The 125,877-nt window shown below is 38.4% G+C and overlaps 7 protein-coding genes across 10 annotated transcripts; 4 read left to right on the forward strand and 3 right to left on the reverse strand.

The window, feature by feature from the left end:
• The first annotated feature begins 7,576 nt into the window (after positions 1 to 7,576).
• On the forward strand, positions 7,577 to 8,397 carry LOC122650544 (LOB domain-containing protein 29-like). The gene is made up of 2 exons (XM_043843966.1): positions 7,577 to 7,855; positions 7,960 to 8,397. The coding sequence occupies exons 1-2, from the start codon at positions 7,577 to 7,579 to the stop codon at positions 8,395 to 8,397; spliced, it is 717 nt and encodes a 238-aa protein (XP_043699901.1).
• Positions 8,398 to 20,037: 11,640 nt separating this feature from the next.
• On the reverse strand, positions 20,038 to 24,109 carry LOC122660531 (LOB domain-containing protein 16-like). Its single transcript, XM_043855885.1, has 3 exons — positions 24,099 to 24,109; positions 20,730 to 21,026; positions 20,038 to 20,611 (listed from the first exon to the last, which is right to left on the reverse strand). The coding sequence occupies exons 2-3, from the start codon at positions 21,009 to 21,011 to the stop codon at positions 20,270 to 20,272; spliced, it is 624 nt and encodes a 207-aa protein (XP_043711820.1). The 5' UTR covers positions 21,012 to 21,026; positions 24,099 to 24,109; the 3' UTR covers positions 20,038 to 20,269.
• Positions 24,110 to 25,064: 955 nt separating this feature from the next.
• LOC122639447 (poly [ADP-ribose] polymerase 1) lies at positions 25,065 to 60,598 on the reverse strand. Of its 2 annotated transcripts, none has more exons than XM_043832320.1 (21): positions 60,365 to 60,598; positions 59,091 to 59,140; positions 58,798 to 58,981; positions 55,190 to 55,376; positions 54,738 to 55,083; positions 45,372 to 45,567; positions 45,083 to 45,244; positions 44,847 to 44,907; positions 44,686 to 44,749; positions 44,329 to 44,580; positions 32,763 to 33,000; positions 32,531 to 32,646; positions 32,378 to 32,454; positions 32,089 to 32,246; positions 26,909 to 27,100; positions 26,693 to 26,801; positions 26,352 to 26,434; positions 26,084 to 26,221; positions 25,695 to 25,877; positions 25,326 to 25,413; positions 25,065 to 25,283 (listed from the first exon to the last, which is right to left on the reverse strand). In XM_043832320.1, the coding sequence occupies exons 1-20, from the start codon at positions 60,506 to 60,508 to the stop codon at positions 25,357 to 25,359; spliced, it is 2,997 nt and encodes a 998-aa protein (XP_043688255.1). In that variant the 5' UTR covers positions 60,509 to 60,598; the 3' UTR covers positions 25,065 to 25,283; positions 25,326 to 25,356. The 2 variants fall into 2 exon arrangements, with proteins under 2 accessions (XP_043688255.1, XP_043688247.1); XM_043832312.1 differs by having other exon boundaries at positions 25,065 to 25,272; positions 25,314 to 25,413.
• Positions 60,599 to 66,828: 6,230 nt separating this feature from the next.
• On the reverse strand, positions 66,829 to 68,737 carry LOC122658633 (pentatricopeptide repeat-containing protein At1g06140, mitochondrial). The gene has a single exon (XM_043853676.1). The coding sequence runs from the start codon at positions 68,697 to 68,699 to the stop codon at positions 66,942 to 66,944; it is 1,758 nt and encodes a 585-aa protein (XP_043709611.1). The 5' UTR covers positions 68,700 to 68,737; the 3' UTR covers positions 66,829 to 66,941.
• An 87-nt stretch (positions 68,738 to 68,824) lies between these two features.
• On the forward strand, positions 68,825 to 71,353 carry LOC122638289 (pentatricopeptide repeat-containing protein At4g21065-like). Its single transcript, XM_043831180.1, has one exon. The coding sequence runs from the start codon at positions 68,916 to 68,918 to the stop codon at positions 71,301 to 71,303; it is 2,388 nt and encodes a 795-aa protein (XP_043687115.1). The 5' UTR covers positions 68,825 to 68,915; the 3' UTR covers positions 71,304 to 71,353.
• Positions 71,354 to 83,203: 11,850 nt separating this feature from the next.
• LOC122638296 (protein PSK SIMULATOR 1) lies at positions 83,204 to 88,269 on the forward strand. Of its 3 annotated transcripts, none has more exons than XM_043831193.1 (2): positions 83,204 to 83,253; positions 83,415 to 85,776. In XM_043831193.1, exon 2 carries the CDS (start codon positions 83,742 to 83,744, stop codon positions 85,542 to 85,544), a length of 1,803 nt encoding a protein of 600 aa, XP_043687128.1. In that variant the 5' UTR covers positions 83,204 to 83,253; positions 83,415 to 83,741; the 3' UTR covers positions 85,545 to 85,776. The 3 variants fall into 3 exon arrangements, 1 of the variants encoding a protein (XP_043687128.1); XR_006329395.1 differs by lacking the exon at positions 83,204 to 83,253 and adding an exon at positions 87,910 to 88,269 and having other exon boundaries at positions 83,568 to 85,711; XR_006329396.1 differs by lacking the exon at positions 83,204 to 83,253 and adding an exon at positions 87,924 to 88,269 and having other exon boundaries at positions 83,568 to 85,711.
• Positions 88,270 to 107,780: 19,511 nt separating this feature from the next.
• Positions 107,781 to 108,784, forward strand: LOC122644573 (AT-hook motif nuclear-localized protein 20-like). Its single transcript, XM_043837954.1, has one exon. It carries the CDS (start codon positions 107,972 to 107,974, stop codon positions 108,743 to 108,745), a length of 774 nt encoding a protein of 257 aa, XP_043693889.1. The 5' UTR covers positions 107,781 to 107,971; the 3' UTR covers positions 108,746 to 108,784.
• Positions 108,785 to 125,877: the final 17,093 nt, after the last annotated feature.

A 125,877-nucleotide genomic window follows, 5' to 3' on the forward strand; every position in this document is an offset into this window, starting at 1 on the left:
GTATCGTAATTTAGATCTAGGAGGATATAATAGTACATTCACAATACAATTACAATTTACAACTCATATTCAACAATTTTTTTATTTTTGAGGTCAAAATATTTACCAAAATGTTCAAAACAGTCTTTGGTATTTTTAACCAAAAGGTCCAATTAAAACAGCCATTATCAGGTGGTTTATTGGTTGTTCCAACAAAAATCCAAAAACAACAAAAGTTTTTTGTCTTTATGTTATATAAACAGTCATCAAGCAGTTAAAACAAAACAAAAAAAAAAAAATGTCATCAAAGCCAGAACCTATGATAAGGTGGGTCCCCCGTAGAAGAAAGATCTCTATGATGAAAAGCTAATAACACTAGATGAGATCATTACCATCCAATTCAATTTGAAAAGGAGGTGATTTTTTTTTGTGGGGGGGGAGGGGGGGGTTGTTTAAGCATAATTTTTTTTTTTGGGTAATGAAATACCCCCTAATCCATGCTGAGTAATTTATTTTTTAACAATCATCATATTGTGATCAAACATAGTGATTAGGCTGTTTCACCTTTGGATATATAGCATTTCTTGAACAAATTACCTGTTAAAGCTGATGATCCATCATAATGGTGTGTTTCTTACATATAGGTAATTCTTCATAAAGGGAAAGAGATCATTGTCTGAGCCTTTACAGGTAATTACATGCACGTATTGGCCAATGAGAACGCACATATAAGCATCATCTTGGACGGATTTATGCTTTTTTATAAGGGCAATGTGGTATTTTCGTGCACTTCTGTGTCTAGGCACAGGAGTCACACGAATCACACAATTAGATAAAGTTCTTTTCCCTTTTTTTTAATTGTCCCTTTTCTTCAAACACTCTAAGATGGAATGGATTTTTCAAAGAATTATCTAACATGGAGAGAGACGAAGATGTTTGAAATTTAATGTATTAATACATGATGATGTGCACAATATGTCAACTAAATATGATCCTTCCATATGGTTGTGGAGCATTGGAAGATGTAAGGAAGATGATTCCAAGGTTGTATAGAGCTAGACTGTTAATACCATGCAAACACAATTTGGTGAATGCTCTCTAAACTTAAATGACGTATGAGTTTAGTAATACTGTATTTGAATTAGTTAAGTAGATTATAGTATTACCTCTGAAGTACGTACATGTATATGTTTTCTAAATTATATTATTACAACATGTCCCCAATACATTATACACCTTTAGAGTTTAGTCACGACAAAACCCCTTTTTGTGCTATAGTGTCCCATCCCTAAATAATTAATTATCTAAAGAAAAAAAGAATGACTCTCTTCCCATTTGACATCTAATCCAACTCTTAAAACTATTTATTTATTTTAGAATCGAATTAGAATTTTTTTTTAAGGCGTGGGGGCTGTGGGATGGGGAAACCTTGGACACAAGCAAATGAGATCGTATAGTGAGATGGAAAGTGGTATAGAATATTTTTCTAACTTAATGAAAAATTATCTAATTCTCTTGGGTGATATAGATATTTGTATCAAATCATGTTAAATTTCTCGTGTCATGTAAGATTATTTTTTTGGTTTCTTCTTCATGGTTGTACATAAGGGTGTACATGAATAGCCGAAATCCGTTTCCGTATCTGTGTCCATATTCGTTTAGCACTATTTGAATCCGTCCGAAAGCTAAACGGATGCGGATACGAATAGGCTATAGCTATCCGAAAAACTATATTTACATATAAATGGATAAAATATCCGATCCGTATCCGTTTAGCACTATCCGAATCCGTCCGATAGCTAGCACTATCCGAGCCGAATCCAATCCGTTTACAGCCTTAGTTGTACATCTGTTATCAACAAACGGGTTACAGTCCACAGAGGTGATTACAAATCTTGATGGATGTCTATGTTGATTCTCTAAAATGGAGAGTATAGTTTGGGCTAAGACAATAAAGACTGTGAGAAGGAGAGCAAGTAAGGGAATGAAAAATAAATAAAAAAAATTGGCGCTTTAAAGAGTGTATTATCTGTGTGTTAGACTTAGTTAGACATGCAGGTATGCATATTTGAGTTACAGATTTTGAGCTCCATGGAACAAAAAGGAAAAGATGAAAACATAGGAATTAATCTCATTTGATGTTTGACTAATGCAAAATAATAATAATAGAGGTAAATTATGAAATATCCCCCGGAAATGGAACGAATCTCAAGTCATTACCTCTAATTTGAAAATACTTAGAAGTAAAGGTAGAGAGTTTAAATATCCCACACTGCTAGTGTGAGGAGGAATCTACACGTCACACCAATAGTTGTCTTTAAAAAAATATTATTCATATGAGACCCACATATTCAGAGTAGGAGGAAGTGACTTGAGTATGGGCGCTAGATTTAATAGTGGCCCATTCTAATGTATGGATGCTAAATTGGGCCAGCCTAGTATGAGATAGGCTAAAGAACTTGATTTAATGTATTCCATCAGTTGCAGAGCTTTTAACGTATCGATCAAATACCTAACAGTATTGTGTGATGAATTGTTTGTTTACGATTTTCATTCTTTTCTGCATTGTTTTACGTTCACATTTTTTTACAAGATTTGGTTCTAGCTAGTTTCTTATTGGTTTTTCTGTTTTGCACCCATTAAAAAACCTGTCCCATAACCATCGCATCCCATTTAAAAATCGATCCCAAAATAAACTCCTAGAACTGTCTAATTTTGTACCCATGATTTGCTGATTTGAGAGATGGTAATGGATGGTGACCCTCTAAAATGATCAAGGATGAACTCTGGGTTTAATCTAATGCTTCCATGGGTAATCCGGCCAAACTTAAAAAAAGGAATATTTCTTCTCTTGTCTTTTCCCTATTTCTTTTTTGTTTTGTTTTGTTTTGGTTTTTTTTTTCTTATTATCTTTGTCTTTTTGATTTGGTGGGTCGTACGATTCTTAGAATGTACCTCACGCTTGAATTGTAGATTTGAGAGGGATCAGGTGGAGATATGAGAGAGAGACTAATTGTAAAGAAATGATTACATTATTGCTAACCTTTCCATATTTTAAATCACTATGTTCAGATGGAGCGGTTACACTAATTAAATGTTTGAAGTCATTTCAATCGTTGTATATCCTTATGATGGGGATATGCATCTCTTCTCCTCTACATACGCATTGGCTAAAAAACTAATTTGTGGTATTTCAAATAAGTTTAAGATTTTAAACACCTTGTTTTTAAATGCTCACTTGGTATATCCATGTATTTTTTTCGTGTATTTTTCAGTCTCCCGATAGTCTTGATATGTACTTGATTGATGTTTCCTCAGAACAATATTTGCCTTGACTAAACACACTCCAATTGAAAGTAATGATTCTATTCTTATGAGTGTCAAAATGTACCAAGTACTGTATATTGATATTTATTTCAAACAAAATTATATATATCGAACCGTACCAAATAAATTTAATATTTCTCTAGCACTTGCTTTGATGATCATAACCATCTCTTGTTGTATTATTGTTTTAAATATATAAATATATGTATGTATAAATATATGCATACCTTTTTTTTGTAGGATGATAGCATCCAAAAGCTTAATTGGGAGTTACTCTCCAAACTCTTGTATTGAACTTAAGCTGAATAATTTGCTCAATTTATTCTTATCTAATTGTGAAAAGTTTTTCTCCACCAACAGGCATAGAAACCGTGCCTCTACACTAGCACTTAAAGTTTTGCCACATGGATAACTAGTTAATGGTGCGAATAGTTCGTCCATCAAACTTCAGAATCAGATTCAATCATATACCTTCTCATGTGTATTAATATAGTACTTTATTTTGTCACTTAGCAAACTTTATTCTACCCGCCTCCAAAATTCTAACCTCATCCAATATCCATGTGACATAACTTGAGGTAGTACTCTCTACACCCACTAGTTACCAATTTTTTTTTATTTTTTTATTTTTGATAGTTATCCTTATAATTATCATTGTTAATTAAGTTAACCATGATACAAATCCAAGCTTTTAGATCCTGTAAAAAAGCTGTGTAGTTTCTTGTGAGGCAGACAGTGAAGGGACTACTGAGATTGGAGAGGATGAAAAAGTTAAGGAATGGTCGGTTTGAAGATCCAATCAAAATCACATTGGAAGGATAAAAAAGGGTTTCTAGGGAGATTTAATATTTTAAGCAAGATTAACAAATGAGATTTGAATGTGTTTTAGAAAGATTAGTTGAACCTCCACATTATTGTCCAAGAGGATTATAATAAAATACTCAGATACCCATTAATTAACTTAACCTTCCTGTCCCCAAGAACACTCTTCACTACATGGTTAATTAGTGGCCAACAAGTATACATGACTAAAATCCTACATCCAATGAGACATTTAGGGTATATAGTCCAGTCCAGTCCAGTCACCATCCATAGTCCTAAAACATTTCTTGGTTTATTGGGAAACTTAAGTAGAGAGAGAGAGAGAGAGAGAGAGAGAGAGAGAGAGAGTTACTTTAAGGTAATAGAAGAGTTGAGAGGTTTTGTTGTGTTGTTATTATTAGGGTTATGGGGGGATGGTCTACATGTTGGTACCTGTGTGATACACAAGGAAGTGATTGAAAGTGATTAATGATTGTATATATAAGATTAGTTAAAGATAATCCAAAGGTATTGCTCGACAAGCTGTGACTGACCTGAAACACAAACAAATAGAGAAAGAGCAAAAAAGTAGTCTCTTTCACCCTCTACCGTTCCCCTGTTTCTTTGTGTGTTTTGTATTTTCTTTTGGATTCAATAGTGTTTTATTTTAGTGGCACTATCTTTTGTTTCATTCGTTTCTGGAATATGCTTATTTGTTCTAAGATCACATTTTTACATTTACATTATTAATGGGGATGACCTGTAGTTTAAGACTTAATTAATTGAGTATTAATTATATAAAACCATACATTAATTAAACACTACTGTTTATAAATGACATGGCCATGAACTGTTATTTGATGACCCATTTCATTCAATTGGTCATTCCAAGATTTCTCAAACAAGAGAATCAACTTAATGAGATGATCCTTGCTGTCCTGCAGTGAATTAACCTTTTTTTTTGGTTGACCTGTAGTTTGAGACTTTAATTAAGTTTGGAAGATATATAGATTTGAATCCATTTTATTATATTTATTTTTTTGCACCTTGGTCATGAATGGAAAATGTGAGCTCACTACCAAAAAGGAATGGAAATGTGTCCATTGTGGTGAAGAGTATGTGCACTCCATATTCTATGTGGAAACATTTTGTTTCAGATTGACAACCAAACACTACCCTAATTTGTTGTTGTTGTTTTTTTTTTTTTTTTGGGGGGGGGGGGGTGTGAATGGTATGAGCTATAGAGTTTATGAAATTTAAGTGTTTGATGGTTCAGATTGCTGTTATCATATGAGAGAACCAATTTAAGAAGTAGAAACCCCCTCAAACAACACTGAACTCACCTCCTCCATGGGCTGTGGATATCAGCTATAGAGTTCATGGAATTTAGATTCATCTTTGTATTATTTATTATTTCTTTTGGGGGATAAAGAACTCTGTCCAGGAGTGTGGCTCTTATGCCCAGACACATGATGGGAGCAAAATGACTGTCCTGCCTCCATGAAAGGCAGAAATTTTATCCATGTTGATGCTTCTTCATGCATTCCTATTGGCTCTCATGCTGGTGCAAGGTCCACGCTTCTAAACAAAGAATACATTCCCTTTTTTTTTTTTTTTTTTTTTGTATAAATGTACAATCACTTTATTGTAAAGAAGAAGAAAAAACAAGAGAGATTAATGTACAAACTCAGCTAATTGGCTTGCACGCCAACTCACATGGAGCATGGTTTGTAATCTCTGGATTGCCAAGAATCGGACTGGATTGGACGGATTTGTCCCTGGTTTTTAATATAAAAAAAAATCAGCTTTTATTACCTTTTTATTCTTGGGTTGTACTAGTGGATCAGTATCTTGATCTCAGTCGATACCGATCCGAGACCAATATTATGAACCCTAACATGGAGGCAACCACATTAAGGGTGTCAATATATATCACATACAGTAGATAGATATCAATACCGATAGCGTACCGGTTTATCTGTACCGAACCATACCAAATAAATTCGATATGGTATCGGTATGAGATATTTGTATTGAGTTGGTATTTGGTACTGACAAACCAGCGAAAATGCACCATATCGTACTGCTATCGTATCGAATACCTATACTGACAATACTGAATAAATTTGATATGATATCGGTATGAGATATCAGTATTTGATACCATATTAATATGAAACATATGTACAGTGTACCATACCAATACCGACTGAATACTAGATACTGTACCGATTGACACCCTAGGCCCATAAAAGAAGAAGTTACAAAGAAATGAAACCAGCCCAATACCCCAAAACAGCAGCACCTCCGACAACACACCGGGGTCAATAATCAATTCCCATTAAGCCAAGACAATTGGATTTTCCATTGAGGAATAAATTCCTACCAAATTTCTGTCCAAGGATGGAGGCCTTACATATGTCATGAACATTCATTTTAATGTCTCTAGGCCTTGTTTTGTTTTAGAAAAGCCTAAGTTTTTTTCACCATCCAAAGATGAGAGCTAATAAAGCAAAATGCCAACTTGCCAATCGAACCGACAAGGTTTCTTGAGAATTCCTTTGCCACCATAAAGCTTCTAACACAAATTGCGATCCATTCAACTTGAAGGAGGGCAAAGACTTCGAATTTCTTTCAAATCTAAGTACTAAAGATGCATTCAAAAAATAAATGATTACGAGATTCTCATTCAACCCAACAGAAGCAACAGAAAAGAGGGACTTGGATTGTCCTTCGGATGAGTTGATCCACCGTTGAGACGGCATCAACCAATTAAACACCATGATTGTCTGGAAATGCTGAAGCGAAACCAAACTCCTTTAGACCAACCCACCTGGGGAACCAATCTTTGTATTTGATTTGTCAAAATCTAGGGTTTGCTACAGTAACAATGAAGTAACATTTTTCTTTTCTAGGTTGTAACCTCAGCTACTCCATGTTGTTCAAGGAAGAAACTTGGAAACTGAACCATTTTGCCACCCAAGAATTTCCCATATAGGGATAATCTACAACTAAATAGAAACTCTAATTACTGATCACAGTAAGGAGCAATGTACCTATCACAGTTGATAGTAAAAATAAAAGTGCAAGTCACACTCTAATGATCAAACACACAGAGAGAGAGAGAGAGAGAGAGAGGTTTGGTTTATGTTAACTCTTTTGTCGTTTTAAGGAGGAGGGTTTGGTTTATGTTAGTTCTTTTGTCGTTTTTATAAGGAATGCTTAAATGGAATCTGGTATGTTTATAAAAATTTTAAGATGGGTGAAATAGGTTTTTTGTACAGAAAACAAATGAAATTTGTAGCCCATTAACGAGACCAAGTGTAATTAAGTATTGATTATAATATCATCCACCTTCCTCTCCTCTACCATTTATAAACATTGGAAGAATGGTTCCTTACACTGGTCTTCACAGCAAGCAGAAAAAAAATCACCAAAAAAAAAAAGACTTTTTAAGAACCAATTCAAAATGACAGGTTTAGGATCTCCTTGTGGAGCTTGCAAGTTCTTGAGGAGAAAGTGTGTTAAGGGTTGTGTATTTGCTCCATATTTCTGTCATGAACAAGGTGCCACACACTTTGCTGCAATCCATAAGGTGTTTGGTGCAAGTAATGTTTCTAAACTCCTTGCACATCTCCCAGTCACTGATCGATGTGAAGCTGCAGTTACAATCTCATATGAAGCTCAAGCAAGGCTTCAAGATCCAATATATGGTTGTGTTTCTTACATTTTTGCACTTCAACAACAGGTTTAATTAATTACTTCCCCACTTAAACTTGCATTAATTATCCAATTACTGGCTTAAACATTGTAATTAATTAACCAGTCTCCCTACTCTTTTTGCCTATACAGGTTGTTAATCTACAAGCACAGTTGATCTCTCTCAAAGCACAAGCAGCACAAAGCCCTGTTAATGTTAATGTCTCTACCAGCACTTCATATCCACAAGATGTTCAAGGATTGCTTCATTTAGAGGAATCAAGGATTCCACCTCAATTCCATCATCAGAATCCAACCAATAATTATACTGAAACCATGTTAAACTACAACAATATTGGTTTCATGGATCACAACTCTATGGGTGGTGATTATCAAATTCCAGTCATGCCTGAAGAGAATCACTCTTTTAGTACTGGTTTTGTTGAAGACCCATCTCATTCTCATTCTCATTCTCATTCTCATCTCATGGCTTCTCTTGATATGCAAAATAACACCAGGAAATGGGCTTTTCAAGACACAGATGAAGAAGACCTTCAATCAGTTGCTTTCTCTTATCTTCAACGTTCATGACATGGTGTGTGGGATTGTGATATCTTTCATCAATTTTGAAGTGTGACTATTAGCTGATATAAATAAGCTTGGCTAGGATCCCCTAGCTAGAAAAGCTTATACTGTTTAGCTAGGTTTACTCTATATATTTAGTCTAGTATTCTTATGTTAGAGATCTTGTGTACGTATCTGGTAATGGATAAAATAATAGTTTAATCTGTTTTGTTCTTGTTGATTAGCCTAATTAATGGACTAAATAAAACCTAGCTAAGATCTAAATTAACCCTAGTAGAGACCTAGGTGTTTAGCTTGTTAATTTTTTGTACTTTCCTTTCATAAACTTAATAAGATGAGGAAAGAAAAGTGTTTGGGAAACTATAATTTAGTTGTGATGTGTTCTTAATTAACACTAATTCAACTTTGAATTTTAATTATATTGTTCTCTCAGTATTTTACACAGATATACATTTGTTACAATTATAATATGAAAATCTTCCACATTCTTCAACAATATATACTATTAACCTGACAATGCTGTACTTTCCTTTTCTCTTATGATTCAATTAATATATAACAAGGAAAGTATCATTCCTTTTATTCTCACTCGAGTATTCAAGGATTTTCTATTCGGATTTCGATGCGATCGTAAGTAGAAGGTTCATATTCTTTGGTCATTGATAATAATTTGTTGGATAATACACACAATTATCACAAAACTTAATTAGTAAAACTTTCCTTCAACAATCATCAGTTTTTTTTTTTTTTGTAATTTTGGTTAAAAGGTCAATTTGTATTAAGAAAGGAAAAAAATTAATGTCTGGATATACAAGCACACGGCATATTGAAGCTCTTCACCTTCGATATTGCCATCACAGAGAAAACCCAATTGACACCAAATAAAAATTATCGAGAAAAACAGAGTCTAGATCTACATTGAGCATCGATCTATCAATAACTCCTCTTTAATATGAAAAGGAAAAAATAAAAATAAAAAACCCATTCCAACAATCATCAGGTAATTAGATTGATATGGATGGAATCTTATTTTTTATATCTATCATCATCATCATCCTCCTCCCTACCATCAAACCCAACCCATTGGGTCTTTGTAAGGACCATCTTATCCTTTCATTGTTCCTTTTCATTGTTACAGAGAGCTTCAGCAATGAAGGCTTAACTATTTTTCCATTGGTAAGAAGGGCTTAAATATGATCACCAGGGGAAAATAATACAGTATTTCTCATTAGACAATGGTTGGAGATATATAGTGAATAATATCAAGGACAACCAATTTGTAATCTAGGGTTTATCATTGTTGTAGGCTGACCTAGAAAGCTGCTTCCATAGTGAGGCACACCATCTATTATAAAGATAATACTGAAATAGTCTTCACTCTCTGTCCATTGACAAATATCAAATAATAATTGTTGCCTCTGTGGTATATTCAAGTCCAAAATACAGCTCCATAACTTGATACTTTGTCCAAAGATGAATTTATTAAGTTTTGTTTGCCCAACTGAAAACTCCAAGAAATGCATCAAGTTAGGCTTTAGCTTCATAGTAATTTGATGACCAAAGTATCTGAATGACATTAAAAAGGGGCGGGGGTTCAAATTAATAAGATATTGTGGTCGGACTTTAAATAGCTGAAGCAAGGAGGTTAAAAAAAAAAAAAAAGGTCATACCCAGTGCACGAGGCTCCCGCCACTGCGGGGTTTGGGGAGGATCATAATGTAAATGGGAGAAATATTATTGTTTGCATTCTCCAACAAAGAACAACACGATGTTCAGTTGTGCTTCCACTTATGAAATGTTAGGTTTTATTACTATTTTGTCAATGAATCCTTAAATTTATTTTTGGAATATAAGTGTCGAAAGCACTTTTCTGCCATTTTGGTGTTCTTGAGAGATCTTCAATGTGATCTTTTTCCATTTGACATACAGATCATCTTCAACTTCGCCTGTAGACGTAGCACATCACATTGATGTGTGAACTACATTTTAAATCCCTGTGTCATCTTTATTTTTTCTGTTTTGTTTGTTCGTGTTTCATGGTTGTTTTAAGACAAAATTGTGGTCTATGAAAAACTGATCCTAATAAAGGAAAAAAAATGAATAATCTACCCACATAGCTTTAAGCAAGGCAATTGATGTAAGATTACATGGGTTTCTATCATAAGGTTGTATTAGTGTTTATATTGGATTGTGTATTAATGCTGAGTTTTGCTAACTAGTAAGTGACAAAGACAACTAATATACATCATGGATCAGTCTTTCTAAAGTATTAAAATATTATACATTAATGGAGTAATGTATTTTTTTTTTTTTTTTTTTTGGTTTTGTTGATAAGGTTAATTGAGTAATGTATCATAGTCAAGGCAATGATGCAAAAATGTGGAAGCTTTGGCCTGACCTCTGTGATAAAATTAAAATAAAATACTTTTTGGTTATATTAATTTCTATGAGTCACCTACCAAAAGAAATGTTGGTCATGAGTCTTCCTCAAAGTAGCAGCTTAGTTGGCACCTGAGAGGATGACCTTATAGTCATATAACAACAATTTTTAGCCCAAAAGTGCTTTACCATGTAACCAAATAACCATTTTCTTTGTTGCTTATATTTTTAAATTTAGAAACTTGAAACTTAAAATGACAATACAAGGAGAAAAGTCCAAGAAATGGTGGTTCCAATGGCTAGAGTAGGCTACAAAAATGCTGACATGTGGTTACCCATGGGCATTCATATATAAATGGATAGTTGAGATCAGCCACTCCTACTCACATGCAGGTATGTATATAAATTATTGTATCTTTGACAGTACACAATCTAATCATTTAAATATTAATTAACATATTTTTCCTTTTTTTAGTATAATAAACTAAGTATTTGGTTTGTATTACCTTAAGGAGAGAGAGAGAGAGAGCATGGGCTTGTCAGACCAACCTTTAAAGAATGTCAGGCCCATTACCACTAGACCTTAAAGACACCAGCCAAAGTCCAAGACAAACTATATGTCAGGCCCATTACCACTAGACCTTAAAGACACAAGCCAAAGTCCAAGACAAACTATTGGACCTTAGATCAGGCCTAAGAATAGTTCCAATCAAACCAGACCTGAAAAGCCCATTGGTACTTCTAAGATGCAAGGCCTTCCAACAAGGGAACCTAATATTCTACCAAAAAAATAAAACAAGGGAACCTAATAGATGATGCCCTACATCTGATCTGAATTTCAATCCAACAGCAACCAGAAAAGTGGGGCCACCATGGATTGCATGAACCAATAAGTGGTTTTTCTAACCATCTGATTGGAACTTTGGAAGAATGATCACCAGAGGACAAAGCGAGAAAGTAGGTGAGTCATTTCCTGTTTGAGTGGGATTCCTTGAGGATCAAGCACCTTACTCTTATTGAATTGGGTAACTAATCCCTTACCCTCGAAGTTTAAACCATAATAATGAAATGGGTTTAGTGACATAATCCAACTTATTAAAAGTCTCCAACAAAGCTGCTCTTCTTCTTCTTCTTTTTTCTCTGGTCAAAGGTCGGTCATACACTAATAAGAGGACCCACCGCACCCATTACAGTTTCCCCCATTGATCATCTGCCCTCTTGCTATGGTCCTCTTAACGAAGACATTTTTACAGTTCATATTCAACTCAAAGCTCAATAAAGCCAACCTTTTCAATGGGACATATAGTTCTCTTTTGTACTCTCTCTCTGGCCTTTGCTGCCTCTGCTGGCTCTACTGTTGTTGTGTCTTCATATAACACCACGCAAGTGGATGGCCCTCACAGTGTCAAAGAAGCCCTTCTCTCATCTCAATACGCTCTCACTTCATTAAAGAAGAAAACCACTCTCTCTCTTTCTCTGGCTTCTCTGCTTTTCCACAAATGATAAATAAAGAGGGGCAGGGCCGTTACTCATAAAGACAAAAGGAAGGCCAGAGATAGAGAACCAGACCCCACTTTTGTTGAATATGGATGGCTTAGATCATACCCCACGCTTGCAGACAAAGAGACGCCCTTCTTCACTCCACCCAAACTTTCATGCTTTTCCCTAGACTTAGTCCAACCGTTTTTCTCATTTCCTCCATTTTAAATTGTCAAAAAGAAAGTAGTAACACACCTACTGCTTGCAAATTTTCTCTTTTCTGAACTTACAAAAGAAGAAAAAGAAAGAGAGAGAGAGAAAGACCTCAAGCCTTCAACCTTCAAAGTTCAAACAATACAAACTCCAAAGTGTTTTGTCACTATTCATTCAAACACAGAAAACATGCACTTACCTTCTAAAACACACTCACAGGCATCACTTCTCTTTTGAACATGGGAAAATGGGAAACTCTTTTTCCCCCTCATGTTCACCTCTCTCCTTTTTAGCTAAAGTTCTCTCCTTTCTTTTGTTCTTTTTTCTTTGGCTTCTTATTCTAATATAAACACTCTAGTCCAAGTCAAGATCATCCAAACACTCTTTTAATTAATGGTTTTTAAGTATGAGTAATTTACAATGCTTATCAATAACAGAGGATATTGGCCGAATGTCAATCATAGACTCTCTAAGAAAAAAACATATTTAATGAACTCTGTTTAGGGTGAGAAATTGTTACATGCCATGGAACAAGATTGGGTACACCTTAGATTTTTATGACTCACCTGGGTATGATCTAGAATTTGATTTATAATACCTTCCTTATACATATGTGTTCTAAATGCTTTAAATAACGATTGCAAGGAGAAAGGTAGAAGAGAAAGAGAAAAAGGAAGAGCACAACAAAGATTTAATGTGGTTCGGCCTTCACAGAAGAACCTACGTCCACAGAGAAAACCCCATTTTTACTTAGTTACATGGGGAGGAGAAGAATCTCCTTTAAATAAAGAAGTGTACAACTTGGCTGCCAAGTGAGGATGACTGCTTTTAATGAAATTACAACCACCGTATGAATGGGCTTGATTTCTTGCTAAATAAGACTGATTTGCTTCAATCTCTATCCCATTGATTTCGCCAACACTCCCCCTCCAAGTTGGAGCGAAAATGTCAATTGAGGTCAACTTGGCTAACATCTTGTGAAACACACCCTTAGGAAGAGCCTTGGTAAACATGTCCGCTAACTGATCTGCACTTCGGATGTAGGGAGTCTCAATAGTCTTATCTTGGACCTTTTCACGGACAAAATGACAGTCCACCTCTATGTGTTTAGTCTGTTCATGAAAAATTGGATTCGTAGCTATATGAGTTGCCGCTTGATTATCACAAAACAACTTCATAGGTCTTGTAGAGTCTTTATGCAGAAGCTCACGAACAAGTAAACGAAGCCAAACAAGTTCACTCGTGGTGGCAGCCATGGCTCTATACTCAGCCTCGGCACTTGAGCGCGCAACAACACCCTGCTTCTTACTCTTCCAGGTAACCAGGTTGCCTCCTACAAATGTACAAAAACCAGTTGTTGACCTTCTATCCTCAGGATTTCCGGCCCAATCTGCATCTGTGTAACCAACAACCTCAGTATGCCCATTCTTCTTCATCCAGATACCACGCCCTGGACAAAACTTAAGGTATCGCAATATATGGTCAACAAGCCCCATGTGGCCTTCAGTGGGAGAATGCATAAACTGGCTTACGAAACTGACAGCATAAGCAATATCCGGTCTAGTGATGGTTAGGTAGATTAACTTTCCTACCAACCGCTGAAACTGTCCACGATCAAGTAATGGATTATTTTTTTCAATAAACTTGCTGTTATAATCCATTGGAGTATCAGCTGGCTTTGCCCCAAGCTTTCCAGTTTCCTTCAACAAATCCAAAACATATTTTCTTTGCGAGAGAAATAGCCCTTTGCTAGAACTTGCTATCTCAATTCCAAGGAAGTAACGCAATCTTCCCAGATCCTTGATGTCAAATTTCTCTCTCAAGTATTGCTTTAGAACTCCAATTTCATAAAGATCATCACCAGTGATGACTATGTCATCGACATAGATTAGCACCACCACAACAGACTTTGAGCTTCTTTTAACAAATAATGAGGGATCAGACTCACTTTTCTTGAAATCAAAGGACAAGAGAGCAGAACTTAGCTTACCATACCAAGCCCGAGGTGACTGCTTGAGTCCATAAATAGCTTTATTTAGCTTACACACCATTCCAGGTTGTCCTTCTAAGGGATGTCCAGGAGGAAGGTCCATGTAAACCTCCTCTTCAAGATCCCCATGTAAAAAAGCATTTTTTACGTCCATCTGAAAGAGAGACCAACTTTGATTAACAGCAATAGACATAAGGACCCTAACGGTGTTCATTTTAGCAACCAGAGCGAATGTTTCTTTATAATCCACTCCATATGTTTGGGTGTACCCCTTTGCCACAAACCTGGCTTTGTGTCTCTCAATGGACCCATCACTCTTGTATTTGATCCTATACACCCATCGACAACCCACAGACCGTTTCCCATGTGGCAATGACACAATGTCCCAAGTATGATTTTTGTCAAGAGCTAGGAGCTCCTCATTCATGGCTTCTTTCCATATAGGTAACCCTTGTGCCTCAAAATAGGTAGCCGGTTCTGAGTGGTTGCTAATGGCAGTCAGAAAGGCAAGATAATCTGAAGAAATATTATCATAGCAAATATGCGCCTGTATAGGGTAAGCCACGGCTGCAGAGTGATATGTGGAAAAATCACGGAGTCTGGTAGAAGGTTGTGGAACACGAGTAGACCTGCGTACAGGAGCAGGTGGCATCGGCACTGGTGCATTGGCTTCACCAGTAGGCAATAGTGCATCATCATTCGGCAGAATTGTAGTGGTGTCAACACAGTTCTCACCAGTTGGCGGTGGCAATTCTATGGAGTCACCACCATTCTTACTTTCATCAATACCACTAGTGAGAGGCAGAGGAGCAACTTCAACATCGAAATCACTATAATCATAATTGTTCTGAGTATTCTCCCCCTGAAGTTGTTCTCTGCGAGGGAAAAACAAGTGATTTTCATCAAAAATGACATCACGAGAAATATAAACCCGTTTTGTGGAAGGGTCATAACACTTATACCCCTTTTTTCACAGAGGAATACCCCAAAAAAATGCATTTTTTTGCACGAGGTTCAAGCTTCTTCCCCATCTGGGAATGAACAAAGCAAATACTGCCAAAGACACGCAGGTGAGAAATATTCACAGGCCGACTAAGGAGAACCTCCATAGGTGATTTATATTTCAAGACTTTACTAGGAAGTCGATTAATTAAATAGCAGCTGGTGAGTATTGCATCAGACCAATATTGTTTAGGTAGATTTGCATGAAACAAAAGGGATCAGGTCACCTCAAGTAGGTGACGATTCTTCCTTTCGGCGACTCCATTTTGTTGTGGAGTGCCCACACAAGAAGTTTGGTGAACAATACCAAGACTCTTAAGAACTCTCTGAAAGGAGTTGTTGGTGTACTCAGTTCCATTGTCAGTGCGTAAAATTTTAACACTTCGCCCATACTGAGTACAAGTCATATTGTAGAAATCTTGAAAAATTTGCAACACTTCGGTTTTAGAGGACAGTAAATACAGCCAGGTGACCCGAGTTTTATCATCTATAAACGTGACAAAATATTTAAATCCATCTCGTGAGTCAACAGGTGCACTCCTCCAAACGTCAGAATGAACAATATCAAATATTTCAGAAGAAACATGAGTACTAGTAGAAAATGGTAACCGATGCTGTTTTGAAAACCGACAAATGTCACAACCACTAGAATTAAGAGAAAAATCTGAATTCAAATAATGTAACACCCTATCAGATGGATGCCCCATTCGGAAATGCCAAAGCCGAGCCACTTCATCTTTGTTTTGACGAGCACTTAAGGCTTTGCTAGGAATGTCAATTACATATAGCCCATCTTGAAAACGCCCTTCACCAATCTTCTTCCCTGTGAGCCTATCCTGAAATGTGACCTTGTTGGAAGAAAAAATCACAGTGCAATTCAATTCTTTAGTCATTTTTCCAATAGATAACAAATTAGATGACAGAGATGGCACAAACAAAGTATGTGCGGACGTGGAGAACAAATTTAATGTCCCAAGTCCTTTGATCGGGACTTTTTCTCCATTAGCAACAGTGATGGAAGATTGGATCCCATCACATACATTTGACAGACAATCAGATGTGCAACACATATGGTCAGTAGCTCCTGAATCAATAATAAAACAATTCTGAGATGTAACAGAGAAGGCAGAGATGTTACCAGAAGTTTGAACCATGTTGCTAGACTCCAAGGTTGGAGGGTTTGATGTGCCACTTTGTTTCAACAGTTGTTGGAGCTGTGAAGAAAGCTGACTCAGAGAGGATTGTAAATCGGGTGTAGGAGCTTGGGCAGCAACCATGGCATCAGGTGCCTTGTCCTTGTTGGTCCTTAAATGAGGATACAGACTCCAACAGCGATCCTTGGTATGACCATCTTTATTACAGTGTTCACAGTGATACTTAGAAACACGCCCTTTCCCTTTGCCTTTACCGGGATATGGTTCGACCTCCACTGCCAGATTGTTTACTCAGATTGGCAGTGGTGGTATTCGCAGAGGTTTCAACAATTTCTCCCCCTGTCTTAGAATCAGGATTCATGGCTCTTTTTCGAGTTTCTTCACGCTGAATAGTAGCACAAACATTAATAAAAGATGGAAGCGGAGAACTCACGAGAATTTGCCTCCTCAAATCTTCATACTCAGGTCGAAGAATGGCTAACAACTGAAAAATTTTATCCTGCTCAGCACGTTTAGTATATTCCTCAATGGTAGAAGCAGTGGGTCGATATTGTCGAAGTTCATCCCACTTTTTCTTTAAATTACCAAGATGTTCAGTGAAGGATTGACCCGAGGCCTGCTCGGTTTTACAAAGTTCTTGTTGTAGTTCAAAGACTCGAGAGGCATTGTCTTGAAGCCCATACATATTTTTCAAAGATTCCCAAAGTTCACTAGATGTTTCAGAATAAGCGAAAATCTCATAAATCTGAGGTTCCATGGAATTAAATAGCCATGACATGACAAGATTGTCATTGGCTTGCCATTCAACAAGTTTATCATCATTAGAACTTGGGGCTTTAGTCTGACCATTAATATGGCCCAATTTTGAACGACCTCCAAGAGCGACGGAGACAGCTCGAGACCAAGGGAGGTAGTTTCGGCCATTAAGTAAAATAGAGGTAAGTCTATTATTCACTTCATGCGAACTAGACTTGCTACTATCAGTAGAACCAGTCATTGTAAATAACGGATGACAATAAATAGATCAGGAAAAAAACTTATCTGTGAATAAGAGCAACAGCAGAAAATATCCAAAAAAAAGATCACAACTGATTGCATTAACAGAAGCTCAAGAGAAACGATCACAGCTAATCGCATTAACAACAGCTCAAGAGAAACGATCACAGCAGCACAAGTGATTATCGGCAGCGATAGAACCAATCATATCATTCTCGTCCCATGATCTTGATCCGCTCTGATACCATGTTCTAAATACTTTAAATAACGATTGCAAGGCGAAAGGTAGAAGAGAAAGAGGAAAAGGAAGAGCACAACAAAGATTTAATGTGGTTCGGCCTTCATAGAAGAACCTACGTCCACAGAGAAAACCCCATTTTTACTTAGTTACATGGGGAGGAGAAGAATCTCCTTTAAATAAAGAAGTGTACAACTTGGCTGCCAAGTGAGGATGACTGCTTTTAAGGAAATTACAACCACCGTATGAATGGGCTTGATTTCTTGCTAAATAAGACTGATTTGCTTCAATCTCTATCCCATTGATTTCGCCAACAATATGACATTCAATGTATTTTGGCAACTTGCAGCTTCAGAAAATATCTAAAAGGTCAGGAATTAAAGGCTTTGGAATAGTTTATAGAGAGACTGTCCAAAATTAACTCAATAATTTATCGCAAACAATCGTTCTCTTGACCAGTCCTCCCTCTTTCTTTACATTCTACGTACGTTGCTTGACTCTGTTTTTCCTACTTAACTTATCAAATACGGAAAATATTGGATCACGGATGGATTGCTGTATTGTTTATTGATGCATTTGATAAGAACTTGAATAATTATATCTTTTTGTAATCTGAGTAAAAGATTTGGATCATCTTCAATCCTGCTATTATACATAAGCTTTCTGTTTATCGCTTTTTTCTAGCCATGCTATTGTCCAAACACTAGGACCTAGTGTCCTAATCCTAATTAAAATGTATTTAAGAAGATATATACTGACATTGGCTGCTCTATTTTATTTGATGCTTCTGAGTTACTTATCAATGGAAGGGATCACTGTATTGTTTATTCATGCATTTGACAAGCAGTTAATTGAATAATTATATTATGGTAAAATTATGTAGATCTTTCTTCTTAAAAAAGCAACTGTCCTCTTGTTATCAAAGTAGAATACTTGGATCATGTTTCACTCCTACCATCCTACAGAATATCCTATACCCCTTTTCTCTAGGCATGCTATTGTCCAAGCACTAGGACCTAGTGTCCTAGTTCTAATTAAAATGAAGTTAAGAAGATACACATTGACATTGGCTACTCTATTCTATTTGATGTTTCTGTGTAGCTTATCCACTACAGAATGAAATGGAAATAATAAGATTATGGTAAAACTATGTAGAACTCTCTTTCCCAAAAAAAGCAATTGTCTTCTTGTTAGCCAAGTAGAAGATTTGGATCACAGAAAACCCTATAACCTTTTTCTCTAGCCATGCTATTATCCAAGCACAATGACTTTGTTTGTTATAACTTAAATGTAGCAAAAGATACTTTCTACATTGGCTTCTTTACTCTATCTGATATGCTTCTGATTACTAAGACAGGGAGGCTACCCTACCTCCCAATAAACTTAATTGTTGAGCTTGAGTCCCATATAGGATTTGAGCCTTAGTTGTTGCTTGATTAGCAAAAACTACTAAAACTTGGTTGTTTCCACTGTGTATTCAATCAAGCAAACATTTTGTCTATTTAAGTGATTACAACTTCATAGGGCAGTGAAAGCCATTAATATAAGCATTCTTAAGTTTATGTTAGGTAAACCTACTTCTACTACATAAAAACTAGTCAGCTGGGTCCACCTAGTATTCAAGTCAAGGGACTACAATGATAGCAGTTTAATCTAAATCATTCCACAAAAGGTTCTTCAAGTGAGGGGACCCCTTGGAACTTAGAAGTGATATTAAATCATTATTTTATTATAATTAATATTATCAACCCCCTCATGTCAAAAGCATCAAAATTTTTAGTCATCACATAGTTGTTCACAGATTGGAGATCCCACCACCTTTGTTAAGAAAGAAATAAAAACTTCACTAACCTCGGAATTGCAATTGAAACTTTGAATTTATTGGGATAGAGGAAAAGGGGGAAAGTTGTTTATCTACATCAGGTAAAGAACCCCTTAACCATGCATCTTAATTTAACATCTTCTGGGGAAAAACATAACAATGAGTCAAAAAAGTCTGCATAACTAACATGGAGGGTTCTTTTGCTGTCTCTCTTTCATACAAGCAGGTTCATTGGTAACATTGAATATGGTAAATAAATTAAATGTCACAATTATTGATCTGACCGTGGACAAATGCTAAAGTTTCATACAATTTATAGCTAATTAATGAACCCAAGTATTAGAATCTTCATATAGAGAGAAAAGAGAGGAATAGAGGCAAAATAGTATTAAGTTACTACTACTAATTGGCATTGATATTGTATTTTCTTCCAAGAAAAGCAGACACCTCCCAAAGGCTTTTGTTCACATTATGGTCAGTTTTCTTTCCAGAGCTCTTTTGTATTTACAGGCATAGAGATCAACATTATCCCCAACAGACATCACTCTTCAATCATCATCCTTATCACATTGAGAGAAAGAGAGAGAGAGAGGGGGGAGGATGAATCAGTTCCTCATCATCCTAAGAGCCAGAGCTTGAAGCTCACCCAAGTCATTGGTGGACAATCTTTTCTTAGCACAAGGTTGGAAGGGTATATCATCTCTGTCCAGCATGTCCTGTATCACCATTCCATCACTACTCTGGTCCAGAAAGTCCAGGGAGCTCTGAGGTGTAAGGGAATGCATGTATGCCGGATAAGGGACCTGGGGAGACACTTCTCCACCACCACCACCGACTGGCCCGGCAGTCCTAGAAGGCCAATGGTTCTCTAATGACTTTGAACCAGCTGCAAGGTTGTGAGCCAGCTGAGCCTTAGCTTGAATCAATTGGGCTTGCAAGTACGCCACCTGAGAGTTTCAGCAAAAACCAAATTCATCAAAATCAACTAGGAAGCAATCAAAGATTTCATTATTCATTGATAAGTAAGAACAAAACAGTGAAGGGAGAAGGTGACCCATGACCCACCTGTTGCTGAAGTGCAAAGATATGAGCAACACAACCATAGACAGGATCACGGATCCTGGCCTGAGCTTCATAGGCGATGGTGAAGACAGCTTCACATCGATCGGGGAGAGGAACATGTAACAAGAGCTTGGAGACATTACTAGCACCAAACACCTTGTGAATGGCAGCAAATCGAGCAGGGCCCTGCTCCGAGCAGAAGTAAGGAGCAAAGATGCAATCAGAAGCACATTTTCTCCTGAGGAACTTGCAGGCACCACAAGGAGACCCACTTCCTGCAGCCATGGCTAGCTACTCCTACTTCTAGAATGGAGAGAAACAAGAGAGAGAGAGAGAAAGACCCAGAAAGGAATCCCTTTTTTTAACTCTAGTAGAAGAGCACACGCACACACAGCACAGAGGATTAGGAAGAGCCAAACCCCAGTAACCCACACGAGCCAACTAGGAAATGGTGCCCAACAAAAGGTGTGAGACGGGAAGGGAGGGGGGGGCCTCTGGCAGTCTGGACTTCAAGGTGGATTTACAAAAGACGGAGGGAGAGGGGAAAAGGGAAATTGGGTAAAGTGGGGTGTGGACTTTGGAACACAACTAGTGCTCAGCAATGGGGAAAGGATGAGTTATAAGGGAGTTGGATGGGGGACATGAGAGGTCTATGTGTTGGGTTCTTGGGGGACAGTTTGTAATGGTGAATATCCATAATCCCAATATTTATTAATTTCTTTTAGAAGAGGGGTTTTCTTTGTTTTTTCTGCTTTTGGAGTTGCAGACTTGCAGTAGTTCGTGGCTCATATATTAAATGTTGAGTTTGATTTTGAGTCTTTGAAGATTAATAAACAATTCTCTTATTATTATTGTCCGCCGAACGCCGCACCTGGGGACTGATGTTCTTTGTTTTCTTCCCTTGGAGTTTAATTTCCAAGTGCCAATCAAGGACAGATTTTTTTTCTTCTTTCACAAGAGCTCAGTCTTGAATGCATTTACAACGTAATAATACTGATAAAAATTATTTTTTCAAATATTTTGTTATGTATGTTTTGAAATCTTGAGTCACCGATGGATTGGCCAGTTTTCACTCTGTGGCTTCTAAATCTTTGTGAGAAAGAGACCACTGCTTGTAATGACTCTGGTTTTTAGTGAATCTTCTTTCAACCAAAAAAAAAAAAAAAAAAAAAAAAAAAAAAAGAAATCTTGTATCCAATTCGAAGAATGACTCACTCCAATATTTTTTGTGGCGATTCAAATTGAAACTTTTTCTGAGATATGTGATGGTAGTGGGTACTCGATGGATCGACTCGATCCAATATAGGAGTATTGATATTCTTTATCCGTCTTATTATAAAGATGATGTGAGACTATGGGGTTTTCAATTTAGGGTTTCTAGAAGAGAGCAGTAGCGTTGTTTTTGGGTGTTCTTGAGAGATCTCCATTGTAACTTTCTCTGATTTATATAATGAAACATCTTTATCTTCGCTCGTACATGTAACACATCATATTGGTGTGTGGACCACATTAAATCTATGTCATCTTGCTCTATTTTTCGTTTCTGTTTGTGTTTTGTTTGGAGTTTGTGTTGAGGATTGGTGTCTTGACTTTTGATGACTGGACTGCTATGTGGAACCATGTTAAATCTGTGTCACAGTAAATTTTCTGTATAGGGTTTCGATATAAACCTGTAACGAGAGTTCGTTCTCTGTAACGCAAATCTGAGAGAGGCGTGAGGAATGAGTGACTGTAACCCTATTTTCCATTGATAGTGAAACAGATCTCATCTCATCATGAACGTAGACAACCTTGCCGAATCACGTAAATCCTTGTGCGCACTCTGTGATTGTGTTTGCTTTTTTTTTTTCCTTTACTTTCCTGCATCGTGTTCGAGTTCTACAGTTTGTTCTAACATATTTATTGTGAAATTATAAAAACCAGTCAATAAAAGTGTGAAAGCTGCAAATATAGTAAATGTGCGATGGGAATAGGTGAGCCTCCCTTTTCATTTTAATAAACAGGGCTTCTGTGTTTGGGGAATTGATATGTGATCGTCAAATGACAGGTTTCTACTTGGGTTTAGCCTTTGCAGGGTAAGGGTAGGGATGTAAAAGGATTAGATTTGGCTTGGATAGTGCTATATCCGCATCCACATCCACATCCAATTAGCTTTCGAACACATTTGGATAATGCTAAACAGATACGGACACGGATATGGATCGGATATTTTATCCGTTTACATGTAAATATAGCTTTTTGGATAACTATAATCTATCCGTATCCGCATCTGTTTAGCTTTCGGACGGATTCGGATAGTGCTAAACGGATACGGAAACAGATTTTGGCTATTCATTTACATCCCTAGGTAAGGGTGAAGCTATAGGCAACAAGGATTGGCAAGGCATAGCTTTATATTATTACCCAAGTCAGCCCCATACTTAACCGTACTTAATCGTGTTTGAAGGTGAAAGGTAGCTCAACAATTAGGATATGAATCAATCCAAGATTTAATGGTTTTAAACCAAAATACAACAACAAACTCAGCCTTATCCCGAAAAATTATCGCCTGCAATTCCTTGCTCGGTTCAGTTCCCTAGTGCCTATAATAAGAAGGGAGTGGACACCATCCGAGTAGAGTGTTTGGACAGAGGTGGAAAGGTCATTGCACCCCCCCCCCTTGTTAGGGGCACTAGGAGTACTGGATCGGGCAGGGAATTGCAGGGGTAAAAGATCCGCCTTATCCCAACTTAATGGGATTGACTACATGGATCCAAACAAAACAAAATATATGAGAAATGAAAAATGGACAATGACAAATGAAAGGTGGAAATGCAAAGAAAAAAAAAGAAACATAGGAATAAGAGGAACGAGTCACTGCCTAGCAAATTACGAGAATCTCAGCTAAATGAGGTCTGCTACATGGATCCATGCTCCCCAATGGGCTTTATCCGATGTTATACATGGTACAAGACCTAGACTATTCATGTCATTCCTCACAACTTCTCCTATGATCATTTTAGGCCTTGCCCCTACCTCTTTTAAGTTTTAACTCCTTCAATCATATCACTCCTTATTGGGGCGTCCGTAGACCTCTGTAAAACAAGACCATCCCACCTCATACAACATTCTCAAAGTTTATCATTGATCTAGACAACTCCCAAATCAACTCTAATATGTTAATTTCATATTTTATCCTTCCTCACATTTTCACACATCCATTTTAACCAAAATCAAACCGATTATTAATTTTAATGTTTCAAACGAAAATCAATCAGTAATTGCTTCACTTCTTAATCGGTTTTTCCTTTTACAGCTTCTTTCCTCTAGAGTTGAACAAATCTGAGAATTCTAACATTGCAAGAGTATGAAGGTCTATCGAGGTTAGAGAACAAGACAGAGAGGGTCAAAACCCTCTCTCTCTCTCGATCACTCGTTCTCATTCTCTCCTTGTCTTAAACTTCTTTCTTGTTGAGAAGTATTATAATATTTAATCGGTTTATCAATCTAACAGTTTAATTGATTTCACGGTTAAAAATGAAAACCAAACCAATTATTAGAATTTAATACCAAAACTACGATGATTATTAATTGAATAATAGCTCGATTATCCCTTGAGGACCAGAACCGGGTATTTGGATTTTGGACTGGAATCGACCCCAAAATAAAAATTTAAAAATTGACCAGACTGATTATTATTTGGTCGGTTTCAATCTTAGCCAAGAGGCTCATTACCTATTATGTGTATTTTGATTTGGAATTGAACCAAACCGAATTTAACCAGTCAGGACCAATTAGAATTGAAAATGGGTTTTTAATTTGCAAATTAAGGTTTTCCATTCGCTATTCACTTTCATGGGCCAAACAATAATGATATCATAATCATCTTTTTTCACCCTTGGAACCGATTAAGAACAGATTACCAGAACACAAGGATGAAAAAAGCGAAAAGGAAAAAAAACAATCATAATTTTGGTTTTGGTCCTGACATGTAGTCTATTATCTGGCCAAATTAGGTGGTTTTCCAATAATAGAACCAAACAGAAACAGAACTGATTGGAACCAAATGGCTGACACCTAAATCATGATTTATAGTTGGCATAACCTGGGATTTGATCCCCTCAATCAAATGAAGAGTTGGGTGTAGCCTGTAGGTGGGAATGCTTAACCATGTTTCCTTACTGGTATAATATGGTTGAGAGGCAGTCCCCTCAAAGCCTCTCTATGGCCCACAGCGCTTGTCCAGCATCGAACCCTGATTTGGTTATAATGAAAACCTACTTGAAACCCTTATAATTTTTGTTCTGATACTCAACCATCCTATCCCTTATATCATAGTAGTGAAAAGAATGAAATCTGTTAAACAAAGTATCTAATTCCATCTCCATTCCCTGAAGAGCCAAGAATACATAATTACATGAATTGTGCTTCACAATTACCCATAAAACAGAGTTTTGATAGATCTCCAGCTCCAGAGGCCTCCCAAAATGAGATCCTATCAACACTAAGATGCTCGCTATTTTCAAGAACACAAAACCCAAGCAGCAAAATGAAAAGGTACCATTACCTATACAAGGCCTAAACAGCAAAATGAAAAGGTACCATTACCTATACAAGGCAAAAACCTGGGAAGGAGCAAACATCACTTACCTTAGTTTCCTGCTCTCTTGTGGTGAAACCTCACCTTCAACAAGAACTGCAGCTTAACCTGGCAGTACCAATCTCTGATTCAGTGAAACCACAGACAACTTGTATGCTTGGTAATAAAAAACAAAAAACAAACAACCAACAACAACAGAGAGCATAAATTATGCATTGAACAAAAGTTTGATTATATAGCCTAGGAACCGTTGTTCTTGATTGGATGCTTTCCACATTCTGGACCCTGAGTCTACCATCTTATGGTCCCAGGGTGACAAATCCTGAGTTGGCAGTTGGCTCCATGATTGAATATAAATAAAGAATATAAAGACCCTGTAAAATACCAACCTGAGATGTATCATAGACAATATATTCGTTATACATTAGCTCAGAAGACTTGACGTTCGATGGGACAGGTTTCCCACAAGGTACAACCACTTCATCTCGCCATTTCACATAATCTGATTCCTGAGGTTTCATCTTGCCAAGTCCCTTGGTTGAATGCTTTCCTTGTGGAGGTTTCTCAATATACTAAAAAACCAAAGTAACAGAAACTCAAAATATTAGAACAAACACTGAGGATGTGCCAAGTTTATTGAGTAAAAGTAGAGGTCATCTTAGATGCATAACATAATTTCAAACCCCATACAAGTGTTAGGAGACGGGCTAACAAAAGCAACACCACAAGCAAGTTTATACATTCCATCACAAAGGGAAAACAGTGTTTGTGGGCTCACCGATGCTTTCTTGAGTTTGTAGACCTCTCCCAAAGCCACTTCACTCAGAAGCATTAAACCAACTGGATTTTTTCTATCAGTAAAGCAGTACTGAGCGCTTTTGCTCACCAGGTCAGCGAAGTAAATCCCTTTGCCAAACTATATAAATAAATATGGAAACTGTTAGAGATTGTGTGCAAATGAACCCAGACCCATGTGAACCCACATCACCACACACCTAGGAAGAGAGAGAGAGAGAGAGAGAGAGAAAGAGAGAGAGAGAGAGAACCATATAGCCAGTTGCAGGAGCTTCTGGGGGTGCTATTCGCAGTCCTTGGCTAAGGATACCCACAAAATTTGTCAGCCGGGAACCTGCAGACCATAAAACTAATAGTTACACTACTCTATTTTCCTTAATGTCCTAAGACACACAGCTAAGCCTTATCCCAACACTATAACTCTGGTAGTGTTGTGAGATAAATAAGAGCCCAAGTCATGGTTTGGAGCCAATCCCTTTTTATTTTTAATTATTATTTTTTTTGGGGTGGGGCAAAAGAACAGACTCAATGCTCATAGTCATTGGCAAGCCGAACACAATATTCTCCATTAGAGTGTCTGATCATATCTTACCATGCCACAAGAGCATTTTATTTTGAAGTTTCTCTCTGTAGGGTGCATACTTATCAAATTCTCCTTCTCTTTCAAGCGTAAAAACATCTTCCAGTTCAAGGGTCCAATCCTGAGTGTTGACCACAATATTCAATCATGATGGATAAACAGCAACGAAAACATACCATCACACTGATAACAGCTACTTCAGTGCTAAAATAACCAAAAAAGACTCACCTTGTGTGTTGATGCATGAGTAGTGAGTAGATATTTTTCAACCAACCAATAATCTTCACTATCGTGAGGCAGTGGAGTAATATTGCACCTAAGCTTCATATATTTCTCATCGAGAGACTCATCATTATCAACATCAAAGCCAACTAGTCTGGAAGCTATTTCAATATCTTGAAGTGCTTCTAACATTTTCACCTAAAATACAGAATAAATAATAAAAGAACTGCATTAAGCATTCCCAATTTATTAAAATCTAAAAGAAACAAAATTGCAACTGACATGGAGAGTCATAGCTCAAAACATATTTAAACAAATATGTTTCTTATGGATGCATATACAAACAAATCTTGTCCTGTAGATACCCAAGGCCAAGTAACTTTTTAGCAGATGAATGGTTCCATTATAGTAAATCTTAGTGAGCGTATTACCTTCACACATTGCATCATTTTCTTACATGTGCTGCTACTGCTAGTGTTTTCCTTTAGTTGCTATTTTGGGAATTGATCTGTAGTCTCAGTTCTGACCATCTGTTGTAACTGAGATTTTGAGGGTTTCATATTGTGATAGTTAGCTACTGTTTTACATCAGTTGCACAGTATATTGGCCTATGAACATGGATGTCATTAGTCGCTAATTTGGACAGCAGGTTATCATTATAGTAACCTTATTGTTAATAAGTTGTATCAGTCTTGGTATTGCTACCTATTCTGTTAGTTTGATGTTCGGCTAATACTGGACTTTTGCTGCTGTTAAGAAGAGTTTTCCTAGCTGTAATTCAGTACCATCGATCCTAGGCTAGGGTTAGAGTCTTACTTACTGTTTAGTGGACTGTGACCCATCAGGCGGTGGCGTAAGTTGCAGCTGCTGCTTTCTGTTTTCCTTCTAGCCACCTAACTGAATGCCATCTCAATACCAAAGTCATATCGAGCTATATCGACCCAAGCCCCTTGTTGGGTCGTGTTGCGGTGAAATCCGAACTGACATCCACTTGGCGGAGCTGACCTGCACAAGTAGACAACATTAGACAAAGGAGTGCCAGCCTGAACCGGTTAGTATGCTCCGATGCCTAAGTCAGATCTCTGCAACAGATAAAGAACTCAAACCCAAAGAGTAGGAAGTGAGAGACCCTTTTATCTGGGGTAGGCGTTGCTATTTATAGGGTCGAGATAGTAGATCAATGTATGATTTTCTAGTTCGGGGACGGTAAAGATCATCTCATGCAGCAGTAGGTGTCACTTCTGGGAAGAGACACCCGTCGGGTAGAGTCATACGTAAAGCGTGACCTTAACTGGCTTAGGTTCTGCCCAGGTTAACTTATCACATGGGTTTACTTGCTTGCCGCACAAGTTTTAGGGTTTGTCTGAGTGAACTAGGCCGATTCCTGACCTTAATCTCCTGGTCGACTTGGTAATTGGTTCCGAAGTAGTTTGTTTGGGTATATGTCCGATATCCAATACGAGTACCGGGTACGACATAGTTTGGTTCATCCACGTTCATATGGTTCAGCCCGGGTCGGGCCATCGGTTCGGCCATTCCTTCTTCTAGCCACGTGTCACATGGGGATTGGTTGGACACAATATGGTTCATCATAGGCCCCCCCACTCTCGTGAGGAGATTTATCGGCTGACAAGAGTAAGGTCAGGTCGTGGGACTCTGTTCTCCGTAATTCATGAAGGTCTTTGGATCATGCTTTATCTCAACTTGGTAATCTCTGAACGTGATCAAATCCGTCCATATCAACTCTCGTTAGATGTGTCAGTTGCATTAAATGCGCCTCCGTACATTCTCGGGAAGGTGGATCGTTTGTCAGTCGGCGCTTAATGGGACTCTAGCACGCGGCAGTTGTTATCATGAGGTCTCAGGTAGATGAATAGTTGCATAATCTCCACCATTGATTTCGATTGATCTGGACTGTCCAAACGCCTCGCCTTCCTGTTCAGAAATCCTATAAATAGGTGACCCATTTTCACCATTTTCTTATCCTACGTTTCGTGTGAGATTGTCATCCCGTTCAGCTTGGTTTTTCTTGATTCGGCTCAGGTTGGATTCAAGACGCTCTTCCAGAAGCAGAAGAATCAGTAAGTCATCGTCACTCTCCTAGTCATAACATCGGGTATTTCCGGAACGAGTGATTTTGATCCCGTTCCCATAAAAGGTGATGTAGAAGGTTTTAGTGAGGGTAGTGATCCCGAGACTCTTTAGTATGTTATATTCTTATATGGGGTGCTGTTCTCTGTGCTGCAGCGCAGGCTGCGCCCAGGCACATGGGGGTGGGTATATATGTTGGTATTATGGTACGATACCGGTATTCAGTAATTCGGTACAAAATCAGTATGTACTGCTGGTATCAACCTCCATACCGATACCGTACCGTACCGAGTATTAGGGATATAAACGGATCGGATTCGGCTCGGTTACGGATCAGATGTGATCAGATATGGATATTCTTTGGCTGAATACGGATACCTCTAAACGGATTCGGATGCGGATCTTTGGATTTTTTACCATCTGTTTACATTTCTGCCTTGTGTAACCCGGACCTTCCTCCCCCCTAGCGGATACAAGTCACTCCCAATCCATATCTCTTAGATCATGATTCTTTTTTCCTCATTCTAAAACTTGTTGAATCTTCAAAAATCCTCAAGATCATTATTTACTTAATTTTTTATTATAAAGTATTCGGATTTTTTTTCGGATGGATTTTTATCGGAGTATTCGGATTTTTTTCCAGATATCTCTAAACGAATACAGATGTCCCTAAACGGAGACGGATGCGGACTCGGATTTCGGTTATCCACTCACATCCCTACCGAGTATGGTACCATTTTCCCATACCGGTACCGTATCGAATACAATTCGGTACGGTTCGGTACCAAATTGACATCCTTACTATCACGTACCGAACTCTCCTGAGGAACCCTTATATCCGGCAAAACATCACAAGCACCGGCTGAAGAAATATCCAACACACCAGCCACATTCAACCTGAAGCTGTGCTCATTAGGGATCACCAGCGCCCTTCCATCCACACCCAAAACATTCCGAGGTTCCATCAAACCCAGACCCGCAGCCTCAAATTCGATTACAAGTGCCTCAACTCCAATATCCGCAGATGAACCATCCCTACCAGAAACACGAGGTGCTTTGGTCTCCAAACTCTCTTGAAACGCCCATCCCTATCATTGACAAAAGTTGAACCAGGAATATTAGTATGCACTGCATTATCTTCAACTGCTACCTAGCAAGAACCAGATCTATGGCCATATCTTCGACATATAGAGCACCAAGAGGGAGGATCTTCGTCGATGACAAACAGTTTGAACGAGAAAATTTCTTTCAAGACTCGCTGCCCTATTAACATATATCTCGTTCACCCTAGGCAAAGAATCATCAATATCAAAACGCCCGAGCAAAGTACCCAAAGTACTAGTTCTTCATTTTCCTGTCAATAGAAACTGGTCTGCCAACCGCCTTGCCAATGAAAGCAATATTTCTTGATTTCTTCATGCCAATATTCTTCAGGCAGATCAGGAAACCGGATCCACGTCAAGCGATTGGTAATGATCTGATCATTAACATTGAAAGCAGATTTCCATAGCTAAAACTGCAAAAGTTGTCCTTTGACTCGATCAGGCCCCCTTCTCCATATTAAGGCCATATCCGATTCAGAAGAGAATCGAAAGAGAACGAATACCTTCCCCAACGATTTCAACTCCACCGATTCTTGTAGCACCCAAGAATCCTTAACATATTTTGGAAGCCCATCCATTGATAACGTTTAAAATTGACTCTTCCAATTGATCTTCATAAGCAGCCTGAGGAATTTTGATCGAGTTAAAGATCCAACCTTAACCGGCATCAGAAGCATATCCACCATAGGGAGCGAAGGCCTACCCACTACCTCTGCAAAAGATCTCCCCTCTGGAGCAGGGTAAGAGATTGGATAAGATGCCTCATTCGGCCGACTTGATGTTGCACCCGATCTACTATGATCAATAACCAGATTTTTGGAATAAAGGAAAAGAGACTCACCTACCAGGAATAGATCAGCAATCCATCTCACACACACCCGATCAGAAAGACCTCCATCAGATCCAAGAACAGACAAGCAGCGTCCCCTTCCACCATAGTTCAAGATCTCAGCGAGATTTCGCTTTTAACTCGATCTCATAGGATCTCGAGACGAAACGCTATGCGATACACAAATATGTCATTATCTCACTCAAGATCTCGGTATCTCGCCGAGATCTCAAGCTATTTCTCATTTCGGTTTGACTCGATAGAATCAGAAAGCCCATAATACACCATAACTCGACTCGCTCTCGCCTGTCTCGCCTCTGTGAAGGGGAAACTCCATCTTTGGGTCATTTTTTCATTTCTTTTGGCAAATCACACCTCCAACACCTCATCAAAGCTTGATTCATTAAAGATTGAAGCTGCTAATCTCCTCCAAGCTGCATCTCAAGAATCTAAGGTAACTATTCATCTCAAAAACTATATGTTTCATAGAAACATGATCTAAACTTGTAGACTACCAACTTAGGTCTGTAGTCAAAGTAACATTTTGGGTTTGAATTTGTAAAAACTAAGGGTTCCACTGTGTTTAGAAGGCCTAAAATAGGGGGAATGTCAAGTTTCAGCCCCTATCTTGGCCATATGGGCACTGAAACCCACCATTGAGTTCAGGAAAAAAAATACATGATCTCGCCGAGATCTCGGTTTCGTGGCCTGGCGAAACCGAGACCTAAAACCTTGCCTTCCACCAAAGGATCGCTGGTTTGACAAACCCTAGTCACTCTTATTCTTTCTCCTCCCCAATGTGACTTAAATATAAACTGATCACAAATCTAAATGCAGTAAGGTAGAATCACATACAAGCATTCTAAATGTTCTTGAATTCAAACGAAAACATCAAACAGCAATCCCCAGCTCAATGTTAGACGTTGTCATCGCTTAAATATTGTGAAGAAGTTTATCATAAAACTACTTCAGAGGCAAAGTTAAAGCTCAAGATTTTTGAACCAATGTGAATTGTTATTAAATATCAAAGCATGTTATCAATAACTTCTTAAATGATTAACCAAAATCATGTGATGATCATGGAACACATTGATGGATAAAAAGGGTAGAATTATTAAGAATGCAGTACACACATCTCAAGCATGGAAGATAAAACCCTATACCTTTGACTTAAAGTCATCTTCATCCCTGATGACATGTGGATGAATTGAAGGGATCACCGTAAAAAAGCGATTGCTTGCATCAATGAGTATGCTCTCTTTAAAAGGATCATGGTTACTACTTTCTAATAGATTCTGTATCTCTGTTAATGCCTCAAAACCTGACAAATGAAAGTGAAGTACTTGTAAATTTAACCATTTAAATTCTTTTCCATCATCTGCACCATTGGCCACTCACCAGATCAAAATAGTATGATCACCTAAAATAGAAAGGTGATAGAATTATTCCTACCTTTCTGGATGTTACTTTTGCTTAGCTTTCCAAGTGGCATTTCTGACATATTGATCTCAAATTCCATCATGGCAGCCCTGCAACAGTTATAACCAGTCTTTTAGCCATGTTGTCTGCAGTAAATCAAACAAGGCCCCAGGACAAGTGCATAACCTGTATGTTTCCACATTGAAGAGCATTTTCATAAGTTCTACCAAAGGAGAAGCAAGTTGACTATTTCCTTCATTAGAACTTTTCTTCTTCGACACTTGTTTGTTTACACCATAATCCTACAAAACATGATAATTTGAATCAATAACACTCCCCAAAAGATGAAAATACTTTTAAAAACATTAAAGAGAAACAAAACCATTTAAACATTTAATAGATAGAAAATCATTCATACAATGTCTAATGGAAAGAATCTTCCAGGTTGTTTCTGGAAATTTTCCTTCAGTTCCCATGCTTCCCAAGTATTCCCAGTCTTCTCCAAGAATAAACGTTTGAATTCCTTGATTGCCTCTGACTTTGCCATCTCTTCTAGTTTGCTTCCACCAATTTTATCATTACCAACACGGCCCCACTTACGGAAAACATAACATTCTGATCCTTTGTCCTCTTCAATGATTTGAAGGATATAATAACTACATGAAGTAGAAATAAAGCGGTCAGATCATAACAATAAAATAAGTCATCAATATACCATGAATTACTTATTGCAATAATATAGTCAAACAACTAAACCAGTATGTTTCACACACCATATCAAACTGGGAAAAACAAAATAAGTAGCATGTAGAAATGATCTCTTGAAAGTAATACTCTACTCCGGTGCCAAAAGAAAAAAGGAATTGCATGGAAAAAATCATAGACTACAGTCACATGCAAACTGTTTCTGCAAAAAACAATTTTTTAGTTGAAGAGAAACAATGATGAGCTATAAAGAATTATTTTCAGCTGTATAGCAGCTAACAGAATAACAGCATTCAGTAGAGTTGGCTTCAGATATTAGCCATAGGCACCTTTAATGTCATTTAGCTAAGAACATCCAAAAACAAACACGTCTTATTTCAAACATTAAAAACCTTGCAACATCAAAATCATGTTTTTAAGTTCAACACATGCACCGAACTAAAACTGCTCCTTAGTTCACAGATGTAGTCCACGTTACATGGAACTATTTTTCAAGCACCAGTATGTATCACTTCTGAGGTGTCATGAACGTTTCAATCCTCAGATCAAACACGATAAATATGGAGTCGTTGGATAATCCAGCGCAGGCACAATGCACCCTGCTGCTTTAAAACAAGCAATAGAACCCCTCTTGACAGGAAGCTTCAGTGTTTAAAAATGGAACTACATACGCCATGGCCAACAATCATTTATTTCAACAGGAGAACAAGAAGATTGGCTCCTTGGACATTGAATCAAAGGAGAGACCACTTGTGCAAAAAATGAGAAGGTGAAGACGATGAAGGAATTGGATCCCCCATTTAGGGTATATGAGCCAAGATCTTTCTTTAGCCTGGTAAACCAACTATAATAGGTTTGTCATAAGGGTTTCCCCCCCCCCCCCTTTTGGGGTGGTGAGTCAGATGCACCTTTACTAATCTCTTAAGAAATACAATCATGGAATTGGACAAAAGAATGTTAAAAGGCCTTAGAGGACTTCAAGGGAGACATCATGACTGATTCGTGGCTGATCTTACTGGATCATATAAAGCAGATTAAGGTACATAATGATGATTTATAACATGCCATCAGCAATCATAACCCACAGCTGATTTTTGGGGAGGGTCTCAGTGTCTTAACAGAAAAGAATAATGGGATAAATCAAGATCTCCAAATGTTTGAGCCTTTAGGCCTCACATTCCTCGTTTTTCTAAATATAAAATTTCACAAAACACGAGAATGATTATTGAAGTTTCATATGGAAAAACAGGCAATGATCTTGAAGCACATGTAAAAGCTAAGAAAATACAATAAAGACAACCCTAACAAAAATAATTACAGTGTGTGGGTCTCAGCCTGAAATTCCTTGAGCGCATGAATCTCAATATTGCTAATTTAGCTAACCATTAAGTAGTTAACTCCAGAGTCTGCAACGAAGACACAAAGTATGATTGCAACATGTGGGAGGCCTTTATCCTAGAAATCTCAATTCTCGATGCTGACATATAAGTTCAGAAGTCTTTTTCAAGAATAAAGACAAAATCTATCTTTAAATTCCTGAATAGTAAAACGTGGGATGATGAGATCACCCAGTATCGAAGCACATGGATCAGCAACAGTTAGTAGTTTAAAGTATGGCAATGCATCCCTTTAACATTTTTACTAAGATAAGCAACATATTTAAGAGATTGCCTAACCAAGCACGACTGCAGAGCATTAATCCTCAGATCAACATCACAAGGCTCAACAAGACCACAGTTTCAGTCCTCACTTTCAATATAACAGCCATCGTCTGACCACTGTAACCAGGCCTCACTTTCAGTACAACAGTCATTGTCAGTATAAAATGCTGCTTGTGAAAAGGATACATCATCATAACCAGTTGATACAGATTCATCACCAAAATAAGCTTTGTTTTATTAGGAACAAGTCTAGGGTTGGGTTCTAATGTTCTATACATGTTGGGCCTTTGATCCTGTGGGTTTTCAATGTAATAGATCACTTTTATAGACCTAAAGTATGGGTAATAGGGTTGTATACGGGATCAGATTTTTAGTTCCATACTTAGTTTTATTTGATGTTTTTGTTCTTAAATTGAACCGGTTCAAGGTTCAATTTATGTGACTTTAGTAGTTTTCTTTTAAGTGTTTAGTTGGGCTGGATTAGGACTCTGTTTTGAGTTTATTTCCTTTGTTATTTCACTTTCCTAGTCAGTTTAGGTTACCTAATAGGTTAAGGATTGGGTTAGGCCTTTCCTTTTTAGTGTAAGAGTCTATTTTGAGTCTTTGATATAAGGTTGTAAGGGGGGCAAGTATTGGACACGAATTTTGATATTAATGAAAAGCTTCTTGCTGCTCTTCTTCACCACTGGAGATTTGTCTTGTGTTTGATCAAGGCTGGTGGGATCGGTGTTTGATCCAATCGACACCTTGCAGTGTGAAGCCCGGGTAATTCGTTCAAGCTCTCTTTGTTCTCCAAGTTAAATCTTCTAATGGATCGGTTCTAGTGAGATATCTAAGGGTTAACAACTAGGAGTATGGGAAGAAGAAGAAGAGGAGAAGAGAGAATGGGAGAATAATCGATTATGTGTGTGAGTGATTCTCAACACACATATTCCACTTCATTAATCACTTCTAAGAATTACATAGACCTCCCTAGGGAGGTAAATAGAAATAAAGAAGAAATAACAAAAATACTACTTAACCATATCTAATAATAAGGCAATGACAGAACAACCCTTATACAACAATTCTAATAACTCTTAACACTCCCCCTCAAACTAGAGAATAGCTATCATACATTCCCAACTTGCACAATAAGGTACTAAATAGACTAGGAATGAGACCCTTGGTGAAGATATCTGCTATTTGATCACCTGTCTTCATAAAGGGAGTACAAATGTATCCATAATCTAGCTTCTCTTTGATGAAGTGTCGATCAACCTCAGTATGTTCGATCATGCTGAACCGGATTATGGGCAATGCTTATAGCAGCTTTGTTGTCACAATAAAGTCTCATTGGTCCTTCAGTTTTAAAACTCAAGTCTTGAAGTAGTCTCTGCAGCCATATAAGCTCACACACTCCATGAGCCATGGCACTAAACTCAGCCTCTGTACTAAATCTGGCTACAACTGGCATAGTTGTCAAGGCGTCACCTAGGCGTCCAGGCGTCTTGGTCGCCTAGGCGGTCGCCTTGGTAGCCTTGTACGCCTAGTTGGTGTTGCCTTGAACTTTGGCCCTCTCCACCGCCTTGGGTCGCCTAACTGCCGTGACAACTATGACAACTGGTTGTTTCTTGCTCCTCCAGGTAACTAGATTACCAACCACAAAGGTACAGTACACAAAAGTAGATCTCCTATCAAAGACTGAACCAACCCAATCAGCATCTGTGTAGCCTTCAATCTGCAAATAGTCATGCCTGGCAAATAGAAGACCTTTTCCTAGACAGGATTTCAAGTATCTAATGATGCAATACACCATCTAGATGTCCACTCCTGGGAGCATGCATGAACTGACTCACCACTCCAATTTCATAAGAGATGTCTAGTCGAATCAAGGAGAGATAGATTAGTTTCCCAACTAATATTTGGTACTTGCTTACATCTATAAGAGAAAAACCACATTCATCACCAAGCTTATGATTCGGATCAATGGGGGAAGTTGCTGGTTTACACCCCATCATGCATGTCTCTTTCAGAAGATCCAAGACAAATTTCCTTTGGCAGATGTTAATTCCTTTCCTTGATCTAGATACTTCAATACTCAAGAAGTATTTTAAGAGTCCAAGGTCTTTGATCTCAAACTGTTTAGCCAGATAAGACTTCAATCTGTTTATCTCAGTAACATCATTCCTAGTTACCACAATGTCATCAACATAGATAATGAGAGCTATAATTATACAATTACCTCTCCTGATAAACAAGGTGTGGTCAGCTTGACTCTGATAATACCCATTCTTTAGGATGGCTTATCTAAATCTCTCAAACTATGCCTTAGGAGACTGCTTGAGGCCATAGAGAGCTTTCTTCAAGAGCCACACTTCCCCTCAACTGAGGGACACTTAAAACCAAGTGGAGGTTGCATATACACTTCTTCTACTAAATCTCCATGAAGAAATGCATTCTTCACATCTAATTGGTACATTGGCCAATCTTGATTGGCTGCCACTGAAAGAATAACCCTAATTGAGTTATGCTTAGTTACAGGGGCAAAAGTTTCCTGGTAGTCAATGCCATACACTTGACTATACCCTTTTGCAACCAGCCTAGCTTTGTATCTTTCTACTATACCATCGGATCTATACTTGATGTTATAAACCCATCTGTATCCAATTAAAGTTCTCCCCTTGGGAAGATCAACTAGTGTCCAAGCATTGTTCTTTTCCAGAGCCACCATTTCCTCGGACACTGCTTACATCCATTTTGGATCGGATAATGCCTTTGTGCCATTTTTGGGAATGGAAGAAGACTCCAGGGCAGTGGAGAAGGCATTACCTATAGGAGATATAGAATCATAGGAGACAAACTGGGCTATGGGATTAGTACAGGCTCGTTTCCCCTTTCTCACAACAATGGGAAGATCTAATTCAAGAGGAGAAGTGTTACCTGATTGGGGAGGATGAGGCTGAGGATGTGGATCCAAAGAGGGGTTTTAGCAAGGCTGCTTTCCTTTTCCCTTCAAACATTCACCTCTTTTGAATATAACATCTTTAAATCTTCCCTTGTGCTCTTTTTTCTTGCTAGCATCAACACCACTACTAGCATCAATATCAACAACATTATCAGCATTAACAACATCCACTTCTTTGTATTTTCCAATATCAAAAATGAATGGGGAATTAGAGGTAGGCAAGGGAGATAGAAAAGGAATGACATCAGCAACCTGTTCACTTCTAGTACTCTCCCCTTGAAGAGGATGCTGAGGAGAAGAAAAGTAAGGAATAGACTCAAAGAAGGTGACATCTTTGGAGAGAAGTCGCCTTCGAGAAGGAGGATGGTAGCACTAATACTCTTTGGTTGAATTAGAGTAGCCCAAGAAGATGTATTTGTGAGCTTTGGGATCAAGTTTGGTGCAGGCTGATTTGTTGACATAAACATAACACAACCAAAGATTTTTGGAGGCAAGGAGAAGACTGAGGATTGAGGAGAAAGAAGAGCCAGGGGAGATTTAGAGCCAAGGAGTGGAGTTGGCATCCGGTTAATAAGAAAGGCAACGGTAAGAAGTGCATCAAACCAGAAAGTGTTAGGCACAATACCAAAGAAAAGACCCCTGGTGATTTCCAACAAGTGGTCAGTTGATGGATGATGCCATTATCAGTAAAGAACTGTTGGAGCCTCCCATACATGTACTCACCCCCCTTATCAGACCTAACAATTTGGATTCGAGTACCAAAACTGAGTACTGATAAGTTGATAAAAATCCTTAAAAGCATCACAAACATCACTCTTATGTTTCAACAAAACAGTCCAAGTAGACCTAGAATAGTCATCCACAAATGAAACAAAGTGATGAAATCTAGACAAACAAGTAGTAGGAGATGGCCCCCAAACATCAATATGAACAAGAGAAAAAGGTGCAATAAATCTATTACCACAATAAGGGCAAGATCTGTGACAATGTTTAGCAAAAATACAAGATTCACATTGAAAAACATAAGGAAAAGAAGTAAACAAGTGGGGTAACTGTCTCCTCATAACAACAAAAGAGGGATGACCCAAACGTTGATGCCAAAGCATTACAGACTCCAAAGTACTACGGTCACTCTGACTACAAACATAAGCTGCAGCAGCAGATTGATCAGGTAACCGTGGTTCAAGAAGATAGTCCTCTTTTTTCAGTCTCACTGCCAATAACCCTCTTTGTCTCCAAATCCCGAAAAAGACAATAGGAAGGAAAGAAAGTGACAACAATTTAAGGATTTGGTTAGATGACTCACTGATAATAGGTTAGTAGCAAAAGCAGGAACATGAAGGACAAACTTAACGGAAATAGAAGGAGTATCTCTCACATTACCCTTACCATAGACAGAAGAAAGAGAACCATCAGCAACCCTTACCTTGTCCAGGCCAGAGCAAATGGAGTAGGAATCAAAATATTGTGACATACCAGTCTTGTGATTAGAGGCTCTAGAGTCAATAATCCAGGTAGGAGCAGTAGAAGAAACAGATAAGACCTGCAGAGCTGAGGCAGAAGTAGCTGACCCTCCAGAGGTAGAACCAGTAGCTGACCCTCCAAGGTGAGACATCAGCCGGCGGAGGGCTGCAAGATCATCCTGGGAAAGGGAATCAGGAGCAGGCTAGGATCCAGATGTCTCAGACTCAGATGTCACAGAGTGAGCCCTAGCTCCCCCTCGTTTGCCTCCACGGGCACCAGATGAACCACCACGCATACCAGGGGGGCTGCCCATGAAGATCTCAACACTTGTCCTTGGTGTGTCCCAGCTTTCCACAGTGATCACATTTAAATCTCTCACGGTGATCTCCACGAGTTGGCCCTTGGCCTTTCCCCCCACTTTTCCAGTCTATGTGGGAACTAGAAACAAGAGCAGATCTCTTTGTTGATGGTGCAATATCCATAGTTGTTCTCCTGGTTTCCTCACTTTGCAAGTTACTACATACTTCATCCAAGGATGGAAAAGAAGACTCCTTAGGATATGCAGACGAATGGGCTCATACTCTGGATTGAGCCCACCAAGTAGAGAAAAGATCCTTTCAACTTCTTGATTCTTGTAACCCTTGGCTTCATCCTCAGAGTTGGACAATTGAAGATACCTGTAGTGATCATATTCCTGCCACAGGCTGATAACAGTGTTGTAGTATTCAGAGATGCTCCTATCCCCCTGCTTTATATTGGTGACCTTTTGGTGGATTTGGTACACCTTTGCATAGTCACCAACTCGATCAAAGGTCCGGGCAACACTATCCCACATCTCATTAGCGGTTTCCTTGTCCATAAACCTCCTACTAATTTTAGGTTTCATGGAGAAAACCAACCATGTCATAACTGTGGAGTTCTCAGTCTCCCACTTCAGATATCTTGGATCAGTAATGGCAGGCTCCTTAATAGAGCCAGTAATATACCCCAACTTTCCCCTACTTCGCAGGGACATCTTCACTGAACGGGACCAATCCAAGTAGTTGGTATTGTCCAATTTCACAACAGAGATTTGGGTGTTGGGGTTATCAAAGGAAGCCATCATTTGGGAACCACTACTCAAGCTATTAGCTCTGATACCAAGTTAAATCTTCTAATGGATCGATAATAGTGAGATATCAAAGGGTTAACAGCTAGGAGTAACGGAAGAAGAAGAAGAGGAGAAGAGAGAATGGGAGAATAATCAGTTATGTGTATTGAGTGATTCTCAACATACATATTCACTTCATTAATCACTTCTAAGAATTACATAGACCACCCTAGGGAGGTAAATAGAAATAAAGAAGAAATAACAAAAATACAATTTAGCCATGTCTAACAATAAGACAATGACAGAACAACCCTTATACAACTAGTCTAATAACTCTTAACACTCCATTGCTGCTAAATTCAAGTTCTAGTTCAAGTTCTGAATTTTATTCAAGGAATTTCAATCAGACTGCTGCCCAGTACTTCTTCAACAATAGTAAGTTGAATTATTCCTAACCCTAGCCATCTTCTTCTAATCCTCTAAACAACCAAACCCTAGAATCCCCTCCATCTCTAAAACTTTCTCCACAATCCATTCATTGCCCAGCCCATTCCAACCGCAGGAAATCATCTATATTTGATCAAGTACTCCCCTCCCTCTATAGGAAACTCGATCCAAGTTGCAGCCCTAACTAACAACTCTAACCCTAGAAACTCCACTCAACCATCTTTCCCAAAACCCTAACCACAAAACTTGCTGCCGATTCTGTTTACCAGTCAGTCCTAGACTTTTTTTTGGGTGAATAAATAATATCATTACCGAAGAGAAGAAAAGAATTACAGAGGGCCCCTAGGGGCAAGAAAAACACAACCAGCCAAAGCCTCAGCTAGGAGAGGCTGAAGAAACAAGAGAAACATTAGAGAGGCCCCAGGAGTCAACAATGAGCCTGTTCCTCGGGGAGTCTAAACAACTAGAGAGGGGGACAAGAGATAACTTTGCTTTAATCTCAAAGAAAATGGAATCCCAAATCTTTTGGTAAGGACGAGAATTGGAGGTCCATTTACTGATATTACGCTCCATCCAAATATGGTTGATAGTGGCACAGAAAGCCAACCTCCCTACCACATTACAAATAGGGAGCCAGCGAAGGTCATATCAATCCAAATCCACTCTCTAGAGAAAGGGAGAATTCTTCTACGGACCGGCCAGCACTTGAGGAGGATGCCTTTCCAAATAGCAGCAGCGGTAGGGCACTCAAAGAAAAGATGACTCAAGTCTTCAGCATTGTTCCAGCATAGGCAACAAGTAGAAGAGACTTGGATCTGGCGGCTTCGAAGAAAAGCCTAGGTTGGGAGACAGTTGTTGAAAACCCTCCAAGCTGTAAAACGGTGGCGAGGAATGTGATGCTTGAATCAAAGAAGCTTGCGCCAAGGTACCAGCTGGCCTTTCAAACGAATGTAGTTCCAAACTTCCTTAGAAGAGAAGAGGCCAGATCTGTTTGTTATCCAAAGAACACAATCTCCTCGGGCAGTAGGCCTTCTTGGAATAGAGGGGAGCTCACTCCAAATAAGGCTAAGAGAGTTGCCAGAGGGTGGGGGAGCCCAGCCATCCTGATTAAGAATATCAACAACCATAGATAGCCTGTGAGGACCCATAGCATAAATGGAGCGGGGAGTGACCTGATGGAGAAGAATCCCCGAAGGGTGCCAATTGTCCAGCCAAAGGTAAGTGGAGAGACCATCACCAACCTGGGACCGAATGACCCGTAGCACAAGGTGTCGGCTAGCAAGAATTTTGCGTCAGACCCAAGAAGCATCAGAGGAAGGGGAAGCCGTCCAGATAGAGTCATTTCGAAGAGGACCCGAATAAATCCAGTCAGCCCAGATGCTTTTCTTCTTGGAAGCAATCTTCCAAATAAGCTTGATGATACCCGCAGTGTTCACCTCTTTGATTCTTCGGATGCCCAGCCTACCTTCCGTCTTAGGGAGACACACAGCGGCCCAGCTTAGGGGATGGAGAAATCTAGAGGAATCATTGCCCTTCCAGAGAAAGGAGGCCATGAGAGTTTCCAATGACTTGATGGTGGCCTGAGGTAGCCCATAAATCCCAGACCAATAGATATAAGATGACTCCAATACTGATTTGATAAGGAGTAACCTGCCTGCATAGGAAAGAAGTTTGCTTTTCCAAAGTTGAAGCCTTTTCCTGATCAAATCAAGCATAGGAGTGCAATGGTGAGCAGTAAGCCTAGCCGGGATCAGAGGAATACCCAAGTACTTGACTGGAAGCTTGCCCTCTAGGAAACCAGATCTGGCAAGAAGAGCTATTTTGAACCTCTGAGACTCCAGCCAAAAATATAAGAGACTTTGAGGGGTTGATGCGGAGACCCGAGCGCTCATGGAAATGCTGAAGGCAACTTAAAATGCACTCAAGAGAGGTGACTGTGGCCTTTGAGAATATCATCAGATCGTCTGCAAAGGCCAGATGAATGAGCTTAATGGCTTTACACTTGGGCATTGGCATAATAATCTGTTGATCAGTACAAGTCTGAATCTCTCTGGATAGGACTTCCAAAGCCAAGGTGAACAGGTAGGGAGATAGAGGGCAGCCTTGGCGAATCCCCACAGAAGCACCAAAATAACCCGCTGGGCTACCATTGACCAGAACCGAGAACTTAGGGGAAGAAATGCAAGAGCTAACCCAATTTACAAAAGGCAGAGGGAATCCCATCTTAGTCATCACCTGAGTAATAAAGTCCCACCTAAGAGAGTCAAAGGCCTTGTGAATGTCAATCTTCAAGAGGAAGGAGGGAGAGTGATTTTTCCGATCAAACCCTCGAACTAAATCATTGCATAAAAGGATGTTGTCCGAGATATTCCTGCCAGGGATGAAGGCTGTTTGGTTGTCACTGACCAAGACACCCACAACACCTTTGCGCCTACGAGCAAGAATCTTTGCTATGAACTTGTAGAGGAGATTGCAAAGGGCAATGGGCCTAAAATCATTCATGGCAATAGCACCTTCCTTTTTGGGGATGAGGCAAAGAAAAGTATTGTTGATCCCAGTAATTTGACTAGGATTTAGGAAGAAGCTTTCGATGGCAGCTACAAGATCAGATTTGATGATATTCCAAGCGGCTAAGAAAAACCCCATGCTAAAGCCATCCGGGCCCGGAGCACCATTGACCTTGAGAGAGTGAATAGACTTGTTAAAACTTTGGGAGACCTTAACTGAAAGACTTCCCTACATCATCTTACCTTAACCCTACCATCAAACCCTAGACTTCACTAAACCCTAACCTTAATTTGACCAAAATTACCTATTTTGACCTAGCCGAACTACCTGTTCAGATCAGATCCTAGTTATTGGTTCCTAGTTTGATTATTCAAACCTAGGACTACATTACCAGGCTTACCTTGGGGATGACCACTACCATAAATCCTCCTAACCAACTCTAGTTGCTTGGTTCCTGCCTCACCCTGTTCAAATAGATAACAAGATTGTCCAGCCACCCCTCTTGACAAGCCAAGAAAAACTCAAGCAGTTCATCAAATACAAGATGAAGTTTACTGTAACTTCAAAAGATTGAACATATGTCAAAGTACTTGGCTTGATCTGTCCAACACAAGACCCGAAAATCTTACATACCATTATTTTGACCTCATAGCAAATATTCAAGGGGGGGGGGGCATCGGTTTGTAATAAACTTTTGACAGGACTCCAACTAGGAATGGCAATGGGGCAGGTTGAACAGGGGCCCTGCCCCTAATGGGCCTGGGTTGGGTCCGGGATCCAAAATAACCTAGGTGCCCCACCCTGCCTGGTTGCCTTGTAAAAGGCCCATGCATGTGTCACTGTGCAGGATGGGTCCAGGTTGAACAATGCTTCAAATGGAGCAGGTCTGGTATTTAGCTAAACTCGGCTCGCCCTTCCCTGAATCCAAGCAGAAAAGAAACCATAAAAATAAACTTTTGCCAGCCAGGCATGCATTTGTACACGAACAGTTCTTTCTTGATCTTTGATGAGATCTTGATAATCAAGCAACTGAAGCACAATACCTACATAATGAGTTACATACAATTACAATGCATGAAACAAGATTAGCTAGAGTAATCCACGCAACATACACATACAGGCTAAGTAAAGAAGCAAGAAATTTGGAATAAATTAAATTCACCTGTTAATCCCGGTAGACAAGTCAGACATGTTTAAGGTTGTATTATAGATGCTCTTCCCATCCTCAAGGATGTGCCCACAATCCTGCAGACCGGAAGCTTCATGTACAGCACTATGCCCTTTGACTTTCACAGTAACCATGCTTGAAGCCTCTCCAGTAGCTTCAATTTTGTACTGATCAAATGGAAGCTTCTTCTTCCTTTTAAGGCAATCAACCAGATAATCCTCCCTCACAATGGGTAATTTCATCCTCCTGCAAAGATAATAGCAGCATCTCATAATGAAATTCCTACTAAATAGAAAACACAGAAAAAGTGACAAAAACATTTAAAGCACTACAGTTCAACAGAAGTTCTACCTTGCTTTTCGGATCTCAGGATCCTGATCATTCAGCCCGCCACTCACAACCAAGCAGTTTGTGTCTGCAATGCAAAAACCAGACAGAATAACAGAACATATCCAATGCAATCAATACAGTATCTTTGGTAAAGGGACAAGTAACCAGTAGAGAAGACATGCCTTTCTTGATCTTTGCATGGATCAGTCCACCTGCTTCCACAAATTTGCTCTTCATTTCCTCCTAAATATAGCCACATATGGAATGAAGTTAAACCCATGACCAGGAGATAAAAGATGAATGAATGAGCTAAAGTTGCATTGAAGAATAGCTACAATTGTTTGTAAAGATAGCTTATGTCTCTCATAAAATATGGGGATAGAGGAAAGAAGGAATCTATAACAATAACAAATCCTACTATGGATTCCTTAGATATTCCAGCGATAGCAACTTTCAAGTCCTCCAACATTTCTCCTTTTGTTGAACCAGCAAGGCCATTGGCAGGTTGACTTCCAGAAGATTTGTTGGATGGTGGAGGCAGAAGCCGAACAGGTTTCTTTCCCTTTTGTGATTTGAACCACTGCAGCAGATCATCACTCCAACCTTCAATTTTCTTTCTTCATTTTAATTAAGAAAATAACTTCAAGCTTCATTTACTTTCCCAGAGTTGGTATACATACTACATTATATGCATAAAGGTAGCATACCTTGCAAAGATATTGATTGTCGGTTCCTTCGGGTATTTCCCACTTACCCTTCTTACGCTTGGGTTCAGCAGTTGAATAAGAACACTTGCTCCATGCTGATAGATAGCCATGGCAACGGTACTCACCTCCAGAGTAGCGCAGAGAACCAGAACAAATAGGGCAGCCATCCAGTGCTCCAAACATCATTCCATCAACGCTTAAACAACAAAAATTGGCATAAGAGATCATGTCAGCTCCCATATAACATTTAGGGGGGAAATATTAGCAATTTTATGCACCAGCTAGGGATATGTATAGGAAGGAGTTAAGGATTGCATCGATCAAAATCAATTCAAAAACAGCTAAAGAGAGAAAGAGAGAGGCTAAACATACCAAGCATTAATGTGAAAGTCAATCATGTCACCTCAACTGTTAATGTTATCAATAACTTTTCATAATTTGAGGGTCAAGCACACTATAGAAATGGATGCAAGAAGCTTAGCAACTAGATCATTCAGTGGGGTCAAGAATGCAGCAGAACAGAGCCACTAAAAACAATTTTTTGAATAATTCTGGATATAGTTGTCAAGGTGTCGACTTGGCGCCACCTAGGCGTCCAGGCAGAATTTTGGGGGCCTAGGCGACTGCTGCCTTAGTGGTATTGAATGCTTTAGGCCCTTAGACCCTCATGTATGCCAAATAACATTTAAGTAAATGGTTTTATATTCTTTTACTTAAGATATTATTCATAATTAAACAAACACCCCCTATTTAAATCCAATAAAATGGGTAAAAAATAAAATTCCAAAAGGATAAAAAGTCAACCCCAAGTTCAAGAACAAAAACTGGATTTTTGGCGGTAGGTGGAATTTTCAACTTTCTAATGCTGGAATTTTTCTCAAATGTAAAAATTCCATAAATTTTAATATGGCAAAACATTGCTAAAAACCAAAAGTGCAGTAAAATGGAAAAATATCACCTCAATTTGTCAGTCCGTCAATTTCCTCAATTCCCTCTAATAGAGGGAGGTGGACCCCACCCCGGGCAGTGTGTTCGGGTAGGGGGTAAGGTGGTCATTTCTGTCCCCCTATTAGATGGAATTGAGGAAATTGAGGGGATAAAGATCCGCACTAAAATATTCATTTGTTTTGATATATAAAAGTATTTTCATTTAGAGCAATTTTGAATGCATTCACGCACATCAAATTAAGTTTGACCGAAACATAATTCCTTCAATATAAATCAGATTTAAGCAATTTTGAATTTGGTGGAAAGTTGGTTTTGTGTTCTACCTAATACAAAAAGTCTCGGGTAAAAATAAAATCATTTGACCAGTCAAACTTCTCAGAGAACAGAAACATCTCTAAATCGAGAGCAGTTTAATTATTTATAGATAAGATCAATATTTTCTAAGAACAGTATAAACCATATGTGAGACTAGGTATACCAATACAATGACCAATTCCAAGAACAGTATAAACCAAATGTACATTTTGATTGTTTTAAACTTCTAGAAGCTTGCTTTTTAGTTCTGCTGTCTTCTAGTTCTATGTTGATTTTTGATGACTTGATGTGGCTTAATATTGATTTTTGACGACTTGATGTGACTTTATGTTGATTTTTGATGACTTGATGTGGCTTAATGTTGATTTTTGATGACTTGATGTGGCTTAATGTTGATTTTTTATGACTTGATGTGGCTTAATGTTGTTTTTGATGATATAAGATATATATTGTAGCATACTAATAATGTTAGAAAAGAGGGAAAATAAAAAATAACACTTGGGTCCCTTGGTCGCCTAGGCGGACGCCTTGTCACCTAAACGCTTAGATACCCCTTCACCGCCTTGGGTCGCCTTGCCGCCTTGCCAACTATGCTTCTGGAGCAGATATACCATGAGACATCACGTAAAGGTATGTTTAGTAAACACCCATCCCATCCAAGTAGAACGAGATTAAGGATGGCCTATCCCATCAAGGTAGTAATGTAGAGCTGGAACATGAAGGACCTAGCCCCTGGCAAGATCTTTTTCAAAAAAGTTTACGCTGATTTGATCTTCAAAATACTAGGCAACAATTCAAGAACTTGGAGCAGATCACACAATGAAATTGATTGAAATACAAACAAAGAAGAAAATAGAAAGAAGGATAGGACTGGATCGAGTATCCCACTCTCTTCCGGGTCTCTCACCCACGGCCTCTCACCGTATTTTGGTCTCTCACCAATGGCATCTTACCATACTCTCTCACAGAGAGAAGTACAAGGCTATGTTTTTTTTATCTCAATCCCATTAATCAAATTTGTGTACAAGGTTGTAGCCCCTTATAAACTTACATAGAAGACTCAAAAATAGACTCAAACACTAAAAAGAAAAGGCCTAACAAAATCTTTAACAAAAAAGGTAACATAAACTAACTAGAAAACTAAAATAATGAAAGAAACAAACTCAAAATAGGACTCTAACTAAACTAATAATGCAAATCCCGTTTTCCTACTTGCTACCCATATTTTAGGCTCATTAAATTGGCAAATTACAAAGTAAACCTATGGGATCAAAAGCCCAACACCTACACAACCCAACCCAAAGCTTATTTTCAATAAATAAGTTCTTTAGGCGACTTATTTGCATCAATTCTCCCCTGCTTGAAAAAAAAAAAACGCGTCCACAAGTTTGATAGAAATGCTCCATCGAACCAACAAAAATCTACCACATCAGTAGACCAAACTGCCTCCCACAGCAGCTGAATCTCACAACGACACTGGGCTGGTTTTGGGGCCTTATTCTTGCAGCTACACATGGACCTTTGATCTGCATCAGCTCTCCTCATCTTGTAACAAAACTCATCCACAAGTTTAGTGGAGTTATTGAATCAGGTTTGCATGATGAACCCGTAGATCTTGCCTACGCCTCTCTTTAGCTTTGATACCAAATAATTTATAGCTGGATCACAAAGGACCTAACCCCAGGCAGAATCTTCTTGTATAAAGTTTAATGCTGATTTGATTTTCAAAATACTAGGAAACAATGCAAGAACTTGTAGCAGATCACACAATCACACAATGAAATTGATTGAAATACAAACAAAGAAGAAAATAGAAAATAGAAAAGAAGGATAAGATTGGAGCGAGTATCCCACTCTCTCCCGAGTCTCTCACCCACAGCCTCTCACCGTATTTTGGTCTCTCACCAAGCATCTCATGATACTCTCTCACAGAGCAAAGCACAAGGCTATGTTTTTTTTTTTTCCCAATCTCATTAATCAAATTTGTGTACAAGGCTGTAGCCCCTTGTAAACTTACATAAAAGACTCGAAAATAGACTCAAACGCTATAAAGGAAAGGCCTAACACAATCCTTAACAAAAAAGGTAACATAAACTGACTAGGAAACTAAAATAATGAAAGAAACAGACTCAAAACAGGACTCTAACTAAACTAATGAAGCAAATCCCGTTTTCCTACTTTCTACCCATATTTTAGGCTCATTAAATTGGCCAATTACAAAGTAAACCTATGGGATCAAAAGCCCAACACCTAAATAACCCAACCCAAAGCTTATTTTCAATAAAATAAGCCCTTTAGGTGACTTATCTGCATCAGGTAGCCTTAAGATTAAGCTTCTCCCTCTACCTCCCCCTCTCCTTGTCTAGCTCCCTCTTTCTTTCTTTCATCCTTAAACATCTTTATTTTAAATCATGGAAAATGCTGATTTCACAATGCAGGGGGTGCTTGGGTTCAATTGCTCTTCTAGGCTACTGAAAACCAAAACGAATTGCAATTCTTTAAGATTGCATTAATGGAGTCCAAGACTCAACCGTTCATTTCATTTAAAAAATTCTACTCCTCACAAACAAAAGACTTTGCTTAAATAAATGATTTCCCTCAACCCAATATTGGTTCCCCTATAATCCTATGGCCAAGATTACAATTTATTTTAAGTAGTTACTAATTGAAAACATAATCTCAATCAATCCCCTCCAATCTCTCTTTATTATCAATCACTTTCCAGTCCTCCCTCAATCACTCTATTTAAAAGGTTACTCAAAATACTCCAACCCTCCCCCAATCGCTCCTTATTTCAAAAAGTAACACAAAATAGGGAGGCCTCTTCAACGTTTTTGGGCTGCATCATTCTCTCCCGGTTTAGAAGAATTCGCCCTCGAATTCGCACCACCAACAACAGTCGAGCTCCACCGGGATTAAAAGGGAACATGTCTTCGTCACCAATCATCTTCTTACCAAATCCAGCGGTGACCCACAACAAACCAGTACCTCTAGCTGCCATGGTCTCCAAGAGTACTATAAGGATTGGAGAACCTGTCCATCGAACTTCCATAGCAGTGATGATAAATTGAACCGGCTGTACTCCCTTGGTCAACAGCTCGGCAAATTGGGCAGTGATGTGGGGAGCATGGTAACTAACCACTGGGTGAAAACCATTCTCAATTTGACCCTCTTGCTTGATGCATGAATCCATCGGAGGCCAGCATAGAACTGGCCAAGATGCAACGTCATTACAACGACTCCAATAGGGGCTCTTCACATCAGGACAAGGGACTGTCGGTTGCGGCATTCCACAACTCATACCTTTAGATTTAGGTGATGCTAGCATACCATCAAGTGGCCCGAAATCTAAAGCAAAGTTGCGTAGGATCTCCTCATCCGGGTATTCATCAAATACCGGTGGTAACTCTAAATCAACAATCGCTGCAGGTTGATCCTCCGTATCAACTTGTAGATGCTCCAACGAAGGAAAAGAAGAAGAACATGCTTCAGTGATTACCTTATCCAAGTGACGACGATGGGAAGCACTCCTCAAACGTCTAATCTCCAAAGTAAGATCAGCCACTTGCCGCCGAAGTTTTAGGTGATTAATCTCCACAGTAAGACCGACAACTTGCTGCCAGAGTTCCCGGATCTCTCCTCTAGTGTGAATGTCATCCACAGGAGTTGTCAGGCTTCCTCTATGCGAGGGCAGCATGACAGCCCTGCTGTGCTCTAATACCAGATAATGCAAGGGGTGCTTGGGTTCAGATGCTCTTCTAGGCTACTGAAAACCAAAACGAGTTGCAATTCTTCAAGATTGCACTAATGGAGTCCAAGACTCGACCGTTCATTTCATTTCAAAAATTCTACTCCTTACAAACAAAAGACTTTGCTTAAATAAATGATTTCCCTCAACCCAATCTTGGTTCCCCTATAATCCTATGGCCAAGATTACAATTTATTTTAAGTAGTTACTAATTGAGAACATAATCTCAATCAATCCCCTCCAATCTCTCCTTTATTATCAATCACCTTCCAATCCCTCCCCCAATCACTCTTTATTTAAAAAGTTACTCGAAATACTCCAATCCTTCCCCAATCACTCCTTATTTCAAAAAGTTACTCAAACTAGGGAGGCCTCTCAAAACGTTTCTGGGCTGCATCATTTCATCTTCCTGTCTGTCACTATGTTCAGAAAGGACTAGAATTCCCTTGTCCCTTGTCACCATGTTCAGAAGAACTACAATTCCCTTGGCCATTTTCACTATGTTCAGAAGAACCAGAACTCCCTTGGCCTATTATACATTGAAAATATTACACAGCTAGCGGCATAAAGAACCTAATCCAGGATTCGAGGTCTTGAATGGATAGGGTATGTTTGGTTCGGATTTGGATTCTGAATGTTGGGTCCAGAATCAGAATTGTGTTTTGGTAAGCTATACATTTGTTAATTCTGGGCAGACAAATTTCGAATTAGACTCCAAAATTCCCAGAATCCAGAATTGAAGTTCAAGTCATTTCTCAGATTCTGTCTTGTCTAACGAAGGAAACTATTGGAATCCCAGAATCCAATTCTAGGATCATTTTGCGCTAAACCACTTCAATAGCATGTGCAAATAGGAAGGATAAAATGGTTTGTCATTCTTTTAACACAAATAAAAAGAGAAAACGGGTGAAAGGAAGCGGTGTCGCTTCGATTAACCACAAATGGTCTGTCATTCTTTTTAACACAAATAAAAAGAGAAAATGGGTGAAAGGAAGCAGTGTTGCTTCGATTAAGCACAGCTGGGGTTATCTGTAGCATTAATATCTCTATACGGCTTCTTGGGTCCAACCATCCAAGGCAACAATATGCCTTGTTCTCTCTCTCAATTCTGAAACATAGTTGTCAAGGCATCGCCTAGGCATCTAGACAGCTTCTTCGGTCCAACTGTCCAAGGCAACAATATGCCTTGTTTGATGCAAGAAAGGTGACGTCCTTGGACACCTAGGCGGCATTGCCCTGTGGCCTTCTTACAGCATGCCTTTTATTATATCAGTTTTTCGACAATTCACAAATACGCTGATTTATGTTTATTGCCTTGTTTTTTTATGAATGTGCGTTAACTCTATGCTTTGTTGTTCTCTCATATTAGGTCATTACTAGCATAACTATATCATATTACATTGATATGGCTTCTATGTTGCATATAAGCATTATTATTATATAAAATTATCTTTGCTATATCACATACATTGCAGGCCTAGGGCACCGAGGGTCCCAGGCGAAGCCTAGGCGCTCCTCCAATGCCTTGGGTCTCCTAGTTGCCTTACAACCATGTTCTGAAAATGGACAATACTTTCTTGCAAATCGAGCCCCTCAAATGCAGTATTCATCAAACACGAAATCCCAACCAAATTTTCTTCAAAAGCCACCAACGCTATCATTTCTTTCACTTTCTACAGAAGTTGTCTCAGAATACTATACCTCAAAGATAATAGAACATCATCTGAATAATGAGTGTAGAATTAGAAAGCTCAAAGCAGCAGAATGCTCTTGAATTCATTGCCAAACTTGGTTCCAAGGCGAGACCCAAGACTGACATATCTTTTCACTGAAGTCTTGTATCAGTATGAAATAAGTTGACCAAGACCATAAGTTCCATGGCTTAATAAGTTTGGTTCAAATTTGAATTCCTTTACCGAGGTCAAGCTTTTTGCTCATCATGTATTTGCTCAAATGCAGGAGAAAATTTTCTTTACTTGGCGCACCTCGGTAGGTGCATATGGTCAAGAAGGCTAAGGTCATACATTGCCAAAGAGGTCAAAATGTAGAAGCTTTGTGGTTGTTTGGGAGAATGCAAAGTTGATTGACTTAAGCGTTGTTCTGTAACTACAAGATCTTTTCATTAGAAAATATATAATTAGGATCATAGTAGTTTATAGGGATATTCAGAATTTTTTTCCAACCAAAGACAATACTGGATTCTAGCTATCAGATTCAAACATTGTTTGTGTCTTCCAAACACAATTCTAGAATTCTCAAAATTGAGTGAGAATCCACAATTCTAGAATTGAGCATCAAGAATTACTGGAATTAGAATCCAAAACAAAGATAGCCACTCCTAATCCTACGGCTGAACTTCCTAGTTTCCTTACCTGTAGTTTCAAGGAAGATTTAGAGGTTTTAATTATAATACTCTGATGGATTTTTTCAATAATATTGGTGGTAAGGATCCTATAAACCTAACTTATCCACCATACTAAGGCTTCAACAACAAGGCTTGTCAATAGAATGATTAATAGTAACAAATTTATTAAGAACCATAGTTATCACGGCATCACAGCGATCCAAGTCGGTGGAGGGGTGTCACGTCGATATATCGACATGTCGCCCGCCATGGCGAGCATGTCGACCATGTTTTATTTTTTATTTTCTCTATTTTTAATGTCATTTAGTATGCTATAATATATGTCCTATAACATAAAAAATCAACATGAAAGTGTACTACTAATATACTATGGTTTAATTCATGAAAGTGTAATATCCATTAGTGTATATGAAAGAGACTACAAAAGTCACAAAACAAAAATAACAATTAAACTGGTTTTTAGCAGATTAACATTAAGCTGAACTAGGATGGAAAACACAAAATCAAACTATCAAAGTACTGGTTTTTAGCAGATTAGCATTAAGCTGAAGGGAAAAAAAAAACTGAAATTATGGACTAATGGAGTTGAATATGTGCTGCTGTTGTGTGTGGTTGTGTGCAGGGCAAGAAGAAGAAAAAAATAAAACACCTTCTCTGTCTATGTGGAAGCCTGCAACTGCAAGGCAAGAAGCAGAAACAAAAAACTGAGAGGTTGTGTGCAAGCCTGCAAGTGCTACTGTGCAAGGCAACAAGAAGAAAAAAGGAAAAAAAAAAAAAAATGAGAAGTCTGCGACTGTAAGCAAGCCTGCAACTGCAAGGCAAGAAGAAGAAAAAAGAAAAAAGAAAAAAAACGAGAGTACTATGGCTGTAACTGGAATAAATCCCTCCCCCCCCCTCTATCTCTCGACTATCTCCCTGTCTCTGTGACTGTACAAGCAGTTGCGAAGAAAAAAAAAAAAAACCGAGAGGGCCCCCTCTGTCTCTCGACTATCTCCCTGTCTCTGTGACTGTACAAGCAGTTGCGAAGAAGAAAAGAGAAAGAAAAAAAAAACCGAGAGGACTACTAACTGAAATAAATCCCCCCCTTCTGTCTCTCGACTCTCTCCCTGTCTCTGTGTGTGTAACTGCGTATGTGTGGCTGTGCAAGGCAAGAAGAAAAAACAAAAAAGGATACTACTAGTACTGGCTGTAATCACTAATCATTACAGGAGGCTGGGAGGAGAAGAACTGAAGAACTGAACTGAAAGATCGATTGTCGGAGGACTGGGAGGAGGAAGAAGAACCAAATTAAAAAAAATAAATAAAAAATTACTTACCTGGAGTCCTGGAGGTTGCCGGAGGTGTTTGCAACTTCGAACTTCGAAGGAGTGAAGAACTATCTAGCCGAGAGTTGCAAGAAGCCAGGAACTAAAGCCAAAGTTGCCACTTGCCAGAATCTCGACCTCTGTCTCACGAACTGTTCCTCTGTCTCGAGTCTTGACTCTCTCCTCTCGACTCTCGTCTCGAACTTTCTTTGGCTTTGCGATTTCTATTTCCCCCCAATTAGGGTAATTAGGGTAATATGTTTGATGTTTTTAATTTTTTATGTTAATGTGTATTGCAGGTGTATATTTTCAAGTTACACCTCCGATAGACATTAACGAAAAAGCATCTAAGCTATTAAATGGTTTTAAAAAAAAAAAATTTTAAGTCTAACTTTTATTTATTTTTGGTAAGTAAGTTTAACTTTTATACATTCAAATGTACAAATATCGACCGATATGCCCATATATCGTGGTATGGCGTCCATGGCATATCGAACGATATTTTTACATTCACCATGGTGCACCTCGATATGTGACTTTCCCCAGCGCCAGGACGCCATGGCGGCGCCATGACAACTATGTTAAGAACAACACATAAAGTACAAAGGCTATTGGAATATAGAGTACAAAGGCTATGTAATATCTTCATAAAAAACAAGAAAAGAAAAGATGCAGTAGAGATGTACCAACAATCTCGCAAATCAAGTTCCGATCCTGTTGAATCTTGACCATTGATTTCAAGCATTGCTCGCAGCTCCGATGTCGTAACATGTTTTTTAAGTTCATCTTTTATAGCCCACAATGCTTTACTTTGAGCCTCCAACTTACTTTCTAGATCAAAAGTTTTTGAATTTTGATTCCCCAACTCAGTGTTGTTGCTTTCAGTTGAGCGGCTGCCCAAGGAAACATCTTCTCCAACTTTAAGGATTTTTGACTTCTGATCATTGCTATCATATTTTTTACGTTTAGTGCCACCTCTGGAAGTAGAAGATTGCGCTAGTTTTTTATCCTCGTCCACCACATCTTTAGAAACTGAAAAGGACAATTAGTTTTTAGAGATCGACTAGAAAAGGAACCATGGTACAGGTTAAGCTTGCAACATAATAAGCAACTGATCAACAGGAATAGTATCCTATACCCTTTTTGGCAGCAGATGCATCCCTTTTAATCAGTGCACGAAGAGCTTCTTGGTCAGAAAATGAAAGCTTATCCCACCCTGACAACTTCTCTACTTCAATAGATGGGAAAGTTTCCATAAAACAGTTAGCATGTTGCCATGTCAGCCCCCTCATACCTTGTCCATCAGGCTTGGTTGATATCCGCAACTAATACAAAATTTGAAGAAAACATCAGAACATATAATCAACAATCACCTAACTTGCTTCTATCCACCAGTTAAATTAAAATAACTCCAAATGATATTTGAAATAACTTCCCATTCACAAGGTTAAAATTCAACAGCAAACAGAGCTATTAGTTTCACTGCGTAAAAAACAAACAAACAAATTCAAATTGGGCGTGGGGTGGGGTAACTTTGCATTCACAAGGTTAAGATTCAACAGCGAACAAAATTATTAGTTTCGCAACAATTTCAAATTGGGGGTTGGGTAGGTGGGTGGGGGGAGGATGAGACATTGAAATACTAAAAAGGTGCATAGAATCTTGTCCAACCCCAAGCGTTTTTTTTGTTTGGGGGGGGGGGGGGGGAGTCCTGCTTGTCATGACAGCTATTGAAGGATGAAATTTCACTTGCCTTTTTCACCCTCCATATATCATTAGGGCATCTACACAGGTAAGTGATATAATTTCAGAACAGTACAATCAAGACAGTTATGATTCCCAATGGGAGTGGGTTAAAACAACCATTCTAGACAGTAGTATTTTTTTTTTTCCCTTGTATACTCAAGCTAGGCACAACCTCCTCTACCTAATCATCTCTGACACCAGTGCCAGTGTTAACTGCTGCAAATGGAGCAAGTAGAGACAGTAATCTTCAAACTGGAGCTGGTGGTGATGCTGATGCAGCCAACAAAGGAGGAAGCCAGCCATCCTCTGCACAGGAACTGGAAATTGTTGCTGCTTCACCTTCAACCTCTTTCACTCTGTATTCAGCAATGAATCACTCTGATTCAAACCTAATAGGACTCTGTCATTTCAGTTCTAGTTTCAACTTTCAAAAACCCTTAACTCTAAGATCAACCAAAGACAATTCTCCCATTCAGTATCCTAAAGATTAAACCCTTAAACTGATTAAGCACCAAAAATTTAACCTATCCTTAACATGAGAAAAAACTAGAAAATTACTACTGGAATGGAACCTACAAAGTACAAACTATCAAACATGACCCATGTTAACAACTGAGTGCAATCCATAGCCTTTCATATCACTTTGCCTCCTCTTTGCTACAGTACCATACCCAAAGGTGGCAAAGATACAGCAGAGCAGGCTGCAAAGATACCAAAAGAGAAGAAACTCTGGGCATATATTGAACCCTCTACATTGAATTTTATCCATCTTATAGCATCATATAGACTCTCCTGTGCATCTAGGGTGTTAATCCCTCGAATTACCTTCACATTCAATTTCATATGCTCAGACGGTCTCCATGGCCAAAAAGAATAAGTATAAGATCTGTTAACAATGTTGAAGAAGTCTGCTATATTCCAGAAGCCGACTTAAGATGGGCATACTTGCCGGGAAAATATCTTGCCAGATATGGAAGGAAGTCTCAGAAACATCAAGCCTCTGTTTTCCTTTTTATTCCGAAGCAGCAGACAGTTACTTGGTTATCATTAAAGATTTGCTTATCTAACCCTCTCACACTTTTTGTGCCACTATAGAAAGGAAATATGAAATTACATAGCTTCTCCCCCCCCCCCCCCTTTTTTCAAAAAAAAAAGGGTGGTCTTCATATAGCAAAGGGCAAACAAGAACAGTGAAGTGTATCCACACTGTTTGGTGCAAGATTTCCTTTTTCTAATTGCAAAAATGGGAAAGAATTTTATGGTAGCTTCGAAAGCTGAGAGGAATTTACTATCAAAGTTCAAGAACTCAGTTTCGGTACAGGTTTCGCCTAGCCAAAAAACCGAGTCGGGCCGAGATCTCGGCGAGTTGGTGTAATTTTATTTTATTTTTTTTAAATTCGAAGCCTGGTTTTGGTGGGTTTTAGACCTGGTTTGGGCCTAAAAATTGGTACTCAGCCTATTTTAGGCCATTTAAACATAATGTTACTATCAGATTTTGCAAAAACAAAATCCAAATAGGAGTTTCACATCGGACCCTAGGTTGGTAGGCGACGACGTACTAATTGGCCCTATTCTACACACAATTTAATAATTGAAAGCAATCTAATCATACAATTAATATAACACAACTTAAATAAACATTACAAATGTAAAAGTGTACAATGCATCAATCATATATCTCTATCATAAACCACCGTCGAAAATCCTCAAAATTTAGGTCAAATGCACACTTCTCTATCGAGTTCACCGAGACAGTCGAGTTTTGGAGAGATCTCAATTGTCTCGGTCGAGATATGTACATTATAAAGGTAAGTTTGGTCCAAAACTCGGTCGAACCGAGATCTCGATCGAGTTGGGGTAATATTTCATTTTGCCTAGTCTCGTCTCGCTTTTTAAAAAAAGAGAGACATTACCGAAATCTCGGCGAGTTCTTGAACTATGTTTACTACAAATATACTAGACTAGTAGAATGTATGCCACAAGGGAGATGGCACTAGACTGCCCTTCATCACCGACTTGCTTCTTTTCATTTAATAATCGCCAGAGTAATGACTCCTAGTTATCACTTTGCAATGACATATTGTACATAGCCAAAGTCTTGAGTCAGAATCGAAGTCTGTCAGGACTTGGGCTTTTGAGTAACTCCTACCAAACCTCCTGAAAATTGCAAAATGTAGCTTTCAAAACCTCCACACACACACACACACACACACACCCCTCACAAACAAAACGGGAACCAATATTGCAATCAATTCCAGACAAAAATTTGCTAAACAACCGTTCATGGCTACAACTTTTTGGAATTTGTAGTCTTATGGATTTTGGATTCTAAAATTTTTCTTATATTAAGTCCTATCACAGAATGTCATTTTTTTTAAACTACATTAAATGAAACAGATTTCAACTTTTTTAGGTATGCACTGGAAGCCTCCTACCCACTCTTCACATCCAAACACATTTCAATCTCGTCCAATGCTACACAAGCTTTCTATCCCCCCCCCCTCCACACCCAAACTTCATCTCCCGCTTCAATTTTCACACATCAATACTGAGAAACCTAAGTCAGTATTTACCAAGGACCAAAAATAAGAAAATAAAAATTCATGGCCTATAAGAAGATTGATCAACATTCTGTATATATAATTTCTACAAAATAATATAGATGCAGAACTGGAGGAGAGGAACCACACTGCTACGTTGTGTACTGACACCAAAATGAATTATGTAAAATGCATCATTTATCTCTACCAGAGAAAAGACTAGCTTGTAAAAAAATTTCATTTAATTAATCCAGCAACTCTTTTCTCCGATCTCACATGATAATGCACATCACAAACCCAAAAGAATTGGTTGTCTTATCAGACCCTCTAATTCATGCCAAAGTTCAAGCATATTGGTCGTCAAACCAGATTTTCCAAATAAGCAGTCTTTCCCAACTTTAAAGAAATGATTTACCAACAACAAAATAATATAATAAACTGCCATTGCATATTAACCCACTTCTCCTTTTGTAATCTTCTGGTTGCAGCGCTTGCAAGTTGCACGAGAAGTCTGAGAAACTTCCACGCCATATTCATCACCACCACCTCCAGTAGTACTGGATGTAGCACCACCCTCTAAGTACTTTCTTATTTTCTGCTGATCTTCCCATCGAAGCAAGTCTATGCCTTCAACATCATCAAGGCTGAACATGCAATACAAAAAATAGAGGTCAATTCCTTGTGAACCAGGAAACTACCATCCAATCCCTTTCTTCAACGCAGATTGTGCCATCTAATATGAGAATACGTAACCTTTTGATCTGGTTTGCTTTCTTTAGTATGCAATGACTGTGATGCCACATCTGTTTCAAAAACAATTATAACTCAGATACCCTGTTTCTGAAAAATATTTCAACAAAACAGAAAAGGTAGGAACAAAAAAGATGAATGAGGACTAAGCCATCAGAAGACTTGAGGTTAAAAATAAATAAAAAAACTAAACGGAGCCAAATGAAATGAAGATTAGCTCCAGTGCAAGTTCTAGGGGCCAAACATGCCAGGTAACAAAGTTACAATTGGGAGGACAAGGTGACAGTAAAATCAATCAAAAAAAAAAAATATATATATATATATATATATAGCCAGGAGACATCTTCTGGCTGCATAAATACATAAAAACCACACCAAAATGATTAATTTAGAGGTAAGACAAATGACACATGTAACAAAACAAAAAGAGACAACTCAAGCTACATCTATAGCTCATAATAATCATCGCCAAAGGGGGGGGGGGGGGGAAAATTAGAAAAGAAAAGAAATTCTTGATTAAACAATATCTGTGAAGTTGACATATCAAAGGAAAATGAGAAAAGAAAAAAACAAAAAGATTACTAAAATTAAAAGAGTGCGTTACTCCTTCAAAGATTACCCCAAAAAAGCCAAGGGAAAACGCACAAGAAAATAAACTCACGTTACATGGGTAAACAAAGATACCGCCCCTTGGCGCATGGTGGCATCCATTTTTTAAGAGCTCAGGTGAATTAATGTTATATAGTCTGTTGGGTCCAGACACTGTCAGTCTTTCCTGTTCACCGATAAACAGGAACTTGAAAAGAAAGTATTTAGACATTGTTGCACTCAAAACACACCCATAATTAAGTTAGCATATTTAGCACAAGAACTGCAATAACAAATCATTCTAGTATGCCACTAGTGTCTTTCCCAAACACCCCCAAGGCCCCATTACATTTGTACAGTACAAAGGAAATCACAGGTAAAGCAAGCAAACCCAGAAAATTAACATCAGTGGGTAACTAAAACTCAATCAATCATATGGATACACAGACAAATGAAAAGAAAGGGAAGTAATGTGAAGCAAAGAAATAATCTTTCTTTGTGCTTTACACGTTAGGCAAACAACATTTAAATAAACCGGAATTTGCAAAGTAATGAACCCACATTCGTCTGCTAGAAATATGTTTCAGTGCAGAAGAGAGAAAACAAAAAGTTCGATAGAATTTAAGACCTTGGTAAGGAAAAGAACGAGTACTGCAAAAAAAAGGCTCTTGAGAAAGAGAGGACATTACAGGCATGAAGCCATCGAATTGGGTAGCCTGGACCATTTTCCCCAATCTAAACGTCTCCTTTTCGATGGTATTCTTGCATGATTTGCAGGAAGACCTCGACGACTTGGCATATTCCGCCTTCCATGGCTTTGGCTGTGTCGCCATTTCCTCAACTTGGGCGGTTTTTCCCTATTGGTCACCACTCTCTTCTCTTTCTCTCACTCCCGCTCTCTAGCTGATGCACATATACAGTATATACTTTTCTGTCGCTTTGCTGCCTTTCTGCTTCTCTTATAATCTTATTAGCAAAAAAAGCTTCTCTTATAAGCTTCTTTTCGAGTGATCTAGCGCATTTTAGCGCTGGCCGCCCGAGTTTGGGGCTTTGGGCCCATAACCGCACAACGGGATCCAGGGATGTCGCAACCGGGTTGGCGGGTTCAGGGGGTTTCCTTATCAACTACGGTCAAGCTCTGAAAATCTTTGGTTGAGTAAGGTAGGGTTGTCGGTAGGTCAGTTTGGTCTGGTTTTGTTTTGATAATAGCCCAAACCGAAACCAAGCTGTTAAGCCAAAAGTTGTTTTTGGGTTTTTATCTGGTTTGGATTTGTTTTTGTTAGGTTTACTTAACGGACTTGTATCGGGTCATTATCGGGTTACTATCGGTTCTGTTTTTTGGTAGAAACTATCGGTTCTGTTTTCATTTTTCATATATATGCAGTTAAATATATGTATATATTTTTATACTTTTTTTGGTAAAACTTAAAAAGAAAAAAGGAAAACTATGGTTTTTTATCAGTTTTGGTCCATGTTTTATATGGGTTTCTGTTTTGATTGGTCCATTTGGTCTGGTTCGGTTTATCAGTTTTCATAACACCCCAAATCAAAAGGGTTCAGTTGATTTGATCGGGATATTGACACCCCTATATAATAATAAGGATATTTTAGACTGGCAATTACCATCATTGTTTGTATTCTTTATTGTTGCCACCTGACAGATATTTCTTGAAAGTATGCATTACATATTTACATGTCTAAGAAAGTTTTTTGTCGCCAGAGATAGGAAGAAAATCTCTTCATCCACCATGATGTAATTCTATGATTAGACTTCTAGAGAGTGAGCAATTCTTTTTCCTTTATTAATCACCTTTTTCTGAGTCCAATCCGAAGGTGAAAAATATGGTAACGTATAAAATTCTCTATTTACCATGGATGAAAGGAAACTCGATCCTTAAAGCTTTTTAACTGTGCATAGTCATTGAAAGATGGAAATATGTGTCGATAATGCATGTGGACTGGTATTTTGTGATTCTTAATTCTAATTCTGGTGGCAGTAGGTCTTCAACTCATGGATGTTACTGCAATAGTTGGAGTCAATGTTTCTTATGCTGGGTAATAAAGCCATCTAATGGTAGATGCTACATGGCAATATTCTGTCTCCCTCTCCCTCTCCCTCTGCCTCTACCTTCCCCAACCCCAGCCCCTCACCCTTTTCATGTTGACCTGGAAAAAGTATCTGAAAAAGAAAAGAAAAAAAACATCTGGAAAGGAAAAGAAATGAAACAAAACAAATACAAAAGAAATTTTTCTTCACATTGATAGGTTTGGGAAATAATTAAGGGCATACCAAACAGAAAAGAGTGATCCGTTTCCATAAAAAAAATTTCAAAAGTAGCAAATGTAAAAAAAGTACCAGATGTTGTGATGAGTCTAGGTAACCACGGATGCTCACCTGGTCACTTTTCTCACAATAAAAGTGAAGAAATCTAAACCTCATGGTGACTTTTGTTGTCTGCAGTGGAAGAAAATTTTCAGATGTCCTAAGAAAATTTCAAAATCGGAGACTGGAATCATCATCTATTTGCCAACTATAAATTGCCAGGGGAAAAAAACTCCACAAGAAAACCATATCAAAGCTATCTTTTTTATTATTTTTTTCCTATCGATTTCTTGCCAAACAAACACACCCCAAGTGAAGAAAGTGTGGATTCAACAAGGGAGTGTTAGAACAATAAAAACGGGTTTTGTCAAACCCGAATCCGTTCCTATACAGATATCTAGAACACGATTGAATCTAAAAACAACAGGGAAACAAAGTGTACCTGGCACCCACATGTGTTGATGAAGAACAGATAAGAACGCATCCAAAAGCAGCAACGATCTGTTAGAGAATAAATGCAAATCCTCGAATGATCTCGGACATCCATGATGGGGATCTTTTAAAGTCTCCTAGACTCTCCCACAGCTCCCTTTCTTGTGGAGAAAAGAGAATAGAGAATAGTGACTGCAGGAACCCCATCATTAGTATTTATAATACTCTCCAAACCTTAACCCACTTCCACAATGGACCAGGCCAATCCGGTCCATCTCAATAAATAGTAACAAGCCACATCAGTCCTTGTATTTCTTGATCCTTATCAATGATCGACCCGATAATTAATTAAGCCCACTCGTCGCAATTTTGAAAATTCCTAACAATATCCCACTTGGGTTAGATTAATTATGAGGTCATCATTATCAGATGTGGCCATGGAATCTCAATACAACAATAATACTACTAAACCTTGATCCAGTTAACAAATATATCTATGTCGAGCAACAGCAGAAAATACACCTCAACATACAGCATATCACTTTCTGTCAGCTACAAATAAAGATTTACTTACTAACATGAACCGCCTTGAGATAATTTTGTACAAGGAATGTCGTACACGTCTGTGATCACATAAATATCGTCATCATTCTTTGTGGGTCCTTGAACATATCATGAGCATCGTACAATTCATGGATTACCTTTGAACATCGTCACATTCGTTGGTAATCGAATGACTTGGTTTATCACCAATCGAACATCCATGGCTAGAAATAACCGAACGACTTGGCTCGTCTCCAATCGAATATCCTTAGACCAAAAGGCCTTCAACACATCAATCATATGCATGTATGCAAATACTATTCATCACATCAAGCAGAAGCATCATAATCGAAACGAAACATATATTAAATCCTCCTACTCAACAAGTATATCAATGAAATATGAAGGACTCTCAATCCACAAACAGATCATGTAAAGAAGTACTTCCATTGATCAAGAGAGTCCAACAAACTAAATCGACCAAGTTTGAAAGTAAAATTCAAACCATAAATTATACACAAAGTAATCAAAACTATCAGACCAATTGAACTGATTACTTATTTTGTTCTCAGTTAAGTTATCATTCCCAAGATTCTTCCTTCCTTCTTGTGCATAATTAGACATCAATTTCTTCAATGGTGTAATCGTAGTTTGTTAAGTGCATCAATTTTTTCAATATGTTCTTTGTGATTTTGTTCGCTCATTCATTCCTGTTTTATTTCAGTATTTGGCTTTATCATTCTATATTATTGATACATTTTTAATCTATGCCACCGAAGTAGCTTCCGTCAAATGGCTCAAGGCCAGTTATACCCCATAGGTTTACAAACTGATTTTAACACAATCTTTCATCATTACAATTCTTATTGATGGATTATTCGTTCATGGTTCATTATGCGCGTTGGTTAACCATCAGTTACCATAATTATTCACTTATTATTTCATCTACCATAATCAGTTGTCATTCGTTAATAGTATAACATTTTCATCAACATATAGAAACAAAACATCATAATAGTAAAGGTTTATATATCGCACAAATCAGCATGTTCTTCAACTATCGCGTATCCATTCATCACTTAAACATACATCACCATATCATCATAAAATCAGTGATTCTATACAGTTATCATCAACACATCAAACATATGGTTATATGCAATCAAGCTGACAAATGTCAAGCAATAATACTTCTTTACAATATTGCATTCTTGCCCATTTTCGGGTCAAAATGCACACGTCTTTATCACACCGCAAATGGCGCGAGATAGCAACAACTTTCGAAAATCTCCCTCCACCTTTGGGTGATAGAGAAATCCCTAAGTTGTGCACCTCAATAACAATTTATCGCATTGCAAATACCACGAGATGTCGATAACTTTTGAAAATTTTCCTCCACCTTTGGGCGGTAAGAAAACCCCTAGGCCACGCATCCCAAATTCTTTAAATACACTATATTTGGATGGACACACTACCTTTCCGTGAAAAGATCAATCATTTTCAGAAATCCCAGCACCTTTGGGCAACTGGAATCCTTAGACCACTATCCCTTCTAATCCATGTGCACATCACCTTGTCAAACTTTGGCAACATCGCCTTTGGGCTAATGTCACCTATTCCGCTACCTTGACAGAACCATAAAAGGATTCAATGGGCCACTTTGATAGATCACCATTTTACCCTCTCATAATTCCTTAACCTAATATGCAGCAATATATGTGGAAATAAACACATTGATAGTCCAAAATGTGTTGTGATATACACATTCATCGTCCATGTGGCAATGGTCAACCCAAAATAGTCCAAATATGCTCAAAGTAGTATAATCGTTCAAAACAGGTCCCTGAAAGTATTAAACGTTCTAAAACCAGATACCAGTGGGTAGGTCTTGAAATTACGAACGAAAGAAGACCAACCAGAGCCCAATCAGATGCTCCACTCACTCATACTTCACTCGAAGGTGACACAATCGTCATTAACAGGTCCCATAAATTAAACAAAAATATTCAAACAAGATACCCAAAACGTCGGCCTTGAATATTACAAGTAAAATGGGGCATCCCTAGGACAGAATCCAATCAAAACGGCATTCTAAAATAGGAAAAACAGCTTCTGGAACAATAAAACGTTCTAAAACAGTTCTGAAATACAAACAGTTGATTCTGTTCCTAAAACAACTGGAAAACGCAAAAACTACCAAAGCCATAGTCTCTGTTTATCCAAGATATGCCAAATTGCATATCAAAATGAAGAGCATGAAAAAACAGACACACCAGAAAAAACTGCTTCTCAAAATTCATCCAAACGAACCCACACGGTCCATTTGAGGTTTTCTGGTCTTGTCCCCTTTTTTTTTTTTTTTTTTTTTTTTTTTAAGGTGAAACGAACCGGAGCGAACCAAAGCGGACCGAACCCGGTCCATCTAAACCGGACCTCCAGTCCACCTAATCGGGTCACCCGGATACAAATTCGGGATGAAAACGGGTCAACCATCGGGTCTTGGGTCGGGTTATATATCCGGTTTGAATCAAGTCTGACCTGGGTCGGGTCCAGGTCATTTCGGGTTAAACGTGACCCGCAAGCATCAGGGTTGACATCACGATGACGTCAGCATCGCTATATATATATATATATATATATATATATATTTTTTTTGTAACTGCCGTCAGCTCGTGGATCTCACTAGTGGCTTCGGCCGACGAGTGCCGGCATGTTCGGCAGCCGACGGTGACGATCCACACATTGCCGCGATCATCTCTCTGAGCCCTTCGCACCCATTTAAATATGTTTGATTTTCGCTGGTGGAAAAATCCGGTAGCGGCCAAAACGTACGGTTTTGCCAAAAATCCGGTAAAAAATCCCTATTTCCGCCATAAAAACCTCGATTCATGTTCTTAAACTGACAATCAATCGATCCTAGGTCCGTATGGTCGGCTCTGATACCACTTGTTAGATCGACCAAGGGTTTTGTCAAACCCGAATACGTTCCCATACAGATATCTAGAACACGATTGAATCTAAAAACAGCAAGGAAACAAAGTGTACCTGGCACCCACGTGTGCTGATGAAGAACAGATAAGAACGCATCCAAAAGCACCAACGAGCTGTCAGAGAATGAATGCAAGTCCTCGAATAATCTCGGATATCCGCGATGGGGATCTTCTACAGTCTCCTAGACTCTCCCACAACTCCCTTTCTTGTGGAGAAAAAAGAAAAGCGAATGGTAACTGCAGGGACCCCATCATTAGTATTTATAATACTCCTCAAACCCTAACCCACTTCCACAATGGGCCAGGCCGGTCCGGTCCATCTCAATAAATAGTAGCAAGCCACGTCAGCCCTTGTATTTCTTGATCGCCATCAATGATCGACCCGATAATTAATTAAGCCCACTCGTCGCAATTTGGAAAATTCCTAACAGGGAGGCCTTCAAGTTTCACAATATAACAGGAAAAGGACCGAGTTTTCCCACATCCACGGTCAAGGGAGAATCTCTTGACCAGTGGATTCGAATGGTGTCTATAGGGTGTAGTGGGGCATGTATTATCGAACATTCGTAAATAGAAAAATGAAAAATATTCAAACTCTAGTGTCGTCTACAGTCATATTGTTGAATGCTGGCCAAAATGATTCTCAGCTCTAGCTTTTACTTCAGTTTTTAATCAAATGGTCAACAAAAATGTGCTTTACTCAGTGGTCTCTAGAAAATCAATTAGAACTAGATCCCTCATCCATTTAGAGCATATTAACTCACTGTTTCCAAGACTCAACAAGAACAAAAAAAACATTTATGACAGGTATCATAATAATCACCCACATGGTTTAGGAAAAAAAATAATCTAGTTTGCAGCAGTATTTAGAATTCCAACTACAATTTACCAGCATCTCAACATGAGCACAAATCATCCAAATCATGAAGGAGAAATGTAACCTAGTGCATTCATTTGTTCTTGTAGGGAACTCCAAATTTACTTAATTTCTGTGTTCCTACATGCCAGTCTATCGTTGGCACTAAATACATGGACCTTCCTTTCAACTTCAATGGAGCTAAACCCAACAGTCTTCTTAAGTCTCTCTTCAGTCATCATTAATCTCATCTTCTTTACTTTCTCCCACATTCCAGCAGCTGCATATATATTAGAAAGCAATATGAAAGCACTAGGCTGATCAGGCTCCAAGACAAGGAGCCTTTCAGCCACTTCTTCAGCTAATTCAACTCGCTTGTGAATTCTACAAGCACTTAGTAGAGCTCCCCAAATACTACCACCAGGCTTTGTTGACATATAATCAATCAACAGTTTTGCTTCTTCAATTTTACCTGCCCTACCTAATAGGTCGACGATGCATGCATAATGCTCCTCTGTGGGATCAATACCAAAGTCCCTGCTCATTGATTCAAAATAATGCCATCCTTCTTCAACCTTACCAGAATGACTGCAAGCTGACAGGACTGAAACAAAAGTTATGGAATTGGGTATGTAATTCTCAGATACCATTCGAGAAAAAAGAGTGATTGCTTCAGAATATAAACCATGTATTCCAAACCCATTGATCATTGCACTCCAAGAATATACATTTCTTTCAGGCATCCAATCGAACACTTTGTAGGCCATCCCAATGGAACCACATTTAGCATACATATCAATGAAGGCAGTATAAGTTACTACATCCAATTCAAACCCGTTTCTAATCACATAGCCATGGACAGTCTTTCCTTCTTGCAGAGCACCCAACTGTGAGCAAGCAAGAAGAACACTAGAAAATGTAATCACATTCAGAAGTGCTGCCTTTTCCAACATATCTCGGAAGAGAGAAATTGCATGCAATGGTCCGCCATTTTTGGCAAATCCTGCAATCATTGTGCTCCATAGAACAACATCCTTGTCCGGTATTTCTTTGAAAAATTTGAGCGCACAATCAAGGAAGCCACACTTTGTATACATGTCTGTAATGGACGTCTGTAGACAATAGTTCGAATCCATGAAACAAAGTTTAATACAATACCCATGAAGTGCCATTCCATCTTTACCAGCACAAATATTCCCACAGGCTCTGATCAACCCTTCCATTGAAAAAGGATCCAATTGAAAACCATTGTTAATCATTTGAGGGAACAGCTCAAAAACTTCAGATTCTTTTGAGAACTTCAAATACCCTCGCATCATAGCACCCCATATGACCGAATTTCTCTCAGAAATTTTGCTGAAAACCTTCTGGGCCTCTTCCAATGTACCCAATTCAACGTACATGTTCAAGAGCGCAGGTGCGACGTAAGCATCAGTGTCTAGTCCCCATTTGATGGCTTCAGAATGAAAAGACTCCCCTTCTCTTAAAAGACACAACCCCAAGCAAGCTTTGGTTGCGAACACCAAATTAAAACTGTCAACCGGAGAACTCTCCCTCCGCAGTCGTTTGTAAAGCTGTAAAACATCAGAAAAACAGCAGTATTTCGAATATCCAGCAACGATTGTGTTCCATGAACGTGGATTCTTAAAAGAGATCTGATCAAATGCTTTGGAGGCGTTTTCCAGGTAACCCAATTCGATATAAGCGTCAGCGATCTTCGTACCGAAGAAAACAATTCGATGGAGTCCATTTACAATTAGTTGTCCGTGTAATTCCTTGACGAGGGAAGTTGTTTTGGTGAGGTTGAAGAGAGAAGACAGTTCCTTGGTAGGGTTGTGAGCAGAAATGGCGGGAAAGGATTTCAGTGTAGCCTGAAACATTAACGGCCATGTCACATTTCCGTTTGAGCAAGTTTCTTAAAACGTTAAGATATAAGGGAAGAGGAGGGCTTGGTATGAGACGATATAACGAACGTCTATCATTCTCCATGGACCCTATCTATCTCTTCTTTTTAAAGTTCTATTCGCTCGTGGCTTATCTCCCTTGAGTTAGTTAAAACCGTTAACCGTTAATGGGTTGAACATAAACCAAAAACGATGGACCTGATGGTAACAAACAGAACCAATTTCCCTGTTTCATTCCTCTCATCAACAGTTCTCCAAATGCCCATCCATCATTCCAAGATCAAACCCAGTCACCATCAGCAACCAAATCTTTCTTCCCATCACCATGAACACACCAACCTGGAAGAGACCAAGCAAATCCATGCTCAACTGATCAAATCCCATCTTGATCCTAATCATCCCATTCCTTTCGAAGCATTTCTACCACACTTTACCACTGCTGCAAAATTCAACTCCCTCATCACTTCATACATCAAGAACAATAGACCCAAAGAGGCATTAAACATCTATGCTCACATGCGAAAGAATGAGGCTGAGGTTGGTAATTTTACAATTCCGTCTATCCTCAAAGCATGTGGTCAGCTCTCATGGACCCAACAGGGGAAGGAAATACATGGTTTCATCTTGAAGAGTGGGTTGGATTGGGATGTTTTCGTACATAATGCGTTGATACAGATGTACACCGAATGTGCGAGTATTGAGTCGGCATGTAGGGTGTTCAATAAAATGACTGAAAGAGATGTCGTCTCTTGGAGTACCATGATCAGAAGCTACAGTAAGAATAAATTTTATAGTGAAGCTTTGGATCTTATTAGAGAAATGCATCTCTTGCAAGTGAAGCCCAGTGAGGTTGCCATGATAAACATGGTAAACCTTTTTGCAGACATAGCTTCATTGAAGATGGGGAGGACAATGCACACTTATGTTATAAAGAACAGCAACTCTGATTCAGTTAGCATTCATACAACCACTGCTTTAATAGACATGTATGCCAAGTGTGGCAGTATATCTCATGCACGGAGGCTTTTTAATGGACTGGCTCAGAAAAGCATTGTATCATGGACTGCCATGATTGCAGGATACATTCGCTCCGGCAACTTAGAACAGGGAATGGAACTTTTTGTCCACATGAAGGAAGAAGGTGTGCTTCCAAACGAGATCACAATGCTGAGTCTGGTTTTAGAGAGTGGATCTGTGGGAGCTTTGGATCTGGGCAAGCGATTACATGCTTACATTCTCAGAAATGGCTTTCATGTATCTGTTGCTTTGGCCACAGCTCTAGTTGACATGTATGGAAAGTGTGGTGAGATAAGAAGTGCAAAAGCTCTCTTTGATGGTATGGGCAGGAGAGATATCATGACATGGACTGTCATGATCACTGCATACTCACAAGCCAAATGCCTTCATCAGGCTTTGAATCTCTTTCTTGAAATGAGGAGCACAAGCATCGAACCCAATGAAGTAACCATGGTTAATCTCATTTCACTCTGTGCAGATGCAGGAGCCCTTGATTTAGGCAAGTGGATCCATGCTTACATAGACAAGCAAGGGATCCAATCAGATGTCATTTTAACAACAGCTTTGGTAGACATGTATGCAAAATGTGGTGACATAGATGGGGCATGGCGGCTGTTTAATGCATCTACTTGTAGAGACATATGCATGTGGAATGCCATGATGTGTGGTTTAGCCATGCATGGTTGTGGTGAGGAAGCTCTGGAACTCTTCTCTGAACTTGAGAGAACAGGAATCAGCCCCAATGACATCACATTCATAGGAGTTCTGCATGCCTGTAGTCATGCTGGACTGGTGACACAGGGGAGGAAGCTCTTCTCTAGAATGGTAACCAACTTCAGGCTGATTCCTAAAGTTGAACACTATGGATGTATGGTAGATCTCCTCGGTCGAGCTGGACTTCTTGAGGAGGCACTCAAAATTATCAATACCATGCCTGTCAAGCCTAACACCATTGTTTGGGGGGCCCTACTTGCTGCCTGCAAACTTCATAAAAATTCAAGATTGGGGGAATTGGCAGCAAGACAGCTTCTTGAGATGGAACCTTATAATTGTGGTTACAATGTACTGTTATCAAACATCTATGCAGCTGCAAATAGATGGAGTGATGTTGCTCTGGTGAGAAGAACCATGAAACACACAGGAATTAAGAAAGCACCAGGTGTCAGCTCCATTGAAGTAAATGGCACAGTTCACAAATTCCTGATGGGAGATTGGACACATCCACAGACTGAAGAGATCCATCAAATGCTAGCAGAAATGACGAAGAAGCTGAAACAGGTTGGTTACGTAGCTGATACATCAACTGTGCTGTTAAACATAGATGAAGAAGAAAAAGAAACTGCACTTTCATTTCACAGTGAAAAACTGGCGATTGCTTTTGGTCTCATTAGTACAACTCCATGCACTACCATTCGGATCATGAAGAATCTACGAGTGTGTGAAGATTGCCATGCTGCTACTAAGCATCTCTCTAAGATCTATAGGAGAGTAATAATCGTCAGGGATCGTATTCGTTTCCACCACTTCAGTGAAGGATCTTGTTCATGTAGAGATTACTGGTAGTAGTCAACTGTCATCTGCATCTATAAATTACGCATTCTCCCACCCCGACTCCCCCCCCCCCCAAAAAAAAAAAAAAAAAAAAACAGAAAAGAGAAGAGATTACACTAATTTTACAATCAAATGATTATTTCACCAAATCTGTACCCACATGTTAATCCCATAGTTAATGCAAAGGGAGTTTCAATCATGCTCTTCTCTTCACAATGATCAGGTCCTCCTTCAACAGCATTCTAGATGGTAATCTTCTCACTGGTGTGCTTTCACCTAAGCCATTCAAAAGCATTTACATGAATTTTCCAGGTTGTGGATTTCCCCTGTTTCATACGGGCTGCTCTTCATACGTAGAGTATCTTAACGGCATCCACTGCATGCTAGTTTTGGATGATTTGATCAGTTATCTATGACAATTTCAAATTGACAGCTATAGAAGTGAATGGAAACTAAAATGAATAGGACACAGATTGTGATTAGATGTGTCTTGGAACCAATTTCTGAGCATCTTTTTGGATGCTCAAGCATCCAAACTGCCATGAAATACCTGATTTACATTGGATCATTTGGTGAAAATCAGGAATCACGGAAAATTGTTGTGTTATCACCCTGATTTAGTTCTCATGACCAATAGGTATTCACACCTCCACCTAAAATTGAGGAATTTGAAGTCTTGTGTAGCATGAGAATCGTCATAGGTAGTGGAACTCCAAGTTGAGAGTTCATATTAACATCATCATAAATCATTATGTAGCAATCTTTAAACTGACTGAATTCAATTCTCAGTACCCAAACAGGCGCTGAACCAGCTTCTCTCCCTAACTTCAGAAATCTCCAATGTCTTGTTGTAAATAGGTGCTCTTTGGTAAATATTCAGGGCTAACTCTCAGCCTCCTCCTTTCCAGGCCTTTTTTTCCCCAATTGAAATAAACATATTTATGGGCCATCATCACTCAGAAGCAGATTCCGCTGTCGTTTGAGGACAGAGAGAAGAGGACTGAGGGACTGAATTTCAATAGTGGGTTTATTGTTCTTGTTCTTCTTCTGAAGATTTCCTTTGCTACTCTAAATAGAGGAATTAATGGTATCCTAATCACCTAACAATAGTGACCAAGAATCAAAATGAAACCAGAACTGTTTGGTTAGGAGGAACCAGATTTCGAGAGAAAATACGACATTCACAATCTGCTGGTCAGATGGACTAGGTATGCTGGTTGAAGGGTCTATATAGGAATAGAAATATAATTTTCAATATTAGGAGGAACAGAAATATAATTTTCAATATTAGGAGACAATCCACTGGTCAGATGGTAAGTAATACTCTGGACAAAAATTAGTAACTTTCTAAAAGAGTGATCCTCAGTTCTGTAACTCCTTGCACAGAATAATAGATAGGGTATGTTGTGATCAGGAATTTAATATGCTTCTGGAAAGAGGGTTTACTTTTATGCTGGGCTGGAACTTAATTAATGACTGAACTCAATAAGAATATCAGAACCAGAACAGAACTTAGTAATGGATAAAAAAAACTAAAGTAGCAACAATTTTACCATTTATATAAATTGACTGGAACAAGACTAGATTGAAGACTAAACTTGAAGATGAAGTGTTGGGTACAAGAAGAGGATATGTTAATCTCCCACCAACTAGAACATGTCCTCCCACCAATCTCATCCTTGGAATCTTACCAAGAGCTGATGTCCTCGCAACATGAGGCATCTCACACTCACATACACATAGCATTATTTTTTTTTTGTAATATTCATTGGCCACTATGGAGGCCTCCTCTTTATTTATAAAAGTGTAACAACATTACAAAATTAATAACTTTCTATTGCTAAGGGAGAGTTACTAATATAGAGATGTAAAGAAATAGAAACTTCAACATAATAGTTAAGTTTCTAGCTAAGAGAATAGAAATAGACACTACAGCAGAAAATAAATAAAATCAAGAAAATTTCTGTCAAGTATTTATTGTGCACAACAAACTCACTCACAAAGATATCTATATTTGCGGTTGAGGATTTCTTTGTTTAGGGAGGATTATGCCCAGACACATTATTTGAACATGATTTCATACTTTTATATAATTATCCTTGCATAGTCAGGAATTAATTTCATCTTTGTTATCTAAATGGGAACTATCACATAACGGACGACTGCAATTGAAGAAATGGCTGGAATGAATGTCCTCTGCAGTGATAAAACAAGAACTCTTACTCTCAATCGTGTTACTGTTGATTGAAACCTTATTGAGGTACATCAAATGAGCCTTGAGACTTTTTTGTCGTACATAAATAAGTTGATGAAAGAAACACTTATATTATTTGCAAATTACCTGTCCAACATTAAGTAGAATTGATTGAGACTGGTGGGATACATTTGAGCAAGTATTATACCACTTCTGTGGTGAATTGCTTTGGACTGACTTAAACATTTTGATCCGGTCTAATAGCTGTGCAGAACAAGACCTAACCCTGCAGTTGGGCATTTCTAGCTGGCATAAATATGGATATGCAATTTATATTGTTGATTGTTTTTCCATTTTCGTCATTGACTAGTGTATGGATTGAATTAGCCTAGTAGCCCAAATAGAACTGAAGCATTTCTGACTGACAAATACATGCAGTATATCTGCTTATTCAAGTATACTTTGCAGTCATTTCTGATTATGGCACCCAGCCCGCCAAGGGGAGGCCCTGGCCCTCAAGCTTGGGTTGTTATATAGCATTTCTGAGGGTATTGAGGTCTTGGAGGCTGAGTCGGATTCGCAGCAGCTGCTCAACTTTGTTAATGATCAAAGGTCTTCCTCTCCAATTGAAGTCCTTACCCTTATCCAAGACATCCGAGATTTAGCCTCTTGTTATAGACTTTTTACCTTCTCCTCTGTTTGTAGGGAGAGGGAGATTAATAGCACTGCTGACTCCCTTTCTAGGAGGGTCTTGTCTTGTGCGTGCGAGACAAAATGGCCGCTGTCCACTCCTTGGCTGTCTGCATTATGTAATTCAGATGCCTTGTGCGAAGCATGCTTCAATGAATAAGTTTGTTTCCTACCAAAAAAAAAAAGTATACTTTGCATATTCGATAATCTAAACCATGCTAAATTTGCTGTGAAAAAAAGAAATGGCCAAGTCCGTATGTGTATTTACTATAATCTTAAGAATTTTACATCGCACATATAGCATTAAACATTACATAGTTGCAGTTTCTTTCACCATTAATTACTATCCAGTGTACTTGGTCTAATAAACGGAAAGGGAATGAGCTTATAATGGCCAACAATGATAAGGTTCTTGACAATGGGGATTTCCTTCATGACCAGGGTCTTATAGTGGTACACCGGCATGCCATGGCGGCTTCAGACCATACAATAATTTCGGTAAGATTCTTGCCTCATGCAAAACCTAAATGAAGGCATTTTTATTTGAATCCAAGTGGGTGAGGCATGCTGAATTAGGCCATGTGGTCGCTCAAGATTGGAGTCTTTCTTTCTCCATGGTTTTGCCTCTCTATCGTTTATTTCAAAAGCTCAAATCTTGCGGTTATAAATTACAGTTTTGGAGCTCACATATGTTTAAGAATGGCTAGAAGGAAATAAGTTGTTTGACTCAAGAATTGGAGAAAATCCAGCAACACCCATAACATATTTCCTCTCAAGATGAGGAAATAGGGATTCGAGGAGAACTTGAGGATGCCCTCTTAAACTTTATCTCTTTATTCTTTGTCATGAAGTTTTTTCATCCACTTATTGAAAGCTGAACCACTTAAAGTGACTCAGGAGTGAGGACTTGTAGGAATGGCTTCTCGGTTTCCCACTTTTTTTTTGCCGATGATTGTCTAATCTTCCAATGCCCATTTGGTCAAATGTTATGGTCAAATGTTAAACATGAGTAAGTCTAGTATATGGTTTAGTCCATGTAATCCCCTTTCTATTTAGAAGGAGACCTCTTTGGCTATAGGGTTTTGATCTGTTACAGATCTAAGGAAGTATTTGGGTCTACCTACCAGTTTTGGTCAATTCAAAAAGTCTTTGTTTGCTTGCATTGATGAAAAGGTTCAATCTAAACTGTCAGGGTGGAAGGAAAGTCTTATCAGCTGCTAGTAAGGAAATTTTGATTAAGTCAATTGCCTTTGCATAAGCTACCTATTCTGTGTCCATGATTAGTGGCTAGCTGCCTTCTATGCTTGGGAGGCTTATTACTAGTATATATTTCTTATCATCCCTCTGTGAGTATGGTTTCTGAGCTTATTCTCCAACCTTCTAAGCAATGGAATATGCCTCTCATCCAATCTTTATTTTCTCCCCATGGCCCTTTTTGGGGTTTTCTTTGGAAGTTGTCCTTAGTCCCAAAGGCTACTACTTCCATTGCTGTAAGATGGAAATTAACCACTAATTCTATTTTCCCAATATGTGAGTGTGCGGAGGAATCTATTGTCCATGCTCTCTTCCAATGCCCATTGGTGACGGCCTGTTGGTTAGTATCCCCCTTGCGCTTTAATACTTTAATACACAGGAATTCCATGGTGAGAGCTTTAAAGATTGGATCAATTTTATTTTTATTAAGTACAAGGATTTTCCTTGTGTGATGGACTTTCACATTGTTTGGTCTTCTGTGATATGTCAGATCTGGAAACCTGGTATCATTGTCTCAGTTGCAGTTATGGAAGCAGAAGCCTTTCCAGATGAAATTTTGCTTGCTCAAGCACCAACCATGTCTTCTGTTGCGGTTATGGGCTTATAGGAATAAGCCCATTTATAGCCTGTGAATATGGATCACATAAACTATCAAGCCCACCAGCAAACTAGAAGCTCTGCTTCCATGGAGCTATTTTGTACCATTATAAAATATAAATAAATAAAAATCCTACAAATGCATCTCCAACGGAAGGAAAACACAATCTATCACATGAAGGAATAAATAAATAAATTAAAGAAAATGAAATAATTGAAAAGTCAAACCCATAGAGTTGACCACCATATGAGTTATAAGTTGTGCAACATGATTTGTAGTCTGTATCAGAGGGGGACTAAAGAAAATCAGTAGGGTTTTAAATCAATATTTTTCTCTTGAAGCCAATCTAACAATTCATGTATATCAATCCACTCTAAATTTATTTTATAAAAATGTAAATAGAAAGGGATTTTTTTTTTTTTTTTTAAATCTCAACTGGTTTTTCCCCTCCTTTGAAAGCTCCCAACTGAAGATCATGGGTTTGATACTTTGATATCCACACTTGATGTCTTCTAGGTGGTCCTCCTTTAGATTGGGTTGGGTTGAATCTTGGTCAAATCCATATACTGCAAGTCCTCCAATAAAGAATTGGGAAAAGGTTGGACACGCCGCCAGGGTACCACCTTGTGTCTATCTCTCTCCCACCCCCATGAAAAGGACCACCCCATCCCACCCATTAATCAAGGCCACCAGCTTGTCTGAAGTGGGCGGCGTGCCCAACCTCTGCCCTAAGAATTAATAAGCATGGTAGAATACAAATATTTGAAAGGAAGGGAGGGAGGGTGGGGACCAAACAAAGTTATAACCTACGGTCCTAAACCGCCCTTGTTTAGGAACAAGTTCTCTATCTAAAAGCCTAAGCTCTCGGACCCTGTGTCTATCTCTCCTCTCTTTCCTTGAAATGACCTCTCTGTCCTTTAGAAATGATTACTTTTCAATGACAATGTTTGGGTGTCTCTTGTCGGCATAGGCTACACTCCCATTTGTTTTAGTAGTTACAGATTACAAGAGGACTAATGAAGAAACCACTTGCACAATACTTGGATTGAGGATACTCACTTAGTTCCCTTCCAATTGCAGGACATGTTGTTGGTATGGGGAAAAAGATTCCTACATGTTTCGCCATGTGGGCAAATGATGTGGCTATTCAGACCATTGGCTATAGAGGTCATGGTCTACATTAATCACATGTCAAATTTTAGTGTTTAATTCAATCAAATACTTCCTATTTAGAGTTTGGTACGATTTTTTCAATTGGTCTAACCAATTCAGGCTATAATTTGGGTTTTTAAGAAATGATACAAATTGAAACGACCGGTCAAACGAATGGCTAGACTGAACCTGAAAACAACTGGGAAAAAATAAAACCCAATAAAAAGATAATTTTTATACATGGGAGAAGAGCACTCCACTGCCTGATTGTGTTTTCCTATGGAGGTAAAATGACTACCTCACCCTCATGTTGGATGCCCAAAACCGGTAAGGGACCGGACAGATAGAACCCATTAAGGAAAACTGATAGGAAATCTTTATTAACCCAATCAGACCAAAACAGAATTTGGCTTCGGTTTGGCCTAGTATATATCAAATATCGATTCGATCTGATCAAAATTGGACCAAACCAACCGATGACACTCCTAGGTTTACCCCACAGAACTTGTACCTATCTAATCTGTTACTTGTGGATAAATATAATTGATGCTGAAGAGCTAAAACCCATTTAAAGGAAGAGGTAAACCACTCTATCCCGCAACAACGACACCAATACTGTCTTATAACAAAAGAAAATTAAGTGGGTGAAAAGCAAAGAAAGGGATCCCTCGGCTCTAAAAATCAAAACTGCTAAGTTCTAATTAAAACAAGACACGATGAGTAAGTGCAACGACCTTCACTTACACATATTCCTTATTCGATACAAACGTGACTCCAAACCACAAGACTCCAGCCATGCAACCATGCGCAAGGGTCAAGAACAGAAATTGGTGCAAAACTCCAAGCTTTCATTCTCTTCTTTTCATCACGTTTGGATTACTTGTCCCAAAAGTAATCCAAACTTAATCCAATCTAATTTTATTATTAGTGATCATTGACACCATGTTGTGGCACTCTATCATTGATGATGTGGGTTTTGATCATGGGTAGAATCCCTTTGACTATGAACACTACAAGTCCCAAGGAGAGTTGAACTCATGACTTCTTAATTGATATAGTAGTACATGTGTGGGTTATATTCTTGGATATTGTAACAAACTTGTCAGTAAAACAAGGATCGGAATTAGGTCAAACCATTCTACTCGTTAAGGATAGGGCCTATCACGCAAGAGCATCAACTACAGAATTTAGAACAAATTGAAAAATACAATTATCGAACAAAGATTGCAATCGTCGAATATCATCATTGATAGAATGATTTCAGGAACGAGATGACCTCCATATTATCACTTTCAACGATCAGAGTATAAGCTCCTTTAGAGATTGCTTTAAGTAACGAACCTTCCTTGATTGCCATAGCTTCACCGATTAAGACGTTATCACATGCAATTGGGATGGAGAGTACAACCTTATAAAAAACACCCGAGTGATCCTTGATAATGAAACTCAATCCCCCAAATTATTTATCCTTAATTAGTAAGGCATCACAATTAATTTTGTAAACGGAACAAGATGGTGGGTTCCATAAGGAAGACTATAACGAAGGCGAGATCATAGCCTTAATATACAAGAGCACATTTAATGTGGAAAGAAAGTGTGGGATTTATAGTATGGAATGTGAGAGGGTGTACCTATCAAAAAAAGAATGCGGGAGGGTGTGATATGAAATTTGCATACTGAAGTCGCGAGGATTCTTTTCCCTTAGGCTCTGTTTGTTTCGACGTAAAATTTTACTTGAAAATTTTTCGCTGTAAATTTTACTTCGTGAATGTAAAATTTTACATGTTGCAAAGTTTTCCAATATTTGTTTCCATAAAAAAACAAGCATTGGAAAACTTCTATACATGTAAAAAAAATTTATAAGTCCAATTTTTTAAGTGAAAATTTCCAAATAAAATTTTACACTGAAACAAAAAGAGCCTGAGAATTTTTTTTTTTAAAAGTAAATGAAAATATATTATTGAAGAAATAGGCATGATGAGCTCAAGACTTCCTAAAGCCATGGAGTAGGAAGTGGCCAATCTATAACAAAAGTGGTTAACTTCCAAGTTGTAGCCTTCATTTGATTGCCTTCCCCTTGTCTTATTTGATTTCATATAAGTTAGGGACTTGTTCTCATCAAAGTGAACTAAGAAGTGTAACCTTCTTTTTAATTGCCCCTTGTCTTAGGAGATGATATATATATATTTTTTGGGGTAAATTAGGAGATGATATTTAATATAGTGGCAAAAGAGGTTTTTAAAAAGTTGAAATTTATTTAATATAATATTAATATAAAAATGGCAAAACAGGTAAAGGTCGAGAGATCACTGCCTAATTGTGTAGTCCTTGCACTAACATGGGGGCCATTGAGAGCACACACAAGGGTATTTGCCTAGATAAGATTTTCTATTTCATTAGGATAGGACGATAATTTTGCCTCGTGTTCTTATGTTTGCTCATAGAATCTACACAATCGGGCAACGTTCTTTTTTCCTAAAGAGTAAAATTACAATCTTAATTAGGACCAGATTTTCCAATTAAAAGTTATGAGATTTGAATTCTAAAGCTCCCGAATCACATTGGTACAGACTGTCAACGGACAACAAAGGAGGATACATTTGTCATTGTATTAAATGGGTATTTGGGGCCTTATTTTCTCTTGTTTTTTTTAAAAAAAAAAATCTCTTTTCTCCTCTTCTATTCTTTGTAGGTGTCCTTTTGCACATGGGATTTACTCTATGTCGTGTTGGTGGTCCTTAGAGATAAATTTCTGTAAATAAAATACAAAAAGTACCTACTCCCACTATTGAGGTTCCTTGAAACTTTTCATGAAATTTTGCGTTTGTCTATTTCAATTTTATCTTCTCTTGTTATTTTCTTGCCTTATTACCCTTTTCATAAAGAAAAAACAAATCATTCTAAGCTTGAGATTTGAGCCGTTGAACAACTTAACTTTGATTTTAGTACCCAAATTTCTTTTTCTTTGACGGAATATCCAAAGAAAAGTTGCATTTATATTTTTGTACTTTTCTTTTATTTAAGGGATTTGACTAACATGAAGAATGTGTTGAATTTAATTTGTTAAATTGATTATAAATTTTAAAAAATCAATATAATAGTGTTTTTTTTTATTCCATTAAAGTCAAAATAAATTGTAAATTATCAAATTATGATTGCTAATAGTAAGGTCATGTTCAAATAATGAGGAATTAGAACAAGAAACATGGTCTAATAATTAGATACCAACGTGTTTTAAGGGAAAACACTTACCCAATTGACAACGAATTGTTAGGGACATGAAAGACAAGGAAGATAAAAAAGGATAAGATGTGACATACACGAGTTTAGACTTTAGACTATTGTGATGGAGAGGGAAAAAAACAACTTGGAAGGGGTTATTCGAAATGGATAAATCTAAACAAATTTGCCTCACACAAATAAGGTGTTTTGTGTTATAACAATCATGATTAAAAGAAAAGGGTGGGTGCACATACAATATATATATATTTTTTTGATAAAATGGTGCACATACATCACTGTTTAAAAAATTGGAATCAGGTTAGTCGAATTAGCCAACTTGGATTGAAATTGGTTGAGACCGATCTTGATTTTTAATGTTCTAATTTAATTGAATCTAGGCATTTTCAGGTCTGAGAAGTCGATTCTAAAATTTTGACACTGATTCTGATCAATTCGGATCAAAATCGACATTGACCATTACGATTCCTAATTTCAATTTTCATAAACCCTGATATACATGTTTTAAGCAAAACAGAAACGTAGAGATGAAGAGGGGCATTGAGTGAGAAAATGTTTTATTTTGGATGGAATAAGCTCCAACGAGTTGGTATCTAAGTTAGTACATATTTGCAAATTTTATGCAAAGAATTTATGAAAGTAATGGGGAAAGTAAAACGTAGAGAAAGAGATGACAATAATTATATAAATTTTTTTTTTTTTGCATTCTTTTGTTGTCCAATCAATGGTTAGGATACTCTATTTAGTGGACTAAAGTGATGACAATAATTTAATTTCATGCACCGAGGTCTATTGTGATATTATAAAGTAGAGGGATCTACGACATGTAATGTTTTCTATCAATACGAACTTTATGGTTATTACCATACTAAGGTGTCCTTAAGGGCAATTAAGTTTAATTAGCTATTTGAGGAAGACTGTATTAAGCTATCTTGGTGTTTGACCCAATAGGATTGTACCACTTGATATTTTAATCGAAAAAAAATGAAACGTAGAGAAAGAGAGATTGATCACAATAGTTCATATCGATCTTAAGAGATTCAAAGTCTCTCTCACTCTTTAAGTGTTGGGTGTTGCCATCGTTCGAGGGAGAATTCCACTGTGTTTTTATTCTATCAAGCATTGAGTGAAGATCAATTTCTATTTCTATAGGTTCAGTGTTCAAGTGTTGTAAATTGTTGGACGGGCTTCACTTTGCGGCATTAAATATGTATGCTTAAACCCTATTGAGATGTTTGTTTTGAACACCCCAAACTACATGAGATTTGATTCATCGATTCGAATCGAAAATTTTTTGATTTAGAGTTGTGGCCACTAACACCAATAACTAGCAATCTGTTATGAGACAGTTTAATTAGGGTTGAGATTTTGGATAGAGTGGACCCCAAGATCCTCTACTCACATAAGTTTCCCAACCGTAAAACAAGACATTGAGAAAATTAGCAAGTGACTACAACATGATTAGATGAATTGAACCTTGGTTTGAAATTTCATATATGGCAAATCCACATAATTTCTTGAACACCTAATAATCAGAATTGTCATATCACATTTCACTTTAAAAAACCAGTTGTGGAAACCCGGACCCGTGCTGGTTCATTTGTAGCCCTTCTAATAACAACTATACATCAACTCGTTATAAGCCCAAAATTGGCACTTATCCTTACAACTTCCACACACTATATGAGTCTGATATGACTATTGTTATAAATTACCCTTCTTCAGACTTCAAGTGGGTTGGTTGGAGAGGTGGGCAGGTAAGGTAACTTAAATGAATAGATATAAATATTATATATATTTATATATATTGAAGGAAGTAGGTGAACCTTAAGATGATACAGTTGCACTCCTACTACTACTACTACTACTACTATTGCTTAGTACAAAGTTTAGTTAAAACTTAAAACTGTTCACATTTATAAGGGGAGTTGAATTAATCATGCTGACGACCCCCATTCAATGCCCTTTCAATGGATAATGAACGTTGGAGATCTTGACTGGACCCCATCCCTTTGTATGATTAGATCTCTACCGTCCATTTCCTCACTTTTCATTATAATTAATTAAAATTAATTAATGATGAAAAAGTGTGTCAAACTCAATTCAATTCCGGTTGTTACGGAGCTTTGGTTATGTAGATTCCCAAACAAAATTCAAATTTTTTCTTTTTACAGTTTCCTCCCTATTATTTAGAGAAATTTGAATGTAGTCTATTTTACTGTTTTATTAAAAACTCTTCATTTGGTGATTTAGGGACCATTCCTGCTTGAAATGTCGAGAGTAACCTCCTGTCTTTATATTTGTTTGGTTTATAAAAGGGCTCCGCAGTAAATTTACGAATGAGAAGGGTAATTACGGGACAAATAAAATAATCAAGAGAATTACCTTTTGAAAATTAGACTACAAATCTGAACTCGATTGCGTTTGCGTCTCTGTGTGAGAGAGAGCAGAGAGTTCTCTTCCCTCCAACACTCAACTTTGTCTCTCAGCCACTCTCCTCTCCTCTGTCATTTAATCGATTGCAGAGGCTCCACGCCTGCGTGAATGCGCTTTTGCCCTTTCACGAAACCAAGCTTTTTTAAACACCCAGAAGTTCTTATTTTTTCCTCTCAGTTTTGTTCCAACTTTCTTCGACAAAAGTCGCCTGGAGGAATCGATGAGTTCTCAGTAGAGCTGTGTAGAGGTTCAGGTGCTTCGATTTGCTTCTTCTGGATAAGAATTAGTGCTCGGTGAATTCTGTTTTTGTTCTTGTCTTTGTCGACTTTTACTCGTTTCGGCTTCAGGACATTTTGATTTCTTGAGCGGTACGATGAACTATCAGACGACTTGTAAGGGTGAGTGTTCTGGTCCTTTTGGATACTTCTGTTGCCAGTGAATAGAAGAGGCAAGGATTCTGAAGACCGGATCTGTGGAAGTCTTGGAGCTTTCAATTTCTCTGGTTTTACTTCACTTCTTTATTGTCTATCGTAACTCTCGAGAGATTCTCTTTTTTCAGTCAATGCAACGGGATTCGAAAAGCTCGGTTCAGATCTACGGACAAGAAGGCATTTTTGAAGCAGCTTTGGCGGCTTCGAATTTCAATATTCCGACGGAGATTCTTGTTTACATCACTTTTCAGTGATTCTCGCGGAAGAGCAGCGCGTTTTGCAAGGTGAAAAACCGGAAGAAGAGTTTCGGATACTTCTTCCAGTCATTCCGAGATTTCCCGTGTCTTGAACAGAACACTTGCACTTGCAGATGCTCTGATCAGCAAGAGGCGTGCAAAAAAACAAAAAGGTTGGTGCTTCCGATCTCTGATCATCTTGCGGCTAAAGTAGCGGCAATGGTTGCAGAGGCTTGGATTTTAAAGATGGGGAACCAGGTAAGTCACAATCTCAAGCACGCTCTTTCCCTAGACCCTTCCAAGAGAAAGAACAACAAAAAGCTAGAACAGAAAGAGACTATTGGCATTCTCTCTTTTGAAGTCGCAAATGTAATGTCGAAAACTCTTCACCTCCACAAATCCCTAACCGATCAGGAGGTTTCTAGGCTTAAAAACGAGATCCTCAAGTCTGAAGGAGTAAGAAACCTTGTCTCCTCTGACGAGTCTTACCTTCTCGAACTCGCCGTTGCTGAAAAGCTCGACGACCTGAACCGTGTGGCTGCTGTTGTTTCTAGATTAGGGAAGAGGTGTACTGAGCCTGCATTGCAGGGTTTCGAGCATGTTTATGCTGACATTATGTCTGGGGTTATTGATGTGAGGGAACTTGGCTTCTTGGTCAAGGACATGGAAGGAATGATTAGGAAGATGGAGAGGTATGTAACTTCGACTTCGAATCTTTATAATGAATTGGAGGTCTTGAACGAGTTGGAGCAGGCAACGAAGAAGTTTCAGAATACCCAACACGAGGAAAGTCGCCGGGCCTTTGAGCAGAAAGTAATCTGGCAGAGGCAGGATGTGAGGCATCTAAAGGACGTTTCACTGTGGAACCAGACGTACGATAAGATTGTAGGGTTGTTGGCGAGGACGGCTTGTACAATTTATGCGAGGGTCTGTATTCTGTTTCGCGAATCTCTTTCAAGGCCTGGCCTCTCTGTTTTAGGGACAGAATCCTCTACTGGAAGAGAAGGTTCATCTCCTGCTCAGGAGCAGAGTGGACAACTTTCGGGCCAGATTGATGCGCGACGTCATTTTAAGCTGGCTTCTGAACCGTTACAACCGGCTTCAAGTAAGAGCAATGCTCATAAATCAGGACCTATTGAGAAAGTTGCAGGGGAGACAAGGCCGACAACTGCTGGGCCGAGGCTGGTATCACAGAGAAGTGAAGTTATTTCTTTTCGTGATGAAGATTTCATTTTTCCGTGCGGGGCTAATCCTGGGAAGCTCTTCATGGAGTGCCTTAGTTTGAGCAGTTCTGCTTCAATGTTGGATGATGACTATGAGCATGAGGACCACAATAGTCATTCTTCAGGTTATCACACTGCTGGAAATGGGTTGAGGAGGGAGCATCCATATCGATTTGGTTTCTCTGGTCAAGTTGAAACTGGTGCTGCTTTAAGCAGAGATCAGAAACAGTCCAAGTGTAGTTTGCCTAGCAAATCAATATTTGGCTTCAAGAGTAGGTCAATGATATATGCCACTCCTTCCACGGTTGGAGGCTCTGCTCTTGCATTGCATTATGCAAATGTCATAATTGTCATTGAGAAGCTGCTTCGCTACCCCCATTTAGTTGGTGAGGACGCCAGGGACGATCTGTATCAGATGCTGCCGACAAGTTTAAGAATGTCATTGAGAATGAGCCTCAAGTCTTATGTTAAGAATTTGGCAATATATGATGCTCCCCTTGCTCATGATTGGAAAGAAACACTTGATAAGATACTAAAATGGCTTGCACCTCTGGCACATAACATGATCAGATGGCAAACTGAGCGTAATTTTGAGCAACAACAAATTGTTACGAGGACAAATGTTCTTCTGCTCCAGACATTATATTTTTCTGATAGGGAGAAGACAGAGGCAGCTATCTGTGAGCTTCTTGTTGGTCTGAACTACATATGCCGTTATGAGCACCAGCAGACTGCCTTACTGGATTGCGCAAGCAGTTTTGATTTTGATGATTGTGTGGAATGGCATTTAAAACACTGATCTTTGTACATTCTGTGACCGAGTGGGCAATGGTGGAGACTATTCTGTGACTTTTGATGCTTGTTTCTGGACATTCCTTGACTTTTACACAATGTGGATACAGAGTTTGGCACTTGGAAGTGTTACATGATGTACAATACAGTTACTGATTGTATTTTGCTTGTGAGGTATGAAAATTTTCGAATGTATATAGCTCCAAAATATTTATAAGAAATACAGATTCCATGTGTCATACTCTTTTCTGCTGAAAGAATCCAAGATAATAGCAAAATTTTAATGATCCAAAGTTTATTTGTTTTCGACTTGCTTTACTTCTCCTGAGTTTGCATGTCTATGCTCTAGAGTATATTTTATAGTTGAACATCAATTGCCTGCACACTTACCAGTTGCTTGTAAGAAAGCTGAATCACAACGTTTACATTGGTGCATCAGTTCAAAATAAGAGTGATAATTGAAAATGATATTCATGACTATTAGCTTTGTGGCTTCTGAGCTGTCTTGTGGTAGAAAGTCAAAAAGCCCAAGAACTTTAGCAAGTAATCAAAACTCCATTGAGCTACATAATGGAGTTAATGGACTTCAATTCAAATCAAAATTGCTACTTGTAGAAGGCAAGCATGCCTCTCACACTGGAACAAGTCACTGTAACTAGCTATTGAATATATTGGAAAGTTGTGAACTCTCACATTTCTTATTGATGAAAATTCAAAAGCTCCTTCCTTGAGTGTCTTGGTCTCATGTCTCTCTCTCTCTCTCCCCCCCCCCCCTCTCTAAAAAAGGGGTCTTGGTCTCAGGAGTGGGGGAACTGAAAACATAATGAATGAGGAAAATATTCAGATACAAATGAAATTAGTTATTGAACAAAGGGAAAACTGTACTAAATTGAAACCCATACTCCTGATTTGCTATGTGGTAGATATTGGGCCACCAGGTAGCCTTTCCTACCTAGGCTGTAATGGAAACCAAACCTTTCTTATTTTTGATAAAAATATTTCAAGTGCATGAAAGCAATGGAATACAATATTTTCAACTTAACTACAAGTCACCTCAACCCAGCCTCATCTCAACTAATTGGGGTCGGCTACATGGATCTTCTTTCTCCAATCAACTCTATTCAAAACCATACTTGTTACTAGTCGTAAGCTACGCATGTCTTTCCTCACAATTTCTTCTAAAGCCATTTTAGGCCTACCTTTGACTCTTTTTGGTTTTCCAATTTCAATCATATCACCCCTCCTTACTAGAGCATTCAAAGGCTTCTGTTGCACATATCCATACAAGCTCAAACGATTTCTCCATGTATTGGACCTACTCCAAGATTAGCTCTAATTTGTTTAATTCCTTATTTTATCTTTTCTAGTTTTACCACTCATCTATCTCGACATCCTCATTCAGGTACACTAAGTTTTTTTATATGTAATCTTTTCACCACTCAATATTCAACTCTATACATCATTGCTGGTCATATCATTGTTATATAAATTTTTCCTTTGAATTTAAAGGAATATGTCGATCATAACACTCCGGATGTACCTGTCCATTTCATCCACCCTGATCTAATTCTTTGTGCAACATCATCCTCTATTTCTTCTTCTTTTTTTTTTTTTAAATAATTGAGCCTAGGTACCTAAAACTATTACTTTTGCGGTATCTCCCTATCATCAATTTTCACTACCCCAGTTCCAGTCCTACTATTACTAAAGTTTCTCTTCATGTACTTTAGTTGTGTTCTTATGGAATGCAATATTAGTTTTTCACATTTGATGGTTCTTAAGGTAATCCTTCTCCCCCACCCCCCTTGATCTTTTTCTTTATATAATCTGATCTTTGCTAGAGTTGTTCTCTCTTTAGTTCCAGCTTCTGATTTTCTTTTTCTTCATTACTCAAACCTGTTATCATAAGTTCAACCAAACTAGAGAGATACTGACTTGAAAACAGATGCATGGTATTGAGTGTATAATGTAATACTTCTATAAGGTTTTGACAATTAGGAGAAATTTTATTTTGCTTCTGAGGAACTATGCTACCTCCTCTTTCTAGCTTGCTGTGGAGGAAGGTCAGTATTCATCTTCCCATTTCCCTTTGTTCTGATATTCAACTGATTATCAGCTTATGGCTTAACATGAACTTTTATTCCTACGATTCGTAAGGATCAGGATTTGTGTGTGACCTTTGTATTACTTGTCGGTGATAGCATTACTAGAGCATAATTTCATTTTCTTAGAATGTATTTCCTCTGACACTGATGACACTCCTGACCCACTCTTAAAAGAACCAATAATTCATCATCTGGCATTGACTCTTGGTATTTTATATTTACAACCTGATTCAACTTCCTAACAGAGTATTTTGCTTTGGCTTCCAGATTTCTTACTCCAGCATAAAGGTTGACATGAGACTTAAAGAGAGCCCTTGAAAAAAGATGCAATTTTGAATATGCAGGGACATAAGATACCTGTATATTTATATATTTTTTTTATCTGCGTCATATAATGTTGAAAGCTGATGATGAGATTGCTTTGTGGTTCTCTAATAGCTATATAAAGCCATTTGATGTTGGATGCATCAGTTCCAAGTTGCAACACATAGCAGCAACTTGCATTTTCACTGTTGTGTCTTAGCTTGCTGCTGGTGCAATGGCAGTAGTGCCTTTCAATCACCATTCAAAATAAGGCAGCATGGAAGTAACATCAAAGACTATACATTACTTTCTAGCTTTATAGGTTGATTAGAATTGATATCTTGTTGTTTGAGAAAGGGGCAAGAATTCCTCTAAAGTTGAACTTCATATACGCTTTTGAGGATGTCACTGTCACTGTCATTTTTATATACTGGACAACAAAGCTGAAACCTATAAATGTTGTCACATTTTTTACCATTTGATGGATAGGATTCTGTTAGGATTGGCCATTTGTGAAATTTCAAATCCACATATTTCTTTATATTTACAACCATTTCTCACTGGTTTTGACTTTTTAATAGATATTAACACTATCTGTTCACAGTATTTTGGCTCTGCTAGAATACCACATAGCATATATACTAGAGCTGTATGAGGAGGCTTCCCTAAATGACCATACAGGAACATTTCTTTTTATTAACATAAGATGTGAAAAAAAAATTTGAATGAAAAGGAATCTTCCTTTTAAGCATAACAGGAATCTGATTTATTTTTACAATTTAATGAAAATAGCAAATTTACAATCATAGTTATCAGGGTGCCTGCCGCCTACGCGTCTAGACTCTTTCTTGGGGTCAAGGTGACATCACACCTTGATACTTCATGAGATGTGCTCTCTTATCTCATTTTTTCTCATTTCTTTCTTGAGGTATAATGGTGGGACCTTGGGAGGAAATTTCACTTGATTTCATACAGATAAAATAATGGCAAACCCAACAATCTTATAGGAAAGTTTTTCTTCACCCAAGGAATCACTTCACCCATCATTGTGATCTCATCATTGATAAGGATAAAGTTTCTCTCCTCACACATGACAACTGGATGGAGGAGAAAATCAAGTAGAAAATGGAGGAGAACATCAAGTAGATAATCATGCCTTATTTGCTTGATGTTTAAGATACTAGAATCCTCCTTTTATGTTGAGAGTTTTAAATTGAATATAACTTTCCCTTTGTACTCCTTTTTTATTCTATAAATAAAATTACCAAAGCAAGCCATTCATTCTGTTATGAACAATCTAGGCATTTTGATGCAACTCTTTCCCCCCCCCCCCTGCGCTCACCAAAAAAAAAAAAAAAAAAAAACAAAGGAGATTGCTGAACTCGAATCGAGAGAAGATAAAACAAGCTTCAAAGAAAGCATAATTCGGATATAGAAATTTCCTCAGTAAAATAAGGATAACTTATTAAATATAAATTGGTTTGAGGTGATTCCAAAGTCAAAAGTTCGAGGACTAATAGTCTAAAACTTTGCTAGCAAACTCTCCTTAAAAAAACTTATGTAAGATCTCCAAAAAATTTCTTGAAGTAGAGGCATATTCATTGGACAAATTCTGAAATGGCAAAGAGATGAGTATGGATAAATATGGGGTTGAAATGCAACTTTTCTAGGATGATTACAGCTTCAACGAGGTCTTGCAACTCTTCTAAGATGCAAGTGAAGTAGAAAATTTCAACTCTTCTAGGATGGAATGAAACTTCTTCAAGGTTTCAAAGGAGAACTCTTTTAGGTTCAAAGAAAACTCACAATTGGAGAATCACAATTTGATTGATCAAAATTCACTGTTTTGTTATAGAATTTGATGGCCTTTTATAGGCATTACAAGAATTGTAAAAAGAAAATCATACCCATGAGATCTAAAGGCTGAAATTACATGTAAACTTTCCAAGAAAAGAAGACTCCAGAAAATGTAATAATGAAAGTAACTTCCATGACATAGGGGACTTCTCCAATGTGCCTTGATGCAAGCTCTGAGGTTGAAATGGGAGTCCCAATAAAGAAGGCTCTAGAAGATGTTTAGTGCTACCCAAGAGAGTGCATGGGAGAAGGTGAGCTTCATGGGGAAATGACGAGATACAAGGGAGACGAAAGGTCATGGGCGAGTTGGACTACACATGTTCAGTATAAAATGCATAAATCCTTCGTTTTAGCTAAAATTGACCTCATGCTAATGACATTTTAACGAAGATTGCAGATCTATAATTTTGTCTGAAATAGATTTCTTCAAATTCTCATTGTCGGTATCCCAAAAATGCCCTTGAAGTTGGTACATGTATACAATTAGGATTCTGGTTGGGGCCTTGGGCTAGTTGCTACATGGTTTTTGCCTTGGGGTGAACTTTGGGCTGCACTTAAGCTCTTTTGAGCTTGGGCCACACCTTGGGTTGGGCCTTGGAATGTACTTGTTGCACTTGAAGTCGGGCTGATCTCCGAAGAGCATGTGGTTAGCCCAATTGAGTAGAGAGCTGGTCAGGGTCGGCAACATGGGTATGAGCGTGGCCTGCATCATTCTCCCTGTCTACAAAAGAATTCGTCCTTGAATTCTTGTTCCACCAAAATGTATTTGAGCTCCATCGGAGGTCAAGTGCAAGCTTAGGGATCACGTCATGCATGAGACAACCAATAGAAATGAGATTGGTGACAAGGAAAGTATTCTCCCCTTTGCTTCAACTTGTTGATATTTTTACCAAAGCTCTTGCCAGTTCTGCATTTTTATCTCTGCGGTCCAAGCTTGGTATTCATGATCATTCCCACCTTCGCTTGAGGGGGAATTATAAAGATGGAGTTTCTACTCTTTACACAAGATAAGTGGATTGAGGAGGAAATCAAACGGATAATGGAGGAGGAAATCAAGTAGATAATCAAACATTATTTGTTTCTATGTTTAAGATATCAAAATCCCCCCTCTTTTTTTTTGGGCCTATAGCTTCCAAAGTTTGAGCAGATAACAACAACAAAAAACTCAGGCTTATCCCAACTTAATAGGGTCAGCTACATAGATCCAAACAAAACAAAGTAGAGAAAACTGAGGCCTAAACAAAAAAAGGGGGAATGAATAGATGGGGAAAGGAGGGATGGGAAAAGAGATGAGAAATGAAAATGGAAAATGACAAATGCAAGATGGAAGATAAAAAGAAAAATGAAAGGTGAAGGATGAAGGTAAGAGGAAAGAGGCACAGTCAGGAGAATCTCAGCTAAATGGGGTCTGCTATATGGATCCTTGCTCCCTCCAATAGGCTCTATCTGAGGTCATACTAGGTACAAGACCTAAACTATGCATGTCCTTCCTCACAATTTCTCATATGGTCATTTTAGGCCTGCCCCTATCACTTTTAGCTCTTTCAATCGGGATCATATCACTCTTCTTTATTGGGACATCCCTAGGCCTCCATTGAACATGACCATACCATCTCAAACGACTCTCTTGGAGCTTGTCATTGATTGAGGCAACTCCCAAGTCAGCTCTAATACGTTCATTTCTCACTTTTGAGCAAATACAACTACATAGTAGCGGGCCCTATGTGTTGGGTTGAGAGATGAGGTTCTTACCTCAATTTTGGAGAACCTTTTTCGATTCCAATGTGATCAAGCATATATACACGTATGATGAAGAAAAATTCAGTTAGTAACATGCAACAGCCATTACTTTTTGTCATGATGGTAGTGGTTTATCAGCCCAGAAGTTGATTTGATCAACCAGCAAGTCAGCCTCCTTCCATAAGTTGATCTCTGTCTGGGTTTAAAAACTATTAATAGTTCTTCTTTCTCTTCTTAATTTCCTCTCTCTTTTGTGTATCCTGACAAGTCCTGAATGTGTGTGATCTATGAGGTACAGGCAAGGAGGACTATGCCATGCATTTCCTACGACATCAAATGATCGGACAGAGCCTGGGCGTGCTATGTAAGGTTTTAGGGCCTCATGTATTGAGCAGCTGATCAGACACAGTCACTTGGTGGTTTTATCTCATTTTAGTAAGCAACTCAACTCACCTCCTTGGTGTTGGAGGGCATAAAGTCTCGTGGATGATTTTCAATCCTTTATGCAATTTGGATACTCTACTGCCAAGCTGCCCGGCAGGACCCTACTGCCAAGACACAGCAAGGCGGTAAATGACCACCTTACCCCTACTCGGGCAAGATGCTTGGGCAGGGGTAAGGCGGTCATTCCTCACCTTGTAGTGTCTTGGTAGTAGGGTCCTGCTGGGCAGCTCGGCAGTAGAGGATGAGGGTCAAAACTCCCAAAGTTTAGTATCTATTTCAAAGCCAACTAGGTGGGACATATTTGGATCAAGGATGAAAAAATGTGGGCCATATGGTTGAGATGGGATTTAGAACTGAGCATGTACTGGGCATGTGGCTTCTCTTCTGCCTTGAATTTAAACGTCAATCGGTTCTTCTATGTTTGGGTTGGATGAAGCCCAGCCCGAATTTGGAAGGCCAGACTCAGGCCCAATGGTTTGGTCCTAGACCTGAATGATGACCATGATAGCACATAATGGGCTGGCTTGTCTGCGGGCTCAAAACTCAGCCCAGTTACAAGTCTCCCTAGGCTTGAATGATGACCATGATAGCAAACAATGGGCTCGGCCGTCGGCCCAAAACTCAGACCAGTTACAAGTCTCCCATATGGGGGGTTTGAGAATGGAGATCTCTCTCTCTCTCTCTGTCTCTCTCACACATACACACACTTTTCACTCTTAAAATGGGACCACACACTCATTTTTCACCCTTAAAATGGGACCGAGTTTTCCTCAAGCCATGGTGAAAGAAACTCCTCCATCGATGGTCATTAATGGCATTGGATGGGTGCTAGGTAACTATGGAGCCATGGAGGGCATTTTAGACCTCCAACAAATATGGGTAATAATAATAATTTTTTTGGGTAAGAATAGGGTATTAATAATCACCCTCTAGATGGGTCATGGGTGGGAGTTTCCTTCACCCACTGTGAAGGAAAACTTTCTCGCTTAAATGATTCAATGCTATGAATGATCCTAAAATAGTGAATGTCATCATTAACTCCCCGTCCTTATCACAAATGTCCAAAATATTCTTTTTTTATCCAATCAAAGGATCAAAGATCCTGTGGATTAAGAGATTCTCTCTTTACCATAGGTGAACGAAAACTAGATCCAAAGGTAAAATCCAGTTTGACCTATCCCCTACACCCTAGGAGAGAAAAAAAAAAAAAAAAAAAAAAAAAAGCAAGCAAAATCTAAGTTTATATGAATGGAGCAGCCATAAGTGGACTTGTCTGATTTTTTAAGGATAGGGGGTTCCTATACCATTTGATGATGGGTCCCAGTCAAGGCTGCCTAAGTGACAAATCAGCTTGACCTAATGTTTACAACTGTCAATATTTAATTTCTTATTGCGTCTATAAGAAGGTGAAAAATACAATAAAATAAACAACTTCTGCTAGTGAAAAGATCATGTAATCATTATGAATAAATTTTTTTTTATCAGGGAATTGAATTTTTAAGGTGGACTCTGATTCTTTGGACCCGTGACACACTCACTCACAAAGCCCATTTTTTTATAGGGCACCCGAGAGTCCAAGACCCATTCAATATCTCCGAACCATTATGGCCTGTCAGTTGGTGGTCCGATGGTCCGATTTGCAGATCTGAATGGTTCGATAATTAAAAAAAAAAAAAAACTATGTTTCCTTGTATTGTCTATATATAACTAGGGAGAAAGTTCTCTGTCCAGGAGTGTAGCCTATGCCAGCACTCCCATGAGTCTATCTCTCTCCTCTCCATTTGAAAAGACATCTCTGCTCCCTTATTTTGAGGAGAAGAGAGATAGACACATGGGAGTGCTGGCGTAGACCACACTCCCACGCCAGCACTCCCGGACAAAAAACTACTTCCCATATAACTATAAAGATTAGATGGTAATCTTATGGATATATTTCCATATCTATAATGTAAACAAACACACACAGTTGTATCTCATTATAGAAAATACCTATGAGGAAAGTCTTCATTGATGACTATGATGATCATCAATATGTTTTACCCTTATGAGTGGGGGGACTCATAATTTTATCATGGGGTGCTGTTCTCTGTGCCGCAGCGCAGATTGAGCCCAAGCACGTGGGGGTGGGCACGATGATCACCCTGCCCCCCTAAGTAGCAGACCCATGTGCTTGGGTGCAGACAGCGCTGCGACACAGAGAACATTCTCCCTTTTATCAATTACAAGATACTTCATAAGGTGGAACTGATCAGAATTCAGAACCCCTTCAGAACATGGATGAACATCATAGGAGAGTAGAACATAAATTATAAAATTAGCTACTGCCAGATATATAAAATCCTATGGATTTGCTTGTTTAGTTTTAATGGAACATGTAATCAAACACAGAAGACGATGGTTTGTTAATGCTTGAAATTTCCTGAAAGTACGGAATACAGACTGTAATTAGCGGCGATATCTTTCTTACAAATCCTATTTACTAAGATAAGTACCTTTATAAAAACTCTATTTAAATTCTTATAACACATGTTTTGATTTCATTTACAATTTAAAAAGAGAACACCTAGAGTGCATCTCTCTCAATATATTTCTTTGGGAGGGGAGTTGGGTGGGGGGAGAGAGCAAGCTTCAAAGCTAAAGCTCTTTTGATATATAAATAATTTCATTAGGACATTTTCACTAATAATTTAAAGTTGTAAGAGTATATTTTAAACTGCAAACACAAGTTGGCATTTCATTCTAAGCTTTAATAATGGTATAGATAGATAGAGTTATAGATTAATATTTCAAGCAATCATCTATAGCTAGTTATCTTCTAATGGACCCAATTAACAATCTCTACTACCTACTACTAACTAATAATGATATTTTTCGATGTTCTATTATACAATTACTTAACTACTAGATACACTGATTACATCTATATATATAAATATATGGTTGGTGTTCAAATGCAGCGGCTATATATATACGGCTTGACTTTCTAATAACTAATGTCCTCCAATTGTATACTAATTAACCTTTCATTATATTAGTTTTTTTGGTGCATACCCAATAATTAATCTCTGGTACCAACTAACCATCGCAACTATCCATGGCCGGATTGATAGAGATTGTTTATCAACTTCTAGGTTAATTAGAAGTTCATTATTAAATCTCTTATGATGTGTTTGGCATGGTATGCATTCTTGGAATGCATTCCAGGTTGATTTCGTATTCTCAGATGATAAAAACAACTATTTTTATTATTAAAAAATGTGAAATCAACCTAGAATGCATACCAAACCCAGCTTAATTAGTGAATACTTATGATGAAGAGGTAGTAGTAGAAAGTATATGGTTTACTACTACTACTACCAGCTAATAATAGATAAAGTTGTTATTTTTAGATCCTCCATCTTTTTGGGAATCAAAAATCATATATAAGTTTAATTGTTTGTTTGTATGGCAACCATCTCATATATAATTCTAGTTGTCAAATCAATAAAGGGATCAAATGTATATTTTGACCATCTTATAAGGGACCATATGGATTGGCTGGTCATCCATCAAATTAACTTCTAATTTAAACACAATCATAAGTAGAATTATTTGAAAAACATCAATGGCCCAACATCATTTTCTTGGTAAAATGCTTCTTGAAACTTATTTCAAAGATCAAAGGACATGTGGAAATATTTTCAAAAATTTGGAATTCAATTGAGTTACTATGTGGGATTATACCCAAGTGTGAAGCCTCGCAATCTACTTGAAAAACTTTTTTGAAATCCTGTAAGACGAGAATTATAAGCAAATGTAAGCATTTTCTTCATTGGATCTCCTTCATATATTTATTCTATTGACGTGTTATTAATGTTAGATAAAAATGGATTTTCAAATTATGTAGGAAATAATTGTTTTTGAGGTTAAGATATGTTCTGTCTCATGCATTGGGGTGGTCAAACATATTTTTTTTTAAGATTCACTAAAAAAAAAAAAAAACAAAAATAAACAGACACTAAAGTCACTATACTACACCAAATTCATAATAAACAAACTAAAAGTAGAGTCACTGAACTCTCAATCCAAGGTGGCCACGAATCCACCCAACAAAAGCCCAAACAATTGAAGAAATTAAGCTAAAGAAATTGAGCAGTTGAAGAGGATTCTTCCATAGAGGTTGGGTGATGTTTGCAATTCACACTTCCCTAGTTAGATATTGTACTTAAATAATATATTAAGAGAAGGAAGAAAAGCAACAAAAGGAGAAGAAAACCCTACCAAAAGAAGGGGAGAATTGCACTGGGATATCCTAAGACCTAGCAATAAACCAATTTCTCACATTACCAATACAATGAGATAAAATAGTGAGAGATTTCTGAGGAACATCAAAAGAAATAGCTGAATTGATCTGATGGTACGTCCTTGAGGAGGAGGGGGTCCATTGTTTTTTTGTTACGCACCCACCAAATATGGTAAATCACAACACAAAAAAAAAGCTAGCCAATGGCATCAAAGATAGATTATCCACCGAAGTGGGAAAGCACCCAACCACATTCTTGATCAAAGGATCCTATTGACCTAAGGGGGACCAAAACTTGGATAGAACATCCTCCCAAATCTTTTTGGAGAACGAGCAAGAGAAGAGTAGATGATCCACATCTTCGAGGGCATTTCAACAAAGGCTACAATTAGGGATACTGATGGACCGTTGCTGAAGAAAAACCTGGTTTGGAAGAGACCGTTGCTGAAGAACTATATGTATGCATGAAAATACATGAGAGGATATTTGATTGAATTTGAGTATAAAATGTTAGGCATGGCTATTCCAGATCATATCTACTCTATCTAATGGTCAAAATTGACACATCATTTGCCCACGTGGTTCACAATTGTGAACTTTTAGGAATTGCTTCTTAGGTAGCATGTGCAAAAGAATTTTTCCTAGTTCAAATATAATCAATAGACATATTAGCTTCTTAAATTAGATAACCATTTTATATATCTAGTATGTACATTTTCAGTTTTAGGAAAATGAACTTTTACATGGATTCTACATCTTTATATTATCAACATAAAATAGATAATAGTAGTTATGCATGTAATTAATGTAGTTGCAAATATTTCTTTAAACAAATTTTTGGCATCCATTAACAAAACAAATATTAATTCCTCATGCACTTGTATGAGTTGCATGTATTACTCGAGGGGTTGTATGGATCTTACAAACTTATGATGTATATGTGAGCATCGTAAATATGTCTTGAAAGCGATTGGCATATGGCCCCCCACTAATATTAATACTTCTTTTGATTGTGTCACAATCCTTTATTTTGTGTAAATTTTACAGTATGCTATCACTCATGGGAAAGATGAAAATTTTGTCTTTCCATTGTTTGAAAAATCATTTTATCCATATCAAATATAAGGCCAATTCTTCTAGTTGCAATATGAAAAGTACTAATTATTACTTTTAATTGCCAAATTATTAGCCAAAAAGAAGGCAAGAGCCTTCACAATTTGGGCATAAAAGATTTTCATATACATCATTTTGAAGAACATCATATATTTATTCAATTCTTTCTATATTCTTGTGGGGATTGAAGAGAGGTAAGTTCAGACATGAGAGAGAGAGAGAGAGAGAGAGAGAGAGAGAGAGAGAGAGAGAGAGATGGGAGGCAAAAATAAACCATCACCTACTTTTTTCTTAATCTCTATTATATTATTAGCTTTCAAATTCAATCAACTTTTTTTTTTTTTTGGGGGTAAAATTTTCAATCAACTTACTACTAAGTTATTAAAGGAGGAATTTTGTGTAAAGTGTATACATTTTAATATCATATAACTTAAACAATATATATCCATAAGAAAACATTGAAAATAAAGCTATTTACATGATATAATTCAATTTTAACCCAATTTTTTTTTTTCTAGAAAAATGATGTATCCAGTTCACAAGGCTCCCGCCCCTGGAGGGTCTGAAGAGGGTCTACACCCACTTCGCAAAGAGGCTGTTTCCCGATTCAAACCAAAGATAAAACTCCACTTAATTTGGTGCATTAATTTTGATAAACAGGGGGGTGAATGCTGTTCTTTTGGGGTAGCTGTGTTGGTTATGATTAGTGGCCGTAGGTCCTTTTCTATTGGGTTCTGGGGCTGTTGTGTGCTTATTCTTTGAATATTCCTTCTTTTTTGCTCTTTATATTTGATTTACCGATCAAATAAAAAAAAAAAAAACAATATTATCAATTAGTATATAGGTACTATAGGTTATCATTGGCAATTGTCCAATCTTAACTAGTAAATCTGAGCCTTCTACCTCACAACATTTTTCTCTTTCTTTAAAGCCCACCCCAGACTCTTTTCTAACTTCCTTCTCCTCCATTGCCACTTAACATATAAAGGATCCAGAGTTAAAAATGCAACTATAAAAATCATCCACTCCTGTGTATCAATGATATCTCCTCCAACCTTCTCCATTGGTTTTCTTTTTTTTTTTGCTAAAGGTAAGCAAAATGTATATTAATAAAAGAATAGAAGAAGTACAGAGCGGCTACGTAAATATATAGGAAGGCCGTTCAAGCGCTTCCCAGTATACAATTTGTTTAATGAATTGTGGGGTGGGGGGGGGGGGGCAGTCCAACAAGTGGTGGCCTTCCTTTTCGCCGCATGGTTTGCAAGAGCATCAGTGGCCGAGTTAGCCTCTCTAAAGCAATGAGTGATTCACCGTTCAATAGAATCAAGGAAAGTAGCAACCTTCCTCTAGTTTCGCATAAATCTCCAAGGAAGCTTGCGAGAAAGAATGGATGTGATAACCTCTTCTGAGTCACACTCAACCCAAAGTTTATCAATGTTTAGCTCACAGGCGTGCTTAACTCCAGAAAAAAAATGCTCCCATCTTTGCCATAAAATTCGACCCTACTCCTTGGAATTCTGCAAAACACCTCAACATGGTCACTAAGTGGTCACGAATAATTCCTCCTGCTCCAATTGAACCTGGGTTGCCCAAAGAAGAACCATCAATGTTCATTTTCCTCCAGTAGTAGAATGCACCCAAAACCTTCTATCTGGCACATTGTAGCATGTGATCCCATTGCTTTGTACTTTATTAAAAACATTTTGAATCTCAGGATCTTGCACTACCGGTAGAGCCCATGCCTCTCCCTCCCAAAAATCTGCAACTACAGCCATTAGATTTCTAGGAATGTGGAGAGGTTGGACTAGCTCCTCTATACTTTGATTATCTAGCCACTTGTCATACCAAAAACTTATAGAGTTTCCATTTCCAACCTCCACCCTCTCAGCCAACTGAACATACTCCCAAACTCTCTTAAGCCCTGGTAGAAGCGTTGATGTACCAACCGAGCTTTTGAGCAACCCATCTGCTTTGATAAGGCGGCCTCTCAAGAATGCTGCCAAAGTAGACTATTCCGTTTTTATAGTCCACGCTAGCTTTGCAATCAGAGCCAAATTTAAGTCTCGCAAACGTTTGACTCCTATTCCACCTTCTTTCTTGGGCATACATAGCTTCTCCCACCAGACTGTTATCGCCCTTGAGCTGTCTGCATCCACTGTCCAGATGAAATTGTGCACCCATCTCTCCATGGCCTCTACAACTCCCACCGGCCATAGGTAGACCGAGAAATTGTGCACTGGGATGCTGCCCATTACAGTCCGCACCAGTTCAATGTGCCCCGCCATGGATAAAAGAAGTCCCTTCCAAGATGCTAGCCTTTGTTTAAACTGATCAACCAAAGGCTGAATTATATCTCTCTTGACCCTACCCTTCATCAGCATCACACCAAGGTATTTTGTAGGGAAAGTACACACAGGGATTTGTAGGGCCGATAAGATTCTCTGTCTTCTAGTAGCAGCAATTCGACCAAGAAAAACCTTGCTTTTAGCGAGATTTATCACTTGGCCTGAATACTCCCCATAGGTCTCAAGGAAATGCTTGACGCATCTAACATTGGCTAGCTCTGCCTTCATAAAAATAAATAAGTCGTCAGCATAAAGGAGATGGGAGGGAGTCATCACCTGACGCGGTCCTGCTAGGGCTTTAAGCCAACCTCGATGGTGCAGCTCGTTAAGCCCTCCGTATAAAACCTCTTCTGAAATAATGAAAAGTAGGGGTGATAGGGGATCGCCTTGTCTCAATCCTCTTTCCATCCCGAAGAAGCCGGCTGGTCTTCCATTAATCAAAATTGAGATTCGAGTTGTTTGAAGAATTTGGCGCACCCAATGAACCCAAGTCTGCGAAAATCCAAAGGCATTTAGAACATTCAACAAAAAATTCCACTCTAAGATGTCAAAGGCTTTTTGTGTGTCCAGTTTTAAGTCCAAACCTCCACCCCTGCACTTTACATCCATAAGATTAGTCAATTCTGAAGCAACTCCGATATTTTAAAAAATAACTCTACCCTTTTGGAAAGCTCCTTGCTCAGTGGATATCAGCTTGTACAAAATGGATGACAACCTGGTCGTCATAATTTTAGGAATAATTTTAAAAAAGAAATTTCCCAAGCAAAGAGGGTGGAATTGTCCCACCTTTCTGGCGTTTTCTACATTTCGAATCAAACATAGAAAGTTGCAGTTCACCCCTTTAGTGACAATTCCTTCCCTGAAGAAGCTCTGATTTCCATGGCAAACATCCCTACCAATGATGTCCCAGCACACCCTATAAAAGGTTCCTGGGTATTCATCTGGTCCAGGAGCACTAGTGGGGTCCAAGTCATAAATTGCAACTCTGATTTCCTCATGCGATGGGGTCTTGGTCAGCATAGCGTTATCCAAGTCAGTCACCAGTGAGGGAATCGCAGAAAGGAGGTCTGCATCTCTAGTCGTGCTCCCACTGTTGAAGAAGTTTTCAAAGTGCGCTACTAGGTGATCACCAATCTCCACAGGATCCTTCAGAACCGAACCATCTTCCTTGTCTATTTCACGAATGAAATTTTTAGTACGCCTCATTCTGGTAGAGAGATGGAAGTATTTTGAGCAACGATCGCCAAACTTCAACCACTTCTCTCTCGATCTTTCCCTCCAGAGCTTCTCCTGTAGCTCAATTGCTTTATCGAACTCGCTTCTAGCCTGCCCTTCTCTTTCAAATGAATCCTCAGAAAAGCCTTCAACTTCAATAAGGCTTTGCACTGCCTCTAGATTAGACTTAGTGCGGATGATTTCATTATCCACATGGGGAAAAACTCGCCTAGCCCATTCCCTCATAGGTCCTTTGAGACGTTTCATCTTTCTATGCACCACAAAAATAGGGGATCCCATGATTGGTTCAGTCCAAGACCTTCTCACCAATCCCAAAAAGTCCCCGTGTTCAGCCCAGAAACATTGCATGCGAAATGGGATGTTAGGTGGACGCGGCACTGCTTTGTTAAACACCACTAGGGGAGCATGATCTGAGGACCCTCGGACCAGAACCCGTTGAATAGACACTGCATATCGATGTTGCTAATCATCATTACAAAAGCTTCGATCAAGCACTGCCTGAATGTTCCCCACTCTTCTATTATTGGACCAAGTGAATTTGTTTCCAAGAGAGGGAATTGGGGACAGTGCAGCTGTTTCAATCATGGCAGCAAACTCCTCCGCCGAGCCTAAATTGAAGCGCCCCGGACCTCTTTTCTCACTAGCATATAAATATCTGTTAAAGTCACCAATTACTAGCCATGGGCTACCCAATCCTACAACCGAAACCAGATCGTTCCACAACTGACGGCGAGCTGCCCTGAAGCAGCTCCCATGCACAACTGAAATTATGTTGCTCACCCCACCAAAAACAACCTACAGAGAGATATGTTGATCAGACTTAAGAATCACCAATGGACGATGAAGTCCCATCTTCCACAGGAACCAGATATTATCTGGACTTTGTTCCCAATCATTAGATAAAATGTCCGAGTCCATTCCCAGAGAAGTGAAGAATCGCGTAGGACATTTGTCAATACTAATCTTACGTTCAACCAACCACATAAAATCAGGGTTCTGATCTTTTACTAACGCTCGTAAGTGAGCCCTTGCTCTGTTGTTTCCTACCCCTCTGATGTTCCAAAAGAGGCAGCGCATGATCAAAATTCATTGGAGGTTTCTTGAAGCTTAGACTCAGCGTCACGTTGTTGGGCAAATCTACTTGCAACAATACCAGATTCATATGTTCCTTTTCCTCTTTGCCGTGTTCCAGACAGTATATTTCTCTGCTCAATATGCTTCTCCCTTGAAGGCCTTCTACGTGGAGCTTCAACAAACAGGTCAGCGTTCCCCATAGCAGCTTCTTGTGAAGTCTCCTGGTGAATCACCACAACCATTCTTTCATTGTCGCGACACTCGACCAATATAGGAGAAGGATTTTCTGCTACAGGTCCTCCCTGGATCGATTCATGAGATGGTTCAGCTAGGCCTAACGAACCAGCCCGGGGCATGCGAACCGCTCCATCCAAACTACCCCCATCGCAACCATGCACATGTAATAATGGGTTCTCTGCAACAACAGATTTTGAAAAAGATGCCGTGGAAATAGGAGAGGTAGCCTAGACTCCCAGATTTTCCTCCCCCCAAATAACCGTTCCCACTAGGTCTGGCGCCAAATCCGCTTGCGGCAACCTTTCCTTTTCAAACTCAAATTCCTTATCTTCTCCGGCAACTGCCCCTGCCTGAGAATCTCTGGCATGCCAAGCTTGCCTGTGCCGCTTGTGCCTGCCCTAGTTCTCCACATAGTTTGCACCAGGGACGCCACCCTCTTCGTCATGATCAACTTCTGGCCGATTGGGGCACGTTTCCACCCGATGTCCATATTGACGGCAGCCAAGACATCGAGACGGCGGGTCTTCATAGATCACTTTCTGCTTGAAGACATACATCTCCGGGGATCCCTCCTGTTCACTTTCCACGTAAACTTCCCCCACACGAGGCACCGTGTCGTCAACGTCCACACACACTCTAGCATGATGCTCATAATAAGATTCCTTAGTTCTTCTGTCAATGGCAACCGGCCTGCCAACCGCCTTTGCTATAGATAGAAGAATGTCTTCATGCCAGCATTCTTGCGGCAAGCATGGGAATCTCCAGACTAGCCTATTAGTGATTGCTTGATCGTCTACCTGAAAATCCTTCCTCCAACGTTGAAACCGCAGCGTCTGGCCATCAACTCGGATTGGACTTCTCCTCCATATGTTTGTCATGTCTTTAGCATTAAGGAAACTGAAAATAACGAAGCCCTTCCCTAGAGACTTCATAGAGACTCCCTCGTTCAGTCCCCAGGCCTTGACATCATTTGGTTTCTGACCACATTAAAGTCACTAGTTGGAGCCCAAGGTCCAGTAACACTAAAAAAAAAAAACAGTCTCAATAGTTTGCCACAAACCTCTTTTATATTATGCTCTATTGCTCCATAAATAGCCGAACAATAAAAGGAAAAGGATAAAGGGCGTACCCAGTGCACAAGGCTCCCGCTACTGCGGGGTCTGGGAGGGTCATAATGTACACAGCCTCACTCCTGAGTAACTGGAAGAGGATACAAACTTTCTTATTGTAACATTTCCTTGATATTAATGAATGAGAGATATCTTTTAATCATATTTGATGGTTATTGAGATGAAAGAAAACAATTTTTTTTTTCTTTACAGTAAATCAAAAGAGTAATTTATAATTCAATGTCAAATTGCAGCAATTTCATGTCAATAAAATATTGTATGCATGTGAGTCATGATAAATCTTGGCAACTTTAGTTTTTTTAACAAAATAAATAAATAAACCGGTTCACTTAGAAACTTAATTGAGTAAAATATTAAATCCGTATTCTAAAATATTAAGAAACCCACATCTCCTTGATTCCTTTCTCCTGTTCAATGGTATAAACTCAAAATGCATGGTATGTGATTTCTTGATATTTTTTTTTTATTAATTTATACATAAAACCTGATTTTCCAATTATAGTAAAAGGTACATGAACCATACTTAATAATTGAAACACTTCAAACAATCTAAAAACCCAATGTATTGTGATCTCTGGGCTTATTTAATACATATTTATTCAACAAAAAAAAAAAAATTTTGAAACCCAATTTTTGCCAAAAGAATCAAAAGGCACTGATATATATAGCAGCAAAGAGATATGATATGGCCTGAATGATCTGAAACGCCAAATAAAGGAAAGGACAATCTAAAGGGATTATTATCTGCTCCATTTCTCCAAGTTCCTCAAATAAACGAGGGAATAAATCACCCTACCCATGCCCGACCGGGTCCACGAATCCACCCTCTATTAGAGGCACTTGGGTAAATGAAACAAATAATTTTCCCAGTCGGATGGCCCCTTGAAGCTGTCTGTGTTCCTTGCATCTGCCCCGCGTGATTATCTAGGCCGTGGCTGTCCCATTCATCTAACTCATCCTAGCTAGGTAGCTAGCTAACACACACTCACTCACTCACTCACTCGCGCCTGCCATTTGATGGATCACAACAGATAAACCATTAAATATTGTATTAATGGATTGGATTGGATAGATATATAGAACCAATATAATTATGACGGGAGAGTGGGATTAGTGAGTTCATTTATTTATTTATTTATATATCAATCTTTTTTCCAACAATTTTATGCGTGGAAGTGGAAGTGGATTAGCAGTTAACACCAACATTAATTTATATATGATACCAATTTATCCATTTCTAATTAAGGAGGTATTAATTGCACCATTTTAATTAATTTTATTGTTCCACATATTATACAGATATATATATATATATATATATATATATATGGCGATCGATGTTGCAAAACTAACTTTGACAAACTCGATCTACCTGGTTTTTCCAGCTATAACTTAAGTGTGGGGTCTACCAAGGTTAAGGCTTTGTTTGATACAACAGAAGAAGAGTGGAAGATATATATTGGTCAAGCTAGCTTAATTTTTCAAGGCCTGCTTCAACCTACAAATTTTAACCCTCTTCTTCGTTTTCTTCTAAATAAAGGAATTTAGTTTCAACCATATCAATACCCATATATATATATATAGATTAATTAATTATAACCCATCTAGCTAGCTAGGAGAATCTCTTTAGGATTTATTATTTCCTTTATGATCGAGTTGGTTAAGAAGTTTGCCATTGGGTGGTTCTGTAGTTGGGACCTTTCTGCTGCCTGTATCCCAAGATGATTAGATGATTCGTGTTCATCAATTCCTCTTCAGATTTGACTTCCTTTATTTATATATATATATATATATATATATATATATATATATATATATATATATATTCTCAACAATTAATGCTTCTAAAGAATAAGTGCCACCCAATCATGAATTCATGATAACAACCATGTTGTGGGAAGGAACTAATTGGTTTTAAGATGGAAGGTTAATGTACTTTGGACTTCCGTTGATGATGAATCCTGCTTCACCTACGAAGACAAAATCAAAAGACCTACACGTAAAAGAGGGATCTTTATCACCTCCAGTTTGCTGACCGGCCCAGTTCCCCAGTTCCTCTAACAAAGGGGGGCTGAAATGACCTCTCTACCCATGCCCAAACACCCTGCCCGGGTGGGGTCTACCATCCCCCTATTAGAGGAACTGGGGAACTGGGTCGGTCAGCAAACTGGAGGTGATAATTTTCCCGTAAAAGAGGGAGTACTGAGATAATCTTACATTGACTGTTAATTTGAAACAATTGGTTTTAAGTTGTCAGCTTAATACTTCCTAATTAAGGGCCTAGCTTGAACATTATACCATATACTCGTTGGATTTTTTATTTTTATTTTTATTTTGGTGGATAAAAAATTTATTAAAAAAAACTCAAAGGGCAACAAAAGAAATACACCACAACTGAAAATTCATCAACAAACTGGAGCATGGTGCAAATACAAAACTCAAAGGAGTGATATAAAAGAAAACAATCAAAACCTCAAACAAAAATCAACGGTCAATGACTCCCAACCCCTACCCAATAAACAGAACACTAGGGGAGGAGAGGGGTGGGGAATAAACTGAGGGGACATCCCAACCAACGATCAACTTGTTTTTTCTAATTTTCCTTACAAGGGGCGGGCAAGGATTGTGAGAGCCTTTTATGGAACCTCAAAGCTGATAGGTACGCGATGAGTTAAGTATCTCTTCATGTTCCTCTCCCACCAATTATGATTAATGGTAGTATAAAATGTCAATTTGTCAATAATATCACAAATAGATTTCCCACGAAAATGAGAAAGCATCCACCTCCTACCTCCACTGTTGAGAAAGGATAGAATCGGCCAAGAAGAAGGTCAACACTTTATGAGAATACCCTCCCAAATAACATTCAAAAAAGGACGTATGAAGAAGAGATGATTGGTGTCTTCTTCAGCAATCCATTAGACGTAAAAATTAAGAATACAAATTGATCTATATATGAAGAAGGAAGAATTGAGTTGAAGCCCTCTAGGCAATGAAACTATGTCTAGGGACGAAACCCTTCTCCCGAAATAGATTGCATCAATGTCCGTGGGTTATGTAGGTCTAATTAGATTCCAAGCATAGGTCATGCTGAATCTACTAGAGAAGCAAGCAGTCCACATAGTACGTAGAGTCCCCCCTACCCCTTGGTCTCTTGGGGACAAGGTAATCGAAGATCAGCCTGGGCTTCATAAAAGTGGGATGGAAGAGTAAATATACCTTCCTTGATACTTATTGGCTTATAGCAATGGAGGTATTGAGAGAGAAAGAGAGAGAGGTGAAAGCAAAGGAGGGGTAAAGAGGTGGTGATTAAGTGGAGGCCAACTCAGGTTCACGTACAAGAATGTTCTCGTATTCTTGCAAGCCATCCGGATGAAATCGAGGAAAAATGAATTCTATTTCGATGGTTTGCAGTGTACGACAACATTTTCATGAGCCGAGCCGAACCGAGCCGAGCCGAGTCCGTAATAGGAGTAGGATTAGATACGTAGCGGAAGAAAAGAGGTACGTAGGGCTAAAATATAAAAAAGAGACCTTAAACTATGTAATACATAGAATGTACTAAACAGTTAAAAAGAATAGGGAAAAAGAGAATAAACCTCAAATTAAAAAAATATTTACACTACGGTTCCGGTAGACTATCTCGGCATTCGTTGATATGTCGGGGCCAGAGACAACGACGTGCTCCCCACCCACCTGCCCACGCGCACGCGACCCCACAAAACCCTAATTTCCGAGACCCTCTCTTAGAAGATCTGTGTGCCTCTTAGAGAGAGAGAGAGAGAGAGAGAGAGAGAGAGAGAGAGAGATTAATAGTGTACACTAGGGAAAGAAGCAAAAGAAAGAAAGGAAAGAAAAACAAGCCTGAGCTCCAGAAGCCCACGAGATAGAGAACAAAGTAAAAAACCCACAAAGAACTCGATATGATAAGCACAACTTCTCTTCCTTCTTATTCTTCTGCTTCTTCTTTCAGCTTCTCTCTCAGTTTCACTTCTTCTTCTTCTTCTTCTTTTGGTTTCCCTCCCTTAGTACCACTGTTGGATTTCGATCTCTAATTGCTTTATAGTCTTCTTTAACTTCTTAACTATCTCCTACTTCTTATCTGCTGTTTAATCATTACTTCTTTCATCTCAGATCATTCAGCTCCCCGTACCCATTCAATTTCCATCCTGTAGATGATCTTGATTCTATAAGCAATTACATCTCTTTCTCGTGTTCTTACTAGTTTAATTTTGTTATCTCTCGATCTCCATTGACTTGTATCTTCTTCTTCTTGTTTTATCTTCGTTTGATCGCAACTCTCATGTCAGTGAAAGAGGGAAGAAAGATCAATAAAGAGAAGAACAAATTATTCTATTTAAGCTTTCGAAGTTTATGCAAGAGTCCTTGTTAGAGAGAAAATTGAAACGTGATCTCGAGGAGGAGGAGAAGAATCAAAATCAATTATTTGTTTGTCTCTCTTTAGATTTGCAATTCTGGCGAACCGTTGGTGGACCGGGCAGGTGCCGCTGGCCGGCGTAGAACCGGCATCGGGCTTTCCAGTTAGCTTGAAAAAACGTGAACGAGATATGTCCTCCAACGAAAACGGTGGCGGAAGCAGCGGTGGAGGAGCTGATGACGAAGAAGAGCGAGAGAACGGCGAACCTACAGAAGGAGCAGTCGAGGTCGGAACCCGTCGTCCTCGAGGCCGACCACCCGGTTCCAAGAACAAGCCAAAACCCCCGATCTTTGTGACCCGGGATAGCCCTAACGCTCTCCGAAGCCATGTCATGGAGGTTGCAGGCGGCGCAGACGTAGCAGAAAGCGTAGCTCAGTTTGCCAGGAGACGTCAGCGAGGAGTCTGTGTACTCAGTGGAAGCGGAGCTGTAGCGAACGTTACATTGCGGCAGCCAGCGGCACCTGGTGCAGTGGTGGCACTTCACGGAAGGTTCGAGATATTGTCACTGACTGGGGCGTTTCTACCAGGACCGGCACCGCCAGGTTCAACCGGTCTGACGGTTTACTTGGCCGGCGGTCAGGGTCAGGTAGTAGGGGGAAGCGTGGTTGGAACGCTTGTTGCAGCGGGTCCGGTTATGGTGATTGCAGCCACGTTTTCGAATGCGACGTACGAGCGGTTGCCGTTGGAAGATGATGATGATACTGGTAGTGCAGGGCAAGGTCAGGTCCAGGGCGGTGCCGGAAACTCGCCACCACAACTTGGAAGTAGTGTCGGACAACAACAGTCGGGTCTTCCCGACCCATCATCGATGCCCGTTTTCAATCTTCCCCCTAATCTTCTTCCTAATGGTGGGCAACTAAGCCATGATGCTTATGCTTGGACACATAATCGTCCAACCTATTGATGGAAGAAACGTCGATCATCAAGAACACATAAAACACACACAGAGAGGGTAAGAGAGGGTAAGAGAGGGTAAGAGTGAAATGAGAGAGAGAAAAAGAGAGGAAGAAGAGTAGTGGAAGTGGATGATCGATCGATCGATGCTGGGTTGGCTATTTGTATATCTTGATTACTGCTGCTTTTAATTAATTTGACTCTTTCTTTAATCCTTTTTTTTTTTTTCTTTCCTCTGTTTAAACTTTTGAAATCCCAAAAAATTATAAGATGCATGGTTTAATCCTATTAATTTTAGCTTCCTAGCTCTTTCTTTTTAAATAGGATTATTTATTTATATTTTAATCTCTATTTTATAATTTCTTTCTTACAATTCTTGCATGCATGGGAGTTCCTTTTGATTGATATATAATGGTTTGCTTAAATATATATATTAATTTATACCTTATTATTATGACAGTTTATATATATATATATATATAACTGATGATATGATAGATTAGACAGTAGAGGATCAGAGACTTGATTATCTTAATAAGATTTTCTTTTTCTCTGTTTGAAATTTGGGTTTTAATTGGCAAACAAAACACAACACAGTATAGTGGAGTTCACATGTACTCTTAACAGAGAATTGAAGAAGGGGAGAGGGGTGGCGGCGGTGGTGGTAGGGAGTTGGTGGCAAAATGAAAACCACCCATGTACATCAACTGAATCCATCCATGATTGATCGGATTGAAACCCATTTAATGGGTTGGGTCATCCCTTGGTTTGATAATAGAATTACTTTTATATTTAACTATTTTCGGTCTTATAATAGTATTAACATATGTGGATCATTTATATTAACTTTTTTTTTTTGTGGTAAAATTTATATTTACTTTGGATATCTGATTGGATTGGTGTGTGAGACTTTAAATTTTGTTGTTATGTGACATTAATTAAATGAGTCAAATGAGGAAGATATAAATATAAATATTTATAGCAACAACATTAATTACATGATTTTAGGTGTTATTTTTATTGTATTATTTCAGTCCACTTGGAATGATGAATGGTGAAGCTTTGTTTGTTTTGATGTTGCCCAGTTTCAAGTTTTCAGTCACAACTCACAACTTACTGGAAATTTGCTTGGCCTGATCCATCAAGTATGGTAATTGTGTGTGTGTGTGTGTGTCTCTCTGTCTCCTTGCCGCCCTTTCACCATGGTTGGCTGACTCCTGCTTTCCAGTCTTCTCTTCTTAGTTAGGCTCTGGTTCCTTTAGTTTATTCTGAATAAATGTTGAAGGTCAGATAAATCAGTCATGTTAGAGCCATTTAGTCTCTGATTAATTAGTCCCCTTTGTTTCAAAAGTTCTTTCTATTGCTATAGCTGTTTCTTCCTCACTTTGCCTCTTTTTTTTTTTGTTCGTTTTTGAAGTTTCTTTCAGTTTCTTAGAGATAATAGGTGACGAGGGCATTCTGTCTAAATAATAGATATGTACAGGTGATAAATAAGAGAATACAATCTCTCTGTCTCTCTCTCACACACACACACACACACACACCATGTTGTCTTCAACACTCCATTTTGCTGTAAAACAGTGATGACATGCAGTGCTTGGAACTGTAGATGGAAGCCCATATGCTACCCGGAGCTTTCTCATTTTTCAGCCTACTACTTATTTCAGTTGTTAATTTGGACAGCCGAGCAACTAACCACTGACAAACTTTCTCATTTGGGGGAGGAGGGGGGAACAGGAACCAAAAAGAGGACGATAAAAGGAACTTCTAAGAACATCGATCTCCCTTTCAACTTTCAGGCACATTGAGTTTTTGACAGAGGATCAAGATGGCCCCACACCTGTTTGTGTTAAGATTAGTACAGTTAGCCCGGGCTACAAGTCTTCAGAATCCTCTTTTTATTAGGGTTTCTGTACTTATGAATCGGCATTTTACTTCTGCCTTTAATAAGTGTAGACTTTGTCAAAGGATCTTATTGACCCCACATGTTTGTTTTAGCAGCTTTTCCCTTGTTTTTATGTAAGGTGGTCTTCTTCATCAACAGCCTCACTTCATGTGCTTCTGTCATATAACTTGATGGATCACTGTTCTCTTTTTTAAACTATTTCTTCCCTTTGGCCAAATTATTTGTTCACATCTCTTGTTTCTCAGTGCTTTATTTTTGTCCTAGTTGATCTTGATTTGATTCGACGTTTGAAGTACATTGATTGTTCCCCAATACCTTTGTCTGTAAATACTGCATATTCGATTTTATCCATAAATTCATTTTCTTCCCTCTGAGTTTCAGTAGAGGCATAGATATCTGAAATTCCCACCACCAACTTAAAATCACTCTACTCTTCCCTCTGTTTGCTTACCTAGAAACCCTTATAATTACAGTGGAACATGCAAAAATGTGTCACTGATCAAATCCGCAATAGATGAGAGTACTAAAATTAATGCTGAAGGCTAGAAACCTCTACCCCTGCTTGGGTTCAAGAATTCAATTGCAAATTTTACTCCTAGTTTTTTTGGGTGAAGATGTAAATATATTCAAAGAAAAAAAAAATAGAGAGAGATAGATATAACACCAAAGAGGGAGGGCAAGCCCCTAGGTGGGGGGGGAGGGGCACAGCCAATACAGAGAGTGGCAAACTCCACACTCTAGTGATGAGACTATTTCTCGAAATGCCAAAGACTGCATTTAAGGCACACCCGAACTTTCCCTGAACTTCAAAAGAAATGGCGTTCCAAATTTGTTGACGCATTCTAGACTTCTGCCCATTTCTTCATTTTTTTTTCTCCAAATACTAGATGTGATAGATAGAGACACAAAAAGCAAATTTACCCACAAGGTCACAACACGACTTGCCACCCGCAAAGCAGATTTAACCCAAACACATTCATGCTCCAAAAGCACGGATTGATCCAAAAAAAAAAAAAAAAACTAACATTTTCGAAGAGATGCTTTTAATCCTCTCGACAATTTTGTTTAGCTTTTTAGGATCCTAGCTATTAGTTAATGTCTAAGAACAGATCAACATTTGTATATGGAAATGGAAAGTACACTCCCCCCCCCCCCCCCCCAATCCACCCCAAGAAATTCCGCCTTGTATGTCCTGGTTATGCATTAACCTTAGTTTCCTTGTACATCTATATTTCATGTTACTTGGATTCGCATAGTTCTATCTCTATAAGGTCTCTTGACCATATATATATTCACGGCTCATACTATGCACAATCTATGGAAAGTTATCTTCTATTTTTTTTTCCTCGTAAAAAGATCAATTTTATTAAAAAAAAATAAAAGAATACAAACTTTATAAAAAAACTGAAAGAAAGACAAACTAAGCCTCAAACTCTCACCTTCGACATTGCCATCAGCAGAGGAGAAAGCTAGCTACCAACAAACTTAACAGCATCGGAGACAAAATCATGGAAAATTATTTTCCAGTTTGACAAGGAAATATAGGTAAGACGAATGTTAGCTGCCTTCTTGGAATCACCAACTACTGTAATTGGTACATTGTATTCCATCTGGAAAGTATCACCAAATAATTAAGTACCACACAATAGAGAAGTATTATTCATTTCTCCTTCCCTTTAGAAGTATGGGAGCAAAGGAATCATCTACATGTGGGGCACAATTTCAGTCTTTGCTTCATTTTTAACTCTTTTATGTCCTTTTTGCATTTTCTTGTGTTAGCTAGGTTTAGAGGATCAGTTTCTTTTCATGAAATTGAAGGGAAAGAGAGAAATCTCAATCTTTGTAAATCTTAAATATTTTTATTGCTTGTCTAGAAATCTGGAGTTTTAAAATGGTAAACAGCAGAAAAGGTGAGCACTGTGATCGATTTTTTCATTGGAAAAACTATTTCTTATTGTAAAAGACTGATCAAGGGGCTGGCTCAACATTTCTTATAATTTTTAACAATTTGATAGGGGAGGAGAGAGAGAGAGAGAGAGAGAGAGAAGGGGGGGGGGGAGAAGAAAAGGAAAATCTTCCACAGAGTGTCTATGTTCATTGAACAGCTGAGAATATTGGACAGTAGAGAATCTTTTTTCCCATTCGATCCCTCCTCCACCCCTGTTTATTACATATTGCCCTCACCGAACCACATCCCTCCTCCCTTCAGGCCAGTTTATCACCCTCTATACCAGTTGAACCCACCACCTACACCCAGGCCAGTCGTGACCCAAACTGGCGCTCTGCCATGTCCGAGGAATTTAATGCATTATTACGTAATAGCACGTGGTCATTTGTTGCACGTACTCCTAACATGAATTTGATTGGTTGTAAGTGGATATATAGGATTAAGCGAAAAATGGATGGCTCTCTTGAGCGTTACAAAGCAAGATTGGTAGCCAAGGGTTTCCATCAACGACATGGGGTTGACTATGATGAGACATTCAGTTCTGTCATCAAACCCACAACCATTCGGACAGTTCTTTCATTTACCATCTCCAATGGATGGTCTGTTGGCCAACTAGACATAAAAAATGCCTTCCTTTATGGCATCCTTGATGAAGAAGTATATATGACACAACCATAGGGGTTTGAGGACCAGTCTCTGCCTAATCATGTTAGTCGACTTCATAAGTCCTTATATGGGCTTATGCAAGCACCGCGTGCCTGGTTTCGACGGTTATCTCAGTTCTTGATCTCCTCCGGCTTCACCCCATCTCAGACAGACACTTCATTATTCATTTATAAATAGGTATCGATGATTACTTATGTCCTTGTTTATGTGGACGACATCTTGGTCACCGGTAATGACCCTTCTCATGTCACTAGACTATTGGATGGCCTCACATCTGAATTCTCCATCACTGATCTAGGCCGCCTAAGCTTCTTTTTGGGAGTTGAAGCCGTATATACAAACATTGGGGTTATTCTCTCTCAAACCAGATACATCAAGGATCTTCTCCAAAAGGCCGGGATGAGTGATTGTAAACCGGTTCTCACTCCCATACCCACCTCAGTTAAAGCATCCTCCATAGGGGGTGCTTTGTTCAGTGATCCCACCAAATATAGATCCATTGTTGGAGCGTTACAATACGCTACATTGACCCGCCCGGATATTACTTACTCTGTGAATCGAGCCTGTTAGTACATGCATGCTCCAAGTGATGATCACTGGTCCATGGTCAAGCGCATATTAAGGTATCTCCAACACACTAAGCATTAGGGGCTCTCTATTACTCGCTCCAGCTCACAAGATCTTCAGGCTTTTACTGATGCCGATTGGGCGGGTGATGATACTGATCGTAAATCCACGGGTGGGTATGCCATTTATATGGGCCCAAACCTCATTTCATGGACCTCCAAGAAGCAAAAGACTGTGGCCCGTTCATCCACTGAATCGGAATACAAGGCATTGGCCGAAGCTTGTGCCAAACTCACATGGTTGCAATCACTATTCAGGGAACTGCGTATTCCCCTCACTCAGCCACCAGTGCTATGGTGCAACAATATTGGAGCCACATATCTGTCTGCAAATCGGGTATTTCATGTGCGTACAAAACATGTGAAAATTGATTTTCACTTTGTTCGCTACAAGGTCGCCAAAAAGGAACTCCAAGTACGCTTCATCTCCACCGCTGATCAGATCGCCGATATTATGACGAAAGGCCTAAGCTCAAACCGGTTTGCATTTCTTTGTGACAAGCTGAAGATCCGACCCATCGGACCTCCACCTTGATGAGGTGTATTGGACAGTAGAGAATCTTTTCTCCCATTGGACAGCAGAGAATCCTCTCTCCATTGATCACATGTCATATATCAAAGATTGCATCAACAGATTGTGATCCTCCAGTTTTGGTAACTCCAATCCTGGATAGCCATGGCACCTACCTCACCAACCTTCCATAGCTGTGCATGGCTCATTTATCACATGTGATATCTCTCAAGAGACATAATTGGTAATCCACCATATGTCACTGATATGAATCCAGCCTTGTATGGCAACCTCATCCCCACCATTGATCACCTTCCATTTATTGTAAGAGTTTATATATACCCTATTGTACACAGAATATTCAAGGATGAAAATACAATTGAATTACAAACAAATCTAATAGAGAATATGTAATTTTAAGTATTGGAAACAAGGATAGAGAACTTGGATCAAAATAAAAGACACCTAATAAGGAAATGGTAAGATTGACATGGTAATGCCTTGGAAATTAATGGAGTACCTATGAGTGGATATTGATAAAAATCAAGAAATACTTGAAATGTGAGTAGTGGGTTTTGAGTTAACAGCCATTATGTGATTGAAGGGTTTCCAAAAGCAAAAGGGTTTTGAGGGAAATGCATAGTTTTTCCCAAAATTGTTTACCCAAAAAAAAAAAAAATGTACCATAGAAAATAGGGAATATAAGCACAATCTTCTTGTGGGCTTTCTAATTAATTAGTAAAAGATTGCAAATGTAAATTGTTCTTTTATTTCTTAGATGTCTAGATCATTTGATAGGATCATGAAATTCACATATTTGGAAATAATCTGTTAAGTGATGTGATCTAAATAAAAATAGTAGTGCAAATCATGTTCATTTTGTTAAATGCAGCTATTATTTGACCTTATTCTGTATGACCTTGCCATTCCCCCAAAGATGAAGACATGATTAGGTCTATATTGAAGTTAATAGTTGTTTGTCATCCAATTTCCAAAATGTAAACACAAAAAGTTTATGTATTGAAAAAGAAAAGAAAAGAAAAGAAAAGAAAAGTTTTGTACAATAACTTTAATTAATTGTGTCACCCTATGTTTATAATAGAGTCATTAGAGCTTTGTTAGCTTAATATTCAAAGGATCCTAGATGTTAATTAGCAACATTGGGGACCCCCTTCACATGGATTCACGTGTCATAGTTTATAAATCATAATGTATAATTAGTAGCAACTTGTATATAACACATTCCAATCGTAAAGTCGCAACATCAATGGTCCCGTTTTGTTCAATAATTACTACATCTTTCTTAATAAACTAATCTTAATTAGCTTGATGTTAGCGGCCAAAAGCCATTTTATTAAAATAATCTATCATCCAAGACAAACAACAGGTTGATTCTTCTTTTGTTAGCATTTTCATTAACCCCTTGGCAAGCTTTAGAGTCAAAGATGCCAATAAACTAGAGTACCATGAAAAGCAATACATTAAATATAGATTTTTTTTTTTTTAAAAAAAAAATGTGGACCACCCACCCATTCAAGAGTAATTTCTTAAAGCAAATTAAAAGTTCATTATATATTGATAGTGGAAAAAGTATGGGTTAGCCAAAGAAATCAAGGAGTATAATAGGTTAGCATTACTTGTCCTTGTTGATGCCGAATTTTAATTGCTCCACACCATTTTCGTGGAGTACACGTCATTTTTTTATCCAATGAAATGCATTTTAACCTAATTTTCAAGTGCCCTTCAATATGGATCATTAGGTTCATTGTTTGGATTGAGAATGAAACTTAACACCATACAAATGTGAGGTAAAACTGATGAGCCCAATGGTTAAAGAAGACATAAAATTGACCTTGATAATTTTCAATTAGAAATACACATTGGTAAAAAAAAAATATATTGGAGTTATCACATATGCAATAAGAGAGAAATGAACAGAAACATGCAATGTAATTAGAAGTTTGTGTTTTGTAAAAGAGGGCAATTCATGCTTATATAGTATGGTCCATATTTTTCAATCCATTTCTATTTATGTCTTAAACTTTTAGACAATGTTTCTGTTTGTCAATGAAAATTATTATATTAAATGTTTAATCTATTTTTCAAAAAACAAAAAAGGCATATAAAGTAGTTCCAAGATCATTTAAGTTGGCATTTGATTATTGTAACAGCTTGCCAAATGCATCTTACACAAAATATATTTTTTTATGGATAGATTTGGTCTATAAGGGACCTAGCTTATTTTGATATTTCCATAAATATACAGTCTTAATTGGAAAGTTTTAAGAATACTAGAAATTAATGCCCTAGGGTTATTCTCTTTTGAAAACTATGCATATATATTACTTTATGGACTAGAGGTAGAACACCCTTTATCATGGAAATGCCCTTCCTATGACTTCCAATACTAGAATCTTTTACCACCTTATATAATCTCTTTATATATAGTTGAATGGAGACTGTTAGAAAGTAAAATAAAGTTAAGGCTCCATTGTTTTGACACAAAATGGGTGGAAGTTTAAAAATGAAAAAAAAAAAAAAAAAAAAAAAAAAAAAACATAAACTCTCTAATTATAGCATTTGAAAATGAGAAACATGATATGTTACAGCAGAGCACACTATTTTAAGTCTAAAATCTATAAAATAATATAGGAAAAGTAAAGAAATTTTTGGTACTGTACTTATTACATTTTAGACTGCAATCAATAGATCCCTAGAATGGAGAATGGAATGGGAACAGTCTTAGTAATACCCATGATATATAGTTGTGTAACTAACTCAAATTTTGCTTGATATAGTAACTAAATTTTTTTAACAAATCCTTTATATGGAAGAGCAAACACTTTATTTCATTATTTAAAAGATTATTTCTTATTAAAATGCTTTTCTTTTCTTCCAATCAATCTACACAGAGTCTAATGAAAGGAATATGACATGAAACTAGTCTATGTTGCTATGAGAAGCCTTGGTGTTTTGGCCAGTAATGGCTTTCAATTCTATTAAGAACTACATAGACAGAATAAATCTTGTGATATCTCACTATTTTCGAGAAGGGAATTCTGTTGCAGATGATCTCGCAAAACATGCGGCAACCTCTAGAACTTCTAAAGTTTGGGAAGATCCTCCAACTTTCACTTTGTCAGATATAAATTGGGATGCATAAGGTCGACCTCGGTACAGATTTTGTTAAGGTTCCTTGTCAAGCTACCCCCTCTGCTGATGGCAATGCCAAAGGTGGCCGGATTGGAAAGTTTTGAGTTTAACTTTTCTTTTCTTTTGCTTTTTCTGTCAATCTCCCTCTCTGCTGTTTACTATGCCAAAGGTGGATTGGGGAATTGATTTTGTTTCCCAAATTTTTTGGGTAGCCTTTGGGCTTGGTTGTACTTCATTCTTTCTTTCTTTTCTCTCTTATCCTTTTGCTGATTCCTACCCAAAAAAAAAAAGAGAAGTAGGGTTACTGAGTGAGTTTCATAGCTCCAAAATAAAGTGTTGTTGGGGTTTCACATGATCAAATTATTAATAAGCACTACTATATATAGTCTTCTGTAATAGATTAGTTCACGTGATAATCTGTAGAGAGCATGATAAACTTGAAATAATTTTTCTTTTCAGAACTTTAGGCAAATTTTAAAAACAAAAATGGAATACAATGAAGGGTCTTGCAACTAATGCCTTCATAATTAGCCCCAAAAGCTACTGTAGTAGGTTTCCCTTTCTTCTTCTTTATTTTTTCTTTGGAAAGGGGATTTGAGAAGGGGTGTATGAACTCAACTCATCTGTTGCGGATAATTTCATTTATTAATTCAGACTTCAGAGTTCATAGCTCAGATTGCTTGGTCTTTAGGAGATTCTATTTCAAATTTATAGAAATGAGAAACCAAAATGGAATGCACCAGCCTGGTTTATTCCATAGCAGGGTACTAATTCTACCACTAGAAGAACAGGGGCTTTTGTTAACCATGTGCTTACAAAATTTATAATTTCTATAAAATGTTGCCCCCCCCCCCCCTCTACCTTGCAAAGAATTATATAACAATAATTCCATTTGATCACCATTTACTGACTCCTTTATTTTGATGTACAATAATTGTTATGTCATAAAGAAATAGAAAAAAAATTAGATTAGAATCTAACTAATAATCTCATGCAAAATTCTATGAATAAAAAAAGAGTGTATCTAGTGCACGAGGCTCCCCCAACCATGGGATCTGGGGAGGGTCCTAATGTATACAACCTTACACTTGCTTTCACAGAAAGACTGTTTCCAGACTCTAACCCGTGACCTCTTGGTCAAATGAATATTGTTGAAATTCTTGTCCATTAATTATCACAACTTGATGGCACATAAATTTTATTTTATTTTTGATAAATAAACTAATAAAATATTGGATCCGAAATCTCTTGTGTATTGAATAGTTTAAAACTTAAGACATGACTTTTAGCTTAATTGTTTTTTTTTTAAAGTTCATACTCCGCAAATTTAGGTGGAGGCGTCAACCTCAAAGTTCAAACTCATTAAAAATGGAAATGGGGGAGATTAAAGGATAATGCTTACCCCAATATCCAATAGATGTTAAGGAAAAAAACATTAATTATGAAACCACTCTTGCTTAAGCTATTCTTGATTTGCTTAGAATCCTCTCTAAAGATTTTTAAATCACAAAAACAAACCAAAACAATTTTTAATATCTACTTTTGTACAACACAACTGAAAGTTTTACAGACTTTCCATGAAATAAAAATCTGTAGAAGATTTGCTCATTACCACCCATTTTTTTTTAATTACACCGAATTTGAATGAGTACATTGAAGGGACCAATTAAGTACTTACTCCCAATTGTAATTAGAGGTAGGTCCTCCCACGTCAAGAGCATTTGAAAGGGAAAAAAAAAAACTAATTTTTTAATTATGTATTTCTCACCTAAACAATTTGTCCATTAGCATTTTGACATAAATTAATCAAATAATGCCCAATACGAGGTAGGTTTTTACAGATGTTTTTATTTTCTTTACTATATGGTAGTTAGGGTTGTTATGCAATGCCTGGACCACAAGATTTTAGGAACTAGACGAATGAGAGTTGGTACGTAAAGGACACCCAGAACCCTTGGATCAAATACAGATACAATGGAAGTAGAATTTAATTTTTTTTTGCCATAGGTGATTTGAGATTGTGATTTAAATTTTAGGAAGAGTGAATATCATCATTAACTCCCAATCTTATTGTTCAAGGTCTGAAATATCCGTCTTTAATGTGTTCAAGCTGAGAATCAGATCCCATGGCTGAAGAGATTCTTTTTTCACCATACGTTAAGAGAAATTGGGTATATAGAGGTATGTCTTTTTTTTTACCAAAAAAAGAATATTGTCTTTCTCATTTCATTCTCATCAAACAAGGCAAGACATTGATCCTGAAGAGTCTATTAAACTGTGTTTGGTATGCATTCTTGGTCTAGGTCAATTTTGCGTTCTTGTATGATATGAATAGTTGTTTTTCTCATCGATCTGAGAATGCGAAATCGATCTAGAATGCGTTCCAAAAATGCATACCAAACACATCATAAACTGTAGAATACAATTAAGTATTTCTTTTCTTTTTAACAGTGAGATGGGTACAACATGGACCCACCCATTTTTTCCATTTATATCCAACACTATTAAATTTTAGGAGAGGGGGATCGCTGCGAGACCGCGTGGCCCCTACACCAATACAAGGGCCAATGAGAGCACACACAGGGACATGCAACGGGGATGGAGGTTTTCATTATATTTCACATGTATAGGGTAGTCATTTTGCACTTCCTTTGTTGACATCAGGTCCCCACAATGGGACGATGGGGACAGATCTAGACCCTCCATGGGTTGTGAGACCCAACTCTAGTGTGTGGGGCCCACATCTCATGTGGGGTTTGGATCTGATTCCACACGTCCCCGGATTGAGCTCCTCTCCAATGAGCCCAACATGCCCAGGGGACATCCAATCGTTGGGTTGTACCGCACACATTCCTAGGCATGCACCAAGATGTATGTGTGGCACAGCCCAACCCTTGAATGCCCCCTGAGCGTGCCCTGGGCGATGAGCTTCCTAGAGTGGAGCCGGACTTGATCCAAACTCGCGCTATAAAGCCTGGCAGCCTCCTTTTCCCAAATTTTAATTGACCGTTCAACACTAGGGGAAAATGTGGAGATGTGGGAAAGAGGTATCTCTTCTAGCACATAGGCTCATGTGAATAGGGTCGTAAGAATGAAGTGGATACCATCTTAACTTAGGTTTAGAATTGACATTTGGTTCCTACATAGACTTAGGGCGAATCTGCTAGCTACTACCCTTATAATATTAAAATTATAATGGATTTGACATCTATTTTTCTTTGCTTTTGTTTTTGTTTTTTACCAAAACCATGTTCTAATTCTCTGCATTCAGAACCACGCATCAGCCATTACCATTATTTTTTATTAAGTTTGACTAATTATTTTACTATCAAAAAAAAGTTTGACTAGTTATTTAACTAGTACTACAATGTGGGGCTCGTGTGATCAATATAATTAAACTTCCCCACCTCGATATTGTTTCCATTTGTAAGAAATTCAACTACTATAATATTCTATTCTTTCCATATGTTAAAAATTCAACTACTATAATGTTCTTTCTTTCTCTCTCTCTCTCTCTCTCTCTCTCTCTCAAAATTAAGAAAGAACAAAATTAAGGGAAATGAAATTTTTTTAAGAGGTACCCTTTTTGGGGTTCTTAAAAAAAAAATAAAAAAAATGGTCAAAGACATTTTTTGGTGTAAAAATAAAACGGGAAAAATTTTCTACTTGGGGATGTTTCCTACATTTTCTTATCGGACACCACGAAATGATGCCTCTGCCTCTTGGGTAGATGCCTAAACGTATTTTCCTACTGACCCAAACGCTTGTATAGAGACCATGCAACCAAGTAGAAATCTTTTGCCCCAAATAAAATATAAAATATATTGATATAGTAATCACAAGTCCACAATGGCATGAAGTCTCATGAACTCCCAATGCAATATTGACTTTGGAATCAAAGGACCGCAGCTCAATGTGCCCCTCACATTTTTCTTTCAATATTTTTTTTTCATGTGTGTGACAACATTGTGTGATATGTATACGAAGATTTTCTTGCCACAAGGGATGTACATTAGCAAGATCTTTAATCGATTGATAATATATAACTTAGATCAATTGGCGAATATTAGAGGTTTTTATATATAACTAACTCCATGTGGAGAGCTTAATAGTTTTTGCTTTATTTAATTAGGTTTTACATTTGGGGTGTTGCTGCGGAATACAAGTCATGAAGACAATGAGCATACGATAACAAAATGGAGGTGGTAATGGCGTACCTTAATCCATGGCTGTCGATAACATTGTGTCTTGCAATGATTCTAATTTTGTACGTTCTCTGCACGATATGATCAATGTCAATCTAATTTACCCTCTTTTCTACTCAATTTTTAAATTTTCTTATGTTAATCATTTAATAGGCTAGTGTCAACTATTTATAATGATTGAAGATAGAGATCAATCTTTCTCCCTTTCGTTCTTTTTCACTAAAGGGATAATACCTTAGACCCACACATAACGATATATTTCATACTTGATAACAACACTACCAATCCCATTTTGGAAATACAAAAGGAGGTGTGGCGATGCTAGTCTAGTGGCCTATCCAAAAGGGAACCTTACAGACATCTCATGAGGAGTAAACCTCAACCCACCCAAAGACGCTTCCCACATACCTGAAACAACCAAAAGAAAGATGGAAAATAGAGCACTAAAAAGCCATTGAGCCGAAAGGAACACATCAAGAATGGTTATGCCACGAGGCTTGCATGCCCCACCTTTGAGTCAAGAAAGTATTTTTCCCAGATCCTTTCCTCTTGAGTGTGATTGAGCTGCAGCTGTCCAAGGCATCAGCCCTGATATCCCTCACAATGTGGGGCTGAGGTCTTGTTTTATTCCGGAAAAGTCTAAAATTAATCTCTTGCCGATTATGAGATATATTTTGTTGCACTATTTCCTAGATATGGGAGAAGAGGAACTTCCGTTTATTCTGGAATAAGGTTCGGCTAAGACGGTCTATTATTGTCAATGACATCTGTCGGAATGTGAAGGACTTTTGTTGTGTTGAGGTTCATTTCGGAAAATTTTTTCTTTCAGTTTTCTGTCGGGCTCAGATCTTCAGTTCCTCTAATAGGAGGGGTGGTGGATTTCACCCGGTTAGAGTGTTTGAACAGAGATACAGAGGTCATTTCAGTTCTCTTTGTTAGAAGAACTGAGAAACTAGACCGGATAGAAAACTAAAACTAGAGGAGATAAAGATCCGCCTCACTTCTTAAGGAAACCAAGTCTCGTAATTCTCTCAATTACTGGCATATTATTCCCTTATAATCCCACTCATCTTAGATTTAGCTCTGTTTATGTGCATTCTTTGTTCGTTTTATCTTATGTGCCTTCTCTCAATTACTGGCTTATTCAAATTTGATACTTTTCCCCCTCCTGTACCCTTTTGAGGGTTATGTAAGTTTGTGGCGGTTAGTGTTGGTTGAATGCCTATGCCCTCTTGGAGTTTTTTATTAAACTTATTTTTCTTTTCTTTTCCTACCAATTTTTTTTTCTTCTTTTCTTTAATTATTCTATAGCGGAATAGACTATGTTGTCTATGTAGATATAATTATTCAATTCCTGTTACATGTGTATTAAGATTTACTGAGGCTATTAGAGAAGCAGCTTCGTTCCTTGACTTCTTTGCTCAGTCAAGCTTCCTTGTTTCCTTAGTGTAGTTTCGGTCCATAGTTGCTAACACAGTTCCTTGGTGTAGTCTATATCCATAGCTGATGCAACTCTGTACCACATCTTTCCCTTTGTAGACAGCTAAGTGATTCTTTAATCGCTCTATGGGATTTTCTCCATTTGTAGAATAGCTAAGGTTAGTTGAGTTATTTCACTGACCTTCAACTAATTAAGCTATTTCGTAACCAAAATCTCACTTTCTTTGACTAAGTTATTCAATAACTGCTCCGTGGTCTTGACTCTGCTAATTAAAATGATTTACTGCACAATTACCCCCATGAATTCTTAGCAGAATTACTTAAGAAGAGACCTAGTGCACTTGTACAATACAATAGGTCTTCAATGCCGCAAGTACTTGCAAAAGATCGAAAGCAATTCCCAAACCAGCCAGCTTCAAATCCTCATCACATAGTGTGCAAAGATAGATGCATGTATCAACCGATTTCCCTCACTAGCATAGGGAGAGCCCCAATTAACCAGACTTAATTGCAATCAAATTTCCATTATAAAGCCTCGGTGCCAACCACTTCATTCCTTGTTAAGTTCGTGATGCTTTCAGCTACTGGACTCTCACCAGTCACCATCTAGGGTGTAGTACTCCGCTGCTTCGCCTAGCATCACGACGCTTTCCCACTATAAGCCCCAGTACTGGCATTATTCACGGTAGAGCCAATTTCACCATCTTCTTTATACACCCATCTACCTCAACAATTGCAGTCTCCAACTCTTGAAGCTCATCACCTTCAAAGCTACACAATGGATAGCCTCAATTAAGCTCCTCACAAGCAGGTTCTAAATGGGGATGGAAGTGAAGGAATGGATGGTCTTTTGAGGTCCATCAATTTGAGAATCAAGAGTGACAAACTGGTGCTATTCTCACTCCCAAATAATTTCCATAGTTTAAAAGTCACACAAAACCCATCAAAGTAAGAGTGCTAAGCCGTAAATCTATCCTTTTTCAATCTATCAGAAGTAATTTGGAAGTTTAAGAACAATTCTAACCATTAATTATACTCTATGGTCAGAATTTTGGAAAAGGAAATCTTAGTTTTTCTCAGCACACACTCTCTCTCTCTTCGTTGTAAGAGCAAAGTGGTGTGTGACTCTGATGTATCATTTGTACGTTCAGCCAGAGGTGCCCAGAGAATGCTTGATTTCTCTGCCAACTTAGCCCAAATCCAGCCCACCGCTCGCGGCCCATCGCTAAATTTGAATCCACCCACCCCAAAGACTTTGGGTTCAGTCTGAGCGAAATTCTGGTCAAGCCCATATTTAGTTTACTCCCTGGCCCGGGCCCCGGGCACCGGCCAATGCAAAAAATCTTCAATCTGATCAGTCCTACTGACTCGAACTCCAGTCTATTCCGTGGCAAGGCAGTGCTGATGCCAATCCACCAACGAGTTGATTTGGCAAATTCATAAGTTTGGCACAGCCCAACTTACAAATACATCCCAGGAAATGATTAAATAGTCGGTAGATCACTTGATAGACCCTGAACTAGAAATGACAAGTTGTAGTGGAGATGGTTTTTTAAACAGTGTACACATCTCATTAAACACTATTCCCAGAGGTCCATATTTAGGGCTATTTACAAGCCCAAAGCAGAGCATAGAAATGAATGTGTGAGCCCGTCTAAGTTTTTTGACATGTAATGGTCAGGCAGGCCCATCTTAAAATTGACGACGGTGACCTTGAAAGAAACAAGAGAAATTGCAAGGGAGAAAAAGGTGAAGACGGCCGATGGATAATGTGGGTACCAATGGAAAGAGGCAAAGAGGGCCTGAGTGAAGATAATAAATATGAGACGCAGCAGGATCTGATGAATGCTGAACTGTACAAAAGTGAGGAAGATGATCATTGATTGATTCTACAATGTACACCATGGCATATCTTCGACAATACTGCAAGTATTGTTGAAAAAAAGATTTCATTAAACATTGTTGCATTCAAATCAGAAGCAAGGAGGGATGCCCAAGGAACATAGCTCAACGTTGAATGTAAGAGTAATCCACAGACCTCATGGAGTAATAGAAAAGTAGAACCCATATGGTCAGAGACCTCTAGTATTGCTACTCAAGAGTAGGAAGTCAATACTAATTTCATTTTCTCAGGATACTCTGGCATGAAATCTTGCTGCATGCCTGTAGCCTGACTGACCCAGAACACTCAAAAAATTTCAGCACAAAACTTGAATGGGATTGAAGTCCAAGCAAGAGCTCTCCAGGATCTGAATTCTGAATTGAGGATAAAAGACCTTTATCCATATCTGCTCATTTTCTGAATTTGATTCCAAGATTTTGGTACCAAGTGCACCCAACTTGATTCGTATTAGAAATCCAGGGCATGATACCAGAAACACCAACAGAGTGGCCTTTCACAGCACTGCTCTCCTTGATTAATTGGGGTTTTCAGTAAAGGAAATGCCACATCAGAATCCACATCAGCAAAATCTCCAGAGGATCAACAACCTCCTCCAGATCACTCACCTACTGCTCACACTGCTACTCATGGTCCCCACATTCTAGAAGGATCATTTAACGGAGAGCACTCCATCTCATTCCTTGAAGAGCACTCTTGTAACTAATTATATTCCTTCATTCTTTGTCTTTACATACACTGTACAGCTTTATAAATAGTGAAATATACCCTAGCTCATCTTATCTGA

The sequence above is a fragment of the Telopea speciosissima genome, chromosome 1, assembly GCF_018873765.1.
Source record: "Telopea speciosissima isolate NSW1024214 ecotype Mountain lineage chromosome 1, Tspe_v1, whole genome shotgun sequence".
Lineage (NCBI taxonomy): Eukaryota > Viridiplantae > Streptophyta > Magnoliopsida > Proteales > Proteaceae > Telopea > Telopea speciosissima.

Excerpts from the sequence above, each read along its gene's own strand:
- LOC122650544 (XM_043843966.1), top strand. The coding sequence starts at position 7,577 with ATGACAGGTTTAGGATCTCCTTGTGGAGCTTGCAAGTTCTTGAGGAGA. Across the intron at positions 7,856-7,959 it reads TTTTTGCACTTCAACAACAG|GTTGTTAATCTACAAGCACA; the intron begins GTTTAATTAATT and ends TTGCCTATACAG.
- LOC122660531 (XM_043855885.1), bottom strand. The coding sequence starts at position 21,011 with ATGGCTGCAGGAAGTGGGTCTCCTTGTGGTGCCTGCAAGTTCCTCAGG. Across the intron at positions 20,612-20,729 it reads TCTTTGCACTTCAGCAACAG|GTGGCGTACTTGCAAGCCCA; the intron begins GTGGGTCATGGG and ends TGAAACTCTCAG.
- LOC122639447 (XM_043832320.1), bottom strand. The coding sequence starts at position 60,508 with ATGGCGACACAGCCAAAGCCATGGAAGGCGGAATATGCCAAGTCGTCG. Across the intron at positions 32,647-32,762 it reads GATTCTTTCCATTAGACATT|GATTATGGTGTAAACAAACA; the intron begins GTATGAATGATT and ends CATGTTTTGTAG. Across the intron at positions 27,101-32,088 it reads AAGATGACTTTAAGTCAAAG|GTGAAAATGTTAGAAGCACT; the intron begins GTATAGGGTTTT and ends TCTGTATTTTAG.
- LOC122658633 (XM_043853676.1), bottom strand. The coding sequence starts at position 68,699 with ATGTTTCAGGCTACACTGAAATCCTTTCCCGCCATTTCTGCTCACAAC.
- LOC122638289 (XM_043831180.1), top strand. The coding sequence starts at position 68,916 with ATGGACCTGATGGTAACAAACAGAACCAATTTCCCTGTTTCATTCCTC.
- LOC122638296 (XM_043831193.1), top strand. The coding sequence starts at position 83,742 with ATGGTTGCAGAGGCTTGGATTTTAAAGATGGGGAACCAGGTAAGTCAC.
- LOC122644573 (XM_043837954.1), top strand. The coding sequence starts at position 107,972 with ATGTCCTCCAACGAAAACGGTGGCGGAAGCAGCGGTGGAGGAGCTGAT.